Here is a 144,179-nt window from a genome sequence, read left to right as displayed (position 1 = left end):
TATTAAATGTGTATTTTTATTAACATTTTTACCGTATGCCTTTTGTGTTTAAAGCAAAAAATAATTAGGGGTGTCAAATTATCGCGTTAATTATGATTAATTAATTACAGTCATATTTAGCGCGTTATGTTTTTTAATCGCGTTAATCTCATTTTTAATCTCTAACTTTACTGTTTCTGTATGCGAGTTGCTTTATTATAAAATCTGTTTTTATGTGTTGTTGGGACAACAACACACACACAAAAAAAAAACACATTTATAAATGTTTTTATTTCGGTAATTCCACTCATTGCCGGAAACCCACACAAAATGCGCACAGTAACAGAGCGATGTAAACGTCATGTTCACGTTGGCGGCGTCAGTCGCACATTGGATGAGGTCAAAGAGCCAGTAGAACAGAGGCAGCAGCGCACAGGTAAAATGCATTCGTGTCTTGGAAATTATTCTCCCGACGTGAAATATAAAAGAAAATAACAAATATAAAATCGCCTACAACTTAAATGTCACTGGTGAAAACAACCTGCATAGGCTCATGATGTCTGCACTACTGTCCTATAGTGACCTGCCACATGAGGGGACACGCACACAAACACACACAACAAACACACAAACACAAACACACACAAAACACACACAAACACACACAAACACACACCTTCATCATCGTCATTAACCTGAGAACGCGCGGACCACGTTTCCTTCCGTAGTTACACTGCGCGGACACCGACGTGCTCCCGTGAGCCGCGTGTGGATTGTGTTTTCTCGCGTACGCTGCGTAAACCGCACTTCCTCCTGTGCGCCTCTAAACCAGAACTAACACCAAGACTAAAACTGGGACTAACCCAGTCCAGCACTAAACCAGGACTAAACCAGAAATAAAACCAGGTCTAAACCAGGTCTAAACCAGGACTAAACCAGGACTAAACCAGAACTAAAACCAGAACTAAAACCAGGTCTAAACCAGGACTAAACCAGGACTAACCCATTCCAGGACTAAAGTAGGACTAAAGCAGGTCTAAACCGGGACTAAAACAAAGACTAAAACCAGTGATCTCATATATAAAGCATTTCTCTATCAATAATATTTTTAATATGGTTAAGGAAAGACTGGACTTTTTATTGTCTTTAAGTCGACAAAAGTTATTATGTTGAGATTTCCTCATCTTTGCTGCTTTACAGCAAACAGTTTCTTATTCATGGAGACTTGGGCTCAACAGCCAATTTGAAGAGAACAAACAAAAACAACATTTGCAGGATGCAGTTGCTACATTTATGTAGTTTTAAAAATCATGACAATATCAAGGAATCCAAAGTATTCAAATTATGTTACTCACTTTAAGTAATTAAATGGATTAAGTTACAAACTACATTTTGGGATATGTAATCTGTAATCTGTAGGGGAATACATTTTAAAAGTAACCTTCCCAGCACTGCAGATTAGTAATAGTAATAATAATGATGATACTGTGGAATGTAAGTGACTGCATCTGTTAAAGTTTGTTAAACAATAAATGACTTTATAAAGTTACTTTTTTTGTTCTATATTAGTCTTTTGATCTGCCACAATAATGTAATAATGAATTTAAATGAAAATACCTCAAATTGAAGGCTTTTCTCAGCAATTTTTCAGTGAGATTAAAAAGAGATTCATTAGATTAATTAATTACAGATCATAATTAATTAATCTCTCAATTTTTTTAATCGCATGACAGCACTAAAAATAATATTTTCAGTCTCGCTGTGGGGAAAACCTTTATTGTTTGACTGGGTTGAGAAAATTCAGTAACTAACCAGGTTGGAATGTTGGTGTGAAGTTTGTCCTGCATTAGACCCAAAGTCAATGCTGTTGGGGCAATCAGTGAGGAGCAGTGGGTGATCCAGAGGTTTGCTTTGGACTAGCTAGCTGAAGAATTAGCCTATTGTGCAAAGGGAGACTGTGTAATTCTACTGATTGGACTGGAGCAATTTGCTGGAAATAAAACACAAAAGTAGCAGTAATACTTACTTGGTATGCCGTATATCATAAGAGTGTATGGCTGGTGACATTATGCTGACCCTAAGTGAACCCACAGTAGCTTTTAGAAGAACTCCTCATTCTCTCTAACACTATGACAAACTGTCTCTGGCTCTGTTCCACTCTCCTGCATCGTAAAACTAACAGGCATCTGACACAATCATCTGTGACTCATTTATACTCAGTGACTGTGGGTTCCAGAGACATAAAAACTACATGATTTACTGCCCTCTGGAGCGTGGAGGAGCCCGACTTTTGTGTACTCACTATATTTCAAATGCTTCCTCTCCAACTCTGCAAAAAGGATGTGTGTATGAGTCAAAAAAGACTTCAGACCACAATGTATTTGTTTTGGCAATTCAGTCTGAAGAAAATGGTGCTCCATGGAACTTTTTTCTGGTATTAAGTGGTATATTGACACATGTATAGATCATAATTTTACTTGTTAATTATAACAATGGTTTTGGTACACATCTTTCATTTTACCTCATCCGTGGGTAGGATATGAAACAAACTCAAACTTTTTTCCTTAGGGGACCAATATGTACTAGTGGCAGTTATTATGTTTTTTTACGTAACATCACAAATGAGAATCCATCTTGGAGTGCCCCCAATGTACGATTAATTGGGTGGGCGGACCAATCACAGAGCAGCACTGAGGTTTGTGCGGAAGCCAAAGCTGGAGTGGACATTCATTCAGATTCAGTCAAAAACACATTGGCCACACACAGAAACACACTGAATTCAAGAGTCTTTAAAGTGTTTTTTCATTTATTAGAGCAAAATGAGTACCGTATAAGCAGCTCTTGAGGTCAGTATATGTCCGCTGTGTACTGTCTGCATCTCCTTAAAATCATTTTATTGTCAGAAATGGAATCAGAAAATACTTTAGCATGTAAGTTACTAACATTACCGAGAAGCCAAAATTCTATCCGGCCCACTGCACTACAGTATGGCCTCATTCACAAAACACATGCAAATGAGTAATCCGGTGCTGTCATCAGAATGAATGGGCCTCTGTAGTGTTTAAATGATGTCCACTGGGCCTAACACAGGGCTCACGGCTCCAGGCAGAACATGTGGCTCCCATCAGCAGCAGGCCCTGTCACCAGTGGTAATAGTAGTAGCAGCAGCAGTAGCAGCAGTAGCAGTAGTAGTAGCTGTAATAGTAGTAGTAGTAGCAGTAGTGGTAGTAGTAGTAGTAGTAGTAGTAGTAGTAGTGGTAGGGGATATGTTCATTTTAAACACTTTGCTGTGGTACAAAGCAAAGTGCATTCAGACTATCTTAATTTTCTGCGGTTAGGATCCATGCACAATCACAATACTACTATCAACAGCTATCATCCTAACAGCACACATCCTGATTCTCTGACAACTTTTTTAATAAATAAATGCTGACAGTACAGAGCAGACTTACTCTGACCTCAAGAACTGCAAAATATCTTTACTAGGGGATGAGCAATGTTTTTCAAATTCATGGACAAAAATTTGGTAAATGTCCTCTTCTTGATAGATGGAGGGTCCGCTACTTATTTGTCTCCATGGAAATGTTACTGCTTTGTCTGGAATATTCCATAGTATGACATTACACATATTCATTACAGCTATTTATCTTGCTCAAAAATACAATCATTCCTTCTGTGAACAGGGGCGACTCTCCACAGATATGAAATGTAATGTAGCGTAATGTTGTAACCTGTTCGTCTCCATTGTGATAGATAGGTTTAATCTGGTTTAATCCATACTGTGGAACATTTCCAGGGAGACAAACATGTGGCAGACCCTCCACTAGTGCACCCTTTTTTAATAATAAGTCGGGTAGTGGTAAAATTGTCCAAGTCCCCTTAATGCTGCCAAAGTTCATGAGCGAAGGATAAAAAAAATAAAAAAGTGAGTTAATGTTGTGGGCTGACAATAGCGATTAACCATAGACAACACCAACAAATCCCTGGAATAGTTTCAGTTTTATTTAATGCTGTCATAACAATTTGAAGTCTATTAGTGCTTTATAATGTGAGAGTGCTTTTACAATGTGCAACATGCAGCCAAGATCTAAACACTTTTGTCACTGTTTTCACTCAATAGCACTTCATTTATTTAGTGAGTCGAGTATGATGTCATCACATGTTTGCTGCCAATTTATTTAAAGTAGATTAAAATAAAACTAGGAATGGCCCAACACTGAGTTTTTACTGTATTTTTTAAAGCCATTTCATGCGGACAGAAAAAATAATAATAATTTAACTGCATAGGAAAAACCTGTTTTCCTTTTGTTACGTGGCAATAAACGCACTTGAATCTTTTAAACAGATTTGTCATTGTTTATTACTAACTGTAAACACCTACATTTGCTCCACACGATAATCCCACGGCACCACAGGACTATTGGATGGCTGACAGCACTTCAAATAAAAAACACAAGCTAGGTGCATTCTTGTAGTGGCCACTGGAGGCAGCACATCCTTCCCCACTAAAATAGCCTCAAAAGGACTAGAAACAGTAGATTTAAATGCCAGATACACAGATTAATAGCAAAAAGAGTTTAGATTTACTGTTTAGTACTGATTTTTAATGCATAACATTTAGATCACCATGTTACCTTTTATTTTTTATGGAAATGCTTTATTCACCTAAAATAGCGTTTTCCCCACGTTAAGTGTCTCCCCATTCGGAGGGACATCACAACATAATCAGTGTGCAGCCTGCTGAAACTACTGCACACCGTATCAGGTTTGTGAAGTTGTAGTGTGTTGTTTTGTATCCTGCTTTTGTACACCTTTGAAAAATGGCCCTGCGTACATGATAGTACATATAGGCTTGAGGACTGAGCATCAGACTTTGTACTGCTAACCATGAGGTGGGTTTGATTTGTGCTTGGGAGAGATAGCAAAATTATACAAGGATAAAATATAAAACCTTTTCAGGCGTGTTTTTGATGAGGAAACGTTATAATAATGTAGAAATCTCAACAAAAGTTGATTTTGAATAATACCCCATCTTAAAAAAATCACTTCAATGGGAAAAATCATCAAAATATTATATCTAATAGGAACCCAAGAATAATTTGTGTTTTGCCCCTAACAAAATGTCCTGTATGTAGCCAGTGTTTTCAGTGTTACATGTTCATATCTTTAAAGTGCATCCTGTCTTCTGCTCTATGCCCTTATAATTCTATGGGGTAAAGTCACGCTTAAAGCACCATAGATATGAATCATTGAGGCATTATGAAAGAGGGTTTTGTGATGATAAAAAGATAGACAGTGAATAGTGGAGGCATGACCACTCCATCAGCAAAATTTCATCTGAATTCAATGATAAGGTCATTTAGTCTGACCAGGAGATGAGAGCCACAGCACAGTGCAGCCAAGAACCAACCCAAGCATTCACAGATAATTGTGTGTTGAGTTCATATTGAGCTGATGTATAGAAGACATTAGAAGTCTTGGAAAAGCAGCTAAACAAGGTCTAATATTGTGTCCTGTATATTGCACGAGATCTGTATATTGTCCATGTTTGGCCTGGTGCACTTCAAAAACATATCTGGAGTACATACGTGCATGTTTCTGTTAGGTAACGCTTTCTGAGACAATGAATGGAATAGTTTTTTGTTTGTTTGTTTGTTTGTTTGTTTTTTAGTCTACAGTTTGTAACTTTCTGAAGCTGGCACACTACTTGCATGATTCCACTGAAAATATTTTGGAACATTCTCCATGGTAGGTGGAGGTAGACACATTTTATACCATATTGTGGAATATTATAGCCAAATGAACAACATTTCCATGGAAACAAGGAGGAAGAGGTCTGCCATCAGGCCAAATAAGAGTCAGGTTTGGGGAAATGCAAGCACATGCAATTTTCAGTACAATAAGTCTGTTTTTGGTCTATTTGAGGTTTTAACCATGTTATAACAGTGCCCATGCATGTCTGAGTCCAACATTTGGGGCTGTTTTCACCTACTCCTATTTCCACCCACTGCCCTACTTACAATTATTATTGCTGAGGAAATGAATTATATACATTATGATACAGCACAGTGCTATATGAGAACCTGACTAAATTACTTTGTTTATTCATTATTTCTGCTGCTATTATCATTATCATTACAGACAATGATTCATTCAGCACTGGTACTTTTGCAGAAGGCATCAGACATCTGATCCAAATGAGAAATAAAAAAATCTTTTCCATATGCATGTAAGAGGGCTTGTGTGCAATGTCCATGTACTTGAGCAATAATTACAGTACAGACTGTACATTGCGTAAGCAGCTCTTGAGTTTAAAATAAGTCTGCTATGTACTGTCTGCATCTAATTATAAAGTTGTGTATTGTCCTATAATCAGGAAATGTTCAGTTCGATGATAGCAACTATATACTCATTGTGGTGAATAAATAAGCTGCTCTGAACTAACAGTGAGTCCTGGTTTCCATGTTTTAACACAATAAAAATCATGTATAGCACCTTTAAATAATTATGGGTAAATGCAGAACAGCAATGCAAAGGCTTAGCACGGCCCAATTTGGAAAGCAACTTAAACAAACCTCCTTTAAGACTCCAATGTGATTAGTGGCTCCTCAGACATGCAGCAGAGCACGGTACACTTATAACAAGCCTGCAATTGAAGCTAATAGTTCACCGTTGGGCAATCAAAGCACATCTTTTGAGTAGAAGTTTTGATACCAGAATCAAGTCCTACGTGTGCTCTAGTCTTTCACAGAGCAGTCTATTCAGGTGTAATTAACCGTGTTAGTGGTCAGCCGTTTCAGATGGGTGACTTTTGGGTGACCTCGGTATCAGAGATGGGACAGACACATGGTCTTCGCGGTCTGGACCACAGTAATGCACAAGTGAGGAGAGAGAGGGTTATTAAAATGTTGAATTATGTTCTCATGACAAGTATTTCATCTGTGGAGACTCGGGTGGAATGGGGTGAATATGTGAGCCATTACAAATAAAGAGAAAACTGTTGTAAAATGTATTGTTAATAGTAGTTTATTATGGGTTAATCAACTTTTTGGATCTTTCTACCATGTTATAATGTTGTTCACTCATCAGAAACATGCCTGAAGATGTTTTACATGTTATCCATGCATCCATTTAGCAATCTCTACTGGGCACTATTCTAAACCTAGTATGGTTAGCAGTATGATCCAAGACTTCGCCCACACACCTATGTCACCTATGCTCCCACACGCCCATACTTAATAAGTATACAAGAGCAGGATACAGAACTGTACACTACTACTTGACCAAGGGTGTAGGTTTGGTCTTAGCTTTGAAACCAACTGATTGTTTCTTGTATTTGCTTGCCGGATAACAGCTATGTAGAAGTTTGTAGCAGATTTCCCTTTGCTTGTTGGCTATGAGATATTTGTGAGGTTTCCATGGAATATTGTCAATAGAGTCCAACTGCGATCAGCATACGAGTAGGGCTCCGTTTGGGAGGTGCACTTGTGACGATACTCACTCTTTTTCCGCAGCGACTCATTATAAGACAAGTTTAACTTGAAGATGAAGCCAAGTAAGTTCCTTTTGAAAAGTTTTACAAAGTTTGGTGGGCAGCGTCTTCACTCACGTCTGCTCAAGCCGCCATCTTCAGGTGCTGGTCCTGTCCTGCCGCTTCCCCAGTTTAGACTCCTGGCACCACTAATGACATCACTTTGTTTGACATCACAGCCAGTGAAATAGCAGCAGGGGTAACCTTGTCGTCATATCACTGAATACATCTCAGAACGTCTGATAAACAAAATGTGAACTAAAACATATTGAGTTTGGAAAAGTATCAGAATAAATTTATACTTTTGTTTATTAAAATAAAATGGCAAATATTGGTAGGGACTACATTGTCTTCCCTAAATATTGGTTGTGACATGTCCCCACAGTCCCTATGCAAACCTACACCCTTGAACTTGACAAACCTGATGTAATGTGCAGTAGTTTCATTAGTGGGATACAGAGTGTCAAAATAGGAAGGAGGAGTATAGTATACCAATGCAGACCAATTTCTGTTAAACTGGGCCTCCTGATCATAGGCAAACACAGGCCTATGTTACTCAAAATTGACTCTTGTGAGTTTTAAGCCATGTCTATTGTTAACTTCTCAAAAACATGTTTAATGCATAACTCCATGCACATTAAGGCTGAGTTCTTCTCTCAAACTCTGTTCCATCTTATGACATCATGTGGTAATACAGGAAGAGCTCCATGGTGTTTTTAAATTCCATACACCTTCACTAAAATCATTTGGATAATTTAATCAATGAAATTGCTCATCTCTAGTGAACAAAATGGGGCTGCTAATTACAGAATCTTCTCTTCATGACATCACAAGGTGGAAGAGAACAGTTTGAGGATTGGAGATGTAGACAGACAGGATTACTCAAACATGTGTGAATGAAACAAAACACAACTCCAGGTTTGTATATGAAGAGGTAACAACATTATAACTTGGCTTCAAACTCACAAGAGTCCATTTTGTGTAATATAGGACCTTTAAAAAGAGAATTTTCCATTACAAATCTCCTGTGTTTTCTTCTCTCTGGATGTTGTCCAGTTCTCTGCACACTGCCCACTAGCCTGAGATGAGTTCACGCATACATCCCTGACAAATGAGTGTGTAACGCGTGTCTGAAGAATGTCCGCAGCAGTCTCCAGAGATCTGCCCAGGCTCCACTCCATCAGATAGCACAGTGGGGAAATGTCTCCCATCCTCACATCAACCCTGCACATACCAAATATTAAGGAATGAATTGGAAGATATCCTTAGAATGAAACACTAATCAGCATGTAGTCTATTGATACTGTATGTATAAAAACGTACTGTCTCTCTACAGTTCTAGTCCTGGAAAGTTCTATGTCATATATGCTATCAATGTTTAATCAATGTTTAATTTGAATGGTTATTAAAGAGAATCTAAAGATAAAACCTTTGTGAAAATAAATAGAAAATTATTCTGGTTAAAAAATAAATAATAATGGCCCTTGAAAGGATGGAAGTATTACATTCTGTGATACAATAAACAGTTTAGATGGGGGCTGAGTGACCAGATATGTTTTTATGTTTGTTTGTTTGATTGTTTGTTTTTTCTGCCTTCATGTGAATATTTTATAGCATGGTTTTGGACATACATATCCCCAAACAAGTGTGATCATTGCCAATAGACTGTAATGTTTATCTGAACAGCCAGAACCACAAAAATTTACAAAGACATGTGGATATGGAGCTGTATCCTGTCTCCCTGATTTCAGAGGGCGTGGTTGACAGGCGTGTTAACCAATCACAGATATGCATGACCCATTCGTGTCAAAAACAAACATGGGATTTACATGTAAAAAGAGGGAAAAAACAAATAAGGACTGAGTAACAGCATGGATTTTCCTTGAATCAACAAAGCCCCAAACTATTACTTAGAAGTTGATATTTTGTTTTGAATATTCCGAGAATTTTCGACAGGAGATGTCTTGACACGTGTTACAAATTAGTAGCTATGGTTGAACTGTCTCAAGTTTGGATGGAGGTTTTTGTTGCTCTATGGTCTGGTTCCACTCCCTTCAGAATTCGAACATGTAGAAGGCGCTGGCTGGTCAGGCAAATACAGTGTTACAGTTGTCATCTTCCAATCCAAAATTTCATGGAAATTCTCAGCATCAAAGTGATGGCTTTTTGCTTGTTCAAGATTCCACCAGACCTGATTATCATCTAAAATACTCAGTCCTTGATGACTTATAATACTTTTTGAAGTCTTCTCCTTCAAAGACAACACAGGCCCATCAGAACCGAGCATATCAAATCACCTGGACGTAAAAAGACGACGTCGTGGAGTTGACCGAGGTGAGTGGAACCATCTGGACTGCATTAGAACTTTAGCATGCAGCCCTTGTCTACAACTCTATGAAAATACACACCTGCCTGGCCAGTCCAACCTGCCGACTTCTACTGTTTGTTATTTCAACCCAAGGAGGAAATGTTTGTAACTGGACCTGTGCTGGACGGAGGCGGCAGTTACGCTAGAAGGTCCGGGAGCTTAACGGAAGGTGTGTCCACAATCACTGTTAGCAATTATCCAGTGTTATTAGAGGGCACGTTTCCCCGAAAAACTGGAAAGCAGGTGTAATTTGAAGCATGCCAGTGCTTAAGTTATGCTGCCTATAGAGTTTAAGGTATAAGTAATCATGCCATAGTTTACTGTTAAGATTACAATACATTTAAAGGTGCCCTATTATGTAAAATTGACTCTTGTGAGATTTAAGCCATGTTAGAATGTTGTTACCTCATCAAATACATACCTGGAGTTGTGTTTTGTTTCATTCACACATGTCTGAGTAATCCTGTACTGTCTCTCTACATGGCCAAAACTCAAAATACTCTCCACCTTGTGATGTCATGTAGTGGTAGTTTTCAAGTTAACAGCATTTTTTTTTTAACCTTTAGTTCAGTAGAGATTGGCAATTTCAGGGATGAAATCATCACGGAAGTTTGTAGTGAAGATTTATCAAATTTAAAAACACAGTAAAGCCCTCCCTGTATTGCCACATGACATCACCAGGTGGAACAGAGTGTTTTCCATCTGAGAGAAGAGCTCAGCCTTAATATGCAGGGTCTGTGTGGAAAAAAAAAAAAAACTCCATGTATGTTTGTGATTAGGAACCTATGTTATAACATAGATCAGAAAACAGAGTAATATGGAACTGAAATGGTAATATGTTCATTTTGTGTGCTTATGTACTTTAACTTCGTGGGTTCTTTTTAAAGATGTGTTTACAGTCTGAGAGAACAACTCAGCCTAAATATGCAGGGTTTGTGTGTAAAACATGTAAGAATGAAAAAAATAAACAAAAAACAACTCCATGTTTGCCCTTGATGAGGAAACAACATTATAACAGAGATGAAAAAGTGGTGTAATAAAGTTGAAAGTTGGCAGTTCGATTCCTGCTCTCAACTAAAACATTATTGGTTGAGCAGTTAGATCCACTGAGGTTGGCAGTTTTCACGATTCTAGCTCAAATACATTGTGTCCCTGGGCAAGACACTTAACCCTTAAATGTGTGTGAATGTGTGAGTGGGTTCTTGATGTAAAGCGCTTCGAGAGCCTTGATGGTGGAAAAGCACTACATAAAAATGTGACCATTTATCATTACCATAAGTAACTTAAATGTTATCTGCCTGTGTTTATTTATTTATATCACTTATTTAGTCAGATAACAACAGATATCAGAACTCACCTAATGCGCTGTGAATTAAGTACTCCTCTGATATTACACAATAGAGACAAACCCACCACTTTAGTTCAGTCATCACATCTCACAATTATTTAGACAAAGAATTTGCATTACCACAAAACAGACCAATGACACGAAATAACACAGGCTCCTTACAATACCCCAGCAGGAAGTCATTTAGTATTGGGCAAAACTGACCATCAAAACTGAACTGCAGCTGAAAGATGTGTAGAAGAACCAAGTACACATTATCTAGGACTCGTTTACTGGCATTAAGGATTTCAAAGTAATAAACTGTTCCATCTACCAAATTCTCTATTTTATGGTTTTGCTTTTAACAGTCCCCTTGGATCGTTTCGCAGAAGGAGGTTGTGAAATCAGAGAATGGACTGCAAAGCTGACTAAGCAATGAGAGATGACTGACTTTTGAAACAGAAAAATCATTACTGGCGCTGAACACTGTCATGGGGCACAGTATGTTTTGGGTTCTGTCATAGGATTTGGACACGTCTTGGGTTTTGGCATTGGTACTACTGCTGACCAGAGGCTTCTTTGTGGGGTGCAGTTCGGGAAAAAAATCAGTTTATTTATTTACCAGCTTCTATGTTACATGAAACAGACTCTTATGAGCTTTAAACCATGCTGCTACAGTACCTCATCAAAAACATACCTGGAGTTGTGTTTTATTTCATTCACACGTGTTCGAGCAATCTTTTATTATTAATCTGTCTACATTGTGTTCCAACTTGTGATGTCATGTAGTGGTTGTTGTCACGTTAACAGCTACCTTTTACCTTTAGTTCAGTAGAGATTGGTATTTCCAGAGCTGAAATCGTCCAAATAATTCCAGTGAAAGTGTATGGATTTTGAAAACACAGTGCTGCACTTCCTGTTTCACCACATGACATCACAAGGTGGAACAGAGCTCAGCCTAAATATGCAGGGTTTGTGTGAGAAAAAAAAAACAAAAACACTCTATGTATGTTTGTGATTAGGAATCTATGTTATAAAACAGAGTAATATGGGCCCATCAAACAGCAAAATAAGCCAAAGATGTTCATTTTGTGTTCTTACTGTATGTACTTTGACTTCTTGGGTTCTTTTTAAAGACAATACAGTAAAATGTATTTAACTTGTTGACATGTTCCGGCTGCTAGCTGCGAGCCATCTTCAGAACTGTCCCTGATGTTGGTGGTGATGTGTCATATATCAGCTGTTGTTACTTCCTGTAGGTGTGGTCAGCCTGATGGACCTGGCAGGTTGTTCAGACTGACCACGCCTCCCGTCGCCTGGTGTTCTCTGGAGGAGGGTGTCCCAGGTGTGTGAAAGGAGGAATGCTCCGTCATCATGGTTAATGCCTTGTTAGCTAATTTCACTGACCTCCCTGATCCAGCGTTTGAACTTTACTCTATTGTCTTTAAAAAGAACCCAAGAAGTTAAAGCAAAAAGAAAGTTTTGTATTTTGCTTATTTCCACATAGTAACTGTTTTTATCTTAAGGGCATTGGGACATTAAAAACCTATATAACACTGATGTCTTTTTTGAAATTACACTTAGTTCTTTCACAATATAGAGTTAAATACAAGCAGTACACATTGGATTATGACCTCAAGAGCTGCTTATACAATGCATACTTTACTGGGGCCAGACACATTTTGCCCCAAAAACATAAAATCTGCCTTTAATTAATCATCAGATCCCATACTTTTGCCATTTTATTTTCCATAAACTGGGCATCTGGTGTTCCATGAGTTGCAAAAACAGAAGTGTGTTAGTGGGGAATTGAGTTAACTCCAGCTGGAAGAACTCCCAAAAACACTGGGAGGTAGAGTAACATTTTGGAGGACTTGAGCTGCTAAGCAAACGTGACCAAAGCCTGTGCATATGTTCACAGTTAGGGCATCTGATGTTGGAATGTCGCTGTTATTTCATGCTTGTTGAAACACACGGAGGGAAAATACAATGCATAGGCCTATATTATGCAATTTGATTTTACATAATGCGTAGCTGATTGTAATCTACATATGGAACTCATCAGAAAACAGAGTAGAGGTTGTGCTCTTTAGGAAGGTTGGTCTAAAAGTTTGGACAGAGTGGGGCCTGTCTGTGTGGAGTTTGCATGTTCTCCCTGTGTCTGAGTGGGTTTACGTGGTTGTTTCAGTTTCCCCTCAACTTAACACATAAACGTTTGACTTATGCTCCCGCGAGGTACAGTACACTTGATCACACTCCTGACTCAAGACACAGCTTGAAGGGTGGGGACAACTTTTAAATATTTTACTATATTTTCTATGTTGTATGTCATTTCACTTGAATATTAAAAAATATGTATGCTGAAATCCACAAAAAACAATCACTTGAGTTTCTTGGTGGTTTCAAATTCTTAAACGTCAAATATTACATAAAATTGTGTGAGTTTTAAGCCATGTTATAATGTTGTTACCTCATTAAAAACATATTGGATCATACGTGTTTGAATGATCCTTTATTATTAGTCTGTCCACATCTCCAAAGCTCAAAATGCTCTGTTCCACCTTATGATGTCAGGAAGTGGTAGTTTTCAAGTTAATTAGCTACCTTTTACCTTTAGTTAAGCAGAGATTGCCAGTTCCAGGACAGAAATGATCCAAATGATTCTAGTGAAGGTGCATGGAGTGGAGCACTTCCTGTATTACCACATGACATCATGAGTGTTTTCTGTTTGATAGAAGAACTCAGTCTAAATGTACAGGATTTGTGAATTAAACATGTGTAAATGAAATAAGATCCAACTCCAGGAAACAATATTATAATATAGATCAGGAAATAGCGTCATATGAGCGTTGTGAAAGGTGACTGGTTTCTCCAGTTAAGAAACCGGGCGGGTTGTGTATTAGTGTATGCTCACTCATATTTTACAACTGTATTACATTAATGCTTCTTAGAAACTTATCTGTTTTATTGTGAAATGGTGTGCCATTGTGTATGTTTCTTGTTGCCAAAAAGAAGGTTCTATTTGCAATATTGGCAGAGCATTTTATTTTTGATTTTTGTATTAGATAAGCCATGTTTAAATAAAGGCGTCTTTTTGACTTCCTCTGATTTTCTGTCTGCTTCTTTTCCATTCCTCTTCTTTTATTTTGTAATGGAACAATTCACCCATCATCTCCCAAGAGCACCTGATTAGTTCCATTTTGAGATCCTTTAATATCCGTGAAGCACTTCTTTTTACATCTAAAAGGATCTCTGGATTGTTTCTTTAGGATTGTTATCTTTAATATCACACCTTATGGAAAGCTGTTTTACATAAATGATACCCACTACACACTACGTGACTGAAGAGAAAATCCAAACAAAGCGTTTAAAGGGCACATGTCGAGGTCCTCTGGTGAGTGTGCGGAAATGAACGGTTAATGGTTACAACAATAAGCTGAATGTCCGCCCTGCTCGGACATCTCACCACAGAGAGGCTGAAATATCCACCTGGATGGGAGGTATTATACATTGCCATTACACTTTTGGCTCACACAGAAGTGATTTTCTCATGCTGAAGGGGATCCGCAAAATTAGATTGGACTGGTTCCAAGAAAATAAGATTAGACTTTCACATAATTTCTATAAAAGAGATGAAGATCGTAGGCCTTATGAATGCTTTGCGAATAGAGCCATGCATTCATTATGAACACAAGTTGACCACAGAGATAATCTAGTGATGGTTTGTGGACTTAAAAATGCTGAAGACGTCCAGATTGCTGAAGACGTCCAGAAAATTTTGCTGAAGTCCAATTTCAATTCAGGCAAAATGCACCACTCTCTGAAGAAACGGAAGAAAAATAATTTCACTTTGGTTTATTTATGCTAGAGAAGATATTAGGCTTTGTGTCAGTTTTTGTTTTATAGGTCCAGAAATGAGAAAGATTCTAACTGTAAACCAGGTCAAGAAATCTGCTATCTGACAGTTAAACAGCAAATTCTGCCACAAATAACTAACTACAGCTACAATGAAACTAAGTTAGCTCTCCCTTCTGACAGATACAAGGCATTGTTTTACCAGAACCCTGTCAGAACTGAAGAAGCCTGTTGGAGTGAGGAAAATACTTTTGCCGACTGAGAGATTACATAGACATGTAGTTATGTTGCTAAAATAATCATCCATTAATAATCTAAAGCCTGCCAAACACTACAATGAATGCTGCAGCATACACACACAGAACGCTGCAGCTCGGGTCCTTACTCGAACTAGGAAGTACGAGCACATAAGTCCTGTGCTCAGGTCTCTGCACTGGCTTCCTGTGCCTCAGAGAATAGACTTTAAAGCAGCTCTGCTTGTGTACAAGTCTCTCCATGGCCGAGCACCAAAGTACATCTGTGACATGTTAGTGTCATATGAACCATCTCGCACTCTGAGGACCTCAGGGATCGACCTCCTGCTGGTGCCCAGAGTCAGAACTAAACAAGGGGAGTCAGCGTTTCAGGTTCATGCAGCTAAAACCTGGAACAGTCTGAACATGTGAGACAGACTCTTCTGTGACGCTGTTTAAATCCAGGCTCAAAACATTTCTGTTTAACTGTGCATATGACTGAAAGGTTTTCATTCTGCACTCTTCTCTCCAATTTATGTCTCTCTTTTTTAATTTTAATCTTCATGATTATTTATGTTTTGATTTGTTTTTATTATGATTTTAATGTATTTCTTATTCTGTAAAGCACTTTGAATTACTTTGTGTACGAATTGTGCTATACAAATAAACTTGCCTTGCCTTACAAACTCAGCAAATAGTGAAAATAATGAGGCGACATTATTACTCACCTCTCGTAGAGTTGAAAATTTAAACTGCAGAATCTCAGCCATATTATCCATAGACATTGTCCTCTGCAATTAACAGAACAACGCCAAATAATTAAGATATGAGATGAAATAGATTTTTGTAAACAAGAAAAAATGTACCACTGCCTCATAATGCATTGTGAATAACTTGAGCTGACCTTTTGGATCAACAATATAAATCTATGCAATGTACAGGTGGTGCAGACTAGGGTTGTCAAAAATATCGAAAATCAGATACTAATCCATACTAAAATATCGAACCTCGATAGTCATGTGAGAAAGTCATATTCGCAGGACAGAAATGAACCTTTCCTGAATAGTTTTATATTCCCATGGACCACTATGGAACCTACCTGGATGACTAAAAAGTAATATAATTTAATGTTGAAAATCACGTTCTATATTCTAGTGTTTTTAATCATCGTTGTCAGAATCCGTACTGAGTATGAAGTCTGTTCTTTAGTATCGGAATCTAGTTTGAAATGTTCATGACAAGAGTGCAGACAGAGTAAACCAGCGCAGACCTGGGTGTGAGACAGGTCGGACAGCCCAGTCCGCAGACCTCTGACACTGGGCGAGGTGAGTGCATGTGGATCTATATATAACTACAAGAGGCTTTAGTGTGGCGGCCCCTGTCACTGCCCTATAACTACTACTGCACCAGACTCTAAGTACACAGCACCAGTACTACGCTCACCACAGCTTCCTGCTTCTTTCATCACGGCCAGGACTGTCAACGTGGAGTTTTCAGTAGTAACATACACCCGTTAGTTTGAGATTTTAACAACAAATTTTATTATATGTTTTTGCCTTGTTTTTGTGTTTAGTTTAGTCTTTTGTTTTTCAACAATTTGGGGCAAAATGGTGAATTATATATCAAATGATATAATGACCCACTAAAAGAAATAAAATTACAACACCTGATGAGTTAAATTTCAAAAAATTCATCAGGAGCTTGCAGTTTACAGTTAGTGTAGTAATACTTCCACAAGTCAAATTTATTTTCCTGATAGCAAAATATAATCCATCCCTTCTTGATAAAATCCACTATATATTATTGTCATTGCTAATCTAAAAAATGGTACCAAAAAGAAAAAAAAAAATGTTTTCTCAATTTTTCAAAACAGAAATTTTTGTTTTTGCTATTGAACTCTTCAAATATTAAAGTAATGCTAAGTGTATGTAGTTGCAATCAAAACTATTCAACCCCCACTGCAAATTGGGCTTATTGGTAAAATGTACAAACTAGCAGCTGTTTACACAAAAGAAATCAAATAAGAACCATTTAAATAGGTCAGCACAACTAATATTACAAGTGGTTTCTCCAAATTCAACTCAAAATGCTGCTTTTAATCACTAATACAGTCTCAAAATGATTCAACCCCCTGAACAGAATTCCTCATAAGAGCACACTTTTGCACATGAGGTGTGGTCTCAAGCACAACACATGCAGCCAGTCAAGGACTTCATCAGTTGCATCATGTGTGCTTCACATAGAACCCCTCAAATATTGTGAACTGTTGACGGTGACATTTTACTGCATGTTAAAACTCCAAGACATACACCACTACTGACCCAAAGGCACAAGAAAAGTTGGCTTCAGTTTGCTCAAAACTATATAAATAAGCCAAAGAGGTTTTGGGATTCTGTTCTGTGGAGTGATGAAAATTTTTTTGAACTTTTTGGCCCTATGGATCAGCGGTACGTCTGGAGGAGGAAGAATGAAGCATACGCTGAAAAGATCACCCTGTCTGCAGTGAAGCATGGTGGTGGCTCAGTGATGCTCTGAGGCTGCTTCACTTCCTCTGGAACTGGAAACCTGCAGCATGTGGAGGGCAAGATGAATTCAATCAAGTATCAAGAAATCCTGGGAGAAAATGTCATGTCATCTGTGAGGAAACTGAAAGGTTGGGTGTCTTTGGACCTTCTGACAGAACAATGATCCCAAAGCACCTCAAAGTCCACTGAAGCTTGGTTTTAGAAGAAGTCCTGGAAGATACGAGAGTGGCCATCACAGTCACCTGACTTGAAGCCCATTGAAAATCTCTGGTGGGATTTCAAAAAGGTGGTTGCAGCATGCAAACTCAAGAATATTAGTGAACGGGAGGCCTTTGCCCATGAGGAATGGATTAAGATTTCTTAGGAACGCTGCCAGAAGCTGGTGTCTGGCTATGTATCAAGTTTGCAGCAGGTCATAACAGCAAAAGGCTGCTTTACTAAGTACTAAAGATGTTTGTCATGATGGGATTGAATAATTTTGAGACTGCAGTAGTCATTAAAAGTAGCATTTTGTGTTGAATTTGGAGTAACCACTTATAATATTAGTTGTGTTGAGCTATTTAAATTGTTCTTGTTTGAGTTCTTTTTTGTAAACAGCTGCTAGTTTGTACATTCTACCAACCAGTGGGGGTTGAATAATTTTAATTGCAAGTGTAAGTAATGCTAAAAAAAAATCTATTTAATATTGAACAATGGTAACTCAAAATCTCAGCTGTTGTCACAGGAAACAAGGGCTGTGCAGATAGATCTTAAATATTAAGATTTATTAATACCAAATTGAGAACTGATATTGAATGGTTTGTGTGGGAGCATGGGCTTGAGGGCTAAGCATCGTACAGAATCTTACAGCTCACGTAAGGAGGGTCTGAATAGGGCTGGGAGAGATCACTAGATTACACCTGGACTGAAAAAGAACCAAACCACGTCCACTATTTTATTCATAACAATATAGCCTAATACAATACATAAAACAATATTGTGATCCTGGGGTGAAAAAAACAAACAAAAAGTTTCTTATTTTGGCATGGACAAAATAAATATGATGCCAAAGCCACGCAAGTTGAGTCCAGTGAGTGATTATGTTAAAATTACACAGTGTGGCTTTAAATGAGTAGTTGTACATCACACTTTACGAGCAGATCAAACACACATGACCTCATTGTTGTATGACATAAGGTGGTCTGTGAGGATGACTTATCTTGTGTTTTCTGAGCAAATATAAAGTCATAGTGTGTTGTATGGGAACAGCTGGATGGGCCTGGAGGTACATGTAAGTGCAGTGACACGTACACAAATTCGTTTAGTTTAGTCTTGATTTCAAGGAACCATTCAGAGGTGAGACACTGGATGTGAATAGGAAAAAAGTCAATCAATCTGAAACTGCTGTAGTTTACTCATATAAATGTTAAAATATATATTAGAATTTTTTTCATCATGTAATATTTTGGTAAATTTTACAATTTTTCAGACATTCAAAACAGAGACAGGTTTAAATGCCTTGCTTGATTTTGTTGTCATATTAGATTTAAAAATATATAGAGATATCTTATTTAGTATTTATGTAAACTTTATCTCACTGGAGTCACTGGAGTTTATTTGGAGTTACAATTTTCATAAATCAGTCTTGGAATCAACAAACAAGGATCATTATGGAATATGTCCCTATGGTATATTATAAATTATGAACTATTGTCTGAGTTTCAGAAAGTGCACGTTAGCATGCTAGTTGTTGTTATCATCACATCAAAACTCTGTTCTGGTCTTTGAAAAATATAATATATAATATAATCTCATAGCGGTGAATAGGAATAACTGTTTAAAATGAACTTGTTGTGTTTTAAGACCAAACTCAGGGCTATTTGAGGCTAGTGCTCCAGATCAGGCCTGTGTGATGAATGGCCTTGACAGTCCACCCTCACTCCTCCATCATAAACAACTGCTGTGGTTGCAGGTTCAACGCCCTCACTGCTTTGACACAGTTATAACCAATACACTGCTGTCACTGGCCAAGACACTTCACCCATAAAACTATGGACGTTTTATTATTTGATGAATTGTGACTCAGAAGGCCACAAATGTATAAAATAAACTTTTTTAGTCAGTCAGTGAATTAAAATTTCAATCATTTTGATTCACTTTAAACAAATGACTTTTTAAAATTTGAATCATCATTTAACTCATATCATTTTCTATTATTGACTAGACTATTTTTAAATGGCTTTTCACACCAAGAAAAACATACTAAAACAATATTAAATATGTTTTATGATCATATTTATTTTTATTTCTTAGGAGCATGGTTATTCCCTGTTTTTTGTTTTATATTTTACACACAACAGTCAAAAGTCTGGACAACCCTCTCATTTAATGTTTTTTTTTTTTTTTCCTATATGTTCACTACTTTCTATATTTGATATACAGTACACACAGAAGACATCAAATATATGAAGTAAGATATTTATGTAACAAAGGAAAATAAAAATGTTAATAATTAAATAGAAGTTAATGATAAGCAAAATTCTGAATAATAATGATGATAATGATTTATGTGTCTGACAAAGTGTGAATAATAATGCACAATTCTTGATTGATTATTATTATTATTATTATTATTATTATTATTATTATTATTATTATTATTATTATTTTGAGAAACAATCAATAAATCAGTGCAAAAAGAAATCCCTAGAATTGTTAAGCTGTTAGCAAAAAAAAAAAAAAAAGAAAAAAAAAAGATCCAGATCTAAAGTTGAAGTAGATGGTCCGGTACAGGGCGTCTGACTGGCTCCTCTGGTTTGGAACACTTCTCACTATGTGTCACTGGCCTGTCTGGGTAGAGTTTAGAACTGCTTTGCATCTGGCATCTCATATCCCTCATATCACTGGATCAATCCTCCCTTCCTCTGCACGCCCACCAGCCCCCCCTCTCTCCCTGACCACCGGCCCCTCTCCACCTCCCTCTCTCCCTCCCCCCAACCCGCCCACTTGGCAATAACAGTGAGCTTGGACCCAGGGGAAGCCATTAACTGTCAGGATGGTGGAAGGTAACAAAATACGAAAGTAAAAGCACAATACATAAGTACAATTTTATAGTTTTTACTTTTACTTTGCTACATTTGAGAGCATATATAGGCACTTTCTACTTCAATACGTTTTAGATCTGACTGAAAACGTTATGTTTTGTGACCTTCTGAAATGGCAGACTTATTTTTTAATTTGCGTTAACAAAACCAAACAAATACACAAAAATTAATAGATCAATGGAATCACTTAAAATCAACTAAATTCTTTATCAAATCACTACAATCACTACATTTGATGCGTTAATTGTACTTCAGTTTTACTTAAGTAGATTTTTTCAAGTGACATTTTTACTTTCACCTGAGCAATTTTTTGTCCCTGTATCTGTATTTTTACTTAACAAAATTGAGCACTTAATCCACCACTGGCTACAGCACCCACTCAAACCGCACAGTTTTTCTGATTGACACTGGGTAGCGTTGCGATAATACAACTTTTTTATATGCGTGCTAAAGCTGACAGATTTTAGAGTTCATACATCTTCCAGGAAACCACACACAAGACTGCTAATACAGAGGTGCGGAGCTGAGAAAGCTTTCAAAGTTTGTTCAGTCCATTAACAGAAATGCAGACTGCCACTATTTCTACGGCAACAAGATACTTCTCACTTACTTCTTTGTCTGAGTGTGAAAGGATAACATTAGTTCTAAATTGCCTTTAATATTGCTTCTATGTATTTTGGCAAAAGAGCTTTAACTGAATCTGCATACTTACATTGGCCCAAAGCGTCTTTCCATCTTTTGACAATGTCTATGTATTTAAAGCCCGATTGTGCGATATTCCTGGTAGCAGCCACGCCAACTGCTTGTCTGAGATCGAGGCTTTGTTTTTTTTTCTGGACTGTTCCACGGTATGACTTAAATTTTTCTCGATAAGTTAAGTAAGGTCTTGTTTTTCAGGTATTTTTGATCAATGAAGACAACAATGTACAAATTAGTTAAATCTTACAAAAAAAAGAAAAAGAAAAGATTACAGTGAACACATAAAAAATGCCAATTACATTACAATGACATTACAAGACAGACTTAGGCTACGTTCAGACTGCAGCCTGAAGTGACGTAAATCTGATTTTTTTGGCCTCTATGTGACCTGTATCTGATCTTTTAATGACAGTCTGAACGACACAGATCTGATTTATTCAAATGCGACCCAGGCTGCTTCGATATATGGTCCTAAAACTGATACATATCCGATCTTTTGACATGCGACTTCAGTCTGAACGGCCAAAGCGCATTCATCCCACCTACACGTTCTCAACAAGCCACAAACGTCACTATTCTGCGCTGAAGTAGGCGAAAATTGTTAATGAAATCCGTGTCACTGAAGCGAAGCACATCACCACTCACCACTCTTGACTACGTCTGCACATCCACATGTTCATTTCAACGGACTGTCCCACCAAACGCCATGGCCAAAAACCTAGTCCTTCTCCTTCTCAATCTCCTCCTTACAACAAGTAAGTTGTTCATGTTCTGGCTCCGGTACGAGAGGAACTTTAAAATCGCCAGGTGCTCAATGCTCGCGTCCATGTTTGGACAAGCTTCTGTACACGCAGAGCACGCTCGCTGTGGTTGACGTCATCATGTCCCCCAGTGCGCATGCAGGACACTTTTGGGCCGTTTAATGTTCACACTGGAGTTACATACAAGTCGCATTTAATTACCTCCGCCAACAAGGTTATGTTTTTGCTGGCGTTTGTCTGTTTGTTTGTTTGTTTGTTTGTTTGTCTGTTAGCAACATAACTCAAAAAGTTATGGACCGATTTTGATGAAATTTTCAGGATTTGTTGGAAATGTGAAAAGGAAGAACTGATTTCATTTTGGGGGTGATCCGGAAGAAATCCTGGATTCTGGATCACTTTGAAATTTTAGTTAACATTGTGGTAAATGGGGCCAAAAATTTTGTTTCTCAATATCTCAGTTAATTATTGACCAAACCCCATGAAATTTGACTCAGGGATGGACAATGGGATCCTCTTTCATATCCCAAAGGCTGATCCGGATCTGATCCAGAAGACTGATTTTATCGCAATTTATATAAAAAATGGGGGTAGTCCTTGGCGGAGGTCTGCGCTCTCTGAGTGCTTTTCTAGTTGGAAATGTGAACGACCTCGCAAAAACATCGGATTTCACAAAAAAATCGGAATTGAGCGTTAAGCCCTGCAGTTTGGACGTAGCTTTAGTTCATCCTTAACATTAGAAGTACAACTGTAAGTCATTATTATAAACCTCCGGAATAAAACAATTTTGCCACTCGCTTGTCATATGAAAATGTATTTGCATTTATTCAATTGCAAGTGTTTATATTGTCATTCAGTTTGGTTTAATGTCATCACCTGCTAGTCTCCATGGATACTGGATGTCATTTTGTGGATCACTCCAGGCAAAACAATCACCAATAACAGCATCATCAGTAACACCACTCTCTGTCCTGCCACTTTGCATCAGTGGGTGATTACTTGGACAGTAAAGTAAGGTAGTGAAATATATAACCCAAGAACATAATGGAAGAATGCACCAGGATTTCGGATTGAACCAGCAACCTTCTACTTATAGAACAACCAGTCTACGAACTGATCCACTGTCTGCCCAGGCAAAGAATCTGAAAAATGCTTAGTGATTAGTCACTCCATTTAACCCTGACATGGTCTAATTCATCACCAAAGCCACAAACTTCAGTGCATTTTGCATTTGTGTGTAAACCTGTACATAGGCTGTTGCTGACAGCTGCAGTGGGACTGGTACTATGGGACTACAGTGGGACCACCTCAGACTGGACTACGGGACCCCCCCTCCCTGGGGCTTAGCGGGGTGCCCTGTGTGTGTGGTCTGTAATGCTATGCCCTTGTTATGAAGTGATACGTGCTTGCGACGCTAACCCAGGACTTACACCCGAGGAAGTGAGCAGTGGATCAGACACATGTGCAGGACACGCAGGGCTGACAGCTGCCACCTGTGGGAGAGCTTTTGTCATATGCTCAATAAAATGGGATTGGCAAAACAACAACATATCACTTGGTTGAAGGTTTTCGATTAATTTATTTTTAAGATGAAGTAGATTGTTCATTAACCCATATTTTCGGGGGTGGACGCTATAATATCTGCACCTTCATTTAGTCTTAAAGATGGACTGCAAAATATTTCTAGTGGAGGCCAACTGATGTCTCCACCACAGTATAGATTGAACCCATCTATCACAAGGGAAACAGGCAGGTTACATCACTATACTACATTACAAGTCAGATCTGTGGAGAGTTGCCCCTATTCACATGAAGAATTATTGTATTTTTGAGCAATAGAAACACCATGATAAATAAATGCTAGAGATGTGTTCAAATTAAATACCATGGAACATTCCAGGAAATGCATTGACATCTCCACTGAAACAAGTGTCCTTAATAAAACATGAAGTAAAACTTGATTCATAAAGAACCATTAGTAGAATTAGCACTTATTATTATTATTATGACATATGGCGGCACAGTGTCACAGTGACTACAACTCAGTCCTCACAACTAAAAAGTTCTGGGTTCTACTTCCACGGCGCCTGGGCCTTTCTGTGGAGTGTCTGCATGTTCTGCCCATGTCTGGGTGGGTTTCCTGCGGGCAAATTCACCAACTAAGACAGTCCTGACTTTACTTAGCAAATCTAGAATGACGTCTCTCTGTATTTTTCATACACAGGGATATCAGTCTGGTCCCTCCCTTGCAATGTCTTTTCACTCCCTTTTGATCTTTGATATTTTTCTTCCTTACTTCTTTCCTCACAAGCAACTTCTTTCCTGTTGAGATACGGACAGACCATGTGTGTCCTTGATTGTCTAACCCACCTGTCAATCAAGGCCGTCTGGGAAATTCATCAGTGACAAGCCTAACATCTTCATAGAATATTGAAGAAATGTGTATTCTGGATCACAGGGAAGTCCTGACCAAGACTAGACTGACCTACTGCTCTGACAGCTTGACCAGTGGCACAAATTGCAATTCATTTAGAGTTCAAATAATAAAAAAGAAACAAATTTTAAAAAACAAACAAAAGACCAGAGTTATTTGAAGTCACACCTGCATTCTCATAAAGCAACAAATATGCCGGCTGTCAGCTTGGACTGCTTAACCACTCTGACCCTTGACCTCAATCCTAACAATGTTCCCCGGTACAAAAAGCTATTATTAAAATACATTTAAATTTATGACGCACCTGATATAGCTCCAAGACTTAACACTGGGCACCACTTCATTAGCCTTGGTTTTCTGTTAGTAACCCGATCTCATCCGCGAGGCGTTCAAATTAGTTCTCGACTTGTACTTCTTAATTAGGATCAAATGGAGACATCTTTGGGTAGCTGCGTCATGCGAGGGAGACGGCCAGACTGCTCCCTGGAGACAGGCCTGACACGGGGCCTAAGAATAGCCCGGGCCAGGACCTGTTAGCAGGGAGCGAGGGGGGTGAGGGGGTGGGGGCACGTTGGGGGTATTCCATGACACTTGGCCTCCTGGGACATGACCCTCCAAAACATTCTCCTGTCCCTCACTTAACATATCTTTTACCAGGTTTGACCGACATGAGACGAGACCAGGCAAAGACCTTCTTGGTGTGAGGAAAGGTGTTTCTAGTTTAACTGGACAAACTGCTCTTCGTCATGGACACTCCTGCTCACCCACTGCACCAGACTATAGACCAGGGGTGTCAAACTCATTTTGGTCCAGGGGCCGTATCCAACCTACTTTGATCCCAAAGGGGCCGGATCAGAAAACTCATGGCATATAAACCCCAAAAATAACAATAAGTTCAAATATTTGTGCAGAGAAACACAAATCTATTACACAAATCTTTTTTTGATGAACTCTTATTATAATATTATGAACAACCTGAAACTTAAACGGCTTAACTTAAACTTAAACTAAGAAAAATGCAATTTCAACACAATGTTTTAATATGAACTTGTCGCAAATAGGAATAAGTCAGTTTTTCTTGGAAAATCCTGCACTCGGCGTCCTCTTATCGCATTTTGACATTTTGCTGATAAGGGTGTCACGGTCAGCAGTCAAATGATCGTCCTTTAAGAGCGTTTGGAAAGAGGCAAGTCTTCATTTGTGCTGCTCGGGCCTTATGTTTGACATCCCTGCTATAGAAGGACAGAGGAGCTCATTCTCCAACGAGCTCCTACAGCTCCGCTCAAACAGTGAGAGATACAGGACTACATTCATTCATTCAATGTTCATACAACTGTACAACAACTCGCCCTTATGTAACAGATAACCCTATGTCATATCAATCATCATATCATTTTTGCAGTGTTTTCTTGTATGTAGCTGAGATATTTTTATTACTTATTTCTAGTGATAAAAGGTAATGATGTACAAAAGTAAAATTTTTAGGTATTTGTACTTTACTTATGTACATTTTACAATGGATATTTTTAACTTTTACTTCACTACATCTGAAAGCATGTATCTACACTTTCTATTCCACTACATTTTAGATCTGGACTAAAAACTAAAAAGTACTTTAATTTATGGTTTGAGCCCTGCTGAAATGACATTTTTTTAGCACATTTAATTTGAGTTAGCGTCCCAACTTTGAGCAAACCAAATACACAAAAACACAAAACAGCAAGAAAAATTAACAAATCAATTGAATACTTTAATATCTACATTATCAAAATCACTATAGTTAAAATTCTCTGCAAAATACTTTTACTTTTTACTCTTTGAGGACATTTTTAAACAGGTACTTTAATAGTTTTACTTAAGTAGATTTGTTCATGTGATACTTTTATTTTAGTAATCTTTTGCCCTGGTATCTGTACTTTTACTCAAGCAACAAAATTGAGTCTAACATTGCTTATTTCTATTTTATTTTAATTTTACTTGTGCATATACATGTATATAATTATGTCTTATTTGACACCAGTCTCTTACTATCTTTTTTGCTGCGTATTTAGAATTTATCATTGTCATTTATATTGTTTGTCTTTGTTATTAGAATATAAAGCATTGTGTGAGCTACTGTGTCCAAGTCATTTCCCTTGTGGATCAATAAAGTGTGATGCTTTTCTCCATGGAGATGTTATTGCTTTGTCTGGAATGTTTCATAGTATGGCATTAAACCTTTCTATGTCCATGGAGACCAAACCAGAACAAGTTATAAGTCAGGTCCATGGAGACGCAACTCCGCTCGCAGTCAGAATGCTTGTTTTTCTAGGTATTGTTGAGCCATAAAACTACCTGTAATTTAATGAATGTGCCAAGGCAGAGCAATGACATATCCATAGAAACCAGCAGGGGACTAAACCCCAACCTAAATGTTACATAGTGCACCTTTAAGCCATGTTAGAATGTTGTTACATGCCCCTAAAAAGTCAACGTTGCATAATATCCCCATTGTAAGTGGTAAAACATGACAGACCACTAATATACCAGTTTCTAATTCTATACTTAAAATACACCTGAAAAGTAAAAAAAAAACCTGTCTGGGTAAAAAAACATCTACCGCTACCTCCTCTCAGTCCTTTAGAACCAGTTAAATATGAAAAATGACATTCAAACCTCATTCAAACCTCTCCTCTTCTCCCATGCATCATTCATGTAGGGCCCTTTGTGCTGGTGTCAAGCCCGGGCCGGTGATTCACTGTTCCCATGGACCCGGCGCTGTCTGCTATCCTCACGCTCAGATAAGACCGCCATATTTGTCCTAACGAGCTCATTGTACATTCACGTCCGCTAATGACTTCTCCTAATCGCCAGCACACATGGCACTCATTTAGCAGGGTTTGCCTTTAATGACCAGTGCCGTATGTTAGAGAAATGGCTCACTTTTACAGTTTTAATGCAGTCAGAGCTTATGCCATATTCAATCACTTTAATTCCACTAAACATGAAAAATATGTGTAAATCTTCCATTAGATTGCAGGAAATCTAAAAAGCTGATTTGCTAACATTGTATGCACAAATCATGCACTTTTGAATATTCTGAAGAATTTTCTCATTCTAAACAGAATCCGATATAAAAATCCTTTGATGGTCCTATGTTATGCAAAACTATACTATAATGTTGTCACCTCCTTAAAAATATAGTTGTGTTATGTGTCATTCACACATGTTTGAGTAAGTCTTTATTATTAGTTTGTCTGCATCTCCAAAGCTCAAAATGCTGTGTACCACCCTTTGATGTAATGTAGTGGTAGTTTTACTTTTAGTTCAGAGCTGAAATCATACAAATGATTCTAGTGAAGGTGTAAGGAGTTCAAAAGGACAGGCAAGCATTTCCCGTATCACCACATGACATCACCAGGTGTTAAGGAGTATTTTTAGTTTGACAGAAGAACTCAATCAGATTTATTTTAGTGACTCTTGTGATTCATCATTTACAAGATCATTCATCAATCATTTTTTTCTCATTGAGTCTGCAAAAATCCACATGGTTTTTCACTCCCCTGTGATATTTTTTTTCCCTCATAAACAGCCATGTTTGTTTTGACACAGATGGACCATGTGTGCCCCTGATTGGCTAATCTGTCAATCTTACCCATCTGAATTCAGGGAGATAAAATATAATAAAATATTGAAGTGTGTATTGTGGATCCCAGCAACGTACAATCATCAGCTTATCAGTATGGAGATAAACCAATGATTACTGCAATACCACAGATAGTTCAAGACAAAGTAATCATCATCACAGTCATCAGGCATTGGCCTCCAGGACACTTCAGTGTGAGGGTGTTCCAGGCACATCCGCCTGGGAGGAGGCCCCGGGACACGCTGGAGGGACTATGAGTGTTTCTTCATTCCCAGGATTCTTCCTCCAGAGATCACTTGGTACCACTCCTCTAGAGCTCCTGCGAGGCAAAGCCAAGTGTCCTGATCACAGCTCCTCACTCACAGGTTCCTAAGGGAGCGACTGCGCTGTGTCAGATCAAATCCAAAGTTTTCATAAACATACATTTTTCTACAAATGAAAAGTATTCACCAGTGTCTTTATGTGTCCATGTGCATTAAAACATGCAATGAACAATGAAGGTTAATGGAATTATCATTAAATAAATACATAAACAGCCTAAAATATGACCATTTCATCCCCAATCCTTTAAAAGATTTTGCAATTGTCCTGATTTGACGTCATTATTGCATTGCTACTGATAATAGTGTTATCTGCAGCAATGAGGCTAAAATTGCAAAATATTTACTTATTCTTTATTGTGTAAGGAATTTTATTTTAATTAAATGCATTTTACTGCTTAAATAAAGTAAAAAACGAAAGTTGCAGTGCACTGTGGGCAATTTTAAGCACACCAAGGTGGTCAAGGATCCATTGTGCAGTCTTCATAAAAGAGCCAAATGGAGGAGTCGAGCGCAGAGGACATGAGGGTTTTGGGGGAATTGGAACACCACTTGGCGGAGCTCTGATGATGTAGATCTGTCTGAAGTGGTTCAGAGGCCAAGGATCCTGGCAACTGGGAAACACCCTGTGTCTCTGGGCTGGCCTGGGAACACCTTGGGATTGACCTGGAAGATCTGGAGGAAGTGTGAAGTACAAGAAAATGGAAAGAATAGTTTGAACAAGGATAGTTTGAACAATTTGTGGATTAGTGTAATTTAAAATTTTAGACAATTTTAGACCTTAATCATCCATCAGTGAACCTTTTATTGTTTTCACCTTGTTCTTTTCCTGTGCAGTCCCAGTGTCACTGCCCTTTAGCTCCACATTTGCTGCCTGTTGTGCTGGAGATCTCCCTCATATGCCATGGTCTTTGAAGTCCTCTCCAAAGTGCATGTAGATGTGGGTCGGCGTGTTACATTTCTGGCCAGAACACTCTGGACTCTGGCGCGTGCTTCTTCCAAAACACACACATTTGCATAGACATTTGGGATTGAACCGACGGCCGCAAGATTCATCCCAATCAAATCAAATCACAATTTGAATAAAAGGAATTTGAAAATCACAAAGGCTGCAATTTCTGAAGTACCAAAATTTCTTCCATAGAAAAAAAATCCTGTCTTATTCTGCATTAAAACGGGTAAATCTGCTGTACACATGGTCTTGAATTCCTGGGCCTGACAATCTTTCAGTTTGTGTAGAAATGGGATATGTCTAATTGTGGTAGTTTATTTAAAATGGATTAAGGTTTATTGCAGAGCTAATTGGTGGCATGTCTGTTGAGCCACAGGTTATTTCACATTCCTTAGCTTTGCTCCTTTCAGTGTTGACTTGAACTTACACATACTTACCACTAGGCTACCTTATTTAACCTACTTGTTTTGCTGGGAATACAGTCTCTATGTTGTGCTTTAGATATATAGTTGTAATTTGTGGAGAATTATGTTATATTTTGGACATTTTAAAGGTCCTATATTCCACAAAATTGACTCTTGTGAACTTTAAGTGAACTTTAAGACTGTTGTTACCTCCTCAAAAAAATACCTGGAGTTGTGTTTTGTTTCATTCACATGTTTTATTGTTATTATTGTTATGTTATTATTAGTCTGTCTATATTTCCAAAGCTCAGAATGCTCCGTTCCACACTGTGATATCATGAAGTGGTAGTTTTCAAGTTAACAGCTACCTTTTACTTTTTGTTTAGTAAAGTTTTGCAATTCCAGTTTTGAAATCATCGAAATAATTGTAGGGAAGGTGTATAGGGTTTAAAAACACAGTGGAGCACTTCATGTAGTACCAACAGTGTGTTTATTTGGGAGAGCCCCTTGACATAAGAGTGAATGTATCTTGGTACTCAGATATCTAATTTTGCCAAAAAAGCTGTTCGCTTTTCTATCTTCAAAAACTAAGTGGACACATGAAATTCACTTTACTTTCTCTAAAGAACAGAGAATTGGAGTAAAAAAAAAAAAAAAATGACTTCCTCCAACAAATTTAGACTTAAATGTTTTGTACTATCAAAAAAGAAACTGTGGAACTGTAGAAAAATAGAAAGTGTACTGACAAAAAGCAATGGGCCTCATTCATTCATCAATTTCTTACAAACATTTTTGTCATTCACAGATTTTTTCTGGAAGAACAAATCCTACAAACAGGCAGGAGCACTCAGAAGAACAAAAATTTAGCTGTTTTAGAATATTATTACTCTAATCATGGCAAGGCAAGTTTTATTTGTATAACATAATTCATTCACACAAATTAATTTAAAGTGTTTTACAGAATAAGAAAGACATCACAATACAAACAAAAACATAAATAATCATAATAAAAGTCATATTAAAAGAGTATGAAATACAACTTTTTCAATTATATTCACAGCTAAACAGAACCGATTTGAGCCTGGATTTAAACAAAGTCAGAGCAGAAACATAGTCAGGCCTGACTCACATGTTCAGGAAGACTTTTGGTTTAAGCTTGAGGGTAGGACACCATAAATTAGGGATAAGCTGGTTGTATTTGTGGTATGCATGAAACAAGGCTTCAGACTCAATTTTTTCACTAACCTTGGCTTCCTCATCATCTCCTTTTGTCTCTGATGTTGTGTTGCCATACAGAGACAAGTAACCAAGTCTAAACACAATGTTGTAGCAATAATGAAAAAGTCTATCTTATGTCCACTTCTTTTGGTTTGCAGCAGAGCCAAAATTGTGCAGCATGAGAATCTGTAAATGACTCACCATAGATTCTGTCATCATCTTCAGTCCATGATATTTAAGGTGCTTCATTCTAATTCTTTTATCAGATGAGAGATGATTACTAAGACACTCATAGCCAAAGACTCTCAAAAGTACCTTTTGAACCAAAGGCAATAAAGCTCAGTTTTTCTTTGCTGTCTTTGACAAAAGACTTAAATGACACGGCTCTTGATGAAATGTCACTTAAAGGCACACAGCTGCGTTGTAAAAACATCACCTTGCTTTTGACTCATTCTCTGTATGAATTTGTCAGTGTCCCTCTGGAACTCCAGGACATGACCAAACCAAGGCATCCCACCTTTATCTACAGGAGGCTCTGCTGGATGTTTTTGTCTAAAGGCTCCCAGACTGTACAGTCCACCAAAATTACAGGCAAGAAAACCGTGAAGCAAAGGCAGAAGCAGATCCGTGACTGATACCAGTAGCTCCTCCTGCTGCATGGGGCAGTGGTTTCCTGGAAACTTAAATCATTGTTATTTTGTCATGTCGTCCTGGTTAATATCTGCTTGAAATCATCTGTCATGTTATATTATTGATGCAAATAGTATAATCACTTTAATGTACTCTGAAAATAAATATTCTCACATAATAGTAATGAGAGTATTTTATTATTATTATTTTAAATTATAAAACAGAATACAGAAAGGTTATATGTGCATGTGTAATTCAGTAAATATAATGCCTTATGCCATCTATACTAGGTGTCACTTATGCTAAGAGTATGAATAGATTGTATGGCTCATGCTTTGCAAATGAAGAGCTGAGATCTGTGATACAGATCAGGCAGGACAGATCAGGCAGCGTACAGAAGTACAGTCTTTTCCACTACTGTCCTTTTATTTTGCAATACATGAAAAAAACAACAACAACAACAACAATGCAGAAAGGTTATACGTGTATGTGTAATGCAGTAACTATCATTCCCTATGTCCTCTATTCCAGGTATATGAATAGACTGTATGGCGCGTGCTTTGCAAATGAAGAGCAGAGAGGGTGACACAGATCAGGCCCATTAGTCCCATTTGAGTCTTTCAATGCTCTGAAATGATGCAAATGAGTTGTTCAGATGGAAATGAGAACTGGACCCCCACCCACCGAGCATGTCATTACGGGTCTAATAGGACTGTGGCGTTCTAATGTGTTGTGAACCAAACTAAGCCTCATGCGTGCTATTAAACACCTGGCATGACTGCTCCATAGGGCCCAGTGTTATAATTCATAATGCATTTGTGTCCTTTGTTTCAACCCAAACATTATCACAGCCGAAATAAATAGAGAGTGAATACAGACAGTTACTTACACCTTGGTCAATGCTCTGTTAGCTTGAAACTTCAGAGATATTGTTGTGTTAAGTCAAAGTATAGAAGATGAACACAATTCTGGTATTTACGCAATGTACATATTATAAAACATTAATAAAATGTCCATGCAAAAAAAATTATAATAATAAAAATAAAATCTGACCCAGCAATGTGAGTTTTTATTTTTAGAAACTATATTTGGAAGACAAAGAACAAATACATTTAAAATCACTTTGCATGGAATGTTCCACAATATGACATTAAACAGCTTTACCTTACATTTATTCATTTGTAACCCAAAAATACCCAGAAAAACAGGTATTTTGACTGTGAGCAGAGTTGCCTTTCCACAGATCTGACCTGTAACTTCACCTAGTTTGGTCTCCATGAAGATAGTAAGGTTTAATACAATATTGTGAAACATTCCAGACAAACCAATAACATTTCCATGGCAAAAAGCTTTTGACGAACACTACACAAGAAAAGTTACACAATGCAGCTTTATTTCTTAGCATTTCCCTTTCATTTTTATCATTTTGTCTTTTCGCATAATTTTCTTTGTCAAAACCTGCACGGGTGTAAACCATCAGATTACTCACATCAGGTGAACTTTGTGCATTTTGATAATCTGATAATTCCAGAAATCGGATAAGGATCAGATTTTTGGTGTGCATGTGAACACAGCCAGCGACATGATGGTTGAACTGTCCAAAGTACCCAATAATCCAAATATGAACACTTGGTGATAATAAACATTAGATTTTGTCCTATACATTTGACTGCCGTTACCTTTCAGGGGCAGTGGGCAACGAGAGCATCCATCCATCTCCAGATCTTGAGCTAGATCTATGTTTTTATTGATTGATTTATTTATACATACATACACACTGTACATACATATATACATATAACTCTAGAAAAGGGCACCCTAGATAAAAAGTAGGTGCAGGAAGACACAAAATCCACAAGGGTTTACATTCATGCACCTTCAGAAAAACACATGAAATATCAAACATTTTCTTAAACTCTTTTGAAATGACAATTCTGACATGACACCACTAGCCAGATTTGAAAATAGGCTCCATACTTTACAGCAGGGGTCATCAAACTAAGGCCCACAGGCCAACTCCGGCCCTCCATGCCCCTTTGACCGGCCCTCCAGCCCCTCTGCCCCCCACCACTTGAACTGGACCTATGAGGCAATCCTCAAAAGTTGTCATGACCTATTTTTAAAAAATCACTTTTTCGCAAATGATAACACGTCTGCATCTTGTATTTTGTTGATTGTTTACTTTTTTTTTTTTTATGACTTATTTACATTTGCCGCCGTATTTTCATCACCTGACAAGCTTGAGATCAAACAGTGACAGTCGATGTACGTGCAGAGTATTGTAGTGCAGTTAAGGACAGCAAAATATCTTGTGTTAAAGTACGAAAAATTGACAGAGAGTGCCGAGTTTTCAAAGAACAGTGGACGACCGATTATTTTGTTAATCAGTGTAAGGATAGTGCAGTTTGTCTGATATGTAAAGAAAATGTGGCGGTTTTGAAAGAACATAATCTGCATCATCAGGTTCACACAGTTCTGTTATATGGCTGACCCGACCCTGACCCCCATCACAGTCACGAGCGATAATGTGGCCCCCAGAGAAAAAAGTTTGGTGACCCCTGTTTTACAATCTCTAAAGAGATTAGTCTTGTGCACATGTTTTAGGTTGAAGGAAAACTAGGAGCACGAGAACAATATGATAACTCCACACAGAAATTTCCCAGCTGGCTTGAAAACCAAACATATGACCTTCTTGTCATGAGGTTGGAAACACTAACATGCTGCTGAATATTTCTTTATACTGTAACTAAACAAGAGTCTATGGGCTAACACATAAAAGCACGTGGTCCAAGAACTCCATTAGCCCTATTACCCAATTACACCAAATGACACTTGATTGTAACAGATTCCTGCCAACAACACCACAATGTAGCGCCCCGCCCAGGCTGCTTATGAATACCCCCATTCATGCCTCAGGTTCAGCACAGTAGAACACAGACAGACACACACGTCCTCTCTGTCAAGCACCTATTTTGACAAGTCGTCTCATCTTCCCCGCGCCATTTAGGGCTCACCTCCGCGGTTTGATGGAAAAGGAAACAGAGAGGTCGGAGCGGGGTCTCGACCTTTCACCCCTCGTGTGTGACACCTGAGAGGCCTGTTTGTGTGCATGTGTATGTCCGTGTCATGTGAGAAGCACGGGTCACCACTCTGCCACCGATCTGTTGGTTTTGGCCGGTGCATCTGTCTGCAGATGATGTCTTCACAGTCAAGGTAAAAGCGACATTAGAGATTTCATCACGTCTTGTTTGGAAACAGTCTGGGCTGATCTTCCATTTTGTTTCGTCTATGCTACATGAACCGTCCGTGTGGTCCATTGATAAATATAGATGACTTAGTGTGGAGAGAAAAGGAAGGGTCAAAATATGCTAACACCCAGCGAATACATTTTCTCATTGTAAATTAGTGGTACTATATATTTATTTAAAGTTATATTAAGCAACTTTATGGAGGTGGCACATCACCTGCATTACTCAATGGAAGTAGAATGTTAAAACCATATTTTGGAACATTGTCCATGGAGACAGATAAATTATGCCATTCTGTGAAAGATTATAGCCAAAGGAACAACATTTCCATGGCAATTTTGGAGATGCAAAACAGCTTAGAGTGAGTTGGCATGTTTTACTAAGTTTTCCAGCACAATAAACACAAACAAAATGGGAAAAACCTAAACGTTCATTTTAGTCTTTTTTTAGGCTAAAAAAGTACACACAGTGGTTGTGATCTACCTCGCCCCAGCCTTATGGAGCACACATTACTATATACTGTCCACTGAACAAAACATAATGGGCAAGCATGATTTTTTAAAATTCTTTTTATATCCGAAGTTTCTAAATTTGAAACTTGGTCATGGATAATAGAATAGTACAGTACTTTGGTTAATCAGGGATTAAGCTATGTGCAGCACTGTATTTTTTAACTGACTGCCTGGTTGAGACAGCATCACTGAAGATGACAAAAATACAGAGAACAATGTTTACCTCTACAAACAGAAGATTAGCAGTTCGTTCTCAGCTCTGACCTGTGTTTACGCCATGGTGACCTTGGGCAAGACACTTCACCCACCTTGCCTGAGTAAAATGTGGTATGTGTGTGAGTGATTTGTGGTGGTCAAAGAGGCCATAGGTGCACATCAGCCGCTAGATATGTCCCCACAGCTGAACAGCCATCAAAGTAACCCAGTAACCAAGTACGAAGAGTGAGCCTTCTGAAGTGCTTTGAAGAGGCAGTCATGCAGGTATCAGGTAAAGTGTATATTTATTAAGAATATAAGACAGTTAGATATTTTGAACTTACCAATACAGTCTAAATTATTAAAGCTTTTTTGATCAATAAAGCAAGAAAAATATGATTATAAAGGTACAGCGCGGAGGAGATAATCACTCACATTACTTAACATTACTGAAACATGCATGGATGACCACTTCAAGTATATTTTTAATGAAGGAACAATGACATAACATGGTAAAAAGTCCATTTTGCATAATACCTCCTCTCTTTAAATACTTTTGGGTGACATAGTATTTGGCTATAATGACTATAATTTATATTATACATAACTATAATTTACACTATAAAACCTAGATCCTGATTTGTACATGGTTATTTTTATGTATGAACACACCCTAAATGAGGTAAATAAGAGAGCTGCAGGTGGGGGTAAATAAGTTTTCCTTTTGAGCTGCTTAAAATGATCTTGTTTGCTGTATATTTGTTTATAATTTAAAGTCATCCGAGTGGTGTTGTGTTATTGGACTTCTTTGCTAGTCACAGTTTGTCCATAAAGAACACTACACCAGCACAAGGGAGTCCATCAGTGCACGTACCAGACACTTGGTGAAGAAAGTGACACATGGGGGACCTGGAGTGCGAGCAGACCATGTTCTTCACCTCTATTGTTGATGCGGCCCCTCGTAGCTGTGGTCTGCAGTGATTGTTGAGGTGGTTAAACCCTGAACCCAGTGGTGACTGTTGTGGTGGAGAAGCTGAGTCAAAAGGCAAAGCTCTCGATTTACTGGTCAGTCTACATTCCCACCCCCCCCATCTATGGCCATGAGTTTTGGGTAATAACCAAAAGGACAAGATTACATATGCAACTGGCCAAAATGTGTTTCTCCTACAGAGCAGCTGGGCGCTCCCTTAGAGATAGGGTGAATTTAGTCACACGGGGAAGAGCTTGGAGTAGAGCCACTGTTCCTTCACATCAAGAGGAGTCACTGAGATGGATCAGGCATCAGTTCCTGATGCCTCCTGGATGCCTTCCTGCAGAGGTGTTCCAGGTGTGTCTCACTGGGAGGAGGCCCCGGGGAAGACCCAAGGCACACTGGAGGGTCTATGTGTCTCGACTAGACTGGGAACACTTCGGGATCCCCCCGGAAGAGCTAGAGGAAGTGTGTGTGGAAAGGGAAGTCGGGGCCTCCCTGCTCAGACTACTGCCTCTATGACCTGGCCCTGGATAAAGCGGAAGAAAATGGAATGGAATGTTTTGAACTACTGCATGGTGTAAAGAAAACAGACTTGCACAGAACTTGACAGATGGCAATGAAGACATCAGATGCTCTCCTTTAATCAGAACTCAAACCCCCAGGTCCTTATGAATCTGCAGTCAGGAATGCACCTCCTCACTTCCTGTTCAGCCCTCTCAGCCCCGCCCTCTTTTCATTCATCATTTTCACCCTGCATTTATACTCCAGTGCATCCCGCCCAGTGAGGACAGACAGCACCAACTAGTGATATAAAGAAGACATCAATGCCAAAATGGTAGAATGTATCTAAAACAAAACTAGTTTCTTTTTAAACAGTTTACACAGGTCCAAAGCTGTCGCATTTGCATGTTTGTTTTGGTTTGTCTGGGTGCTTCACTTCTGCACAAACAGTGTTTCATTTTGTGTTTGTCCTTTATAGTTTACTTTTACGCCAGCTGGTGGTGAAATATACACAGAACAAGTATTTGTAAATAAGGTTCGGCCTGACCCTAATTAATTATGCACTCAGTCATCGGCATTCTGCTACAGCCACCTTTTGTTGTTTGTTGAAGGTTACGAAAAATAATGCTGAAAATTTAATAACTACTGGTATATTTAGTATAGTATACAGGAAGTGTGAAGTTTATGTATTTTTGTATTTATTTTTGTGGCCAGTTCTAATGGGTTGTCAAAGCATTTAGTAAAAATGTACTTGCTATGGTGAAATGTCACCATAGCAAGTACGCAGTTTTGAACAGGAAGTGAATGGAACGGTTTCTAAGCCATTTTAAATGTATAAGGTGATTTACAATGAACAACATGCAAAATAAGGCTCTTTATTATAGTTTCATATTAAAAACCTGAAAAAGCACAATATGTCTCCTTTAATTCTCTTGTATTATGATGTCACTGTTTAAATCATATTTAGCACAAGCTACTATAGTAATGTAAGCCTCCTTTGGGATTTCCCTACCAAGTCTCCATTGAATACCATCATACTTCATGTAAACATAGCTATGGAAAAAATTCAATACCATGGTATAGAATTCCACACTCACCATATGCAGAGGGGATGCCATCTTGTTAGCAATTGTAAATAGAAACACGACACAGTAAAACGCCCTTCTATATTTACAGACTGGCTGTTAATATTATACTCATGTTCATACATTTCTGGTCACTTCCAAGCCACCTGTGGAGTTTTATGGATGTGTTATGGAATCTTCAAGTTAAAGTGTCTCCAGATTTGCTCTGATGTAATCTTGTGGAGAATCTGGCTGGAGTTTTATATTAAATACCTCTCTCCTCAGTAAGCAGTCCTGCTTGGAGGCTCTCCATGTAAAAACACAGAGGATCATTGTGTTGTGTTATTGCATAAGGAGACTGTTTACTGAGGGCTGCTGGGGTCTTTGCAGAAGTGATGAAAGAAGTAACAATGTGAAAATGTATTTAAAGAGGGGTATTTTACTTCTGTGGTGTATTAAGTGGTAACACATAACATATTTAGATAACTGTGTAACTTTGCATTGCTTTCAAAATGCTATATTCACTGAAAACAACATTAACATGTTAAACATGTAAAACTTGCTTTTTCTAAGCAACCATGATGACACAGAAGACATCAGCACGTTCATCCGGGTCACACTCGCTAAAATAAACAAAGAGCAGTTGAAACTATCACTTAAAATAAAAAGTTTTAAGTCTACAAAAACGATTACGTACATTTTGTTTTGCATGTATCCATGTTTGCCCTTGGATTGGGTGTCGCTGCAGCCTTCTCCAGCAGATCGATGTTGTAGCATAAAGTACAAATGCTCACTGGTGTTGATGATATGATCCATGATTGTTACTTTCCTTCCTGTGAAATCCGTTTTTGTATGGCCTTGTTTTTATTTGGTGGTAAATCCACACCCTCTGTCGATGATGCGTCATAGGTTCACCTAAATGGTTTGAACACAGGTAGTTCACCAGTGAGCACTTTGGTTTCCAGGGGAACTGGTGCGGGAACCAGCACCTGCACCATTCTGACCGTCCTGAAAACAGCTTTCTGTGTCTCCCTTTCCTTTGCTCTCTTTGTTAAGTCACTCCACCTACAGAGCTCTATCACAACACAATCAGCATGTATCCGACTAAAGACTACTGCACATCATATCAGGATTTCTGTGTACAATTTTGTGTCATGCTTTTGTATCTTTATCATGAGGGAAATGGTAGTGCGTTCTGTTGTTCACATTTACACATAAAAATAAAAAGGATCAGAGAGGCATTAAAAAAGATTAAACAAGTAAAAAATAGCTGTCAATACATATTCAGTAAATAATATTAATCTATTAAGCACGCTGGGAGCATATGCTGGAGAATGACTACTGATCTGATGTAAGATGTTACAGAATAACTAAATGAGCACAATATGCCCCCTTGACTGTTCTGCTTATGTCATAGATAAGAAAAATATCCCTCCTTAGATAAGAACATTGGTGGTTTTAGACTGTGCTTAGCAGGATCCTGGGGTTATCTGCGGTGTCTCAGCTGTTACTGTGTTAAACATTTCACATAAGCTTCTGATCCACACAGACAGCTTCACTATTTGCACCTCTCTGAAAAACCAGCTCTCAGACAACCTACTGTGTATAGAGATTATATATGCCATGTGCTAATAATATGAAGCAGAAGAGTCTATATTAAGTCTACCACTCGCTCTCAACTCCAACAAAAACATACCCTGCCTGTTTTTAACTTTTCACAGTTAAGGAGATTCCTGCTATCAGGAGAGTGGGTTTTAGAGACTTATCTAACTTGTGCAGTTTTCCAACAATTAATAATTTAGATATTTTTCCCAAGAAATGTAAACTTCACTCTGGCCTCTGGAAGTTGTGAAAAGCACTTATAAACTCATCACTGTTAATAATTAGGATGTTCAGAATGCCTAAGGTAAGTGAGGAACCGTCTGACCTCGTAGCATTAGGATTTGTTTGCTCGAGGGTAGGCGGGTACTTTTTAAATTTGACTAGTTGCTATTTGGTCATGACCTATGTAATGTGCTAAATCCCGTAGGAAGAAGGGCAATAAAAAAGGGGCTTGGGTTTCCCTCATCAACCCAAAACATGCTACATAGTTCTCCAGGAACAGTTGATAGTTAAGGACAATTAAATACAATCAATCAATGAACCTGCCCAGGGACTACAGTTGGAAATTAGCACTGGTGCTACAACCTGGTACAATGCATTTCTCCTGTTAAGGTTAATGTAAATTGAGCAATGTCCCTGTCTCATTAAATAAATAAATAAAATAATAAAATAACATCTTTCCCCTTAATAAAATTCACCAAACATTCTCTTTGTTTCGGCTTTAAATCCTCAATCTCGGGAATCGCTGCCAACAGAGAATGTATGGCTTTGTCTACATCCATCTTGACCATTTTGTTTACTGATGTGGTTTACCACAAAAGGGACCCAGTCAGATGCTTGAGTTTGACGTCATCTTTGCTGATTGGCTGGTGTGTGGTCTACAACTTCTGGGGTTCTTGCAAACCGTCTAGTGCATTCCGATTCCTGACCTAGTCATTGGAGAGAAATTAAATTGAGTGGAGGCACTAGGTGGCATCAGCCTGACTACTGGTACAGAGCCTTTAATGAAAAATTTTAAAATAATTAGCAAAGGTACAAATTCAAAACAACTCCTATTACTGGACAAAACCTAAACAATCAGTACTAATTAAAAGACAATACCATAAACTCCAATCTCATCCTGACTTTTCCTACATGTAAGATATTAAGCAAGCAGACTGGTAAACTTATAATATACCTCTTCGAACAAACAATTCTTCATTTTCAAGAAGAGATTCCTAGAAATAATCTGCACTTCTTTTGCTTATTTAGACTAGAGGTAACGGATTAACAAGAGGATCACATATAATCTGTTATGTTTTCTTACAGAGTTCAAAGATTGGCCAGAGCGGTGCTTAAACCAACAGCACTCTATTGTAATGTACTGAGTTAATATAACCAAAAATCACACTGACAGCTGTATATTTGCATAAAAGCAAGTTTATTACTGTGGCAACCTGTCTGCATGTTGGGCTAACCTTGGGATGTCCGTAAAGGATATATCACCAAAACAAATACAACCTCTTGCTTGGTAACCTGAAAAATCCTGTCTGGGAACTGGGAATGTTGTCCTATGCATTTTTTTTTTTTTTTTTTTTGACTTGGGAAAAACAGCCGGCAATCCTTCCATGTTTCCCATTTACTATGCTCATTAAACATCACATAGGGCGATGGCTGGGGTTTCCATACAACACAAATCCTCTGTGACGTTCAAGCAGGTCAGTTTGTTTTCCACCTGCATTAGCTTTGTTAGCTGTAGAACTCTCATGGGTTCTCTATTACCCCCTTTTGTGATTACAGCTTTAACCTCATTATTAAACTGTTTGCTAAGTTTCTACTAAGATGATTCTAAGATTCTACTGCTTTCTTTAATAACGTATGAGAGTATGATAAAGTACTGTATCTGATGAATCTCGGGTTGTATTAACACTAGACTTTTTGATCCCAGAGTCCCACCTGCACAAAGAACCAAGCCAAGACCCGGTGACGTCATCATGAAGCACTGCACTCACAAGTGTTTACGCTCTAACTGAGAAAATAAGCCCAGCAGCTGTAAATCTCTGATATTGTGAAGCAGATAAGAGTCTTGCATGTGAGGTTTTGGATTCAACAACAGGCTAGAGCAGCGGCAGCAACAAAAGACAAAACTTGGCCTTATTTCTGTTCTTTTTTATTGAAATAAAGAAGTGTAATCACGTAAAAAAAGCATATCATGTTGCCAGATGTAAAAAAGAGTTAGGGATTCTAAGGAGAACTCTCTTCGAGTCGTGTCAGCCATATTGTAATATTGTAAGAAAGGTTTTCAGCACAGACAGCAAGGAGAAGATGGACGCCCCAAACACACCCAAACACACCCCAAAAATACATATATAACCAACACAGAGACTTACAAAGACTTTCCACTTACGAGAAACATCAGCACACATGTCAGGACTCCTAAACGTATTCTAATTAAAGGTTGTATGGAGCATTTTCCAAGGAAAGAGAAATACAGCGAATGTTTGTCCTTTTTTAAATGTTGCACCCCCCTCCCCTCCACAGCTCCCTAAGTAGAAACATCTCCACCCACCTCCTCCTTACTCTAGGACATCAAGCTTCTTTAGAGGCATGCATTCAGAATTGCTGAACGAATGGTGATGAAGTTACCTTTAGCAACCAGTGCGTCAGTCTTTAGACCCTTCGTCTGCTTCAGTGCATGCCTTTGGTGGAAGGAATCTCCAAGAATCACCTTAATTTGGCTTTGCTCCTTTTCCCCTTCTCTTCTTCTTTCAGAAACCTAAAAACTGTACTTTCTTTTGCAGCTAACTGGTAATGGAGTAGTCTTGTCTGCCATTTCATGCATTCCATTACCAACTGCAAGGAAGCTACATTTTGACAAAGTAAACAGCGTTTTGCGTACATGGAATGCGTGCATTAAAAAAAACACGTAATCCCAGTGCACCGGCAAGTCACTTATGTTAGAAATGTAGGGAGTTTGATTGACAACCTAATAGCCAGTAGATAACGAGGTAGCCTTGAAGGTAGAAGCTAGGCTCCACCACATCCACAGTTGATGATTTTTTTATTTATTTTTTTTTTGGTCATCATAATTACAAAACTGCTGCCTCTCTATAATGCTAGTTTGAACTTTCAAAGCTACAAAGTTTGTAGCTTTGTAAGATTTAGCCTAGCCCCATTGCTCTGGTTGGTCAGAACTGATCATGTGGTGCACATTTCAGTTGTTACCATGAAGTCTTTATATACAGTTGTCCCTCGCTGTAATGCGGTTCACCTTTCGCAGCCTCGCTGTTACACAGATTTTTTTCTGGTGCAATTTTGCATGCTTTTTTTCACAACGTATGAACTTGCACTGTGTGCCCTGCGTCCGCCGCCGAGCTCGTCCGACATTGAGACAGTGGGTGGTTCAGTTATGGTTTACTCTCGGTTCAGTCCGTGGTGTAGGCAGCGCAAAAGTGTGAAATAATCTCAGGTTAACGGGCAGGTGCGGTGTTGTACTGCATGGGTGCAAGTCTCTGCGCTGTAGGGCTCCATTACAGAATAAATTAATCTTCGGTTTGTTACATAAAGAAGGAGGAAAATAACATAAGGACGACAGCAGCAATACATTTTAAGAAGGAGGCAAAAAGGGTTAACTGTCCTGTCTGTGGTAAGTGTATAAAGTGTGTGGTGAGGAGTTTTACAGCCTTAAAACATATATGATAATTGTAAAATATAAAGCTGACTACTTTGCAGGTTATTTTTAGAATGTAACCTAGCTAACGTGCTAGTCTCCCGATTCCAAATAAGAAGTCTGCATGCGGGCTCTTCCGGTCTACTGGACAGAACTGGAATAAAATACATGAAAACCTATGAAACATTAGTTTACTAAGTGGCCGTTGCATTTTTTGCAATCATATCAGTTGTTTCAGGATAAAAAATGGTAGTCCAGTGGATGGCCTCATTGAATTATGACTTTATTCTGACTAAGTAGGTCTTAGAACCACAGAAGCTGTTTTGTCAAATGGTGACTTTGTTTTGGCGTGACTTAAATGACCCCCTGGTGCATGTGAGGGCTACTGGAGTGGCTTTAGTGGAAAAATGTGTCAAATATGAGCTACAGGTTTCCTCAAAAACAAATTATTTCCCAACACACTCCATCATATTTTGACATCCATCGCCTTAACTGTTTTCACCCCCAAGATGAAAAATGCTAAGTTCCCCAATCCCCGCAGCTTTGCCTGTGACCTTTGACCTCTGTAGGGAATAACACAGGGTCGATCAAACTGCAAGTGAAAGCCGATATCCACTAACGGCTAATGCTAAATGACACGTGATACTTGGTGATCTGACCCCATACTTGTGCTCAGTGACCTGCACGTCCCAGCATGCCCCAGACAAGCCCTGACTGTTTACCATCACCAGGTTCACTTTAAAGGCTCTGTACCTGATTTTTACTCTTAAAAACCTGAAAACAGAAGTAGTTCATATTGAACAGTTTGCAATGGTCCAAAGTTATTCCTCACTTACTTTATGTATTCTGAACATCCCAATCAAGTGCTTTTCACAACTTTCAGAGGCCGGAACAGATTTTTGCTGTCATGGTAAAGCAACCATGGCCATGGTGAACACTCATTTCACTAATATGCTTTTTAACTGGATGAAGACCGTATGCAGTGGACAGCTTTTGATCTCATGAGCTGCTAATACATTATGTCTGTTATAGTTGTTTCCCCTCAACATTTACTCACTCAGAATGTATTTGGAATGATTCATGCATGTTTGAGTGATCTTTAATAGCTTATTTTCAAAACACCATTTTGGCGATCAATGTGTACTTTCTTCATTCTTCAGATTTATCTTCTTAGTCAGTGATACATGTAGGATTCGGCAGCATTGTGTGGTCATTTTGGCACATCTGTAGCATGAAGTGCAGCTAGCCATCAATGGTGCCAACAGCTGCACGGGGCTTTGTTGTGATGATGTTTACATAAGTCCTGTGCTCAGGTCTCTGCACTGGCTTCCTGTGCCTCAGAGAATAGACTTTAAAGCAGCTCTACTTGTGTACAAGTCTCTCCATGGCCGAGCACCAAAGTACATCTGTGACATGTTAGTGTCATATGAACCATCTCACACTCTGAGGAGCTCAGGGACCGGCCTCCTGCTGGTGCCCAGAGTCAGGACTAAACAAGGGGAGTCAGCGTTTCAGGTTCATGCAGCTAAAACCTGGAACAGTCTTCCTGAACATGTGAGACAGACTCTTCTGTGACGCTGTTTAAATCCAGGCTCAAAACATTTCTGTTTAACTGTGCATATGACTGAAAGGTTTTCATTCCGCACTCTTCTCTCCAATTTATGTCTCTCTTTTTTTATTTTAATCTTCATGATTATTTATGTTTTGATTTGTTTTTATTATGATTTTAATGTATTTCTTATTCTGTAAAGCACTTTGATTTACTTTGTGTACGAATTGTGCTATACAAATAAACTTGCCTTGCCTTGCCTTTAGTTTCTTTTATTAAGTCGTTTGAATATTGTTATTTTAAATGTCCAAAGGAATACTTTGAGGATCTCCTCAATCCCACCGTCACGTCCTCCGAGGAGGAGGCCGAGGCTGGGGACTCGGAGGCGGACTCATCCATCACCCTGGCTGAAGTCACTGAGGTGGTTGGCAAGCTCCTTGGTGGCAAGGCTCCGGGGTTGGATGAGATCCGTCCTGAGTACCTTAAGTCTCTGGATGTTGTGGGGCTGTCTTGGCTGACACGCCTCTTCAACATCGCGTGGCGGTCGGGGACAGTACCTCTGGACTGGCAAACCGGGGTGGTGGTCCCTCTGTATAAGAAGGGGGACCGGAGGGTGTGTTCCAATTACAGGGGAATCACACTCCTCAGCCTTCCCGGTAAGGTCTATGCCAGGGTACTGGAGAGGAGAATCCGGCCGATAGTCGAACCTCGGATTCAGGAGGAGCAGTGTGGTTTTCGTCCTGGTCCGTGGAACACTGGACCAGCTCTACACTCTCCATCGGGTGCTCGAGGGTTCATGGGAGTTTGCCCAACCAGTCCACATGTGCTTTGTGGACTTGGAGAAGGCATTCGACCGTGTCCCTCGTGGTGTCCTGTGGGGGGTGCTCTGGGAGTATGGGGTCCGGGGCCCTTTGCTAAGGGCTGTCCGGTCCCTGTATGACCGGAGCAGGAGCTGTGTTCGCATTGCCGGCAGTAAATCAGACCTGTTCCCGGTGCATGTTGGACTCCGCCAGGGCTGCCCTTTGTCACCGGTTCTGTTCATTGTATTTATGGACAGAATTTCTAGGCGCAGTCAGGGGCCAGGTTTGGGGACCACAGGATTTCATCTCTGCTGTTTGCAGACGATGTTGTCCTGATGGCTTCATCGAACCAGAACCTGCAATGTGCACTGGGACGGTTTGCAGCCGAGTGTGAAGCGGCTGGGATGAGAATCAGCTCTTCTAAGTCCGAGGCCATGGTTCTCGACCGGAAAAAGGTGGCTTGCCCTCTCCAGGTGGGTGGAGAGCCCTGCCTCAAGTGGAGGAGTTCAAGTATCTCGGGGTCTTGTTCACGAGTGAGGGGAGGACGGAACGTGAGATTGACAGGCGGATCAGTGCAGCTTCTGCAGTGATGTGGTCGCTGTATCACACCGTTGTGGTGAAGAGGGAGCTGAGCCAAAAGGCGAAGCTCTCGATTTACCGCTCAGTCTTCGTTCCTACTCTCACCTATGGTCATGAGCTCTGGGTAATGACCGAAAGGATGAGATCGCGGATACAAGCGCTCGAAATGAGTTTCCTCCGCAGGGTGGCTGGGCGCTCCTTAGAGATAGGGTGAGGAGCTCAGTCACACGAGAGGAGCTTCAGAGTAGAGCCGCTGCTCCTCCACGTCGAGAGGAGCCAGTTGAGGTGGCTCGGGCATCTGTCTCGGATGCCTCCTGGGCGCCTCCCTCGGGAGGTGTTCCGTGCATGTCCCACCGGGAGGAGGCCCCGGGGAAGACCCAGGACACGCTGGAGGGACTATGTCTCTCGGCTGACCTGGGAACACCTCGGGGTCCCCCCGGAGGAGCTGGAGGACGTGTCTGGGGTGAAGGAAGTCTGGGAGTCCCTGCTTAGGCTGCTGCCCCCGCGACCCGGCCCCGGATAAGCAGACGAAAATGGATGAATGGATAAATGTCCAAATTATAACATAATGATCTGCGGCTGTCATAGATTATAACTAAAGAGCAGACACGAGCACACTATGTCTTCTTTAACTTGTAAAAAGGTTAAACCTAAGTTAATTCTCTTACTTGATTTCACATTATCAATGTGCATTTAAATCCTTGAGCCATTAATGTGTATTTATTGATCAGACTTTTTGAAATGTTTGAAAGATTTTGAAATATTCCACTTGTTGATATTGGTCACATTTTTATATAGTGCTTTTTCTACTTTCAAGGCACTCATAGTGCTTTACATCCAGGAACTATTCACCCATTCACACACCAGATACTAGGGGCGAGGTGGGGGAAGTGTCTTGCTCAAGGGCACAATGACAGCATTCATTTGTGGGGGCTGGAATCACACCAGCAAACCTGTGTGAGTCAGTGGATCTGACTGCTGTACTATGTGTACTGCACCAAAGATATTTCTGTACTAAGTGTGCTCTGTGTAACTGTTTTAGTGGAAATCAGTACTTGTTTGTCTGTACTGTAATTGCTTTTCTAGAATGTATTATTGATTTACAGACATTCTGTTACTAATAAGATACTTTGCAAAACATGCACTTCTGTTGTAAGTAGGATTTCCTCTATGCAGAGTTCACCTGACTTGCCCTGTTGGTTCTCCATGGAGATCAAGTTTATAGCCATGCTGTGTACCATTACAGGCAAAGCAGTAATATCTCTAATAGAAATAAACAGGTGCACCATTCTTCAAATGGAAAATGTTCAGTTTTAAAGTAATAGTATGTAACTGAGTACAAAAAGTTAACACCATAATATGGAACATTCCCCATGGAGATAGATATCTTTTATTACATATTACATTTAAAGAAACAATATTTTCACTAACACATGTAGGAGGAGACCCTCCTTCAGGTGAAATAAGAGTTAGGTTTGAGGAGATGCCAGCCCACTGACAGTGGGGATGATTATTGTTATTATTTTTTCTGTTTTTTAGAGCAATAAACGCAGTTAAGTATTTTGCCAAAAAGTTACATACTATGGCTTTAAAATAAGTACCAGTCTGTAAAAAAAAAAATCAGATTCAAATTTGAACAGATTTGCTTGCTTGCTCATCTGCTTGCTTCTATGGATACATCACTGCTGTGCCTGGAATGTTCCGCAGTGAGACATTTAACAGCTCTACCGCACATTTATTCACTTATAGGAGGTTTTATAGCTCAAAAATACCTAGAAAAACAGGCATCTGAGCAGGGTGGCCTTACCACAGATCTGACCTGTAACTTTGTCTGGTCATACTGTGAAATATTCCAGACAAAGTACTAACATCTCCATGGAGAAAAGTATTTAATGGGCCCTCTACCATAAAAGTTACACAATGCACACTTAAAGTTAAACATGCTGACCATATCATCTAAAATGACTGTTAAGTCACATGATAGTACTTTTTAATTGTAGACAATGTTTTGAAGTAACAGTACTGCCTCACACCTGTAACCACAACACGGAGAAACCTATTTACTTTCAAAGCCACTGGAAATGAGCACATCTGTCAAACTCTTGTCTGTATCCCTACTGCATCCTGCTACAAATCTTACATCGCTAAATCACCACGATAACAACAAGGCCGTCATTACGGCGGGAAGGCAACAACTGTTCTGGCCCATACTCACATACCTCTCGCCTTCGCCCTTGCCTTGAGCTACCATCCTAACCACTTCATCTGACAACATTTGGGTTTCCTCATTCGTGTCTTGGAGTCATCTTTCAGCACCTGTCCAATCTACACATCTGCATGTCGGTAAAGAGGCTGTAATACAGAGGAGGGACACGTCTCAGATCCTGACGGCTCAATTCCGCTCTGGTCCGCTGTCTCCGCTCGCTCAGGGATTTCTGTCAACTGCCATGATAAGTGAACTCCGGTGTGAGACAGTGCTTATTAAAGAAAATATTTAACGCTAAAGATGGAAAATATAGGCCAACTTAAAGTCACTGTACCAGATTTATACTGTCTTAAAACGGTAACAAACTGCAACTAGTTCATTTTAAACCTAGTCCAGTTTATTCCTCACTTATATTATGCATTCCAAGGTTTTGCTGCTTGGGCAACCGATGGATTACACAGACCTCTGAGTGTCTTAATTATTCACTGTAATGAGTTTGTATACACTTTCACAATTTTAATAGGTTAAGTTAAGTAAGTTAAGGTATTCCCAATGAAGCCTAGCTGAGCATCTGGAGATAGGTATCCTGGTGATGCATCCTGGCACCTACTGCTCCTGACATGTTTGTCTCAATGGCATTGAAGGCAGATCAAATGCAAAGGACCCTATAAGGACAAAAGGCTAACCTCTCAGTCTCTGACAAGGGAGTTTAAATGGACAGTTTCTGTTAAGCTAAAATATTATCCTCAGAAGATTCAAAGATCATCTTCTTCTGTTGAATGATTAGAGACAGTATAATTACTCCTAAAAAAGCTGAACGTAGGAATCTTCTATCAGCTGCCAATGAAATCTTCCCTGGCCTGAAGCAGATGCATGAACTAATGGATTGGAACAGTATTCAAATGTATTAATGTTTTGAAAGCTACCTAGAGTTTTCTAAACCCCAATCAAACAATCAATCAAATACACATCCGATATCTTAAACAAACACTCCTTTACAAAGATTTTTTTTAAGAGTCTCAGTTGAAAATGGACTTGAATCATTGATCTTGCGATGTGGTGCTGAACTGCAGTCACCCAGTACTCCTTAGAGGTTGACCTAGTCATTTTCCTATCACGGATGGCATCCTAACCTTAACAGCACCAAGCTTGATGATTTGCCATTCTGTGTGTTTTACATAAAGTAGACTGGAGAAACCAGGGCAACAGGGAAATATCTTCACTGTTTGGATCGAGAGACCAAAACGTGGTCTGGTTTCACACAGAGACTCACGATGGTGTTGGGTATGTCCATTTGGAGTGAACATGGACACATTTTGCCTGCACTCACAATAGTCTTCTCCGGTCTTTTTCTGGCATGGCTGCACTGCTTCCGTCACTGCAGCAGAATGATAAATAAACTATAAACATGCATCTTGTATTATTTATGATCTTTGTTACAAGAAAGAGAGAAATCTCAGTGGAGTGGACTAAATGGGACATCTGGATGGAAGGCTGCAAGTACTTCCAAGCACATGACACGTTTTAAATATCTCTCACTTTGGGGATTTTATAATGCAAGGATTATTCCTTTGGATTTAAGTTTTTCTTGCATGTACCAAAGGTTTGTTTGTCCACTCTACTGCATAAAGAAAATAAGAGAAGCTAAGAGTCTTTGATCATGAACATTCTTTAATGATGAACATTCTTTCCGTTTATGTTAAGTATACCAGACAATGTCAGGTTAAACAGGTTACAAACCAAAAACCTACCCCTGAACAAAACGATCAGTATCTTATGTTGTGCAGTGAAAATTTTAAATTACTATTTGAGACAGACTGATAACTGATTTGTGGATATATTGGGCCGATATGTGCTCTTTTTAGTGTCTCAGGTATCGACCTTAAGTCTCTAACATAACAATATGTTGTCTCGGTCTCGGTTGACCACTTGACTAAGCTCTTTAGCTTCATTTGGACACATGAGGGCCCTGCTCAAAATGTGACTGCTCCGCTCTTATAGATCTGCAGTGAAATAAGTTTGTGGATAAGTTTGTTGCAATTTAAAAACTTCTAATTTGGGAAGAAATGATCAAAATACCCCATATATATATCGGTTCAAAAATAACCACAGAGCTTATTGCTCATCAATTCTCTGGATTCTAAACCATCTGCATCTGCAGTTACAATTTCAACATTTTTGCATGGGATTGTTTTCCCTGGAATGTTCCACAATATGGAATTAAACTTATATAGTATCTCTATGAAGACAAGCAGTGGCCGCTACCAGGCTGATCACACCTGTTTCTGGTGGAGAGTCTGCTATTTGCTATCTCCATGGAGATATTGCTTGCCAGGAAAGTTCCATTACAGCAGCGAGCATTTAATCAATTATATTTGTTTTTACTACTAAAATACCATCCAAAATATGCATTTGTACTGTGAAACTTTTATAAAGCTCGCTTAAGCACTATGCATTGTGTAGGCACTCTCTACATCTATACCCGTCCCTCCCTCTCCATCCTGCATGTCACTGTCAAAGTCACTGATTATTAGCTCATGTTTGAGTAAATCTCATTCACGAGTCACTCTGCAGGCTCCTTTTATGGTGAAGTCGAGGTGTAGAGAAGGTGTGTAAGTTTACGTGCACAGATTCCAGCTAAAGGTGAGATCTGTAAATCACAGATCGCAGGTGGAGTGCACACGGAGGGTTTTATAAATTTGGAGTTTGCGTGCTGCCTGTCTCTCATGGCCACAAGGAGTATGCACTTGCTTAAGAAAATTCTTGAGGCAGTCCTTTATAAATGAGGCCCCAGATCTGTAACTTGACCTGCTGGCTGGAAATAGATAATATAATAATATCTCCATGTAGACAAGCGAGTGGCAGACACCCACACCAGAAAAGTTGCACGCTACACTTTTAAGCTTAATCAAAAGGGGAAATCCATTAGCTGCACAGTGATGTAAGCCTGCAGACCAGCTAATGCGTGTGTCTGAAGTTATGTAAGTATTGGGAGACTTTTGGGGTCGGACACGCAGTTTGCGTCATAGCTTCCTCCCGATGACGCTAACACAATACAGTCTTATCTCTGTATGCTCACTCTGTGATTGGGTTAGCTGGATCATGAGCCTTCACATTTTACACGCTTCCGGCTACTTCTACCTACTTTGTGAATATTTCTGAGTAAAACAGGAGGCATCTGCTCCTGAATCATCCTGACAGTGCATACAGCGCACAGGGACTGGAGCTGCTATATCTAGAGCCCAACTAAGCCAAGCAAAACTAAGACATTTCCAAACCATCTGCTGAACGATAATGAGGGGAAAAGATGTTTCTTATCATCTGGTTTTGTGTCTATTTAAAGGTGCTGTGCATTGGTCCAAAGTTATTCCTCATTTACCTTATGCATTCTGAGAATTGTAATGATTTACAGTGAGTTTAAAATAAGTTTATATAACTTTAACTCTCACAGACCAAAGCATAGATTTGTCGTGACAGTAAAGCATGCCCATACGCACTTTCAGAACATCCAACAAAACAAAAGATTTTGAATTAGATGCAGACACTACATAACTGATATATTTTGACCTGAAGAGCTGCTTATACAATATATCTGTGCTGGGGCAAGATATTTTGTTCAAATACATGGGAGAAAATCAGCTACAGGGCGTTTAAGAACATTTTTATGACAAATGGTGGAATCACCAGGTTTATATGATGACTTTTCCAGGTGTAAAATATATCCAAATAGTCAGACTAAACTGAGTTGATCCAACAGGTATAATCTCACTATCTGGATGCATTTCACACCTGGATGTCTTCATAAAATTTGTCATAGATTTGAATCAGAGTCTGGTTGTGGGAGGAATGCCTCATCACCCATAAAACTTAACAACTCAAACAACTTAAATTGGACCTATTATGCAAAATCACCTTTTCAGAACTTTGAACTAAATGGGTGAAATGTTTTTAGTGTTATCTTAATCTAAGTATTATTTACAATAAACATGATTGTGCTTCCTGTGTTTATAACCAGCCTTCTGTTCATTAAATGCATTTATCTGAACTATTACACCACAGAATTATAATATAACAATAACAAAACAATAACACAGTTTGACTTCTGTCTAAACTAGAAGTGCAGTGCTCTAATCTTTTGAACACTTTACTAGTCATTTTACTCTAGACAGGAGACAGCAGACGTGAGGTGCACTTTTGATAGTTCACCAGTCCTTGAGCCAGGAGGATTGTAAGATTTAAAATTTCATACAATTCTTCTCGTGTGTGGTCTTCACTTTTTGTCACATGTTTAATTCATTTAAGACTGAAAAATACTGTAGTGTGTGGCAGGTTTTACAGAGAAATATGGTTCACATTTTTATAAGAACACATTTATTAAATTATCCAAAAGAATCCATCAGCTTGAGCTACAATCAGTGACACATTTGTACAAAAATATTATATCAAAACAAAACATTATCATTTTATTCATACAGTTTAGTAATGGAGTAAACTAGGCATGCTCCTGTACACGTCACATATTTACACTCAGATGTGTTTCAGATGTGTTTAAATCCTACAATAATGATCACAAAAAAGAAATTGTATCCCGCTTTAAAACTGTCAACGTACTGAAGGTATGTTTTTCAAGATGGAACATTATGCCATGTTACCACAAGCTCAAAAGTCATTTTAACATAACAGGATATTAAAGGTCCTATATTATGGAAAAATGTCACACCTAGAGTCGTGTTTTTTTTTTTTTGTTTTTTTTTTGTTAAAGGTGCATTGTGTAGCTTTTCTGGTGGAGGCTCAGTCAAATACTTGTTATGTTATAGCTTCATCTGGAATGGTTTACAGTGTGGTATTAAACCTTTGTATTTTCTATGGAGACCAGACCAACTTACACATCAGATCTGTGAAGAGGCCACCCCGCTAACAGTCTTTGCCTGTTTTTCTAGGTGTTTTTGAGCTATACATCTACCTGTAATTTAATACATGTAGGGTAGAGCTATTTAATGTCATACTATGGAACATTCCAGGCAGAGCATTGACATATCCATGGAAACAAGCAGGTAACAGACCCCCAACCAAAAAGTTACATCATCTTTAACAGCTACATTTACCTTTTTGTTCAGTAGAGAGAAGGTGTATGGAGCACTTCCTGTATTACCACATGACATCACAAGGTTGAACAGTGTTTTCTGCTTAAATATGCCAGGTTTATGTGTTAAACCTGTGTGAATGAAACAGATCACAACTCCAGGTATGTTTTTGCAGAGGAGACAACATTATAACAGATCAGAAAATAGCACAGTACAGGCTCTTTAAGCAAGTGTGAAAGAAACAAAATCAATGTTTTTCAAGATAGAACATTATAACACACAAGTTTAAAAAAGTAAATTTAACATAACATGACATTAAATAAAAAAGAAAACAACATTTCCAACATTGAAATTGTGCTATGGACAGCTGAAACATATTTGAATAGTACCCAAACAAAGTCATTAGCTTAACGTCGTATCTCCTCCGCCTTCACGTGGTGCCTTCTGTTTCTGTTCTTTTTCATCTCCTGCATGTGCTTCCACTTACTTGCCCCTACACCTCTCCCTTTGGCCCGGGCCGGCCTCTTCTCCAGCCACAGCGAGTCGCAGTACTCCTCCAGCGAGCCGTAGGGGGCGCTCATCACCCGGAGGTAGTCCTTGTAGCGCTGCTTGGATTCAGCTTTGAGGTGGGTTTCGTCGGTGGGCTTGGAGGCCATCTGTGCGTGTGTTACGAGCTGGAGTTTGATTCGGAGGAGGGTGTAGGTGAAGTGGGAGTGCTCTTGGGCAAGGCACGTGTAGGATCCGGCGTCTGAGGACCGGACGGAACGGATCAGGAGGCCTCGGGTGGTGAAGAGCATGCGGTCGTCTGGTTTGATCTGGTGGAGAAAACAAGAAGTTTATTCTGGGAAAAAAGAAATAGCAACATTTTGACTGCACATAATTGTTGAATTAAAAAGTCCTGGTACGCTGTAAAAAGAAAATCAAGTTTAGTAATAATATCTGAAAATATTCATATTTATTTGAGTACTTTTGATTCACAGTTCACTTACAAGCCCTACATTTGATTTACTGTAAGAAAGGCAAGGTTATTTGCACATTTTGTACAAGTAATTAAAAGTTTGTGACAAAATATTAGATTTGTTAATTTTACAATACAAACAAATAAAAACATAATCACAACAATATCCACTATAAAAGAAGAGTGCAGATAAAAACCTTTCATTCATAATAATATATATTTATATAATATATAATATATGTAAAAAGGTCAACTGCATGATTCTGGTAGATTCTTTTTCAAATCTGAAAATGTCCCTGAATTGTACGTTATTCTGAAATGTCAATTTATCTAGGTTGCATAATAGAATCATCCATAATTCATTTTTACTGTGCAAGTCTTGTGTGTCCTCATCATGAGACCACTTAACAAAATTAGATTATTAGATTAGATAATACTTGTTTTTGCAATGAAATAAGCAGCTCTGTCACACAGAAACAATACAAGAACATGACACAGACACATAAACACAGATAGTTATGTCATAAACATGAATAAAACTGATCCCTTTGTAGGACCAAATCTTCAGTCTTTGGATTTAAGTCCAAGTCCCAAAATCAGTCACAAGTCTTTTTACAAAATTACTGAATACAGTTTCTTCTTTTGCAATTTGTATGATTTTTGTAGATGCACCTTAAAAAAGTACTGAGTAGGAATGGGAATGTCCTTTTTTTGAGGAGAAGCAAAGAGTCATTTCCAATCACAGGGTTCCAAGTCAAAGTAAGTTTCGATTCACAATAAATGAAGCCCCACGTCAGTCCATTTTATCAAGTCAAGTCTCAAGGGATTTAAATAGAGGCAAACTGAGTCCAAGTCACGACTTCAAATTCACACAACAGTTTCTCCCTCCAAAATCTGAACTGTGCTCCAGACCACGTTTTACTGACAGAGGATTGGCTGATTTTCTTGAAAGCATTGTCAAATTTCTTTTTTTTTTTTAAATCAATTTTTATCATGATTCATTAAAAGTAAATGAAATCAACCTCTTCTTCTGAAAGTTCACACTTCACTCTGATAAATCCAGCTGTCACTCACTCAGAGCCTTTCAGAGACTAACCATACGAGTAATATCTGTGTTTGAGCCAACACTTAAAATAAATATGGCAATGTGACCGAAAAAGCATTGTGCCATTTTTATAACTATGTATAGTCCAGCCAAGCAACTCCCATCTATAGAATATTCTGATTTCAAATTTCAAAATAAAAGACTATAATCCCACATTTTCCCCTCCTTTCACTGCACTTGTCCCAAACCTGCCCTTGCCAGCTCGCACCCCCCACCGCGCTGTTGAGCCACATGAAGTTCACGCCCGAGTTAGCACCAAGGTGAGTTAAACATGTTAATGACCCCTGAAGCAGGAAGCACGTTCAAATGTTAGCGCTGAGTGTCGCCCGCCACGCTGGGGTCAAGAGGTCGTGAATGTGGCGGGTGTTAGACAAAGGAAAGCCAATGCGTGGTAGAGCTAGCGTGCATGTGTGTGTGTCAGCATGTAGCGTAGCGTGCTAATGGCTAATGGCGTCCGGTGTGATTGGTCAGGTGGCACGGGCCTAAACCAACACAGCTGCAGGAGAACAGTGTGTGGGCCAGAACATGTGCTTCAGTCACATAGCTCCAGCGTTTATTCTGAACCCTGTCCAAAGGAGATAAGAAGGTTGGTAAAAGCAAATTTGCTATGTCTTAAAAGATATTTTTTATTGTTTAAAAGTTGTTTAAAAGTCTCTATTCCACACAATTGACTCCTGTGAGTGTTTAGTCATGTTATAATAATGTTATCTCCCCAAAACATACCCAGAGTTGTGTTTTCTTTCATTTGCACATGTTTGAGTAACCAGTGGCGTAGTGGGGATTTTTCAAGATTTGCGACGTCATCAATGTGATGATTCCCACCCACCTATCTACCTTTAAAAAAACTTTCAGTACAAACATAAATGCCCCAGACCAGTAAAAATCAGTAATATTTGATGTTTTTTACTCAAAATGATGTGGAATCATGTTATTAACATAGCGCCGTTCATAATCACCTACAGAACATAAATCATATGCCCAGGACTAAACTAGGACTAAACCAGAACTGAACCAGGACTAAACCATGTCTAAACCAGGTCTAAACCAGGTCTAAACCAGGACTAAACAAGGACTAAACAAGGACTAATCCATGACTAATCTTGAACTTGAGAGCGAGAGAGCCCGTGGTCGGGTAACTGCTGCACTTTGCCCCGTGGGGCGCTGAGCTCTGCACTGGTCCCTTCTCCTGTGGTTACCCGACGGTCTAAGCAGGCACACCTCCAGGCCAGTTCAGACACCCAGTCCCGGTTCAGTTCTGGTTTAGTCCTGGTTTAGTCCTGTTTTAGTCCAGTTTTAGTCCTAGTTCAGTCCTGGTTTAGTCCTCCTGGTTCAGTCCTGGCCCCTCCATGTCGCAGGTCACTATAGGACAGTATTCCAAATATCATGAGCCTATGCACGTTGTTTTCACCATTGCCAATAGCTCTGGTTTGACATTTAAGCTGTAGGCAATTTTATATTTGTTATTTTTTTATATCTCACACTGGGAGAAGTAGGTGGACGGCCACCACCACACCCACTACACCCCCGTACTAACCCTTTATTATTAGTGTGTACATCTCCAAAGCTCAAATTGCTCTGTTCCACCTTGTGATGTCATGTAGTGGAGGTTTTCAAGTTAACAGCAAATTTTACCTTGAGTTCTGTAGAGACTGGTAATTATATGACTAAAATGATCCAAATGATTCTAGTAAAGGTGTGCGGAGTTTAAAACACAACAGACCACTTCCTGTATTACTACATGACATCAGTAAGTGGAATAGAGAACTTTGAATTAATGTGCAGGATTTGTGTGTTAAACATGTGTGAATGAAACAAAACATAACTCCAGATATGTTTGTGATGAGACATTATAACATAGATCAGAAAATAGTGTAATATGAGCTCTTTAATGGTAATGACATGACTTTGGTCCAACTGTTTCCTTGGTAAACTACAGCCTTTTAAACTAGCAAAAACCAAACTGATTGAATAAGTGCCTTGTGTGTATTTTTGTGATACTGTATTTACAAATGTAAGGAAGCTCACTGGACGCAAATTAGACAAAGACAGTTACACCACATCTTTAAAGAGTGACGCAAGAAATTTCAGTGTTCTGACAGTGATGATGTGATGTCTGCACTTAACAGAGCCGCTCTCAACTTAACCTCAACCCTTCTCACCTCACGCCACATGCAGCCGATTCAACCAAAGTAGCCTATTTATTAAAAACATTAAATCACCACGGCAACATGTCTGTATTTAATAGCTGCTTGTGCTCACTGAGTGTCTCTGGGCCATCTGAAGCTAAGGTAACGACACAGCAATGGCAGACGTGTAAAGTGGACCAGATGGGCTGACTTCATTTGTTCAGGCTTATTATTAAGTGCACAGGGTAGCTTTAAAGGTGCACTGTGTAACTTCTCGGTTAGGGTGCGTCACCTTATTGTTTCTATTGATATGTCATTGTTCTGCTTAGAAAGTACCACAGTATGACATTAAACCAATCTACCATGCATTTATTTAATTACAGGTGTTTTTATTGCTCAAAATATTTAGAAAATCTTTCATTCTGACTGTGATCGGAGTTGCCTCTCCACAGATCTGACCTGTAACTTGGTCTGGTTTGGTCTCCATGAAGATAGAAAGATTTAGTACCATATTGTGAACAATTCCAGACAACACAATAACATCTCCAGAAAAGTACCTTTGAAGTGCATATTCATGTTTTTCTAATTAGAACTTGGTTTGGTGGGATAGTACCTGTGGTAAATATTTAGCATAGTTTTACATCATTCAAGAGGCAGTTTTGAGTAAAAAAATGTTTAAAAGAAAAGTACAAAAACACAGGAAGAGCACTGAGTTCTCAAATGGAGTAACTCTATTTATGTGATCAGCACAGGAAATTCCATCTGAAATGCAGGGACAATTTCTGAAGGCTTTTTTCAGTTTAAACCTTCACTTAACAAAATAAAGGTGCTGTCATTTACTTTAGTTAGTCTAATCACAACTATTGTGCAATTTAGTTTTTATTTAGCCCTTATTATAGTTGAGTAACAGTTACCCAGGAGTTATCAGGAGGTAAAATTATAATCTTTATCAAAACGTAAAAACAAACTACAGGACTCTGGGCAAGATTTGAAAATTAAATCTTATTATGTTAACTCTGTTTAAATGAAGTGAGCAGTCTAACCATATGTACTTTAAAGAGGGGCTATTATACTTCTATTGGCATTAACATATTTACAGATCATCATGTGAAATGAAAATAATATATTTGCCGAAATACATATACATTTTTTTTGATAAGTTTCAGTTTAATTGATGATGCTTTAAATCCCCCCCTCCCTTTGCTCCCTACTCACTCCCCCTTCAAAGCGTCCGACTAATGAAAGTACTGCACATCGCATCAGGTTTGTAACGCTGTAGGGCATTGTTTTGTATCCTGCTTTTGTATATTTATATATTAAAAAAAGGACCGTAAGGACCAGGAAAGATCGCTAAATTACTCAAGCATGCACAGATGACATATAAAACCACTTCAGGTATATTTTTGATGAGGGAACAAAGTTATAATATTGCAGAATGCTCCAAAAAGTACACTTTGCATAATACCCCTTTAAGATATTTGTGTGAAGTGGTCCAGATGGTCTGACTTCATTTGTTCAGGGAACAAACAGCTTTAAGTGTCTTCGTCTGCAGGTGCACGGACAACTGACTCACCCTTTAATGAGTGGTCCACCTCCATTAAACAGACCAGTACGTAAAATAATTGTACAAAATGTGGAAGGCTTACGTATCTAGGACATTGTTATGAGAGTCGGTCTGGACAGCTGTTTGGAGGAACAACTATTATAAGTAATTACTCATGGCCTAATGAGTGAATTTCACAGACTCGTAAATAAAACATTTCCAGAAAATGTTTTATGTTAACTCATTCAGCTTTGATAGTTTTGGTAAATATGACTTAACACCTTTGTAATCCATTACAGTGAGGCATTACTAAGCCATTTAATGAGTCTTTTAAGTAAACAAAGGTCACATTCTGAATTCATGTGTAGTCAAATCAGAAGTTGTGGGGTGAATAATGCAGTGAGTTTGTACAGTATGTCTGTTGCATAGGGATTTTTTGTAAAATTCCTTATAATATGTAATATAGGCCTACAATAAGAGTAAAATGTAAATTCTGTTTTTGGCTTGAAACATCTAAAACAAGTTCACATTTTCTGGGATTAATCTTACAGACGATAATTTACTATTTGCATTTCATGGATGAGACCATATGTTTATAAGAACATCAAGGATCACACCGACTTTCGCATTTCATCAATTTTCAAATGTGCCAAACTTTCCAGACCCCACGCTGAGAATTTGAAAACTGCTCAATCGACCTTTTTGACCTACACAAGCACGATGTTCTCAGCCTGTAAACTTCCTCCAAACATCTATGCATTTTAATGTGTTTTATGGAGGGATCAGAAAGTGCATGAAAGCATCTGAGCATGTGACCACTGGCTCCAGGTGCAGAGCGCAGCTGCTGTGGGAGAGTCCAGGCGCGTTCAGGGGAGCAGAATGTGTGGGTTTAACCATGAGAGTGTGGGAAAGTATGGAGAGGAAGAGGAGACTAAGAGAGGAGGAAGATGAGTGAGGTGTGAGCAGACACGACCGAACATAGGTGAGAAAAGAATCAAGAGAGACTGCATCTGTTTAATGTTGAGACACTTCGCAGCTGCAGGAGAGGAGGTAAAACAAACATCAAAAGTGAACACGATTTCCAAATGGGATTAATACATTTTAGGGGTAGGTATTTAAAGGTGCATTGTGTAACTTTTCTGGTGGATGCTTTGTCAAATACTTTTCTCTATGGCAATGATATTACTTTGTCAGACCAAATTAGATGTCAGGTCTGTGGAGAGGCAACCCCGCTCACAGTCAGAATGACTGGTTTTCTGGGTATTTTTGACCTATGAAACCAAATGTGATTTAGTCATTTTAGGGTAAAGCTGTTTAATGTCATACTGTGGAACATTCTAAGCAGAGCAATGACAATATTCATAGAAGCAAGCAGGTGACGGACCCCCAACCAAGCAGAGAAACGTTATGAAAATGTATATTCAAGGTCCACCTGCATGTCTCAATGTTATAATGTTCAAGAGTATAGCATGGAAACAAGCAGGTGGCACCTCAGGACCAAGTGACAGGTCAGACCTGCAGAGAGGCGGAGAGAGCCTGCTCAAAATTTACAAACAGTAAAAACACACGTACGTTTGATGCTATACTGCATAACATTCGGCCCAAACAAATATCATTTCCATGGAGACAGGTGGTAGCCTCATTGCCAGAAATCTTTACACAGAGAACATTCCAGTTTTCTTTTATATCCAACACTACCTCATTTTTCATTTCTAATTGTGTTGTAGATTAGCACATTTGTGAACATTTGTTCAGTTGATGATTAGGGTGAAGTTTAGTTCAAATCTCTAAATGTTATTTAAAGGTCCTATTATAATTTTGGGGGTCTTAAAAACATACCTGGAGTTGTGTTTGTTGTTTCATTCACACATGCTTGAGAAATCTATTATTATTAATCTGTCTACATCTCCAAGGCCCAAAATGCTCTGCTCCACCTTGTGAAGATAGTTTTCAAGTTAATAGCTCCTTTTACCTTTCATTCAGTAGAGAGAGGCAGTTCCAGGACTGAAATCATCCAAATAATTCTAGTGAAAGTATATGTTGTTTAAAAACAGTGGAGCATTCCCTGTATTACCACATGACATCACAAGGTAGAACAGAGTGTTTTCTTTATGAGAGAATAATTCAGCCTTAATATGCAGGGTTTGTGTTTTCATGTGAATGAAGCAAAATACAACTACAGGTATGTTTGTGATGAGAAAACAACATTATAACATAGATCAGAGGATTGTGTGTAATATGGGCCTCTTTCTAGGGAGCTGCAGTTAGGGGGGCTGGCAATCAAAAGCCCTTTACAGTAAGTGGTCTTGCTCAAGGACACAACAAAAGTGTGCAAACAGCAGCTTTACCTTAGTTAATCGTATATGTACCATTGACAATACCATAAGATTAGATTTTAACCATTACTACAACGAGACAAATCCTCCATTGATAATGATGGATTATACAAAAACCATGCATCGCAAGCTACATTATACATTATTTGGACTGTAATTTAACACTTAAGGACATTTGGACAGCACAATTGTCTATACTTCCAGAAAAATATTATGTGTTTGGCTTCTAAGAATAACAGTGCACCAGTAAAAAGTGAAAAAAGCTTTAGTTCAGCTTCAAATAGATGATCCATGGTGACATTTTTAAAAGCTTATATTTCTAAAGTAATCTTCCAATAACTGTGAATGTGGCCAAGAATAGCAGAGTACTCCGCAGAGTCCACTGAGTAATAAAACAACAGCTACAAATGTCCATGTCAGCCCCAAAAGTTTTCTGGGTGGTGTATGTCAGGGAAGACTTTAGATATTGAGTACTTATACCAAAAAAAAAAAAAACATGAAAAAGACAAATTTGTATGAGTAGCAGAATAACCACATGCTAAAATAAAAATGGTACTATTTATTATTTATTACAATGGCATTTCGTGTTGAAAAGTATGTCCTATAAAAAGTATATGCACATTTTGTGGTCAAAGTCCTTGTCAAAGCCTCAGATCTCAGAGGCTGAGCAGAACTGGGCCTGGTTAGAACTTGGAATGGAGACCGCTGGGAATTTGAGGTGCCACAGTGAGGCGCCAGTGGTAAAAACTGTTCTTGTGTCCTTAGGCAAGACACATCATCCACATTGATTTGTGTGAAAGTGATGTGTGAGATTGTTGTGGTGGTGGTCAGAGGGGCCCCTGGTTTGTGAATGAATAATGCAGAAAATTGTAAAGCAACTTTGAGCATCTGGAAAAGAGCTGTATAAGACTAATGCATTATTGCTATTCAGTTATATTAAAATTATTATGCTGTGTACAGCATTTTAGCTGACTATTTTTTAAGTGCTCAAATTTGGGTTGGAGTTGACATTGTTACTATTTCTGTCTCTCTTTTTTTTTTCTTAAAAGCAGCATGAAGCGTCTATTGAGAGGTGGGACTGATGTTGCGGTGCACTCTGCAGTTTGCGGTGTGCGTGGTGGGTTTGTGGATGTGGTGGTGGTGCGTGGGAGTGGGGGTGGCCAGGGGAGAGAGGCTGTGGGGCGTCTGTCATCCCATTTTTATTTGGTAAGATTTTGTGTTATTTGAATTTCATAGACGAGCCTAAATGTTTCAAATGTAATGCACATGCCTTCATATAATACCAAATATACAAACTCTAGATTGTGCAGAGTCTACTCTCAGGTCTGATCTGATTCTGGTCTGGTTCCTGTTTTGTCCAGTTCATTAAGTAAACTAAGTTACACATTCCAAGACCAAACTGTGGTGAAAGTAAAGATTTTCAACAATGGTGCATGGTTAGACAAGTTAATAAAACTAAAGTTTTGGACATTTGAAGTTCAGCCCAAATACTACACATTAAAATCAATACAATCTGATCTTGCACACATCCTGGATCTTATTCTTTGCTCTTAGTTCATTTAATAATTTTTATAGAAGTATCAGATCGGGACTCTGTATTGGCAAATACTCAAAATCAAAGGACTCGGACTCGGACGCAGGGGCAAAAAAATGTGATCGGGACATTCCTATTGAAAATTGTGTTCTATAAAAAGAACATTAAGTACATTTATTTAAACAATTATTACAGTAACTCAGCGCGAGGGTTATCTTTTCTGGTTTTGTCTTATGTTGTTAATATTCTGTACTTGTCTTGAGGAAGAAGAGGAACTAAAAACTAAATCAACTTTTGTACAACTAAACTGTCAACATGGTGTTTTAAGGACTGTCTACTGTTCCAGATGTTTCCAGTGGTGCCACTTACTTTCACAATAGTATATGTTGATCACATTCACTCGAATATGTAATGAAAAATTCATGTGAGAAAAAAAAGTATGCCACACCCATTATTTCATTTGTAATCCATTTTATGAGACAAATTGACAGTTGAAATTATAGTCTGCAGTAAATGCTCGACAACTTATTTTTATTGGAGTCTGTTGTAAAGTCAGTGTAACAGATTTATGCCAACAGCCTGACAGTTATGGCACATCATTTCACTTTCCCAGTCCAAAATTTACAAAACCTTGGATTAATCTCATTTTGAACTGACATTAATAACTTTAGGTACCCCCAAGACGATGTGAATGTAGTTCGGTTGCAATCACTGTCAATGACTTACTATTGAGGGGATTGTGAAAGAGCAGGGACCACAGAATGGGCTTGTGCTGCCAGGATATTCAATGAGTTTCTCCTGTTACAAACTTGAAAATACAACGCCAATAGGAAAACACCTTGGTGCCAAAAATAATGAATGTTAAGTATGGTTAGATAAGGACAGGGTTAAGGTAGACTTTATTGTCCATGTAGGGAGTTCTGTGCTGTGAATTTAAGCCATCCTTCAGAGCTACTGAAGCAATCTGGTTAGGATCTAACTGTCAGAGGAGGGCCTAGCAAGAGGATCAGTGTGTTTGGTTTAAAGAAGACATATTGTGCTTCTGATCATTATTTTTGTAATGTGGACATTTCAATTTGCAATATTCATCTAAAATGACTTAATAAATGAAATTCAGTCCACTGACTTCCCAGTAAATGAGAGAGTAAATGAGAAGGGAAACAACGATAACATGTTAAAAACTATAAATGTCTATTTTGCCTAATAGGTCTGATTTAAAGTTGGTGAAAATGGGCAACCTTGATGAAACTGCATGTGCAAACAAAAAAAAAAAGCGAGTTCAGGATGGGAAAACTGTCTATATTATTTCTGCCACAAAAAACACTGCCAATCTGCACCAAAGGCCCCTCCGACCACCACACTTAAACACCAAGTGCACACTAGACAAAGAGTCTTGCTTAAGGATACAATGACAGTTGCAATCAATCAATCACTCAAACTAACTAACAAACCAGGAGCTTTTCATACAACTACATTAGAGTCACTGAGGTGTCCCACTGTGACACCTGGTATTCCCAGCGGTCTCTTGCTTAGATCAAGTGAGATCAGGTTTTCACTAATTTACCACAAAATTCTAATTCTGCTCTCCACTTAAATTGTGTCCCATACCCAGAATCTACACTCTGTTGTCAAAGACACAAGATTTACAAAAGCATTATAAACCCTTTTTATGAATAATGTTGTATTCCATTATTTTTTTGATACTTTAAATTGTCGGGTTCACAGTGGCAAAGTACTTAACACTTTCCCATTTCCACACTGTCCCTGAAATAGCATCGAGTGGAGCCAAGAAAAGCAGATTACTCAACACAGCCAAATGATTGATAAAACAAAGGTTGTGTTGCTAATATCCACCAGCTTAATATATAGCTCTGTACTGCACATTCTGACCTGCTCTATAGCGCTCCCGTCCCCTGTCACCCAAAGCTCATTACTCACATGTACTGCACTCATATTGTACGAGTTTAAGTGAAAAGCCTTTTAATTCTTACTGTAGAAGACCTATTTCCATGTACAGGCTCTATATTTGAATCGTATATTCACATAAGCTTATGTTTCACAAAGTGAACCTGTTTTAAGGTGTTTACGTGATTAAGTTTTACAATTTAGCTTGCAACACTATTACACACTGTCATGTATGGTGAGTTTGTACTTATTATGTTAGACAGGCAGGGAAACAAGACTAATGGGAAAATAGATGGAATTAGCATCTTGTAGAATCTGTCATATTTACACTGTAATTACAGATGGTCACTTGCCTGGGAAACCTTCCATGACAGAAATATAATTTTATTCAATATTGGTGAACAATGAGCTGATTCATTTCACATGCATCACTGAAAAATAAAAATTCCGATTGCATGAACATATTTAGTTCTGGCTTGAAATGGGACATAGGGCATGGGGACCAGACTGATATGTCTGTGTATAAAAAAAATATAGGGAGATATCAATCTGCATTTGCCAGGCATGTCACGCTATTATACACAGTCCCAATCAAATAAATAAATGCATTGGTCAAAATTCACCATCTGAATTCAACTAAGCAAATAGGTGAGATTTTCCTACTGGATACTGGACTGATTGACCAGGTTATCCAATAAATGTATTATTTAATATAACGTAATATATGATTGCTATATTAACTTTAAAGAAGGACTACACCAAAGAAGAACAAAGTGTGCATTAACTGGACACTACTGTAAATAAATCCTAGAAATGCAGAAGAATCAGGGTAGCATCAGCAGTTGTTAAAGACATTAGAAGTCACTAGAATGACTTAAACGTACACATCTATACCCCTGTCCCGTGGGAGGAAGAACCCCTGCAGGTTTTCCATCAACACTTCCTTCAGAACAATAGGTCACATGTCACAGCTCGACCGGACACACAAACAGAGCAGCCCCTATCTCCACAGACAGACACACACACGCACACACACACATACACAAACACAGACATACACACGCACACACACAGATGCCCCGGGCCGTTCTCTGTATGAGACTGTACACAGTGCACAGATGCACAAACTGTTTAACAGGAATAGTGTTTCATCACAACCACATGCAGTGAGCAGGTGTCTTTCTAATGTGGACAGTTTTAGGCTTTGTTCAATGTCTCATCTCGTGTAGTCACAAAATGCACATTTCCAACTTGATTGTACTCCAAAAACCTGATGAAGAGTGAATTAAAACAAACCGAAATTGCTTAGGCATAGCTTTTTTGTTATTTACAGTGGATGAAACAAAATTTTCCCGATTTCCAATGTTTCAATGTTTTTAGTTCATTCAGTGTGTGAGAAATATACCAATTATTTTTGTTGTCTTTGAGTGTCCAAATAAGTATCGTAAAAGTTTTAAGGTGCCTTATCACACAAATTGGATTCTTGTGAGCTTTAAGCTGCATTATAATGATCATAAAAACACAACCAGAGTTGTGTTTTATTTCATTCACACATGTTTTAGGAATAATTTATATCTATCTGCATCCTCAAAGCTTAAAATGCTCTGTTCTACCTTGTGATGTCATGTAGTGGCAGTTTTCAACAGCTATCTTTTACGTTTAGTTCAGTACAGATTGGCAAATCCAGAGCTGAAATTATCCAAATGATTCTAGTGAAGGTGTATGGAGTTTAAAAACACAGTGGAGAACTTCCTGTATCACCACATGACACTCTGCTTCACCAGTATCACACAAGGTGGAGCAGAGTGTTTTTCAGATTAACAGAAAAATGAACACAGTCTTACCAGGGTTTGTGCATTAAACATTTGTGAATGAAACAAAACACAACTCCAGGTCTGTTTTGATGAGGAAACAACATTATAACATAGATCAGTAAATAGCGTAATATGAGCCCTTTAATGTATTTTTATAATCATTACATCAGTGAAATGAGTGCACATTTGCAGAGTTTTTTAAATGTTTGTCCAAAGGGTGTGGGGTGCTGAGTTAGCGCGTCTGCACTGTCCCATTCACCAGACCAGTGTCATCTTCTATACGCTCCTGTCCACACCTCTGAACATAAACATGAGCTGCTCCTTCCTCTATCCTCCTTTAAACGCTTTTGGCACTCCAACACAGTGCTGCATTCAGGGAACATTGGATAAACTGTTTGGCATGGAACGTTTATGCCTTTTAAATAATTTTGTATACCTTTCCTAATGGTGTTGGTGTAATATTAGCAGGGCACGACACCAAAGGTACTAGTAAATAAATTCTACATTCAAAAGGTTGCCAAAGTTTAAAGGTGCTGAAATTGCATACATAAAAGCAATAAGAGACCTCTATAGAGTATAGACACATAAGTCTGTCTCTCTTTCTGTTTAGCTCATGGCCATTCAGATCTGAGAGAATCCTTTTAGGTTTAAATCAACTGGATTCAGACACTGATACTGGCAACGCAAATGCAGTATCACAAGAGACTCATGTGATCCTGCTTCCTGACCAGTCTTGAGAACCAAATTATATAACTTTGCAAGTGTGATGTTTTTGGTAATTAATCTAATGTTTTTGTAATTATGAATACATCAACATTAGAATTGTTATGAGTAAAAACAATATTTGATTTGATACCTGGGGGCACGGATAGGTCATGTTTATGGAATCACCCGAGTCTTAGAAACACTTTCAGTAACAGTTTCATTTGCAGCTCCCTTATGAGAATACACTGTCAGGGATTCAAAAGCACCTTTTGTCTTTTTCTCTCTCTTTTTTGTATGACATAAGGCAGTGTAATCACATAAAAATATACATAAATAAAAAAGTATATTAAAAGATCCTCTAGGTCATGCCGGACGGTTTTCTGACAGCAAAAAGATCAGGACGATTCAAACACTGAAAATATGTATTTAACATCACAGAGACCTACAAAGACGTTTAATGAAGTAAAAATATTATTTAGTACTGCTTTATCAACCCATTTTGCTTACACATGAATAAATATTTAACAAGAGAAAATGTCCAAAACTATGAATTTGCCAAATTATGAATATTATTTTCCTTAAATCCTTCCATATATATTGCACAATTGTTTTAATGTTGTTCTTTCATCAAAAACATGCCTGAAGAGGTTTTCGATGTCTTGTCAACTTGAAAAACCTTATTGCCATGTGCAGTAGTTGCAGTAGTTTCATTAGTAATAGATGCACGCCGATTATGTTGTGATAGCCCTCTGAACGGGGCAAAGGAAGGAGAGACTCTGAGCATCAAAATAAATAAGGCAAAACAATAAAAGGCAACATGGTGGTCTAAATATTTGAATGTCTTTGCAGTTAAAGTACAACATTATATTATACTAATGCATAAATAATGCTTAGCCTATAGAATGACTTAAAACTTCATTGGCAGGAGGCTTTTTTTTTTTTTTTACAACAACTAGCAGCATCCCCATAAAGATACCATTCATAGCTTGCATTTCAGGTGTGCCTTGGTGGTGGTCCAGGCCTCACCTCAGAGTTCTCCCTGGGGTGCGTCTGGTTTGTGATTCCTGACATTTCTCTCTTTCTTCACAAAAGTTCCACAAAGCCCTGGTTGCTCATAAATATCAATAATGTCTGCACGCATGGAAAAGAGCCACTGTGCAAACTCCCATAGCAGCGTGTGTGGAGAACATACGACCAGTGGGACCCAGGCTGGACTCACAACCTGCTGAGCTGTAGTTAGTCTGAGCCCTGCACAAACAGCGCTGGGGGTGATATATGGCCAGCAGAATCAGAGGGAACAGCGCATTATTTCATACATGTGGATCTATTAAACACTTTTATAATTGTAGTAAATACTGTTTCATAGAGGCCATTAAGATCTAGCTTTACTCGTATATTGTTGCTTCTATCCAATTATGACCACTGCCATATCGATAAAAACATCTAAACTAAATATTTTATCTGAATTTGAAAGGGAAAAAGTCCTCAAAATGTTACATAAAACAGGAAGTTGAAACCCATGAACAGTAATAATAAATCATTTTTGTGCCATGGTTGTGGTTGATTGCTCTTGTGGCTGACTGGCTGGTACACTGAGCCATTTTTAAGCTTTTAAAAATTTTTATATTTGACTCAATATTGTGGGATTTTGACCAACTAAGAAATACAGTTTGTACAATTCAAAGGATAAGGAGGACTATTGGATTATGTGATTTGAGCGGTATGTTTTTCCTGTGTCCATGGCAACTCTGCATGAAGCTATAATGCTCACCAGACTTTCTAAACCAAATATGGCAGAAGAGGTTCCAGAGGCCTGTTTCACCACTACTCAAGGAGTGAGTGAAGCTTAGAAGAGGTTGTTGTATCAGAGTTCACCTGGCTCCCTTAAGAGGTTGCTGTAATGCTCGGGCTTCAGACCAGTGAGACACTTTTGTCCTAAGGGCTGTTGCACCCCTCACACTGCCCTGACATCTGGTGAGCACTGTTTCAACTTTGGATGTAATTTTCTGTGATGACATAGGTAGACGTATTCCAATTTAGTTACTGCTACTTCCTGTATATTTGTTTCTTTTCTTCTAAGTGTTTTTTTTTTTTTTTTTCCACAAACTGCCACTTAATTGATGTAAAACTAAAAGTGAGTGTGCATGTTTGTAAAGAGCTACGGTGAGACTGCCACTCTGCGCCTACACGATCACCACTACCAGTTACTGATTCACACACTGTCTACATGGGTGAAGTGTCTTGCTTATGGACACAACAGTATGTACTTTACTAGGAGACATTCTGAAGAGCGCTCAGTCTTGACTAGTTCCCTGTGGCTAAGCACAGGTGTCTGGTTAAGTGCTGGCTGCAGTCCAAGCTCACACTTGTATATGAGGCTTTGAACTGCTTATGTAACAGACAGTTTGGGCAGAAAGCATGAGGAAAATGTAACCTCCTGTCTCACCTGGACCAGAATGACAGCAGGTACAGAGCAGGTCAGTGTTGTGTTTGTGTACGGGTCAAATGCACCCTCTCACCTCCTCTCTACGTGCCCAGCCTGTAGTATGTGTTTACAACTGTACTTAATGGAAAATAGAGGGAGTTGGATTACTGTGTTAATATGTGTTTGTGAGTTCAAGCGCTGAGTCAATAACATAGCAACAGCAAAGTTTGGTATTGGAGATGCAGACGCAAATGCAACGGAAAGTTAATCTAAAACAAAAAACAAAATAAAACAGATAAATAATATTTGGAAAAAAAAAAAAAAAGATTAATATTTTTCACTGAAGTAACGGTGCTCTTACATGAGTTTATCACTCCTCCACTGTGCGTAAGTCAACATGTGACAAAACATTTATGTTATCAAAATGAAATTATTTGAACGTTTGTGTTTCTTTGCATCACTCAAGATTTCTTTCTTTTTTTTTCTTTTTTTTTTTTTTTTCAAAAAGACTGATATGTAATTTTGACCAAATGTTTCATTGAACTTAAGAGAAAGCGGGTGCAAAAAGGCAAAAACACCAGCTGAAATCAATCAGTTATAGAAACATTTCGAAAACTTCCTGTCAGCGCTTTCATGGTCGCTGTCAGATTTATGATAGAAAAGGATGATCAGATGATCAGCTATCAAAGCGTAAGTTGTGGCAAGCTCTAGGAAGACCTTAAACCAGAGGGCAAGACTTTTTTTTTTTATAAATTATGTAATGAATTCAAACCGCATGGCCTTTGTGCACACTAGAGATCGACTGATATTTCTCCATGACTGATGCAGTATCAGCAAATGCTTATAAACTTAATTATTATTATTATTAATTATTAATAATGAAAGAAAAAAAAGAAATAGTTTTTAGACATGCATAACCCTGTTTTACTACTAACTCAGCACTGTAGGGAGCACTGTAATCATATTTGGTGCAGTGTACTGCTCATACTAAAGTGTTAAAATAATGTATTTTCTTTAAGTAATTTGGCGGTCATAACAAAATATCAGCCTATGGTAGAGATTTAAGGTAAGACCCGATATTTCGATCAACCAGTATCGCCTGCTCGTGGCTCCCCGGAGTGCACGGGGCTACATGCATGTCTGGTTTGAGCCTTGCCCTTGGGTGTGGCTCTCACTGGCATTGCCTACTTGGGATCCCACGGGGAGTGTACGCCGAGTGAGTGTTGGCTAACAAAGAGCACAACAACTTTGAAAAGACACCATGGCACGGAAAAAAAATATATATATTGGTATATCTGTAGTGTACACCCATACATGACCCCTTTGTTGCTAAAAAAGCCAGTTGAAGTGTTTAAAGTTTGCAGAGTGGTGTGTAAGGCTTATTTAGACTTCAGATAACCTCAAATAATATGACCAAAACTACTATAAACATATTTAATACAAACAGTGCAGCTCTAGTGGTCTATGCCAGACTATATTCTAGTCGTGTCAAATAATACCAAGTTATTATTCGGAGGTCAAAGAGCACTGCACATTACCGCAACACCATATCTGAAGGAAAATTTGCATGATTTTCTGTAGGACTATAGCGATTGTGTAGGGCACCACATGGTTAAGGTTAGGATCAGTCTCCAGGAAATGAATGCAAGTCAATGAAATGTCCCCAGGAAGCATGGAAACCCATCTTGTGTGCCGGTGTGCTTGAGTGAAATGTACTGACCTCCTCCCGGCGCTCTGACCCCGCTCGCTGGAAGTACCACAGGATCTGAGCCTGCTGAGATTTGGCCACACACTCCAGAAATGTTGAGTTCTTCTCAACGCCAAAGATCAGCTTCTCCTCCAAACCTTTCCCTTTAAGGCGTGAAAATACAATACACAAATATTAGAGAGTATTTTTGTCTAAAATGGAAATTGGTTAACTGCAAAGAACATGCATTTTACCACAGAAGAAACACAAAAGCTAAGCACTTACGATCCTCTGTGTCCCAGCACTGTGTGGCAGGGTCTCCGTTCTTTATGTCCTGTCTTCTGGCTCGTCTGTAAATCAAAAGTCAGATTGCCTGACACTTTATATAGGCCTATACAAAAGGAACCTAGAGGGCTCATGGACTAAACTAACTACCTGATGACATCATGCAGTGTTTTGTGCTCTCGAGACCCAGTCTGAATATGGGCTATAGACTCTTCCAGTGTTTGTAATGTTAATAATACATGGATAGAGCTTTTCAAGATACCCAAAGATGCTTTACATAAGGAGATGAACAAAGACAAACAGAATGCTGAAGATCCTAAAGCTGGTACTGCTCCATACATGAGCTCCAATGCATTTTCAATGGAAGAATTAGTATTAGTCTCCAGATATGACAAACTATGAAAAACTGTTCTACTGTTTTAGCTATTGTAACTCTAGAGCCTCAGTAGAACATTGACATTTTTTAATATTTTTATTTCATCAAGCACCACAAATCCAGCAAATACAGATCCTGTTTTAGTTTTTCTTCCTCAGCAAATGTAAACGAATGATGTGATGGCTGTGTTACCTCTTGGCTGCGGGGATGTAGCGTGCACAGCTGTGTCCGTCCCAGGCGCAGTAGGGGTCTCGGGCCAAACAGCACTCAGCACAGGCCTGACCGTACACAGGACAGCGGCTTAAAGAGACCCGGGACAGGGCTAGAGCCGAGCCCACCAACAGCACTTGCTACAGGGCACAAGGGCAGAGAACAGGGTCAGAGTGGAACAGAGGGTGGAGTTTCTCAAGTTTAGATGAATGAATTGAATGAAAATACTATTTACATATGAGTAGTTCTTTTGCAAAAACAAATAAGTGCCACTTGAAAAAGTCATCAGAGGCTTGTAGTTTACTCTTAATATAGTAAGAGTTTCAAAGTCAAATCTATTTTACTCCTTAAAATATTACAATCTCATCCATTCTTGATAAAATCCACTACACATTACAGTCAGGATGGTAACAAAAAGAAACTTTTGAAACTTTTTTTTAAATTAATCAGAATCAGAATTACTGTATATGTATTAGTTTTCCATTGTATTTATTAAAGGTTAATTGAAACACAAATAAATGTAAGAAATAAATAAGCATATGATGAAAATAGTTTAATGAATGCTTTAAATTGTTACTCTCTCGTACAAAAGGTAATCAGTTATTTTTCAAACAAGGTGAGACAAGTGGACAGCTAGAATGTGGATGTAAAATGCAGTTGTTTGTCAGACTTGTGTGTGAGGAATGTGAACTAATGTCTTCCTCTCATGTGCTGGGACATGTCTGAGCTGAACAAGAGTCCACAGCACAGGCTGGACCTGCACAGGTGTACTGTGCACGTAAGTGTGTGCACGTGAGAGTGTGCACATGACTGTGTGCATGTGAAAGTGTGCGCGTGAGCATAGTGCACACCTGCATGTCCATCTACACACAGAGAAAGTGCTCTACCACTAACCTCTGATTCACATCTACACAAGGTTACACACTACATTGATGAGGACACACTACATGATGAGGACACACTACATGATGAGGAGGACACACTACATGATGAGGAGGACACACTACATGATGAGGAGGACACACTACATGATGAGGAGGACACACTACATGATGAGGACACTACAGAAACCGATGCTAATTAGCTCTAATCAGCTAACTCGGGCACATTTACATTGTTTTGATGTTGATTAATGTGCATTGTCCCTTTTCAAATAAATAAATAAATAAAAATAAAAAGACAGAGATGAATACAAGAGTTTGACAGACATGAGGGTCTAACCTGTTTAGAAGAGATCTCCATGCTCAGGATGGGACTGGGAGTCTGTAATTAAAAAACAAAACAAAAAATTTTATTTTGAATAAAAGTACATAGAACATCTTTGTCTAACTTAAAGATGCACTGTGTGACTTTCTGGTCCGTCATCTTGTTTCTATGGATATGCCATTGCTCTGGCTGGAATGTTCCATAGTATGACATTAAACAGCTCTACTTTACATTTACTAAATTACAGATGGTTTTATAGCTCAAAAATACCTAGAAAAACAGGCATTCTGACTGTGAACAGGGTGGCCTCTCCACAGATCTGACCAGTAGCTTGGCCTGGTTTGGTCTCCATGAAGATAGAAAGGTTTAATACCACACTGTGAAACATTCCAGACAAAGCAATAAAATCTGTGTATGAATTAATCATGCAGCAGGGCTCAAGTTTTCAGTCTTCCCTTTCCAAGCTGGTTTTGGGGAATATCTCTAATATGTGGTAACATTTATAATTCTGTTCTACCTAGTACTGTGCTGTACAAGTGTGTAAATACTGAACTGCACTGAGGCTGTCTCACCTGAAAGACCTGCAGCTCCTCCAGGATGACCTCCTCTGTGGCCCAGTTCTCTTGAGAGATGGACACCACCTTCAGCACTGAGCCCACATCTGGAACACACACACACACAACAAGGTTTCAACTGATTTCATGTCTGAAATATTTGCTATTCTCAGACTATTATCAATGTGAGTGCTTCTCAAAATGTGCACAGCATTGTTACATTTGGTTGCTTCAGTACCACAAAATCTGAACTAAACCAGGCAAAATGAGACTAAACCATTGCAGCATAAAGTTAAAGGTGCACTAAATACTTTTTTGTTTTCATTTATTCAATTACAGGTGTTTAAATGCATAAATAAATTAATTAAAATAAAGATAAAAAAATGTAATTATATTAAACACATGTGCTCTAACTCCAAATTTGATCTGTAACAGGTTCTGATACCATCACGAGCATGTCTCCATGGAAAGGTTTAATGCCAAACTGTAAAACATTACAGACAAAGTAATAACATCATCATGAAGACAAGCAGGTGGCAGACCTCTAAACATAAAATACACAGTGCATCTTTAAAATCTCTGAGTAGTTAACTTAAAATTAATCTGAATGATTCAAGAGAATTTTCTGCTTTCAGTATATTATGTTAAATTATCTTCATAATTTTAAACAACAAAGCTTTAACACTCCCTAATAATTACAACACTAACTCCTGCCTTCGACTTTAACCCTCTGTCTCCCTCTGGTGGTGAACAGGAGTAATTACATCAAGCCTCACCTGTTCCCAAAAACATGACCTCATAGTGACCATCCTCCGCCGTGACCTTGTCCACGCGGATGTGTGTGAGGGTGTAGTCCGCCCTGAGCCGCGTAAACACTGGTCTGCCCCCTACTGGAGACACGGTGCGCTGCATGAGGGGATGCATGCGCATGAAGCCCACCACCTCGTCAGGGAAGTCCTTCGTGCTCTTTATGCGAGGGTCATAGGTCTTACTTGGACACTGGAAAAGAAATACAAACGTTTTTTGGGTGATTTCTGGTTTTGTCTACTGTTCTTAAATGTTAAGCAAAATTTACTCTTGTGAGCTTTAAGTCATGTTTTGTCTATTATTCATCTGTCTGTCACTTTGAAATTATCCCTTGTGAAGGTGTATGGAGTTTAAAAACACAGTTGAGCACCTCCTGTATTGCCACATGACATCTTGAAAATTACTGCATTTTGTTTGCGGACATAATTATTTCAGTTACTACATAAACTCCTTGAAAGTTTTCCGAGACTTCAGAACGTTGATTATTGCACCTTCAAACCCCAGTGTGTGTCTCCCTCTGGTGGCTGAATATAACATGACACACTGCACCTCTCATCTGGAACATGTGCTACACTGCTGCTTGTGTGAGGACTTACTGTATATTTCCATAACCCAGGGCTCATTATTGGCTCGCATCTTATAAACATTTAAATCTTAATTACAAAAGTCTGCAGCACTCTGTTTAGATCAAACATTTATGTTAAATGCTTTTACTAGTGGGGGGTCCTCACCTGCTTGTCTCCATGGAAATGCCATTGATATACCTAAACTATTTCATACCATTACATATGTTTTTATTGCTCAGAAATACTTTGGAAAAACATACATTCTAACTGTTTGCTTGTCTGTCCACAGATCTGACCTGTAAGTTAGCCTTCTTGCTTGGTCTAAAGACAGAGAGAAGGTTTAATGTAACAACTGGCAAAGCAACTGTATACATCATAACACACTGGCTCCACCAGAAAAGTTACATCATGTACCTTTAAAGAGCTTTTTTTTTAATTTGTTTGTGTATTGTATAAGCAGCTCTTGAGGTCAAAATGAGATCGCTTTGTTCTGACAGCATTTCATTATAAAATATTTGTATTGTTTGATAATCAGGAACTGCACTGCTAGCATGCTAATTGTTGCAGTAAAGTCCACTCTTGTCCTCTGAAAGTTGTGAAAAGTGCTTACAAAATCATCAGGAGGAAAAAATTACAATGATCAGAATGCATAAGGTAAGTGAAGAATGAGACTAGACCACTGCAAACCATTTAAAATCAACTAGTTCTTTTGTATCTGTCAGTTTTTGTTTCATGAGTATATCCCAGTATTAGTATAGACAGACAACCATAAACCAGTGTACAATACCAGTATTTTCTACCTCTATCATTTTTAACAAAAACTAAATCATGACATGATTTGAATAGAACATACGGTTCCGGGGCGGGGGTAAGGTATACGTCCTTCGTATTCCACCCATCTGTGGTCAGGGCTCTCTTTGTGGGCGTAGGGGCCGTTAAACACCGCTCGGATGTCAGACATACTGTACACACACACTGCTGACCCAGGGAACAGGGAGCTGCAAACATCCAGTACAGTAAAATAAGTCAGGCCATAACCAGAGATGTGTCACTGAGCTGAAATTATAATGTGAGTATGTTGTTAGTTAGATACCTGGAGGTGGTGAAGACAGCGTAGACTTTAGGGTTCTTTTCGTCTCTACTCGGGAGCATAAAGACGTCCTCTGCAGAATGAAATTTAAAAAAAGCTGCAGTCAGTTTTCATGGACATTAAAGTGGTTCTATCTAAGTAACATTTGCCTCAGTATAGATGTATTGTACACTGTGTGCATAATTATTAGGCAAGTTGTATTTATGAGGATTCATTTTATAATGGAACAACTACAGTGCTCTCAGTCAACCCAAAATGTTAATAAACCTCAAATGTTTAAGAAAGTAAAAGTGAAGTTTTGGCTTTCTGATGAGAAAATCTATGTGTGAACAATTATTGGGCAGCTATTAATGTGCAGAATTATTATGCAACTAAATGAAAAATGATTTTTTTCCATTCTCACTTGTTTATTTTCATCTGTCAGAATAGAATAAACATTTCTGATATTTCAAAAAGAAAAAAAAAATCAGTGACCAATACAGCCACCCTTCTTCTCAATACAGGCCATAAGTCTTCCATTCATGGAGTTTGTCCATTTCTTGATCTGTTGACAATCAGCTTTTGTGCAGCAGCAACCACAGCCTCCCAGAGACTGTTCAGACAAGTGTACTGTTTTCTTTCACCGTAAATCTCCCATTTAAGAAGGGCCCACAATTTCTCAATAGGGTTTAGGTCAGTTAAGGAAGGTGACTATATCATGATTTTTTCATCTTTAAGGCTAAGAGCCACGCAGTAGAGTACTTTGATACATGCGATGGGGCATTGTCCTGCATAAAAATCATGGTCCTCTTGAAAGATGCAGACTTTTCCCTGTACCACTAGTGGAAGAAAGTGTCTTCTAAAAACTGGCAGTAGGTTTTGAGTCCTATTTTGAATCCATCTTCAACCCGAAAAGATCCAACAAGCTCATCTTTAATAATACCAGTCTATACCATTACCCCACCTCCACCTTGCTGGAGTCTGAGTGGAAGTGGAGCTCTCTGCTCATTACTGATCCAGCCACAGGCCCATCCATCTGGTCCGTCAAGAGTCACTGTCATCTTATCAGTCCATAAAACCTTTGAAAAAATCTGTCTTCAGACATTTCTTGGGACAGTCTTGACATTTCAGCTTATGTTTCTTGTTCAGTGGTGGTCAGGTTTCAGCCCTCCTTACCTTGGCCATGTCTCTGAGCACTGAACACCTTGTACTTCTGGAATATGACAGTATGGAGGATAATGGGTTCCTAGTAGCTTCATGTTTGGTTCTTCTCAAATCTCTTGCAGTTTATTTGCATCTTTTTTTTTCTCAGCATGTTTCTTGAGACACTGTTGACTATTTGTAACATAATGTTTGATCACATGATAACGCCCCAATATTTTTGCAATTTCAAGAATGCTGCATCCCTCTGAAAGACTTTTTATGATTTTTGACTTTTCAGGATCAGTTAAATCTCATTTTTGGCCCATTTTTATGTAAGGAAAAGAAGCTGCTTAATTGTTATGCACACCTTGATATAGGGTGTTGATCTCCTTAGGCCACACACCCCTCGTTAGACAAAAAAACACAAAGTAACTGTGTGCACTGTGTGTTAGGCCAAATACCCACTTGCTTAATAACTGTGCACACAGTTCCATTCAGATCAGAGGGAGTAATTTTAGATTTACAACAACAGAATTTCAGCATTGAAACTGGCAACTCACTTTATTTAAAAATCTAAATCGTACATACAGTTCCTTTAAGACCGTAAAAGTCAACTACAGCATCTTAAAAGTTAATGTTGTTTCTTGTTGTTTTTTGGGTTTATCTGCTTTGTCTTTTATTGACCAGTGTTTTATTTTCCAACTTTTTGTTAACTAAATCAACAATTTTGCTTATCACTGTGAGGCGAATGCTGTTGTGAGTTTGGGCTTTACAAAACTGTTTAGAATTGAAACTCATTTTGTTCTTAAAACAAATGCATACAACTGACAAAGAATAACATAAAAAGTGATCCACATGCTAACACTCAGGTGTAAATTTTGAGCCATTTTTAGTCATATTTTTATTCTTCCATGTCCCTTGACCCGTTGACTCACGCAGCTGGTCGAAGTGTGTGTCCACTCCGTCCTCCCCGGGCACAGAGCAGACGAGCCGAGCCTTTAAGAACGTGGTCCACTTATGGGTCAGACTCCTCAGCCCTCCCATGTCATTCTGAAACATAAGCAGAGACACCTCAGTAAGAATTAGAGTTTAAATGAGATTTTAAAAAAATCCAACTTGTACCATGTACTGTACGACCCAACCCCAAAACATCCCAAGCATGTCTGGGTGTGATCCTGCGCATTCATAGAACCGGCGTTACGTTAACTAAGCTGAGTTTTTATCTTCGGTGCAGTTTTAGTGAGAGAACAAGTGCAGCTGATATAAGGGATGAGGGAACAGCGCTATATTATGCTAAAAAGTATTGTCCGCGGGTTTGGCCAGAGCCATTTTCCATGTAAAACCTTGATTTTTAGAATAATCGTAATGTAACAAACAGGCTGGTTTGTTACGTATAAGAACACTCAGCACATTCACCCGTCAATAAGGCACTGGAAACGAGCACCCTTTTTAAGGTTCCGAGCTGGGCCAAGTGTAATAGATTGTACAGGGGTAGTAAGTTAGGTGTTTTATTGGTTTATGGGTTTTAAAATGTAATTGGTCTATGGTATTAGGTTTTTTATGTATATCATTGAGGTTTTAATAGATATTTGGTTTTGTTTTATGGAGTGTTAGGTTGATATTTTAAGCTAAAGTTAATTTTTACCATCACTGTTTTAGCTGTTCTAGTTTTACCCTAATCGCTGCTATTTGGTCATGATGTATGTAATACAAAGCAGAGAGTGAACATGTCTGTCAATGGTCATTGTCATTTGAACTTGTGAATTAAGGGTGCAATAAAAAATGCAAAGTTTGTATTTGACAAAGGAAGTCCAAAGGAGGATAGCGTATGCAGTCTTCTTTCGCAACTCAGGTTGGTTCAGCTCTTTGCTGATCGGCCGGTGCGCAGTATACCACTTCTGGGGTTCCTGCAAACCGTCTAGTGTATTCCCAGTATTCTGTGTATATGTTTTACCCGATCAGACACACCAGATAAAAGGCGTCTCCAAACATGATTCTGTGTTCTGCTGCTGGAGAGGAAACTGCTACCTGCTTCTATTTTGCACCCTGCACTTTTTGCACTTGCACTTTTTTTTTTTTTTTTTTGGAACAGTTGAAAACCAAAAAGAAGTAAAACTGCAGACCACATCTTCTCATCTTTGTCTGTGTTTTAAAACTTTACTCACTGAACCCAAACCCATCACATGTAATTTTGGGGACAAATCAGCCCAACCCAGGAACCAAACCTCTAATAAGAACATCCTCTCTATATAAAACCACACAGTTTTCACCATCAGGGAGAGGACCACAGCAGCATGCTTATTTATCTACCCTGAGGAGAGGAGAGAAGGTGAGGAGATGAAAGAGGTGCATGCTGGGAAACACTCCAATCTAGACTCTGTTATGTTTACTTTAGCATATGAAAGGCTGTTTTTAATGAGGAAGCCTGACTTATACATGTCAGGACCACTCCAGTAGATGTTTGACCCACAGAGCAGAGCCTTTGGAGCAGAGTGGGGCTTAAGAGGCTGAAATCACACATGAGAGTTTAAAAGTACTTTACACAAGAGTTCCCATGGTCGAAATAGAAGGTTACATATATTAACTGTAGGGTTTTCTACTTTAGAAAGCTTTGAGTACCCATGATGCACTTGTCCATGGAAGATGGTGTACAGTAAAGGTCTCTGTTTGTGGCAAAGTTTAAAGAAAATTAGATTTAAAGTGCATACGACAAGTTTTTACATTTTTACTTAATTTGGTGCGATATACATGATAGTTTTACCAATCAAGAAGCAATTTGTCAAGAAAAATATGTTGAAAATTATAGGAAGTAGAGAGTTCCAAAACATGCTGATGACATCATGTTAGGGAGAAGGTCATCCAAAAGTTTGGCAGTATTTACACACAACACAACACATTTTTCTGATACTTTAAACATTATTTCAACAAGATTTCAGGGTGTTATGTGATATTTTTATGTGTCAAATAGTAATTCCTATGTGCATTAGAGAAATTCTGGCCCAGTGCACAACATGATCTTAACTGTGTTTTAGTAAAATGAGTAGTGAAACCTGGCATAGTGCACTCTCTAACTTTTCTTTGATTATTATTTTTACTCAAAATGACTCACTGCCCACTGTTGCCAAAAGAGGGAGCCAGACACCCAATCCAAGTCTTAGTGAATCAGAAAGAGCAACTACTCCAAAAGAAGACATCTTTCAGTACAAACATATACTGTGATTGAAGACAACAAAACAACAATCGAAATATGTCTTCAAAATGTAAAAACAAACGTATTATTTCAAAATACAGGAGTAATAAAACTATGTTTACTAGTGGTGCATTCACTCTCCTTGTTTGGTTGTGGTTTTGAGCCCAGTTAGTCCTTGGTTTGATTCCTACACAACATACTTAAAGAGGGTTTTATATTACAAAGTCAACTTTTTGGATCTCTCTTTTTGGATCATCTTTTTGGATCTGACCATGTTAACATCGTCCCCTCATCCAAAACATGCCTGAAGTAGTTTTATATATCATCCATGCATGTTTCAGTAATATAGCGATCTCTTCTGGCCACTATTCGAACACCCCCTTACGGTTAGCAGTACAATCCTGTTTCGTGAATATACAAAAGCAGGTTACAAAACAATACACTACAGCTTCACAAACCTGATATGATGTGCAGTGATTTCATTTGCGGGATGTATGGTGACTGTTATGAGATAGAGTTCTGAAGGGGAAGTTACTTAGCATGGAGAGCAACTAATTAAACATATTAATACAATGTTTTCAGCGAATACAGCATTTTCAAAACAATAAAAGGTAACATGGTGATCTAAGTATATTCCATGTTAGCAGTTAATACTTCTCTTTAAAGTAATGTCATTATGTCTCTATAGTATAAACTTAAAAGTGGATTAGATTCCCACTATCTCTTTCTCTCTCTCTCTATCTCTCGCTTTCTTTCACTCTCTCTCTTCCTCTCCCTCTCTTTCACTCTCTCTCTCTCCTTACACCTCTCTCCCTCTTCATAAATTCTCAGAAAGCTGTGCCCGGCAAAGAATGTCTCAACAACCCTTCAAACACTAAGAGCCGGCCGCTGTCCAAGCCAGTGCCATTTCACATGACATATCACCCTCGTATCCCTCCACCAATGGCCCCCACATCACGCATTTACCCTGTCCTGTCCCCTTCCACTGCGGAGGGACTAGAGCCAAGCCTGTGCAGTGTTTTGGCATACTGTCCCGGGGAATTTATTGGTCTATGAAACTCGATATTGTTCAAATACACCATCGCAAAGACTAATAAAGGTAAACTTAAGAGGATTGTGTCTGTAAAAGTGGGAGGTATAGGAGACAGGAAATACGGAGACGGAGCGCTTTGATGGACCACGAGTACACTGTAAAAAATGCAGGTTAAAAGCAAGATTTATGGGAGAGACAAGGAGTTTTACAGCTCTTTAGGAAGTCTACAAAAAAAGGAACGTATAATGAAGGGCGCCTCCTATAGGGTCCAAAAGAGAAACGGAAATGAAAAATTAGCAGCATGGCTCTAACAAGGACTACCAAAATCTTTTTATTTTTTCATATGGTGTATGTTTATAGGTGCATTGTGTAACTCTTTTGGTGGAGGGTCCGTCACCTGCTTGTTTCTATGGATTGTCACATGTCATTGTTCTGCCTTGAATATTCCACAGTATGGCATTAAACAAGCTCTACCTTACATTTTTTTCAATTACAGGTGGTTTTACAGCTCAAAAATATCTAGAAAACGGAAAAATTCTGACTGTGAGCGGGGTTGCCTCTCCACAGATCTAACCTGTAACTTGGTCTGGTTTGGGCAAAAAGTTTAATACCATACTGTGAAACATTTCACACAAAGCAATGACATTTCCATGGAGAAAAGCATATGATGGATCCCCCCACCAGAAAAGTTGCATAGGGTACCTTTAAAGCTCCAGAGAGGAACATATTGACAAATTTGAATTCAAAATATAATTGAAAACTCACTGCAAGATTTGTTGTGATGTTTTTGTGTTGCTTGATTGTTGGGGTCAGTGGTCTATATATTTAAAAGGGAAATTTGGAGTGTGAAGTCTGTGTATGTTTTTGAACCTCTGCATTTGACCCATCCTTCAAAGCCACGGTAGCACCCTGGCTTTGACCTACTTTACATGTGTTAGGTTGATGGGGGAAATCAGAGTGCCCAAAGGAAACCCACCCAGACACAGAGAGAAACGTGCTTAACACAAAACACACTGGGAGTCGCACCCAAAACCTTCTTACTGTGAGGTGAGTGTACCAGCCAAAATGAGAGAGAAGAGTGAAGGCGTGAGTCTAAGTGAATATCCTATAGCAATTCTTTAGTGATCTCTGCATAACAAAGTCAATAGGAAAAAAGTAAAAAGTGTCTGCGTCTCACCCTTTTGAAAAATTATTACAGTATGCTCACTAAAAATGTAGACAACAGCATTGAATAAGATGGGATACTGATGGAAGATTTGCTACTTTCAGCCATTCAAATTACAATGTTGATTCTATTGCAATTAATCGAGCAGATCTATAATGGTCTTTTTACTTTATCTCCTGACCCTTCACCCACCGAATACCAAACCAGCAGCCCCAGCGCCCTCCTTCCCCTGATCCCACCCCAGCTCACTCCTGTAACAGTGTCTCAGTACCTTGCAGACTCGGGCCACGCGGGACACGATGGTCTTGTCACTGCCCTCTCTGGACGCCTCACGGAAGAAAAAGTAGATCTTGTCGTCATCCGGGCTGTACGTGTCAGAGATGGAGTGAGCGGAGATGAACTTAGCCTCTGCACACACAAAAGGAGAGACACCTTCAGCAACACGTATTATGCATTCTTCTGGTAATTCTCTTTTGAACACAACACTTTGGAAAAAGTAACTTGGATTTTCTAACTTATATTGGAAAACACTTTATAAACTACCCCTCCAATTCCAATGAGGTAATTATGCATGAGAGCTCCCTCCGCTGTCAGCAACAGGAAGACACAATGAGAAAATTAATTAAGGAATCGATAAGGCCAGTGTTTTTCAATTTTGTGCTGCACATTTTTGTCGTTGAAGATTCCGTGGTAGACCATTGAGTAAAACATTACCAAATGACATTGTTTAAAGAAAGAATAATCATATATATTATGTGATGAATAATGTATGTGCCGCTGACTGACTTTGGGATTGCTTAGCTTCTTTGTTGCAGGAGTTTGCTTAAAAGACACACTAAAATAAATGCTTATTAAAAACAAACTGGACATTTTTTTCCCCTGGTACTCTGGTTGAAAATGAAGGCATTAGGGGAGAAGCCCAGATTTTTACCTGTGACACAACAATCTATGCAAAATGTGAATATGTGAGTTAACATAACATGCATTATTCTGGCTTTAATTCCCTCTTTTGGTTTCTAACTTAAAATAATGACTAGATTTGGAAAACTGCATCTGCTTTTCCAATGCAGTGTATAGACATTAGAACGCCCTCTGCTGTCAGTGGTAATGACAAAAGAAATAAATCAAGCCACTGGGCAACATGACTGCTATGCCAATAAGGCTACGTGTTTGTTATGAACACAATTTGAGCAGAAAGAGTCCGAGGTTCATTTTCCCGTTATGTAATTATCCAGGGAAAATTGAAATGGAGCCATTTCAGAGGCTCAAAGCAGGATGACCTTGTAAACAAACTTTGTTTCGCCCCAGTAGAGATTGTATTGTATTAGTGCATGTAAGGGTCAAACTGAGATCGCTGTGCACTGTCTGCAGCTAATTACAGAGTGTTTAACAGTCCAGGAAACAGGAAGTGCTCTGTTAGCATGCTAGATATCGTTAGTTTTACAGTGACAATGTAAATGATTACGATTCTCAGAATGTGTAAGGTAAATGAGGAATAACTCTGGACCACTGCAAACCATTTAAAAAGAACTAGTTCTGTTTTTAGTAAAAGTCAGTTACATCGCCCGTAGTGAAAGAAGTATGAATGAAGCTAAATACAACTCCAGATACGTTTTCAAGAGAGAACAGCATTATGAGATGGTTAAAAAATTGCATATGTGTCCTTTACCATGAGATGATAGTTCTACCATGTGCGTGTTTATTTACAGCCTGGTTCCTCGTGCAGAGATAGCCTGATACATGTGTGGTCTGGTTTAATGCCCGGATAGTGCATTCACATCTGCCCTGTTAGCTTGTGTGCTAAATCACCACTGCTACTGTTTACAACCAGGAGTCATAACCCCAGACCTGCATGTTTCAGTGAGTACTCCTGCATTATTTATTCATATTGTTATTTATGTATCTATTCCCGGCGATAAAGGGTTTTTTATAATGTGATAAAGATGTGAATGTAAAAGTTAAATGCAGTGTTTGGCAGAGGTCCAGCTCAAATATAGAGCTTGCTTAAAGGTGCACTATATCATTTTTCTGGTCTAAGGTCATCACCTAGCTAGCCTGGCGCCACCTAGTGCCTCTGCTCAATTTCATTTCTCCCTAACAACTAGGTCAGGAATCAGAATACACTAGACAGTTCGCGAAATCCCCGGAAGTGCAGGTCCGGGCACCAGCCACTCAGTGAAGCACCATATATTTTGTGTTGGCAACGATTCCCGAGATCGAGGATTTAAAGCCGGAACAAACAGAATGTTTGGTGAATTTTATCAAGGGGAAAGACGTTATTGCCCTTTTTCCTATGGGATTTGGGAAAAACTTAATATACCAGTTAGCCCCGTTAGCGGCGCATTACATACATCACGACCAAATAACAGCGATTGAATGAATGAAAAAAAGTACCCACCTACCGTCGAGCAAACGAATTCTAATGCTGCGAGGTCAGATGGTTTCTATGAAGTGAAACCGGCTGATGAATTAGGCTAGTCATTACCTGCTTCACCTGGTATGTTCTATAGTATGGCATCAGTGTGGTGGCAGACCCTCTACCAGAAAGTGAATATTAATAATGTCTAACACTTTTCATGCACTTTACAGGTTTGTCAAAGCCTCTCAAAGCACTTTGCTGTAGTCATTGTTCATTCACTCCACTCTCGGTGGTGGTAAACTACTATTATAGCAACTGCTGCCCTGTGTCAGACAGACAGAAGCGAGGCTGCCAATCGCACCACTAGCCCCTCTGGTCACCCCCAACCCTCACACACACCACATTCAAACTAGGCAAGGTGGGTGAAGTGTCTTGCCTAAGGACACAGCGACAGAGGGCATAGCTTCACACGGGGCATAGACACAAGAGGAGATTGAGAGGATGAGGAGGCTGATGGTTCAGCTGCTGCAAAAGACATAGTGATTCTAAAATGGTTCCAAAAAACTGACTGGCTGAAGTAGAAAGGAACTAAATTTACAGTTGCACTTTAGTTGCGTTTTGCTTTTTATTTGCGTCATGGCCATTTGACTGACAGAGGCAAAATGTGGGGGTGAGTCAGTGCTACTACTCCTACTAATAAAAACATGGACAATCCTGGTAATTAAGGCTTCGTTCACTCAAGGCCTATCCATACAAACACTGTATACTGACCAAAAGGCATTTTCTTCTAAATCCTGGTTTGAGTTCTTTGCATTTCAAACTTTAGGTTCTAAAAGACATATTGAACTTATACTATTTAGACTTCAGTTGTATACCACATTGTAGAATGCTTGTAAGCTGCTTTCCCCGTCACCTCCAAGCACCACAGATCTGTAGTAGAGTTCAGTTAAGTAATAGTATTAGACCTTCTTTGATGGAATAAACACATACAACATATAATCGGTCAGCCATTTTCTTAAGAGCTGTTAATTAGTCACTGGCTGTAGTAGTCCTGCATTTCTGTACTGATTATGTGTGGACTTACTGACATGACTATTTCAGAAAAAAACTGAAATTGTTGAACTTTGAGACAGTTTTTAAAGGGTCCATTTTACGCTATTTTCTAATCTACATTACAATGCTTCCTCACAAACATACCTAGAGTTTTGTTTTGTTTCATTCACACATGTTTAACACACAAACCCTGCATATTTCAAGTTTTGTTTTTTTTTAATCTCAAACAGTAAACACTCTGTTCCACCTTGTGAGGTCATGAGTGTTCCACTGTGTTTTTAAACTCCAGACACCTTCACTAGAATCATTTAGATCAGTGGTCCCCAACATTTTTTGCACCATGGACCAGTTTTATATCAGACAATATTTCACAGACCGGAGGGAGTTGGTTTAGACCTGTTTTAAACCTGGTTTAGTCCTGGTTTAGACCTGGTTTAGTTCTGGTTTAGTGGCGCAGCCCACGCGACTTACGGGAGGAGGGATGGTCCGCATGATGTACGGGACAGGGGACAGTCCACACGACATACAGGAGGGGGGATGGTCCGCACGATTTATGGAACGGGGAACGGTCCACATGACGTATGGGAGGGGGGATGGTCTGTGCGGTGTAGGGGAGTGGGGGTTCGCACTTTCTCAGCCTGGTACCAAACAACCCACGCCCCGGTAATAGTCCCCGGCTTGAGGGTTGGGGACCCCTGATTTAGATGACCTGGAATTGCAAATCTCTACTGAACTAAAGGCAAAAGGTAGCTGTTAACTTGAATATTACTTCATAGCATCAAGGTGGAACAAGACATTTTGAGTTTTGGAGATGTAGACAGACTAATAATGCAGAATTACTCAAACAAGTGAAATGCACTAAACAAACCAATACAAAGCACCTAATATTTTTCCCTAATGGACAAAATCAATACTTTATCATGAATTATCTTGTTCTTGCAGTCGCAGTTCCAGATGAAGCCACAACTCTCACTGTTACGGCTGCACGCACTATTGGAAGCTCTGAGCTAATCCTGGGTATAAATCTGTGGGTGTAATTAAAACAAACATGGCTGACACTCCCTCTGTTCCTTCTGTATCTAATCTTGTGTGTCTAATAGAGAAGTGAAAGTGGCTCAATGGCGGTCCCGGGCTTGTCTACACTGCAGCAAGGTGGGGGGGCGGCGGGGGGAGTGCTGACAGCAGACTCAGCCCTCTCCTCTCAGCTCATTCATATGTGTCACTTTTATTTAACCGTGTTCACGCTCCAGTGTTGAAGACGTACTAGAGTCACTTTAAGTTCCATTGAGGGTTGGGACAGACCGCAACAAAATACTTCAAAGTACTCTGTGAGGAGTTTTATATATTACAGACCTGGAAATGCTCTTGTTGGAAGCTAGCAGGAAGAAGACTTTAAAGATGTGGTATTATACTTTATACACAACACACACAACATATTTAGATCACCCCTTTATGTTTTATTGTTTCAAAATGATATAATCACCCAAAACAACATATTAAAATGTTTAATTACTTTCAGTTTAATTTTTGACAATGAATGCCCGCTCCAGCATTCATCCCACTGCCCATTGCATCAGGTTTGTGAAGTCACAGTGTATTGTTTTGTATTATGTTTTGTAAATTTATGGAAAATTCACATGTGGGAGCATGGGTGACGTAGGCTTGTGGGCTGGGCTCCCAAATAGAGCCCAGGAGAGATTACAAGATTACTCAAATATGCTTGGATGACATCTCAAACCTCTTCAGGCATGTTTTTGATGAGAGAACAACATTCCAAAAAGTCATTTTTGCATAAAACACTATTTAATGATAGCCTGCAGGTGCTGGGGTTTAGGTAGTGAGGAGTCAGATCAGAAAGAATCTTTTTAGGTTTAAACCAACTGGACTTCAGCATTGAAGATGGCAACCCATGAGAGACTCATGTGAGGCTCATTCTGCTCTCTGACTGGATAATCAAGTTGAAAACCATAACACTAAATTATGACATAAGCAACTTGGCCATTAAGAATAAATCAGCATTACAATTGTTTACAATTTTAAAAGCTATATTTGGTGGGGAAATGTCCTTGTTTGAGCATAAACCTGTATTCAAGAGGAAATTTCTGACTCATGATATGGCAATTTTACCAAATAGCTAACCCCATATCACCCACTCTGAAGACTTCTCTCTCTCCAGATGGTTGTTTGTGCTGTCCTAACTCCTAACTTAAGTTTAGACTGTTGCACTGACATTACATCAACAGCAGCCCAGCCCGTAGAAACCCTGCCAAAACCATGGGTGATCCCTTTAAGTACGCGTGTGTGTTCGGCTCATGACTCTATGGGCTCAGAATGTTGGACTGCTGCGTAGAGTAGATGTTAAGCAGAGACACACGACTGCACGGAACCAGGGGCTTTTCCTTTCTGCGCCAACAGAGACAGACACACAGACAGACAAGGGAGGAGACAAGGAGACTAGAATCATCTATAGAACCACAGTGAAATGTGGACGCCATGTGTGGAGATGAAGAAGTTGAACTAGAATATATAGATAAGCGAAAATGTATTGGTATCATAACCTCAAAGTTAGTTTTGGGTGGCCATGTTTTGACAGCAATGACAATTCATCAAAATTAACAGGAAGATGACTGACATTGCTTATTTTCAAAGACATCCAAGGCAGTTGGAGATAAAAAAAAAAAAAAAAAAAAGTACTATTCTTGCTTATAAAAATCAACATCAGCATGTAACTTTCCGGATGTGGCACGTCAACTGCTTGATTCCATGGAAAAAATTTAAACCATATATTCTCCATGGAATTCTCAAAGTGTGAAAAATGAGGCTATATCCAAAAAAACAACATTCCCATGGAAACAAGCAGGCCGTCCTCCAGGCCAAGTAAGAATCAGGTTTGTGGAAATGCAAGCTTGCTCACAGTAAGGACGAATGTTTTTCTATCTTCATCTGTGCAATAAACACAACCATTTTGGAGGTACTGGCAGTGGTGGAAGGTAACAAAGTACAAAAGTAAAACTACTTCCTTGAGTACAAAATTTTGGTATCTGTACTTTACTTAAATACATTTTACAATGGATACTTTGAGAACATGTACTGTTCTTTCTTCTCCACTCCATTTTAGATCTGATCTGAAAAGTAAAAAGTACTTTGAAATAGCTGAGACTGTTTTTGTTTTTATCACATTTTATTTGAGTTTTCATCTCAACTTTGAGCAAACCAAACACAAACACAGCTAGAAAAATAAGAATCAGTTGGATCACTTAATATCAGCAACAATCTTCAAAATTCTTCCATCAAAATACACTATACATTACATTTCATCCTTTAATTGTTCTAAAAATCTCAGCAAAGTACTTTTTACTCTTTTTACTCTAGAGGGACTTTAATACTTTTACTTAGAGGGACAGTCCAGAATTTTGGACATAGAATCTCATTTCCTAGTGAGCCAGAGTGTTGGAGACGTGTGGAAACACTTTTTCAAATATTCCATCCAGTCCTTGTATTTGCAGAGGTCGCTGGTGCTAGGCTAGTGCATGTCAATGGCCATAGTTAGCCTGCCACTAAAAACAGTCTTACCCACTCCACAAAACACCCAAAGTATATCTATTATTACACCAGACTGTCGATGTGAATGTCTGTGTCAACAGAATAATTTTAGAAGTAAAACCAACCTTGCATTGAAGGATTTATGTCTGAGCAGCAGCAGTGAGTTGTATTTCTTGATAGAAAGCTTGGCAGCGGTGGACTAAGATCACCTAGCTTAACGGCAAAATAAAATTCGGCTGCTGCTGATAAAATAGTCCCTCAACATGCAGCAATTCATGCGATGCAAGTTTAGTTTTATTTCAAACATTATTCTATCATCACAGACATTCACATCGACAGTCTGGTGTAATAATAGATTTGCTTCGGGTGCTTTGTGGAGTGGATAAGACTGTTTTTAGTGACAGGCTAACTATGGCCATTGACATGCACTAGCCTAGCACCAGCGACCTCTGCAAATACAAGGACTGGATGGAATATTTTAAAAAAGTGTCTCCACACGTCTCCAACACTCTGACTCACTAGGAAATGAGGTCCTATATCCAAAATTCTGGACTGTCCCTTTAAGAAGATTTTTTCATGTGATACTTTTACTTGAGTCACTTTTTGCCCCTGTATTTGCACTTTTACGTAATTTAAGTAACTAAATTGATTACTTCATCCATCAATGGGTATTGGGCAATAAAAACACCTGGAATTGAACAAAGCAAGATAAATGCGTTGAATGCAAGCAGTAACATAGTACACTTTAATAGGGCCTGTACCCAGATTTTTTCCCATGTATTTGAGCAAGATGTGTCTTGTCTCAGTACAGATTTACAGTATAGTATAAGCAGCTCTAGAAATAATCCTGTCTGCATCTAATTTTAAAGTGTTCTATCATCTGATGCTAATTGTTAGCTTTATCATCAAGGCAAAACTCATCTTTGGTCTCTGAGAGTGGCATAAAGCACTAAACTCATCACTGTAAATAATTAAATTGGAATGCACAAGCTAATTGAGGAATAACTTTTGACCTCTGCAGACTCTTTGAAATCAACTAGTTCTGTTTCACGTTTTCAAGAGCGCTTTTAAATCAAGGATAACATTCTGAAATGAGTTAATCTCCTGTCACTATTCTTTATTGTACAGTATTAGCCTACAGCAGTCTGCAAACCTCCCCTCGCGAAGCTGCTTCCCTGTGAGGACGTGCCTGAGGTCATGACCCTGTGCCTCACTGTAAATCTTCCTGGTGGGTGTTGCTTTGGCTGGTGCATATTCTTCATATAAAAGTTGGAGCTAAATGAATGTGTGTGCTGTTTCCTGTGGAGTGGAATGCTACGCGCAGAGGGCACACACTGGCTCTGCTGTGTCAATAGTCACGGTATGTTCAAGTGCGCTCCGGATATTCCACCGCTGAGTCAGAGCACAGGGATGGAGAGGTGTGTGGAGAGAAGGAAGCTTTATATGAGACAGTATTTATTTAATAGTCAATATTTAAATAAAATATGTAGAGACTGAGTGTTGAGGAGTCAGGGTCAAAATTCTGCTTTAGCTTTACATTATATTTGTATATAAAGGTGCTGTACCTGATTTTGACAATCTTAAAAACATGAAAAAACTGTTCTAGTTCATTTTAAACAGTTTGTTGTGGTCCAAAGTTATTCCTCACTTATCTTATGCATTCGGAGCATCCTAATTATTCACCAAGATGAGTTAATAAGCGCTTTTCACAACTTTCATAGTTCAGAGTGTAATTTTATCGACAGTAAAGTTAACAACAACTAGCATTCTAACGGCACACTGCTTATATAATATATCTGTACTGGGACAAGAGAGATTTCACTATAATACATGCATCACAAATTTCAGACTTTTGGTCATTGCGCAAAAGGTTACCTTTGGCTGCTTAAGAAAATCATCCCAAGTTTGCAGCAAACATTTTGTATGTGGAGCGCCAACAAAGCTAAAATCCCGATCCCTCACTCAACCTTGGTTACGAATTTAAAAAGTCACCGCCAAAGCAAAAGGCACCAGTTGTTTGCCAAGAAACATCTTCCACCGCAATGCGACCAAGGCGTGATGTTGATGTAAAGCCAGACGAACAAGAAAGTGCTAGCTCAGCCTGTTTGTCTTCTGCACTTTTCGTTTGACAAACGGGATCCCGCTTTGATGGTGCTCCACAAACAAAATGTTCGCTGCAAACGCGGGATGATTTCTTAGGCAGCCAAAGGTTACCTTTTTCATCCTTCCTGTGTATCAATACTGCCCATTGCCTTCCCCTTTCACTATTTTTCTTTTCCTTTGCAGTCACACAGATCTGATTCCCTTTTGCAGTTATGAAGCCTGTTTTTCGAGGAGTTTTTCACCATTAGGACATCCAACAACCACACAATTACGATGTCTGAATTCCATAACTAAAATATGACAATATCAGAACCAGAAACAAAAGTATTATGGTTCAAAAGACTAGAAAAGATTGGCTTTGACAATAGACGCATCCCACTGAGACAACAAACATGGCAGTTTGATGCTCACTGTTTTGGAAAATCCTTCCCAGTATGCAATGACCAATGACCGAAAGTCTGAACTTCTGCATGTATACATGGGAAAAATCAGGTACAAGGCTTTTAAGTGTAATCTTATTTGTACATACAGTCATGTTATTTGTCATAATAAAAAAAATGGTTGTCCCGGAATACATGTGGAGTAATTGTGGCCATTTATGTTTGAAATATGCTAATCATAATGTAATAAGCAGGTCTCTATGGGCCAGCTGCACCTAACATCAAGTGTTTGGCACTGCCCCAATACCCACACTACACACCGCGTACTCCAGTGAAGTGTACATTTTCTTAAAGTGCACGAATGCCTGGCGTGGATGGGTGAAAAAAATGAGAATTGGGACACTTCGGATGACTGGTGTCGTCAGTTTGATGGAGGAGACATCCAAGCATCGTAAAACAGCTATCAGTGGTGTCGTTAAACTACTGTTCAGTTAATCTAAAAGCCCCACCTCACAGCCTTGGTTTAAAGTGTCCATTTTATGCTTTTTTAATCTATGTTGTAATGTTGTTTTCTCAAGGCAAACATACTTGGAGTTTGTCTCATTCACACATGTTTAACACATAAATCCTCCGTGTAGAGAAAAGAGAGAGGTTAAGAAAAGCAAATTTTATAGAAGAAAAAAGTCTAGAGGACCTATGGGTAAAGGAGGGTGTGTTCTGTAGAGATGTATGGAAGAGCTGTAGTCAGCATGTGACAACTATACCTGTGGTGAATGACGATACCGTACTGTTCAACAATTTAGTAGCAGCGGAGCTTTATTTAATGTAATAATAAATGTTTGGTGTCATTGTGTGCCCTATGGATATGGTGGTTGTGTATTAAAAAAGGACAGGGTATTTTTTGGGCTGCAGTCCAGAGGTTTGTGGTTTGTTTATCGACTCTTATCTATGCTTTTGTTTCACTTTGAGAAATTCTAATGAGTGTGGTCCTGCTACAACATCACATCACATTGTCACATAAACCAACCAGAGCCCTGAGTTGTGGATCTGAGAAGGGCTGCTGTAAGTATAGAACCTATATTTTCTGCTGTAAATAGTGAGTGTTGTGTGTGCGTGTACCATTGATCCAGTAGTCCTGTGAGATCTCCGTCCTAATGTAGTGCTGGTCTGGAGCTGGGCCCAGGGAGCGAGTGAAGGAGGCGTCTTTACCCAGGAAGTCTGAAGAGGTGCCCGAGTACAGGAACTGATCTGCAATAGACAGCACGCACTTTATCATCTGTAGACAGCACACTTAGCTTCAGCTGGTACCGCTATTCACCTGTTTAAAGCAGACCCATTCTTCAAAATCAACATTTCAGAGCTTTTAACCACGTTTTAGGTGTTTCCGTTTCTCATTTATCCTCTGGAAGTTTGCAGGTTGGAGTAATCTTTAATCACTTATTTTCAAAATGCCATATTGCCGATCAACCTGTTTTTACTGCCACCGGCATTTGCCCAATTCTCTGTATTCACTTTGTTCTCCATTTTTATTTTCTTAATCAGTGATATGCCTAGGATTCTGCAGCATCACACAGTCATTTTGGTACAAATGAAAAAAAAAATTACCTACTTGCCAGTGTGATTATTAGTTATACAGTTATCCATAAGAGGTGCCAACAGCTACATGGCTCTTTGTTGTGATGGCATTTAAGACTATGTTAGCTCCTATTTGTTTCTTTTTAAGCCATTTTAGTACTGAATACTGTGATTTCAAATGTGCAATTTATAACATAATGATCCATGGGTGTCATAGATTATGACTACCTGTTGTTGTAGATTATAACTTTCCTCCTGTCATGGTGCCTTGGTGGACTTACCTGTGAGTACTGAGGTGAAGGGCTGTACAGGGTCAAAGGGACACTTGAGCCTGCCTGATTCCTCTGTGTCAGACAGCAGCTGGAACTCCCCGTCCTGAGAGACAGACACGGATAACATATTGTGTAAGCAAGACACTAGTCTATGGGTCAAAAGTATTTCAAAACAGATTTAAAAATGTATTTATTTACTTATATATGTATTTATTTTTATTGTGCTGATTTGATATTGGAATATTCAGTTCATATTATGGCAAACAGTCTTAACAAAAGTACATTTTGTTTTGTTCCAGTACATAAAAGCAGATCTTAGACTGTAAATGGAAATAGCTAACCGGTTAGCCACTGTGTTCCAAATAGGAACTGCAAGTCCATTGACTCCAGCTCCAATTCACTTTTGTATTGAGAAAACGTTGCCACTGTCTCCCTAACTGCTACTGTCAGGCTCCTCATTTTGGTCTTAACACCAACCTACTCTAAATGTCTTCATGTAGTCCGTTCTGATGTTTTAATTCTGCTATTTTGTTTGCTAATCAATTTCTATTCCTAATATAGGAACTGGCTCCAATATGGGCAACGTCACACTCTTTTAGTTCACTTCTTTATACAGTTTATGGTAAAATTAAGACCACTCTGTTTTAATTATAAAACTTCTTCCTACTTTGGATCACTGCAAAGTGTTGAAACTAAATTAGATCTGTTGTTCAAGTTTTTTGTTTTTTTTGTTTTTTTCAGACAGTAAAAATCAGGTACCATGCCTTTAATGATCTTTACCTGTGTATTTCCAGTGATGCGGAGGTAGGCACAGATGGGATGGAAGGCCCCAGTCCCGCAGGTGTACAGGTGTGTGTGGTTGTAGTTGTGCAGAACCCGAACAAAGTTGGCACATTCCAGCTGAAATAAAAATAATGTCACTTAATCTAAATTTTGTGTTTTTTTTTTCCCCCTACCTTTGCTAATGGAATGCATGTCAAGAACTATCAAAACTTTTCACACTTACATTTGGGTTTTTGCCAGCCTGTCTGCACATGTCGACACGCTCCCTGGAGGCTGGCCAATGGATCTGAAAACATAAACCATTTTAATCTTGTGTAATATTAATGAACATTTTAATTTGACGTAATAAGACTAATACGAATGCTAAGAAGGCTGATGTAGGCCTATAGGATGCCTCATAATGTTTGAAAGCTTATTTATACAAAGTTGTTTTTAGTTGCTTGTTTGTTATAAAATGGTAGAAAGCCCCAAAAATTCAATATAAGTACATTTTCCATAGATGTTAATAAATTAACCCCCTACAACTCGAACAGTAAATGTGCTCTAACATTTCCGTTTTACGGTTTGTCACCAGCTTGTCACCATGGAGTTGCTTTCCCTGAAATGCTCCACAGTATGGCATTAAACACATCTATCATTCTTGAATTGCTCCATGGAGACAAGCAGGTGACCACTCTACCAGAAAAGTTACACAGTGCCCCTTTTACTACAAAAAAAGTACAAAAAGAAAAGTTCCACTAACCTCAATAAAGGTGCATATATTAAATACTGAGGCCCAAAATATACAGTTCCTTTCAGATTCACTGAACCATAAGTCAATATTGTAACAGACAAGCATACACATAGCTAAAAAATGTATAGTAGCCCTTACCCTTACACTGATCATGCTCATACATGTGTGATAACAGGCTTACGGTCTTACTGCATTACTTCCACCTAAAGCCCGCTAAGGAGAGCCATCGCCAAACTCAACCATGGGTCAGCGGAGCCCCGTACACACACGATTCTCTTTAGGATTCATAACTAACACATGCCGAGGAGCAAATCAAACAGAAACACTGCTCAAAGTGCCGGTAAAGTACAGTGAACAGTCTGTGAACAGGATCAGACAGGGTCCCATGGAGAAATCATCAGATACAAACAGCTGCAGCTTACAAGGCTGTGGTCAGGAGGGGGAACGGTGAACTGGAAAAAGTACACACAAGGGTATGTTGTTTGCGGGACTGTATGTATGAGGTACTTCAAGGGTTCATATAAAGTAGTGTTGTCATGATACTAAAGTTTCAAACTCAATTTCGATACTAAGAAATAGACTCGAATTCAATACTGATTCGATACCATGGTAATAATAAAATAACTTTTTTTTTTATAGTACCATCTGGGTTTATATCTGTGTAATCCCTCAGTCGCCACAGTAAATTCCATAGTGGTCCATGGTCGTATACTAGTCTATGTGCTCTTATACTTGTTCTGATACAGCTCAAGATCATTCTAAATCTATTCAGGAAAGGTTCATTTCTGTCCATTGAATGTGAGTTTTCAGTATTGATACTTGCTCCAATGAGTACCTAGTTTTAGTATGGATTAGTATTTGATTTTCATTACTTTTAACAACCCTAAATGTATGAGGAACTTAAAGTGTCCATACAAGGCTGAACTGACTTCTTAAAGATTTTCACTATGTTACAAACTTGTAGTGTAATGTTTGTTTCATTCACATCTGTTTGTGTAAACTTGGAAAGCTCGAAAAGCTCTGTCCCACAACGTCATGTCATGGGGTGATGCTTTTCTTCAGGAATGGCTTCTGTTTCACTCCATTCATCATCATTTCAGTGTAATTTCAGAAGGTCAAATGTTCACAGCAGCTAAGACGATAACAATAATTTTATTTTGTCTTGCTAAAATTATTACAACACCAAAACTAAAACAAAGACAGCTTTAAGTTACGAGTTAGATTCCCAGACCATTTTCTCAATTCCCAAACTGAGGATAAGGCCATTAACGATGTAGTATATTTCATAAACATGCACGCTACTCTCTACACCTGCCTTCTCCAGACTCTTAAGCACAACACACAACAAACTATCCTGTAGAAAACCCCTGATAATCTCGCCAAGTAAGCAGCTCCACTAAACATTAGGTTGTGTCTAAGCCCGGTGTGTGGGTCAGTCCTGGTCCCAAATGAGTGTGAACGGCCCTTATCTGGGAGGCATCAGGATCAGTGGAGAGGAGGAAAGGCAACATTCTGAACATTTAAACAAGCAGATAGAGATCACATAAACAGCAGTGCATCAGGCTCAGCTGCACACACACTTCACATGTGGCTCTGCTCCCACCGCACTGGGCCTGTCTGCAGTGGAGAGGGCTGGAGGACTTACACTTACTTTAGAGGAACTTCTGAGAGTGGTTTTATCAAAGCATTGTTTTTACTTCTACTTCTGGTTACACTTTACATATAAAACATACTCTGACACGCCAACATTTATGTTCAGCTTTCTCCAGAGAACTGCTTTAGTGTAACTTCATAAGTGCAACTGAACACTAAATAGCTAACCTTTTTTCTACTAAATGTATATGGTGTTTTAATAGCATTCCCTACTGTTCAAACTTCAAGCTCTTCAAGCTTTTTGTTCAAGAACAGTGACAAAGTGTGTGCTGTGTCCATGGGCCACAGTAATTTCAAGTACTACATACTACGTGACATCATCTAGGGCTGCTCTGACTAAAGTTACGTATTGTTCAAGTTTATTTCCTTAAATATGTAAAGTGTTTATTTACTTAACTTTGTATAGTATTTGTCATGCTGGGTCTGTTTGCTTATACATGAAGGGCTTGTATCTTCAAGGTATAAATTTGTCTTGCCTCATTCAGTACACACATTTTCTATAAGCAGCTCTTGAGGTAAAAAATAAGTTTGCTATGCATTATCTGCATCTACTTGTAAAGTGTTTATTGTTGTATAATCAGGAAGTGTGTGCTAGCATGCTAGTTGTTATTAGCATTCCTGTGACTGGTCTCTGAAAGTTGTGAAAACGCTCATTAAATTTATCAGAGCAAATAATTAGGATGCTCTGAATGCATAAGGTACGTGAAGAATAACCCAATGCAACTAAAGTTTTTCAAGTATACTTTTTTATTCTCAAAAGAACCTTCTTGAAATAAATAATGTTTTTGGTCTTAGTGAGTTATTTTGAAGTTGGTTGGATGTTATTTAAAAATCCCTGGATGCTCTATGCTTTTCTGTGACTTATTTATCTTCTAAACTAGACTATAATAGAATCAGCACACACTGCATTTGCCTTTGATTGATCTGTGACCTATAACCATCATGTGCATTCCACTCCAAATCATCCAATCAGGATGGCCGGTGTAGCGCAGGTGGAGGTGTTGTGTCAAATGTGATCTACAGCCGGTGAATAGCACAGGTTATGAGTTGGTCTGGGGAGATGTCGTGACTTGAACTTCCTCCAGGAACATCACTGTGAAGTGGGGTGTGGGGGACTTTAGAGACCTATACATATTTCAGCAACAATATGAAACACCTTTCTGTTTCCTCTATTTGCGGTTATGTAAATTCTTTTAGAGTTATTCAATTGCTGGTGATGTATTTAGGGCTTTTTAAGGCTATACAAATGTGTGGACAAGCGTGTTGATATAAGTTCTATTAAGTTGTCAAGCTGGGTGTGCTCCAGGGATGTCTGCTTTCCCCTTTAACTTTAAAGGGCCCATATTATCCTATTTCCCATCATTCTCATCAAAAACAAACCTGGAGCTGTGTTTTGTTTCATTCAAACATGTTTAACCCACACATTTTGCATATTTAGTTGCAAATAGAGTTCTTCTCTCAAACAGAAAACACTCTAGAGTAAATTTTGTGTAATATAGGACCTTTAAACATGCACAGTAGGGTAATGCTCCAGCTATTTGCTAAGGTGCTACAGTGGGGTTATCTTTGTTTAGGCTACATCAATTTCCCACTAGCCTAAAACACTAAGCCTCCAGCTAGTTACTCTTTGCCAAAACTTTTCCTTGAAATTTGCACTATTCTCAGCCATTGCTCTGATGATAATGATTCATAATAGGTCTTTTGGGTTAGCTACAGTAACCACATCTGCCCTGGGGCTGACAGGTGGAAATATGGCTGTCAGTCTGTGCCACAGGCCTTTCTGAACACCAATCAAGAGGGCTGGGTGATTTAGTAAAAAAAAAAAAGTATAATGTTTTCTTTTTGCTCATATTGATTGATCTTGAATTTCAGTTTGTTTTGGTTTCCTTTTCAAAAACAAAAATAAAATGCCTCTTAGTATTTATTTCATGAGCATAAACAATACAGTCTTTTAATCCGTATAATTTAGTCCAGAGTTTGAACTCCAAACCACATGCTTTTACTGACAGAGGATTGGCTGTACAGCTCTCGTATCAAAAACTCAGACCATGTCTTTGACGATTAGACATGACTAATTCTTTTGATCTTTTGATTAATTTACCTCGCCCTGCCCATCACTCACATACACATAACTTCACACAGAGTTAAAGTGAGAGAAGAACACTTTGGTTTTTTTCCCTAACATTAAAAAATCATTGTGTGTGGGCCATGGTGTGGAGTTTATTTTACCGGAGCCCACCACATGCCTTTTCCCTTAAATGCACAGTATGTAACCTTGTGGAGGTGGTCTGTATGATTCCATGGAAATAGAAACGTAAAAGCATGTTGTCAAAGATTCATCACTTTGCGGTTCAGATTTTTGCGTTTTTAAGCCCCCAAAACGCCATCACCATCTAAACGAAAGGCACTTCTGATAAAATATGTTGGCGTTTTTACATGCAAGTGTTCTCGTGTAAAGAGCCGTGAAAATCCGGGATAGTAGCTGGCATTTAGTTTCCCATGATTCTTAGTAACAATGTGTCTGTTAGGACCAAAAAAGGTGACTCTCTCAGTAGCTTTTTTATTAGTTATTACCTGAGAAAATGCTTTATGAAATGAATGGATTTGATTTTACAATCTCATTTTTTTCTTATTTAGCAGCTTTTACCAATAGTGATGGGACTTTTGGCTCTTTAATGGGATCTGAATCTTTTGGCTGTATTCATTTCAAAGAGCTGCTCAAAAGACTGGCTCTATCTTATGCACTACAATAGTAACAATTTAAAATTAAAATTAATAAAAAAAATAATGATAACAGAAACTAGAAAGAAAAGCATTTAGTTCTTTTAAGAAATGAGATCTGATTCCAGCTGTTCACTTTGAAGGTGCACAATGTAACTTTTCTGGTGGACGAACATCTGTTTGTTACCCTGATTCATCAGCGAGTTTCACTTTGTGGAAAATGTCTGACCTCGCAACATTAGAATTTGTTCGTTCAACAGTAGGTGGGTACTTTTTTTTAATTTAACCAGTCGCTGCTATTTGGTCGTGACGTATGTAATGCGCCGCTAACGGAGCTATCTGGTATATTAAGCTTTTCCCAAATCCGGAAGAAGGGCAATAATGTCTTTCCCCTTGATACAATTCATCAAACACTTTGTTCCAGCTTTAAATACTCGATCTCAGGAATCGTTGCCCGGACTCGCGCTTCTGGGGTTCTTGCAAACCGTCTAGTGTATTCCGATTCCTGACCTAGTTGCTGAAGAGAAATGAAATTGAGCAGAGGCACTAGGTGGCACCAGCCTGGATAGAAGATTATAGCTACAGGAGCAACATGTCTATGGAAACAAGTAGGAAGGCCAAAGGGTCAAATAAGAGTCATACAATTTAATAAATGAGTAAATAAATACTCATGATCTCGTGTATGCCGCTTCAAAGTCAGTGGCTGTGACCCTGACAGTGTCACACCAAAACCAAACCACTCTGATACAGCAGATTTAGCGGGTGCACTCTAAGCGAGGTGTACCTTCCTGGGAGCTTTGTCTGGATTGTCAGGGTCCAGCAGGTAGATGTGATCACGGGCCCCTAGCAGCAGTCGGCCCCTTTCCTCGTCGAGCAGCAGTGTATGGGAGTGGAGTCCATCTGAAGGCCCCAGGATCATGGAGACACTGCCAGCCTGCACCAGGTCTGCAACACAAAGAAGAAAAAAGGATGTGAGCAAGGTTTTTTTTTTTTTTTCATGCAGCCAAGTAAAATTAGTTTTGCCCCAGTACAGATATATTGTAAAAAGGGGCTCCATATACTGAGAATGAGAACAAATTTTATGTGTCGTCCACCTGTGGGTTAAGGTAAAAGTGAGTTTTTGAAAATTATGTTTTGACTATTATATCATTAATTATCTGTACTAGAAAATGACTGCACTATGCATGTTTTGAAGTTGTTGCCAAGGAAAATTGAGCTTTCACGGAAAATATTTTGGTTCTAATGTTACCCGACCTGAATCGTTTTAATCCCCGTTCTTCTTTGCCAATATTTCTACCTGCCAGAGTCTACATAGTAACGTGCATTATTTAATATCTTTTCAATTCACCTTTTTTTTTTCCAATTCCTTCCCACTTGCAACATCAAAGAACAAACAATGTGACTAATTATCGTGCATGTTAAAGATGTTTTGGTAATAATGGATAATATTTTAAGTGCACAGTTCTTGTTGTATCTTGATTTAAAGATGACTAATCTTGTGCGGTCTGGTACCTTAACTACTCACAACAACATTCATGTCTTTTAATGTTGACATCCTTATTATGCTGTCAATCATCTGCCAGAGTTTTCCCAAGAAGTATTTCCCATGGGGCCAGTGCGTGCCAAAGTAAATAGAGGAGAGGAGATAGGTGGATGTAATTTTTGACACTTTTGGCCCCCATTCAATGCCTGCGGTAGGGAGTTGTCAGTATATTTCAAGCTAAAAGCAATAACACAATGACAAAATTAGGCAAAAATGTGAGAAATGAGAAATAAATCATTGCTGCTTGTTGTTTGGCAAACCGAGATAACAGGGATACTTGTACATAAAACAAGAAATGTCCCAAGTCATGCTCCCTAGTGGAACTCTCGTACTCTGTCTTCCAAAACTGTCTGCATGGGTCTATAGCCTGCAACATGCTGGGCAACTTGCCAGTCTCAGTGTCAGGAGATTGAATGTCTCTCTCTACTCTTCATCCCCTTTGAGCCAAAAAAGCAGTGCTAATTTGAAAACTACAATGCCCTAAACAAGGACCAAAGCTCTCCTAATTTACATGATAGTTATTATTTCACAAATAAAATATGACACATTTGCTTGATACATTTTCTCCCCCAGCCTCGGGTGGCCTGGGAATGCCTTGGGGGGAGCTGGAGGAAGTGTGTGAGGTGAAGGAAGTCTGGGAGTCCCTGCTTAGACCCGGCCCCGGATAAGCGGAAGAAAATGGATGGATGGATTTTCTCCCTGTGTAATTTTTCTGGTGGATCACGCCCATCTGAAAATAGGGAGACTTGTATCTTTGTAAAGTACTGAGAAGTGTATGTTTTCGATTCCAGGCAACATAAATATTGTATAAGCATCTCTTGAGGCCAAAATGAGTCAGTTGTGTACTGTCTGCATTTAATTTAAAAAAATGTTATTGTCCTGTAACCACGAAGTGTATGTTAGCATGCTAGTTGTTGACAGCATTACTCTGCTCTGTTCTCTGCTGTCTTTCATCTTTTTAAGACAGTAAAAATCAGGTACAGAGCCTTTAACTGATGTAAATATATATTATAAAATCATATTTACCACAAGTACTGTCACAGCAAATGATATAATCTTTCTGCTCAGAAGCGTGCATTAAAAACAAACTTGTTTCATTCCTAACCTCCACCTCACAGATCCGCCTATGAGGTAAACGGCGCCTTTTCCCTCCACTGCCCTTGATCCAAGTGTTATGAGGAAATTGCAGGTTTGTGTTCATGATTTCCTTCTATGTCTCTCGCGTTATGCTCTTTGTAAACAACAGCTCAGTGTGTGTGTGTGTGTGTGTGTGTGTGTGTTTGGGGGAGGAGGAGGGGTGAGGGAGAAGAGGAGGAGGAGGGGGACAGGAGGAGTTTGGGAGAGGCGGAGTGGGTAGTAGGTGAGAGGAGGAAATGAGGAAGGCAAGAGGAGGAGAAGAAGACGGGGAAGAGGGGGAGAAGATAAGAGGAGAGGGTTGGAAAGGAGGAGTAGAAAAAGAGGGAGAGTAGGAGGGGTGTGTTGGGGTAGCTTTGAAAGGATTGACATTGAGATTACCCTTTTGGTGTGAAGAGGTTAGCGAGCGCCAATATTTGAACTTCTGCCCCCCGACCCCGGCTAATGCCCCTCACTCATACATCACGCACACATAGCCCGGAGATTAGCCTGCTAGCTCCCGGCTAACGCTAATCTGTTCGGTAAACACGGAGCGCTAAGGGTCCATTGAAAAGAACGGGGGCTTCAGAGGAGGTTGATTATGAAGGAAGACGTCAAACGAACAATGATCTAAAGTCCCAGAGATGAACTAGGCCAGGGCTCCGTGTCAGATGAAGTGAACTGTGGGATATCCTTCGAATTGTAAAGTTGTATCAGAAATGTTGGTATATTTTACCTAAGGCTGAGCAAAAATAAAAAAAATATTAATCGCATGAGTTCGAGTGCGAACAATTGCAATTAATCACATTTGATACGCAAAACTAATGAATGAATTAAAAAGTGGCGTATAGTGCACTTTTATTGGAAATGTAAATGAAAGAGCCATACATTTGTTGTGCAAACAGCATTTCTTTCACAGTGGAACCCTCAGAGCCTTCAAGGTATTCTGAAGGCTCAAGAAAATAATTATTGAATGAATTTTTGTACTACTAATATATGTTGTCAATATTTTTTATGCAGTGTGTAATAAACACTACTAGTAATAATTTCTAGATCATTGTTATAAACTTGGACTGATATTTCTTGGGAAACAAAGGGTTAATATAATGAAATGGAAATGGACCAATCACAATTTTTCTTCCAATGATATCTGGGTAAATCAGTGACTCCACCTGCAGCACTGAACTAAAGAAACACCTGCAGGGTCTTCGGTGGCTGGAATGAAGTTTGAGATTGACAGTTGTCTGAGTCAATCATATTTCACTGAGTTATGAGTGGGATCATATCACGAAATCTTCCGGACTTTCGCAAATACCTTGTATTAGCATTATGTAAGCGAGACTGCACTGGACACCTCTATTTGGACGGAGAAGAATGAGAAAGACCCTTGAACCAGAACCCGCGAATGCTCAGAGCCCACGGCTGGTTCGGCAAAATTAATGCATTAACGTTCCTTAAAGGTGCACAATGTAACTTTTCTGGTACATGGCCTGGTGGTTGCTTGGAGATGCTTTTCCTTAGATGAGAATGTCCTACAGAATGGCACTGAACTTATCTATTATGCAATTTATTTAACTGGTAATTTGTATAGCTCAAAATATGTTGAAAAGCATGCATTTTTACTGTTGGCGGGGTTACCTCTCCACAGATCTGACCATTAACTTTGCTTATAGTTTCACCCCCTGCTTGTCTCCATAGACCAACTAGAAGCAATTGGATCAATAAGAAAAGTTCCCACCTTCCATTGAGCGAACAAATTCTAATGTTACAGTTTCCACAAAGCGAAACTGGCTGATGAATCAAGCTAACAGATGATCCTCCACCAGAAAAGTTACATTGTGCACCTTCAAAGTGAACAGCTGGAATCGGATCTCATTTCTTAAAAGAACTAAATGCTTTTCTTTCTAGTTTCATTTTTTCATTTAATTTTTAAAAAAATTAATTTTAATTTTAAATTGTTACTATTGTATTGCATAAAATAGAGTCAGTCTTTTGAGCAGCTCTTTGAAATGAATACAGCTAAAAGATACAGATCCCATTAATGAGCCAAAAGTCCCATCACTATTGGTAAAAGCTGCTAAATAAAAAAATAAATAAATTAGATTGTGAAATCAAATCCATTCATTTCATAAAGCATTTTCTCAGGTAATAACTAATACAAAAGCTACTGAGAGGGTCACCTTTTTTGTCCTAACAGACACATTGTTACTAAGAATCATGAGAAACTAAATGAATCATGGGAAACTACTATCCCAGATTTTCACGGCTCTTTACACTTGCAGGTAAAAACGCCAAAATATTTTATCAGAAGTGCCTTTTGTTTAGATGGTGATGGCGTTTTGGGGGCTTAAAAATGCAAAAATCTGAAGCCACCCTCCAGAGTGGATAAGTTGAATACACTCCGCCGTAGCATTTCTGTCTACACTGCCCAAGATGCAAAACTCTGGTCAGATTTGCTCACATAGCGTACGTGTTTACGTCACACACCACACATCACGCGATGCCACTTTTGGGTCTTCTGTTGAGACCGTCATCATATAAACGTAGCCTCAGTCATGGTGCATTTTCAGTAAAAACGTTTATCATAGACGGAGATAGAAAACAATATGCAAACAACCTGGCAGAAAGGACTAAGTGGGCAGGGTTAGAACTCAAAACCAAGTATAGGCACTTTAATATATGCAAGTTTCTCAATACCGTCTGTACACTATTAAAAAAAATTGAATTTAATAAGCAAAACCCATGTGACATTTCATGAGACATGCATGTGACAGATCCCCAACATAAAACTTGTCAAAAGTATTCAAAATTAGATACTAATCATGTTCTAATTATTGAAATTAAATTTGACTGTCAGTATTGTGACAACACTAAGTAGATACATCAAAAACAAATTATGAATTGATCCTTGTTCCCCCAGTCACAGTGGCGACTGGATTGGAAGGGCTTCAGACATAAAAATCCTTCATTATTTATTTGGTGTTGTTAGTGTTGAAAAGTCCAAGATGAAAAAGCAGTGAGTGAGAAGAGTGTTTATAGTCTTTGCTAAATGAGTTTCTCTAATCCTTGTGTACCATGTAAATTTTTTGGTTTGTCTCCTAATCCGATAATTACGAGTACTAGCTTTCTTCATGGTAACCTCTACAGATCTGAATTGTGGATTGACTTGGAGATATCACTTGTTTGTTGTTACGAACACAATCATGAAAGCAAAAACTACATTGTTACATTCAATTTCTATAAGCCCAAGATCTTACAGATGTAGGTTCAAATCCCAGCAGAACTAGCCATCAGTAAGATAATATATTGTATAGCTGTTGGTGGCTGTGAGCACTCCTTTTTTCCAAGCACTGCATTGTTCACCCCCCACACTCTGAAAATGTCAAATATCTGCTCAGACAAGCCATAACGTCATCTGTCTGAAACGAATTTGCAGAGTGGAAAGTGCCAGCAAGATTTCAAAATACACTCACTTTTGTTTGGAAAATACAAAATTCTGAGGAAAAAGTGCATTGTCCAGGTTTAGGATCAGATTATTTAAAGTATCTGTGCCTGATGTTATAAACGTCAAAAACAGAATTAGTTTATGTTAAACAGTTTGCGGCAGTCCAAAGTTATCCTTATTCTCTTAACGCATTCCAGCATTCTAATTAATCACATCTTTTTGAAGCCAGAAAGATGTTCTGCTGTCATAACAACTACTGACATGGATTCAGCCTTACTTGGTTTGTGGATGATAAAAATGCTTTATAATTAGATGCAGAAAGCACAGAGCAGTTTCATTTTGAGGCTAACATTCTGAGTTAATAAGAATTGTATGAGATTGTAGTTTCATAAACTTGACCAAACTGTGCCTCCAGAAAAACATTTTCAAATCAAATATTGCTTTTGCTGCTAACAGGTGTTATGCTGATGAAAATTTATACTTAATTACAAAAAAACTGGACATGATGGACAGGAAGCAGAATGAGCCTAGCATTTTCTCATTTGGGTTGCCAGTTCCAGTGCTGAAATCCAGTTATTTTAAACCTGAAATTTTAAACCTCTCTCTGAACTGAATCATCACTACCCCAGCACCTACACCCAATTATTAGTCAGTGCTAGTGCAGCCTGTGCAGCAGAGGGAGGGAATTCTAGAGGCTCTGGTTCATGGCCTGTCCATAAACTGAGAATAAGAAAACTCAAATTCAAAGTCAAATTGTATTATAGCCCCTTTAAAACTTTAGGTAGTCTAGATTAGGGATGCGCTAATACTGATACTGGTATCGAATATCAGCACTGATATTTCAAAACTTGCTGGACCGGATCTCAGCTTCCAACCAATAGCCTGGTTGAGCATATAAATCAGTCTAATAAGACGTTTAATGGCCGTAGTCATCTAGCCTGATTCATCAGCCGGTTTCACTTTGTGTGTGTGACCTCGCAGCATTAGGGTTTGTTCGCTCAACGATAGGCAGGGAATTTTTTTTTTCACTAATCGCTGCTATTTGGTCAAGACATATGTAATGCACTGGAACGCTCAGTGGTGTCCAAGTAATTGCTGGCTTCACAGCTCTTCACAGATTGGCACGGTCTACAAATTCCGAGGTTCCTGCAAACCATCTAGTGTATTCCTATTCCTGACCTAGTCACTGGAGAGAAATTAAATTGAGCAGAGGCACTATGTGGTGCCAGTCTGGCTATTAGTCACCCAGAAAGTCTTCTAATATTTGAACTTTTATTTATACTAAGTTGTTCTGTAGCGCCCTAAGTTATAAATAACAGCTACAGAACACATTGGGACAGTTTTGTCTTATTTTATTTTGTCTTGAAATAAATGCTATTTTCAATCTCTGCTCTGGTATCGGTTAGTATCAGCTGACACTTAAAGGCATAGTATCAGAATCGGAACTGAAAAAGCTGGATCAGCTCTAGTTTAAATCATCTTTGACATGAGGCACATTGTCCACATCCGCACACACATTATGAACAATAACCTTTTAACAGAACTGATAACTTCACTTCGATGACACTTCTTTATCTCCATATGTTTACCATTAGCTGCTCATATCTCTGGAACCACAGTGCACGTGTTATTTGAAACATTCCCTCATATCTGCCGTCAAGCATCTCCAAAGAGGGCTCTTAAATCATTAGAATCATAAGATAGTAACAGTAAGTGATCATCTTGCAGGCACGGGCGGACTTTGATCCCAGGGTCTTCACTTGCACTGGGTGAGGTTGGGCTGATGTGATGTTTGAGAAGTCTTTTGAGGAGGGGAGTGTTCTAGAACAAATGGTGAGACGTTGACAGGAGGCTGCAAAGAGCCGGGGGAGAGGACACATCTGAAGAGTGCTTTTAAGTCTGAGAGATGAGGATGGAAACTGTGAGGAATATTGAGTTACATCATGGTTCTATCCTGACTGGTAAGGTGAGCTGTTACAATTGTACATCTGGATGTGTGAAAAATGTGTTAGAAATGAATACTTAGCCTCAGGGTTGTCAAAAGGATCGATACACCAATTTCAGCAAATACTTCCCAGCAAAAGCCATTGGTAGGAGAGTGGCATGTAATCCCCTCACTGTAATGTAACTTTGGGCAGGTCATAAGAATGAGGTACAGGTCATATCTACAGACTATACTAGTATATAAATGGACATGCTAGCCGCCACTTTCCAAATAGGAAGTGCACATCGGGGTGCGTCCAAATCCATCGACTTCCTCCATGTTTCCAATTGACTTTACATTGAAAAAATATCACCCCTCTCTGTAACTGCTGCTGTGAGTCTCATCATTTTGGTCTTAAAATGATCATATTGCATGATCCTGGTGTTTAGTTTGGCAATTTGTCTGTAAATAAATTGTATGGAATTCGGCTCCAAATTCACCCCTGTAACTGCAAGCCTCATGAGCTTCATTTGACTGGAGCCAAATGTCACTTTCCCTTAATCCACTTTTTTATACAGTCCATGGTCATATCACTGGTGAGATGATAAATTGTTATTGGCAAATTATTGTTGTCATGCTGGTCTCAGTAGTATTCACAGAGATACTTTATCTAAGGCACGCATCATCCACACACAGCGAGCATTGAGGCGTCTCCATAATTACAGCGTATCCACAACTTTCTTTTTTTATTTTGATGACATCACAGCACCAACATTGCATATATTCTGTACAATTTACTGACCTTATTACTGCATAACCCTCGCTCCTGCATTCCTTCACAAGTCATAGGTGACAGAAAATACAGAGAAAATGCTACCCAGATAAAACTCGAACTGAAACTTGATACTCATTTCAGTTTTAAAAATCGTTGGGCCTACTTATGATTTCACACACTGATCCTAATGTATGGTGCAAAAGTGTCTTAAATCAGTGTGACCTGTGTGAGTGATGACCCCAGTCTAGTGTCTGAGGACTCAGCAGCAGATGTTGAAAAATACTTTTTAGACAGACAACTGCCAACACTTACTTTTCCACATTGTTATAAGACTGTTTCTTTGAAGGGTTACACAGGACTGCAACATGGTCACCCATCTCATCTGAGTTCAGTTTGCACAAGTGGCATGAAGGAGGGTTCAAATGGCCACAGTTACCCACAAAGACACCAAGCAATAAACAAGTTCCATCTAATTGCACTGCAGGCAAAACAACAGAGGTTATGCACTGACATCATTGTATTTGAAAAATGCCCAACTTTCTGACAGAGTGGCAGAACTATGAACACTTGGGCAGAATAACAGACAAAATGTGTTTCTTTGTTTTCGTTGACTCATTTTTTTGTCCATGGAGATTTACGTCAAAATGGAAACTGAAAGTAGTTCCATTGTTGTGCAGGGCTTAGCTAACTTATTAGCGCACGAGGGGGAGATAAAGGACACTTCAACCTCGCCCCATAATAATAAATATCCTCAACACACGAACCCAGGAACATGTTGTTTAAGAGAGAAAGGTTCAGTTCAACTGTGTGTGATCCCATAGGCTGTATCAGTGATAAATGTGAGTGTGTCCTGCGCTGTTCCTGTTGTTTCACTCTTAACTGGTTTTCTACTACTGTTCCAATTTATTTTGTTTTGCTTTAGATGTCAAGTACAAACTAAGCATTTAGCAGACACTTTTATAAGTGTTACTAAGATGTAGCAGCTCTTTATATGTGCTTTGAGCCTTTATAGAAGAAAATGTCATTATTCACCATTGACACTCATGTAATGTTCTAAGAATTTGAAAGTCATAATATTATCTTAGCGTGACCAGAATTTCCAAATAAAAAACTGGGACATCCCTGTTTTTTGGTGGTTGGTAATAACCAACAAACAAACAATAAAATTGTGAAACGAGTACGTAATGAAGGAAAATTGTTGAGCAGAAACCGTTCATGACTAACATGTGAGTCAGTATAGTTAACATTTTCTTTGTGTTTTGGTCATTTTTAGGCAGCTTTCTTGTATTTTACTGTAACAAATTGAAATTTATGCTTATCTTTATTGGTCAAAAATAGACACCTGGGGCATTTCTTATATAAAACTGGGACAAATCACTGGTTTTGGATAAATCTGCTGAGACAGGGACATATGGCTCAAAACTGGGACTGTTTCGGGTAAAAAGGGACGTCTAGTCATCCTGTGTTATCTGCATAACCTCTATGTCAAACACATTTGGCCCTCGATATAATTATATTTGGCCAGCGAGATCATATCAAATATATATTAGAGCTGGCCCGCCGGCTACAGATAGGCTATAGAGACATTATTTATTTAAAATTTAGTTATTATTTTATATTATTCTTGTTCTGGATTCAATGTTTAAGCAAAACTATTATTAAACATTTATTTTGATAAGAAAAGGTTTAATATTACATATCTCGAAAGAAGAGAAAACATGCAGATGTTGTTGAAATTTTTCAATAAATATTTAGTTTGGCTCAAGACTTGGTCCCAGTTTGTAATTTTGGCCTCTGTGAATTTGAGTTTGACACCCTGCTCTATAACCTCAGCACCAAAAACATGACATTGTGTGCATCTGTAAGCTTTCATTGGCCAAATATAAAATCTAAATTACGTTCAAAGTTCGTGGCAGCTAAATATGTGATACATGTGAATGGACTGTCTGGTTATGATTTACTCTAGCTTTTACCTGAGTTTGCATTCACTCCGACTATCTTTGGCAGCTCTAAACTTTAAGAGCAGGTTTAAGAAAACCTTTGGCCCTCTATCAGTGAAACAACCCCATCATTTCACCCTCTGCTCCTGGTGGAACGGCCTGCTGGGTAAGCCCTGTCTGCAGCCTTCATGATAGCTAGCTAATTACACTGATACTATTTATGTTGGACACCCAGAACATGGACGTACATCTATTTCCAGAGTCTTAGAAGCAACCGTTTTGGAGATTGAAGTCTGGGTGAGTTTTCTTTAGGTTCACAGTGGGGATTGGATTTTTATGGAGCGCGACGCTAGCATGCTTTCTTTGCGGTGATAAATAGGGACTTTGAAGTACTGTTTCCACTACAACTCAAAGCTACGAGCAGTAATTTACCCCCGGGATGGTGATTTAGGGGAGATTGGCTAATGCAGAGAAGACTGAGTAAACCTGCTAGCGTGCTACGTTACAAGAGCTTTGGAATTATGGGATATCTCAGCCATCGGCGCTGTCTGTATTCGAAGTGATCCATGCGTTGCTAAAATCCCACATAAAGGTCTGGCCAAGAACAGCAGATTACTCAATAGGGCTTAGGAATCATATAGCCAAGAGCCTACGAGACAGTCTGATCTTTCTGTAAGGCAAATCTCATTCACCAAATTGTATTATTTATTTAACAACATGTTAACAGCCACTCTGCGCTGCCGGACTTGGAGAAATCCTTTGGGTCTGGACTTCCTTTTTTCCTTTTTCATTTTGCAATGAATATGAACAAGGACTGACCCAATAATGAAGAAAATAGTGCACAGTGAGGCCTGTCCACACAGCGCACCAGATTCTAAAATATGTAGAATTTGTTTGAATAGCATTTGGTTGGGGAGTACAGGTTAACTCAGGCCAGAACCAAGCATGTTCCTACAATGAGATTTATTTATTTCAGTGAAATATGTGAAACAAACGAGCTCATTTGTCACCTGTAATTTACAAACAAAATTACATATTTCTAACCTCAGATTAACAGTTTGGTGATACACTCTATAATTCTGCAGTGTTTTCCAGTCCCTTGTGAAATTTTGTCCTTTCTTATTTCCTCAAAATCAGTCATATTTGTTTTGATATGCACAGACCAAGCATGTCCCTAATCTACCCGTCAACCAAACCCATCTGAACTCGAGGAGATTCACCGGTGACCAGTCAAATCTGTATCAAAGTACTGAAGAAGTGTGTAAGAATAAAATGTAAAATATTGTTTAATATCACAAAATACTCCTTGTGATGTCATGTGGTAATACAGAAAGTGCTCCACTGTGTTTTTAAACTCCATACACCTTCACTAGAATCATTTGGATAATTTCTGCCCTGGAATTTCCAGTCTTTACTGAACAAAAGGTAAAAGGAGCTGACAAGTGAACTTGAAAACTACTACTTCATGACATCACAAGATGAAACAGAGCAGTTTGAGCTTGACTAATAATAAAGGATTATTCAAGTATGTGTGAATGGATTAAATCACAACTCTGGTATGTTTTTGAGGAGGTAACAACATTCTAACATGGTTTGAAGCTCATAAGGGTTTTAAACTTTTAAGTACTTCTACAGTTTGTCATGTCCAATATCGGCTGTGCCTTTGTAAATTTCATGACAAAAGTTTTGATATTTGGAAATTAAATTAAAATAGTTGTTTATGTGTGTGTTTTTGTTTTGTTGGTCAAATTCATTTCTATGGTTTTCACTTTTAACCCAAAGTGTGGCAGATTTGAGCGATGATGATGACGTCTTTCATTTTGCACATCTAGTCAGGGATTATTTTTCATTCATTTCAATCTATATATAGTACATAGAGAAGAATATGAAAACAAAGGGCAAACTCGATTCATGCACTTTGAATGTACATTTATAGGATTACTCAAAAGGGAGTGGGATGAAGTAATACTTATGTTATCCCAGCCCTGTCTTGTGCATGACAGGACTTTACCATGTGGCTTGCCAAGCTCCACAGACCAAAACTGAGTGAAGAGTGAATATGAACTCAATTTATACAACGGCTTAGGATTTGATGGAGGAGTAATGAAAAAAATGTGAAAAAAAAAACTGTGACAAGTACTGTAAGTCTACATCATAGAACTCACACCAAGCAACAGAAATAGTAGTAGTAGTAGTAGCAATAGTAGTAGAAGTAGCAGGAGTAGTAGCAACAGTAGTAATAGTAGCAATACTAGTAGTAAGAGTAGTAGAAGCAGTAGTAGTAGTAGTAGTAGTAGTAGTAGTAGTAGTAGTAGTAGTAGTAGTAGTAGAAGCAGTAGGAGTAGTGGTAGCAGCAGTAATGGTAATAGCAGTCATAGCAGTAGTAGTAATCATAGTAGAAGTAGTAATAGTAGTAGCAGCAGCAGTAGTAGTAGCAGCAGTGGTAGTAGTTGCAGTAGTAGTACACGCAGTAGTAGTAGTAATAGCAGTGGTAGTAGCAGTAGTAGGAGCCTATTAGCAGTAGTAGTAGCAGTGTAGGAGCGGTAGTAGTAAAAGTAGTAGTATAAGAAGTAAAATAGTAGTGGGATTAATAGCAACAGCAGCAGTAGTAGTAGTAGTAAATGTAGTAATAGTATAGTAGTAGTAATAGCAGTGGTAGTAGCAGTAGTAGTAGCAGCCTATTAGTAGTAGTAGTAGCAGCCTATTAGCAGTGGTAGTAGTAATAGTAGTGTGGAAGGGGTAGTAGTAAAAGTAGTAGTAGTATAAGAAGTAAAATAGTAGTAGTATTAATAGCAGCAGCAGCAGCAGTAGTAGTAGTAAATGTAGTAATAGTATAGTAGTAGTAATAGCAGTGGTAGTAGCAGTAGTAGTAGCCTAAAAGCAGTAGTAGTAGTAGTAATAGCAGTGTAGTAAGGGTAGTAGTAAAAGTAATAGTAGCATAAGAAGTAAAATAGTAGTGTAGCAGATGTAGTAGTAGTAGTACAAGAAGTAAAATAGTAGTAGTATTAGCAATAGTCGTAGCAGTAGCAATAGTAGTAATAGTAACAGTAGTAGCAGCAGTAGTAGTAAAAGTAACAGTAGTAGCAGCAGTAGTAGTAGTAGTAATTGTAGTAATACTGTTTAGTTCTTACCTTTATAGCTCAGTTTGACTCGGGGGACACTCTGCTTGTAGCTCGTCCCTGCAGATAAAACCGTCCATTCTGTCACTCCAATGATCACCAGCAGCACATGTCCCAACCCTGTCCTCCGTTGGACACGAGTGGAGCTGGACATTGTCCCAACTGTCTTGTCCAATTGTCCAATGTCCCTGTGTCCTCAGCCCTGCAAGAGAGAAGAGGATAGCCTATTCACTCCCTTCACCAAGGAACCAAGGAAGAATCCCACCCGTCATTCTTAGTCATTCTACATCAGCTGTTGCACCCTCTTCCCTTTGTGTTGCGCTGAAATCTGTTTGCCCAAAAACAAAGGTCGCCTCAAACAAAGATCCTCCCCCTTCTACAATAGCTTTTGAAACTGATAAATCATTTAATCCTGTGCTAAATTACACTTTCGCTGTGGCTTTTAGATTTGGCTGGTGGCCCTGTCAGCGATTCTTTTCTGGGTTGTAAATGATTAGTGTATTGTATGGGTGGGGAGTAGGAAACTTAGTAGTAGAGAAATTAATGCCACCTTAAGGATTTGTGTCTACACTAGAACATATTGGATCATTAATAAAGACAGTTCTGAAAGAAGTTGGACAGTGCCTTGTAAATTAAAGATCTTGTACTCATTTATTTCCATATATTTGAGCAAAATGTGTCTTGCCCCAGTATAGATATATTGTATAAGCTGTTCTTGAGGTCAAAACATGTCTGCTGCGTGCTATCTGCATCTAATTATAAATCATTTTGCTGTCTGTTGACATGCTAGTTATTAGCATTAAAGGGACAGTCCATAATTTTGGACATAGGACCTCATTTCCTAGTTAGCCGGTGTGTTGGAGAAGTGTGGAGACACTTATATAAATATTCCAGTCCTTGTATTTGCAGAGGTCGTTGGGGCTAGGCTAGTGCATGTCAATGGCCATAGTTAGCCTGCCACTAAAAACAGTCTTACCCACTCCACAAAACACCCAAAGCAAATGTATTATTACTCCAGACTGTCGATGTAAATGTCTGTGTTGATAGAATAATTTTAGAAGTAAAACCAACTTTGCATGGAAGTATTTGTCTGAGCAACAGCAGCGAGTTGTACTTCATGATAGAAAGCTTGGCAGTGGTGGACTGATATCACCTAGCACCTGTCTTAGTGGCAAAGTAAAATTCCACTGCTGGTGAGAAAATAATCCCTCAACATGCAACGATTAATGCAATGCAATATTAGTTTTATTTCAATTATTCTATCAACACAGACATTTACATCGACAGTCTGGCGTAATAACAGATTTGCTTCAGGTGTTTTGTGGAGTGGGTAAGACATTGACATGCACTAGTCTAGCACCAGCGACCTCTGCAAACAGAAGGACTGGATGGAATATTTTAAAAAAGTGTCTCCACACATCTCCAACACTCCACCACACCAAATAAATAGGAAGGAATAAACCACCAACACTTAACCACACTGAATAAATAGGAAGCTCAGAATGCATAAGGTAGGTGAGTAATACCTTTGGACCACCATCTGATCTGTTATTCATTTTTTTAAGATGAGTAAGATTATTTTTTTCAATCTGATCCATATTAATTTCAGTAGAAACTGTTTTTGATGCTTGTGATCTAAAGATCATCAAGCAGTGCAGGCATTAAACAGTACTGGTCCTGTACTGGAGATCACTGCATTACCATGTGGCAAGGCTATTCCAAATAAACCAGGGACAATCTTCTTAACAGTTTTTCATATAGCTAACCACTCTGCCACTTTACATTTCAGATTCTGACATTGTTCTCAGCACCAGAGAATGCCAGATTAATCACATAGGCATGAATGATACAAAACAGCACACCAAACGTATGATTTAATGAGGTACATTATTAAAAAACTAAAGTAGAATGTCAATGTTTATGTTGGAAGTATCAAGTTTTTTTTAAAGAAACTCCAGTTTAAAAATTCACAAACTTGAACCTTCACATTGTGTAACCTTTCTGGTGAAGGGTCTGCCAAATGCTTGACTCCAGAGATGCTGTTGCTTTGAGTTTGTATCACCATGGAGACTGAACAGGACCATGTTACAGGTCAGATATGTGGAGAGGCAACCCTGCATACAGTCAGACGCCTGTTTTTCTAGGTGTTTTTGAACTCCAAAGCCATTAAATAAATGTAATGTAGTGCTGTGAAGCAGGTGACGGACTCCCAACCAAAAAGTTACATAGTGCACTTTTAACATTTTTTATTAGTTTGTGCCTGTATTTGTTTTATTAGAATCAGTGAGTCATTACCAAATTTAAATAACCATAAACCAGATCAAATCGTATCATGCATCTTCAAACTAATCTCCAAGCGAGACTAGACTGAAATGGGCGACACTATCACAATGTCCTGAGAGTCATGGTTACAGATGGTAAATAAAATTCTCGTGCCTCTTCTTACATCTCTCAACTTTTACTACTTCAAAGTATTCCACAATTCTAATATGTACCAGTAAGAAGAAACCAGTACCTCATGCTCGCTTAGTTCAATGTTTTTGAATCACTCCACACAAGTTTTTGCCAATAATCTGCCATTGTAAAGTGGGGTTCATGGAGGGCCAAGTGGCAAAGATCCAGGCACACGTTCTGGGAGATAAACAGACATGATGACAAATAGAGAGGAGAGGACGACAGATACAGAGGTGTATATGACAATCCGGCCAATCAGCAGACAGCAGAGGGTCACATGAGGTCAACACAACTGCATGTTTACGAGTAGAGGTGACAGTGATGGTGAAAGGAAGATTTGTGGATAATCTGTGAGGAGTTTTAAAGATTTGGATTGAGGGTTTCAAGATTAATCGAGTCAAAAACAGTTTGAACGGACGGGATCTGGCATATCACAAAGTACCATAATTTTCTCAGCAGTCTTCTTCTGCATAAAAACTGCGAACCGTGTAGTTTAGATCTGTGCAAACACGTTCTGAAATGAGATTCTTGTATTAGTCTGCTGGTTCAAATTTCAGTTTTTCGCAATGCTCGTCAGAAAAATTGCTATTCAATATTTGTTCACAAATCTCAAAGCCACATTTGGAAGGATGGGACAGCATATAACACCAGTAACTACAGAACAGATTTGTATATAAAAATTCAAACATTATGAGACTCTCTGCGCTGACTACCACCAGAAAATTAGTCTTTGTTGTAAGCTACTTTGGCTAAAAAGTTACATACTGTGGCTTTAGAGAAGTACTTGGATATATAGAAACATGTTTATTACATGTAAGATCTTTTACCAGATAGTACCTGTTAGGGATGTAACGATATCCAAATCTCACAGTACAATTTTCACGATATACTGTACATCTCACGGTACAATATTTATTGCAATATTTTGTGGAGGCTAACAAAATTGTGAATAAGATACTTTTTTTCTCTTAAAATGCCTTGACAAGACTCAATTCAAAGAACTAAGACTTCAAAGTGCTTAGAACTGCTATTTATTCATGTAGTTTGCCCCAAAACCCAGCAAAGGATCATGGTTGATGTAGTTCCCTCTGTTTTTTTTTTTTTTTTTTGGCTGTTGCTGCACCATAACAATGAATTTAAGCAAAGAGACTTGTGATTCGATATATTGTGATGGCCCACGATATTATTGAGAGACTTTTGACAATACAATATCATGATATTTTGGTTGTTACACCCCAAGTTCCTGTAGAGTAAAATCAGTCAACAGAAAATATTTTAAAGATATCATCTGTAAGTTTATTACAACTCATCTTACCTGGCCTTTGTTCAGACTCACCTGGGCCCTTTGGTGTTCTTCTATCACGGCAAAGCGGGCACACTATGAGACTGCAGAAATGTAGATAGCATCTTGTGGTTATATGTGAGAATACAACAGGGGTTGGTCGGCTTATCTAATTACAGATGGCAGGTTTAGTGCTTGTCTCCATGGAGATATTATTGCTTTGCCTAGATTGTTGCACAGTACATGAAACTTACATTCAATGAATTAGTGTTTTTACTGATAAAAAGTCTCTTGCGTCTCCACAAATTTGACCTTGTGACATTCTCCGCAGATATAGATAAGTGTAATTATATACTATGGAACGTTCCAGGCAAAAAATCCTTTAAAGGTTTAATCTCTTTTTTGCATGTACTGACAGAACCTTTTACCTTTTCTGAACTGCTTTTAAACTCCACAAATGTCACATTTGGTTGTGTTCCAGTTTGCCCTTGCCATAATCCCCACGTTTCTCTGATTATAGTCTCATGCAGCAGGAGAGTGGTGGCCCCACCGAGAGTCCTTCACTGCCCTGCACCACAAACACTGCTCTGAATGTGAAATAGGCTTGCTGTTTGTACAACACTGCCTGCAAACGATCATGTAAAATATGGAAAAGATGTTAAAGGTGCACTGTGTAACTTTTATGGAGAGGGTCTGCAATCATGGAGATGTTAATACTTTGGTTTAAATTGTCCACAGTATGGAATTAAACTCATCCCTCTTGCATTTATCCAACTATAGATGTAATTTATTGCTCAAAAATATCTTAAAAGGCATTAATTCTTACTGTGAGTGTGGTTGCCTTTCCACAAATCTAACTTGGAATTTGGCTTGCAAGTCTCCAGGGAGATTCTGGATCTGTGGAAGTACAGTATTAGCGACTCTTGAGGTCAAATAAGTCTGATGTGTGCTGTCTGCATCTAATTATAAAGCTGTCATTGCAAAACTACGCTTTACTCCGCTCTGTTGTGAAGTGACTATAAACTCACTGTGGTGAATAAAAAGGATGCTCTGAATGTGTGAGGAACAACTTTGGATCACTGCAAATTAGTTTTTCATGTTGTTATAACAAAATCCATTACAGTGCCTTTAATACATGCAACTTTCAAGGATTTCCCTAGTTTAAACCTGAGCTGGTGCAAAATCCTCTGTAGAATTCTATGGTGTAATTTGCTGTTTAACTGTCAAATTGCGGATTTGTTAACATGGTTTATGGATAATATCTCTGTCATTACTGGGCCTATCCACATGAAACTGTATCTTTGTCGGTTGAAATGAAATTAAGACATAAGATTAATTATGGGAAGTTTATAAAGCCAGTCCTTTACAAATAGGCTTCTGATAAGGTTCGACATTTGCTGGGTTTAGATATTTCATCCAAAAATTGTGGATCTCCCATGGAGATTTGGGCCTTTTCCCACCATCTGAAATTATGACATCATCAATTTTTACAACCTCAAAGCAGCCTATCATTCTGTTAAGTATGTCGTAAGTTAGTGAACAGATTTGAGTACACTGAACTGATTTATAAGTATTTCTAGAACTATGCAGTAGATAAGACTGTACTTACTACACCTACTGGGAGCAATGTGTTTTGTTTCACAAAGCCAGGATCTTGGACAGGAGTGAGCTATCAAGCTAATTAACCTATTTAGTATTTTTGGTTGAAAAAAAGGATCAATAAAAGGAAACGCACCAGGGAGAGGCAATAATAACATAGCTAATAAACCTTGGGAACTTCTTGTTGTGAGATAAAAATGCTAACTACTTTACCACCAGACTTGCCGGGGATCCAGAATAAACACTTCTTCAATATTTTATCAAAATGTGAGTCTGGTCACTGGTGAATTTCCCAGTTGACAATCAGGGACTTGCATGGTCCTGCTATATCAAAACAAATAAGGTGCATAGGTGGATAAAAGAAGGAAAAAAAATAAACAAATACTGATTTCTGCAGAATACATGAGCACTGCACTACAGTCTGTTAATTTGAGGTGAAAGAAATGCCGTTTTAATCCAAATGGTTGGTGCAATGAGCTCTTTTATTTCACAAAGATTGAACGATCATGTTTGGTTCTGGCAGGAGATGTGACTGAGGGAGTGGGAACCAGACTGATGTCCCTCTGGATAAAAATATAAATCAGTCCACCCGACCACCAGTACTGCCAATATACAGTACACAACCACTCTAGTACCTCTGAACATCAGTACAATACAGTGAAAAGAGTTGAGAAATATGTTAGCATGGCGCACAGGGAGATTAATGCTAGGAATGAAACCAACATTCATAAAGACAAGATGGTAATGGGATGGAACCGGGCTGAGGGTTAAGATAGCACAATGTTCCAAGATGGCTGATGCGCACTGCAGGGGGTAACAATGACGCTGACAGATTTGAAATATGAAGTCAGTGAGCCGCAGGGTTATGATAACATGGTCTATCTATCTGTGTGGAAAACTTTAGCCGGCATGCTACAAATTATGTTAAGATTTTTTTTTGTAAGCAGAAGTATATAAAGATGTACTCACAGTTAAAGCTACACTGTGTAACTTTTTTTGTTTTTGCGAAATACATTGAAAAAACTCACTTGTAACTTGGCTTGGTTGTGCCATATGTTTGTTAAGTGCTATACTGTGGAACACTGCAAGCACATCAGTAACATCTCCATGGAAACAAGCAGGTGGTGGATCCTGGACCACAAATTTATACAGTACACCTTTATCCAAGAGTGTTTTTGTGTACTCTTGTTTACTACATTCATGCCAATATACAATCATATTACAGTTCCATACAAATTATATTTTGCACAGGGTTCCCACAGTCTTGGAAATACTGGAAAAGTCATGGAAATTGAAAATGTTATTTTCCGGGCCTGGAAAAGTCATGGAATTTTGTAAATTCAAGTTCCGTTAAGTTATCATTAGGCTGTTATTTTTATTATGATTATTTCTGAACATATGCACCTTTTGTTTAAAAGAGACAACAGTAAATGTATTGACAGTATTTTGAATGTTAAAAACAAAACTATAAAACCAAACCATAAGGTGAGTGGAAAGTGTTAACATTTCATATTTAGCCCTAAAAGTCTAATCAATTCTACACATGTAGGTGCCGCAAAGTCATGGAAAATTCACTTTAGGTAATGAAAAAGTCATGAAAACGTTTTGAAATTTTGTCAGTGAAAAAGAGTGGAAACCCTGTTTGCATCACTCCCTGGTGTACTACTATTACTATGAGAAACCTTAGTACTTCTACTGCCACTAGTACTACTGTGATTACAGCTATTCCTAGTCTGACCCAGGGCAGTTGTGGCTGCATATGAAACTATTAAAAAATACATACAATTGTAAAATTGAGTGCACACAAAAATGTCTATATAATACTTATATAACTTTAAATAAACAAACTGGAGACATTATAATTGCAAGGTAAGATATCCAATTGGCTACTAAAACAGAAACATATTTGGAATAATTTGAAATGACACGGCAATGATGCAAGTACTGGACACATTCAAAGGACATATTTCAGGTTTTTGCTGCCAGCAGACTACAGAAGCTTGTGTAACAGAGTTAGTATTCTCGCACCAGCGCTAATGAGGCAGTTAACACAAGTTAGCGTACCCAGGTGACCCATCCCCCTCAGCATTAGCCTGTGTGTCACTGACCACAACAGCACAGATAATTGTTCGGAGCTCTAAGGACTCAGTGTTGTATTTGGCAACATTTAATCATGTTACACCAAAAAAAATCCATGTTTTCTTCTCATGCAAGCCTGCAGCTTTATGTCCAGGGTAATGCATGTCTACAGGGATCCTTAGTGATTATTCTGTGAACATTTGAGGTTTGAAACTTAACGGAGCGTTAATAAGAAAATATTTTCATAAGACATTTGTGGTTTTGGTTTTCCCGAGCAACAGCCACATGCAAAACTAAATCTTATTGGCTGCAACTAAACTTTCTACTTTACTCAGAGCATGTCAACAAGTGAAACTAAAGGTGGAGCCATCTTTCGTAATCTTGAGATAGGATCAGGGTCAGGCTGAGGGATTAAGCTGCATTTTTAAAGATGCACTGTGTAACTTTTTGGGAAGAATGTCCATCACCAGTGTGTATTCATGAAAGAGTTAGTGCTTTGCCTGAAATGTTCCACAGTTTTGCATTAAACTCATATTAATAGCAATTACTTAATACAAGGTATTTTGTTGTCTTAAAAATATGCATTCTTACAGAGAGCAGGGTCACTTATCCACAGATCTGACGTGTAATGTGGTTTAGTAGTGTCACCTGCTTGACTCCACGGTGATAGATGTTTAAAGCCATACTATGGAGCATTGCAGAAACAGCATTTCCATGGAGCTAAGCAGATGACCTTCCACCAGAAAAGTTACACAGTGCACCTTTAATTTTGAAAGCAAAACACATACTCAAAGATGAGAAAATTAAACTTATTCACAAAAGCCTTACCGGTGTCAAACCTAGAGCTTCCTGTCAATCTCCATACTGTCCACTTTACACTTGAATTAAATGTGTATTTTCTGAACGTGCCTGAATTGTGTGAGTGCACAAGAATGTAGAGGTGGTAAACATTAGAAGTGGGACAAGCCGCAGATCAGTTGAACGTGATAAGGAAAATCATCCAGTGTAAAACAGCTGTTTGCAGTGTTGATTAACTGTGGTTCAATTAATCAGAAAGCTCTTGTCTAGCCCAGTTTTGATTTGATTTGCACTGTGGGGAATACACTTGTCTGAAGTCTGTATGACAGTTGAGTACTTGAGACAGAGATGGCCAATATGCAAGACATCTCAAACTTTGTAAGTGAAAAAGATTCAGACAAAAAAAAATAAAATCTCAGATTACTTCATATTGTCATGAAGACAATAATCTGATGATTTTCTAGCAAACCATCTGCTGCAGAAATGTCCACATAAACCAGAGAGTAAATTGAGGTTCTAATACTACAAATTAAAAGTTGCACAGGGTAACCTTTCTGGTGATGGGTCCTCATCTGTTTGTCTCCATGGAGCTGATGTTTTTCCTAGAATGTTCCACTTGACTTTAGTCGAGTATGTAGACAAGTTAAGTTAGTGATTTAGAAAAAGACAATTTGATGAGGAGTAGTCCGGACCCCGGAATAAGTTTGTGCTTTATCTATCTGTGCACTTTTAGTAAGGATTCCACATACAGTTTTATAGATGAGACACAAGACCTGTGGAAAGGTGCATTTTAGGCAATAAAAAACGAAGCATGTTTTAATGCCATACTGTGGTACCCAGGCTGGTGCCACCTAGTACCTCCGCTCAATTTAATTTCTACTGACTAGAGTCCGGGCACCAGCTAATCACGAAGAGCCATACATTCTGTGTTGGCAACGATTCTCGAGATCGAGGATTTAAAACCGGAACAAAGAGAATGTTGTGTGAATTTTATCAAAGGGGAAAAAATGTTATTGCTCTTCTTCCTTCAGGATTTTGGAAAAGCTTAATATACCCGTTAGCCCCGTTAGCGACCAAATAGCAGCAATTGGTTAAATAAAAAAGTACCCACTTACCGTTGAGCAAACACTAATACTGTGTGGTCAGATGGCTTCCAAGAAGTGAAACCGACTGATGAATCAGGCTAACACTGTGGAACATTCAGGGCAAAACATTAAATCTCCATGGACACTAGTAGGAAGCAAACCCCCACAAGAAAAGTTAGATAGTGCACTTGCAGAGTAGGAAAAAAATACTCCATAGCCTAGTATTTTTACTTTATGTATTTATTTATTTATTTATTTATTTTTAACAGCTCTTTTGACATTTTTTCATCACTAGACAATATACTGAATTTTCAAATACATTTTAAAGATTTCTTCATATGATTTTGTTAAGAAAATATGTCAAAATCTCAACGAAAAAGGTTGTTTAGTATGATATTGGACCAACAATACAAATATCTGAGACAATAGAAATCCTACAAAATTCCAACAACAAAATGGTCATTAGAAAGCTGTTGTTCGTAAATGCGTACACTAATGCAGGGCCCCTTACCCATAATGCATATCCCTTTTATGTTTGCTGTACGCCCAGACTTAACTATTGCCAAAGAGCAAATATGAACCATGTGATCCTCATGCACTCAGCGCCGGATCACAACATATATGCGCTTAATCCATACGCACTTTATCATAGACTTTTATAGACTTTCCCAGCCTGCTTTGTAAATACAGGCTGTGTTCACTTAGTCTCTGGAACCAAATCATCTGTCCACGCCGCACGACTTCTCTGGGGAAATGACACATCACGCAAAAATGAATGAAAAATAAATCTGAATCTTATCGAATTACATGCCACGTGTAATCAACAGGACGAAAAGATAACAGTTATTTTAGACGGGAAGTGTCTGGAAATTAAAGTTTATATTATGTTAATTCAATTTATCTTTAAAAAATGTGCTATGTGACTTTTCTGGTTAAGATCCCCACCTGTTTGTCTCTGTGAATCTGATCTTGTCTCTTCCACAGTATTAACTATATTGTGTTGATTTTATTATGGGTGTTTTGTATTGTTCCACAATAACTTGAAAAATATGTACTCTTGTAATATGAGAGTGGGATCGCCTCTCAACTGATCTGACCTGTAACTGCTTGCTTGTCTCCATGGAGATGAATTTGTTTATTGCCATACTGTGGAATATAACAAGCAAAGCAGTGAAACGCCCAGGGAGAAAAGCAGGTGGCAACCCTCTGCCAGAAAAGTTACATTGTGCATCTGTAACTATGTTGTTAAGTTATTTCCTTGACAAAACAAACCTAGAGTTAGTTGCATTGCCACACATTTGAGATGTCATATTTGTCATGTTCTCTATAACTAGCCATGCTTGGTTCCACCTTGTGATGCCATTACATGGCAATCAAGAAGTGTTTCTCCAGGTTTTTAAAGTCCATACATTTATAGGTCTCACTGTCATAATTTGAGTATATAAAGGTACAGTATGTAACTTTCTGTTGGTGGCATTTCACCTTCATGATTAATGGAACTAGAAAATTAAAGTCATTCACAGACAGATAGGTTATGGAAGAGTAAATGAAACAATATTTCCATGGAAACAATCAGGTAGCAACTAAAATAACCAAACCAAAATGGTGCTATTTTGGCAAAAATAAATAAATAAATAAATATGATTCCTGCAGGGTATCTGATCTCTGTATCTGCTGGAGGGACCATCATGGCAGGACAAGTCCCATGGGGCGTACCACTGAAACATAACTGAAGTGGCTGATATCAAGAAATCCTACCAATGGCTTGAGAGGGCAGGTCTAAAGGACAGCGCAGAGGCACGCGAAGAGGCACTCATCCTGGCTGGACAGAAGCAGGCCCTGAGCACCCGAGCAATAGAGGCTCAAGGAAGAGCTGGAGAAGGCCTGGAAGGTGAAAGCATCAGTGGTGCCCATGGGGATCGGAGCACTCAGGGCTGTAACTCCTAAGAAGTGGTTACAGCAGATCCCAGGAAAAACATCAGACAGTTCAGTCCAGAAAAGTGCAGTACTAGGAACAGTAAAGATACTGTGCAGTACTCACAAGCTCTGGATGAGGGTGAGAGAGACCAACCATATGTATGTATATGTATGTGTGTGTGTGTATATATATATATATATATATATATATATATATATATATATATATATATATATATATATATATATATATATATATATATATATATATATATATATATATATATATATATATATATATATAAAACTTAAAATTCAATACACAACAAATTTCAATGCTTGTAGTTCATGCAACTTAAGCTGCGTCACACCACAGCAGATGGCAGCAGTCAAATCACTTGTTTTCCACACATGTTTCTTTTAGCTGTAATGATTGTGAAATATCATGACCAAGGTGTCCAAAACAAGTATGTGAAATAACTGGAAAATGTTGCATTTTATTTGGGCTATAAATCCAAATTACAGAATACATTCAGACCAGTCTCTCTTCTGTGGGGTATTAACTGCTAACATTTCACATATTTAGAACACCATGTTACCTTTTATTGTTTTGACAATGCTATATTCTCTGAAACCAACATATGAACATGTTTTATAGGTGCGAAGTCATTCCCCCTTCAGAGTGCTATCACAACATCTCATCAGGTTTGTCAAGTTGTTGTCTTAGGTTTGTAGGCTTATGATCAGCCTAGACCCAATAAAAGATCACTGATGTAAAGATTTCCTTAACAGTACAGTTTTGTATCATCAGTTTTATATATTTATGGAGAAGTGGCATGTAGGAGCCTGGGTGACATGGGCTTGTGGGCGAAGTATTGCACAGACTCTTACAGCTAACCATAAGGAGGCTTCGAATGAGGAGAGATCGCTAAACTACTGAAACGTGCATGGATGATATCTAAAACCTCTTCAGGCATGTCCTTAATGAGGGAACAACATTACAGCATGGTAGAAAGCCCCAAAAAGTCCAATTTTGCAAAAAGTAAAGTAAGAACACTTTATTTATTTAGGTATTTCATTGACTGCACTTGTGTCTTGTTGAGTGAGTTGCTTTCTATGTAATACTGTCACATCTGCTCAGAGGCAAGAATCAATGACACACTCTCTTAGCTCCTCGCTGCTCTACTTCTCATGCCTTCTGTTTACATTGTATGACTTGCATTTCAGCATTTCACATGTCCATACAGTCCTTATGTGTGAGCCAAAACAAGGCAGGTCTCAGTGTACACCGCAGAGGTCTAACTATAGCACCACATCAACTGATTCTCAACACAGGCCTCACATGACCATTACAGTATTCTAAGAACGAGTACACAGTGAGATTATGAATTTAAAGAGATGTATTTCTGTAATTTATTTATTTCCCTAATGTGGTTTTGGTATGATAAATTATACTTTATTCAGGTTTATGACCAGGGTGCTTGGCTGAATGTTTTAGTTGTCACAGTACAATATAGAAATAGTGTATTAGTCTTACAGAACGCTTTTCCAGATGCTCATTCTGTCACTATAACATTTTGTGCATTAGGAATGGGACAAAATTGCCAAAAGAGAGAAAAATACATAAAGGTTTAAGTTATAGTGATCTTGAGAAGCTATAGGTCCAAAAAGCAGTGCTGCATTGACAGCAAAAAGATTAAATGAAGTGAATGAATCAAAAATGGTGAAGCCAAACTTGTTGAAATTTTGTCCCGTTCTCATCGACACAATGTATTTTCTTATCTGATTTTGTGGAAATTGCATCTTGTCTCACCCCTATTATTTATTCAGACCAGATCTGGGCATTGTCCAGCTCACGGGCAACGTACGGCCCTTTGGTTGACTCTGACTGGTCCATTTAACCTCATCTGGAACTACAAAATAAACATATTTTATCATTTTACCTCATGCATGGACTAAAGCTGCATTATTTTATTTTAGACGTGTTTTTTATTAACGCAGAAAATGACGCAATATGTAAACCAACAAGTGTGGTACAATTAATATTATGCAGAACTGAGTTCATTTTGGCATGGCCCCTCCACAATATTGTAATAATATCCATTCCTCCATGGAAAAAATAATTGCCCAAACCTGTATTGGATAGTCCTCAAGTCTTTTTTATTCTGGAAACCAAACGTAGAACATGGACGAAACCTGGCACAGGGAGAACATGCAAATTTTGTCCCAGATTCAAAGTAAGGTTTGTCTATGAAACTATCTGAGATTGGATTAGCCAAAAATAAATAAAACTCAACTTGACATTTTACTTAGAACTGTAGTGATTTACCCTTGTGAACCGAAATAGATTTTAAGTTGCTTGAACTGGAAGACAGCTGGTATGTAAACCTAATAGGGCAAAGTTAGCAAATGCCCTTTTGTAAAGAGTGTGTTTTGAGTTTGTTAGCCTGTGACCATAAGAAGCTGAGCACTCAAGCACTGACAACATTAGACAGCGTGAAGGGGATCCACAGTGTGTAGAAACACTGGTACATTCTCAGGTAACATTAGCATTTGCAGTACTAGTACTATTGACATAATCTATCACTTTTTTCTCTAAAATGTTAGTCTATGATTGGTATCTCAGTGTATTTTTGTATGGATTACTGTTTTATATCAGTTGTTCCAGTTTCCAAGTTTCAGGACCAGAGCCACTACTGAACTTTCAGTACCCGCTTTCAGGCCAAAAACTGGTTATTCCAAAGTGTAGGACCAAAAATTATCCATTGTAGACATTTGTTGATTGTGTGCACAATGAATTATTGCTGGCTCTTATTGACGTTTCTCCTTTTGATTTGAAAACTACATTTACACATGGGTACTAAAGGCATGTAACTAGCCCTGTCACGATAACACATTTTGAAGTATGATATATTGCTACAGAGACATACTGTGATAAATGATGATACTGAAACTACTTTATGCCACACAAAGCAGGATAATTCAGAATATAATATGAATATCATTATATCATTAAAAGGCAAGAGCAGCAACAAATAAAAAGCAAAATGAAGCAATAATTACCCAGAGAAGTGACTTATTAAACCCTCTAAAGCTCAAACCTTAATATATCACTACAAAAATAACAAAAATCTCCCCACTTTTGCTAAGAAAATTAAATAAACACTATAAATATTGAGCCCCAAAATATATTGCTCCAGCTTTCATATATTGAACAGTAAGTCACTATAGTAATTATTGTGACACATAACAATGGCCTAACGTTAAATACACACAGAGTCATCTTTGTTTATTTGAACTGGATAGTGCATATCATTGATCTATACACTTACAGTATAAATATGACACATTAGAACAAAGATGCTAAGACTTGGTTTTCCTTCATCACAATATTTTTTTTTAAATTTATATTATTTGTATATTCTGACATGATAACCTGAGCATTGTAATTCAGTTGTAATGTGATATGACGCCAGAAATCCTTTGAACAGGTCTGGTGATGATTTCTAACTTTTAAAACAGTGTAAAAGACTACATAGACTTTTACCTATGACGTATCTGAGCAATCCAAAATCACGTTTTTTAGTGCTCAGGGGGAGCAGACTTATTCAAAAGGATTCATCAAACAAGTGTGAATGAAGCAAAAATATGACTCTAGGTATGTTTAAGATGAGAGGACAATGTTACAACAGGTTAAAAGCTCAAAAAGTCAATTTATTTGTACATAATATGTGCAGTTTCAAAGTGACTTGTGACTCTCTTATTGTCAGAGGAAGAATATTTCAGTATCTGTCCAAATGTGAAGTGTCTGTGCAGTAACTAACAGTCCCCTGAGCTAAGTATTGGGACATTACCTTGAGGAGTTATGTCAAGGTTAGGAGTTTAAACATGGCCTGCAGATTAGATCTTGTTCAGGTGGTTCTGGTTAGTCTGTTCTAATGAATTTTCTTTTTTTTGTTAATAAAAAAAAGTCTTCAAATTGTGATTTCAATTCGACTTTATCTCGCAGCAGTTCTGCACGCTGATATGAATTGTTGTGAGGTAAGCCAAGTTCCTTACACTATGACCAATGTGGGTAATTGTATTAACTTTGAAAATCCAGATGTTGTCCATTTTCTGCTTTAGCTGGGTGTGATCTAAACTGTGTCCATGAATCTGATTATACACTCTCCCAAAAAAAAGCTTTCATTAGCTATAATGGCATCTTATTTACTGTGTGATGTCCTTCTGTGAAGAGATTGCATAGCTGGGTGCATTCTGTTTGTGTTTGTTACCTCATCAAAAACATACCTGGAGTTGTGATTTGTTCCATTCGTACATGAGTAACCCTTTATTATTAGTCTGTCTACATCAGCAGATCTCAAAATCCTCTGTTCCACCTTGTCATGAAGCGGTAGTTTTCATGTTAACAGCTCCTTTTACCTTTTGTTCAGATTGAGATAGACAATTCCAGGACTGAAATTATCAAAATTATTCTAGTGAAGATGAAAGGAGTTTAAAATCACAGTAGCGCATTTCCTGCACTACCACTTAATGACATCACAAGGTGGAACAGAGTGTTTTCTGTTTGAGAGAAAAACTTAGCGTAACATGTGTGAATGAAATAAATCACAACTCCAAGTATGTTTCTGATGAGGAAACATTATAATATAGATCAGAAAATAGTGTAAGAGAAGGTTAACCATTTATGTATTGCAGTATTAAATGCAGACATTGTTGTTGTTCCTATGGAGACAGTGAAGCTTTGTTTGGAAAATTCAAGTACAGTAAGCAAATTTACAAACCCATACCCTTGTGACTGCTTTCTTAAACATTGCTATGGACAATCTCCCTATCGTTTTCAGACTTTGCAATTTTACAGAACCACATTTACAAAACAGTGTTTCCTCAAACCTCTGGTCTCCTCCATTAGAGACAAAACAATGGTAAATACGTAACCAGATCTGTGCATTTGCCTCTTTCCACAACCAAACCTGAGCCAGCCCAGTGCTTATGGATAAACACATTTATTGAATTGGAACAACAGGTAACTCTATCCACTTAGAGAGGTCACGACCGTGCTCTGTGCATATGCATGGGCTGGCGCATGTGTGGGTAAACTAATCTAGTGGTGAGCAGATGGAGCGATGGGGCGTGAACACAGACAGTGACATTAGTAAGTGCACTTACTCGCCCCCTCAGCCCTAAGGGTACAGGGGAACACCTCTCCTATGGCACGCTCCAACTCCTCCTCAATTGTGAGAAAGTACTGTGCACCAGGGGGTACACACATGGTATTTCACATATCGACTTCACATTGGCATGCTATACAGAGGCTGTATTACTGTATACAAAGAAGGGGTTTCAGAAATATGTAGACAAAAAAATCTAAGCTACTAAATAATTCATTTCATTCATGCATAATTGTGTCCTTTGGCAAAATACATTTCTCAGCTCACATACTATAATTATAATATAAGCATGGCTGTCAGAGGTGATTCTAAATGCTTTAGGTAAATGTCAGCCATGTCTTTGCCTGTCTGCCTCAGGGCAGCTGTAGCTGTTGAAGGAGGAAATTACCAGTGAGTGTGAGTGACAAGTGAATGCCCCATAACTGTGAAGTCTGTAGAGCTTTGGAAAAAGTCCACTTAAGACTGACACAGATCACAGTTTACAAAACAAGATAGTGAGTGATAAGGGGCACTGGTTTAGTCCTACTATGGACATTCAGTGTTACATTTTCTTTGGAAACGAGCTAGTGGTTTAGTCTTAGCCATATAATTAAACTATACATGTTAATTTGACTTTTTTCTTACTTTTATGTTTAGTGACACACAATTTCATCTTGCAAAAATGCTAAATGGACAAGCAAAATCAGGAGTAAAGAGTAAGGCATCCCTCATCTCCACCCTAGGTCCAGAACATGCAGGGGACAATGTTTTATAAGTTTAACTTTTTGTTTAGCTTTGTGTACAATTTTATATCATGCTTGTGGGCTGAACATTGGACTGAATGTCTCAGCTAACCGTAAGAATGGTTCATCACAGATGACATCTAAGACCTCTTCGGGCATGTTTTTAATCAGGGAACAATGTTATAACATTGTAGAAAAGCCCACTTTTTAAAAATCATAAAATCAGGTAGCGACCCTTTGATTTCCAGCAGTTTTAATAACTTTTGTAATAACGGTAATCACAATGTTTTGGCCATGAAAACCATGACAAATTTTGGTCCCATGCCTCCACATCACACAGTGGGACCTCCTTGGACACCTGACTGTTGTGGACAGTAAACACCCTAACATGAGCCCCTGTGCCACGTCCAAAACCTCCCCATATAAGGCCAGGCCAGCACAGACGCTAACTGTAGACATGTAATAAGTCCACGCATGCAACTTCAATTTAGTTTTCATCACTTTGGAGGAAAGAGTAGCTGCATTGAGAAATCCTGTGGTAAAGACAATACAATAATAGTGCATAGAACAGACATTTACTCAGAACATTCCAGGCATCATGGATGTCAAGGCACTGGGCAAGAATGACTATAATTAAACTATCTTTGCATGTACTTTGGCAAGGGGCTGATTTTAAACCACATGCCCTACTGTACCTGAATCAACAGCATCTATGGTTACATGCTTTTAGTGTTTTATAGGTCATCCATGCATGTTTAAGTAATTTAGCAATCTGTCGATCGCTATACAAAAGCATGGTACAAAACAATACAATACAACTCAACAAATCTGCTGCGATGTTCAGAAGGGCTGGGCGATACGGAGAAAAAAAGAAACTAATTTTTTTTTCTTCCATATTGATTGATCTTGATTTTCCAAAGAAATTATGGAGAAATTCACATTTAAACTTTGGAGTGAGTTTATACAATACAATAAACCTAAATGCATGTGCAGGTTACCGTTAGTGGCATAAACATGTGCACACGCGTTACCGCTATCAACAGAAAAAGATGCGCTACATGAGGTTTCACTCATAAACTGGGAGAAAATAACTGTTTACTTCCATAACTTGGATTATAATTATCAGAAGCACAAGAAGAGAGAAAGAGGAGAAAGGTGAGAGGGGAGCGAGAGGAGTGGTCAGACAGCACACACAGAGGCAGACGCACACACAGAGGCAGACGCACACACAGAGGCAGACGCACACACAGAGGCAGACGCACACACAGAGGCAGACGCACACACAGAGGCAGACGCACACACAGAGGCAGATGCACACACAGAGGCAAAGGGAGAGAGACACTAGACTATTAGTCAAATTGTGCACATTTAAGTTAAAACCTAAAATACCAGGACACAAGAGGAGACCTAAAGACATGTGCTGTGGCTCTGGCTCAGCACTTTCACCTAAACAACAAAGCAGAGATGCCTCTTCAAAAACCTGTTGAATAAAATGCTTATGCCTTATAGAGATCGACCTAACTTTAGATCATGATATATCTATTTAGGCATAACCTTAAAGTATGTCAGAATAACTGACAAAAAAAAAAAAAAAAAAAAAAGGAAATATGAACTGACAAACCAATACAAGAATCGCATTACATGTTTGTGCAAAAAATACAGGATATTTTGTTTTATGTGGAAGAATTATGGTACTTAAAAAATTGCAGCCTAGGTGGTTTACTAATTGTGTCGATTCAAATTGCGATTTTGACTCGATTGTGGTTAATCTTGCAGTCCTGGTGATTTCATAATTTAGGATGTGGTTTGAATGTGGTTTGGTACTTTATACTCTTGGCTGTCTTTCATTTCTTGAACCTTGTTTAGTCCAGATTGAAATAGTCCCTTTCCTAAATGATGGCTTCCTGTTTGTGATTTGGTTATGAGCTCTGCCTGTGAGGCAGGAGGTCAGGGGTTCAGTTCCTCCACAGAATGCCCACAGCTATCTGTAGTATGAGGCTGAAAGGAAACCTGCCAAACGCTGGGTTTGACCTGGTTTAGTCCTACTGTGGACATTCACAGTTACATTTTCTTTGGAACCTAGTTAGGGGGTCCTGTCAAAGCCTTGTGCATTGCTCTAGCATTCTGTTTATACTGGTTTAGTTCAGGAGGTCTGCTACCTCCTTGTATCCATAAAGATGTTATTATTATAAAGATGTAAGATGGCACTGAAATGTTCTGAAGCATGACATTATCTCTCACATATTTATTCAATTACAGTTGTTTTTATTGCTCAAAAATATCATAAAACATTCATTACTTACTAACTGTAAGATCACCTCTCCATAGATATAAATAGATAGTTTTAAAACCATACTGTGGAATATTCCGGGGTAAGCAATAACATTTCCATGGTGGAAGTGACACCATCTGTAAGATTTGGATGTCAAATTTTATAAACTTGACCTAACTGCCGTCATATATGAGGTACAAGTCATACATGTTCAAGTCAAATATAGCTTTTACCTTTTTGGTTCTCTAGCCAATCAGAAAGCAGAATGAGCCTCATTTGCGTTGCCAGTTTCAATGTCTAAATCCAGCTGGTTTAAACCTAAAAGGATGCTCCCTGATCTAAATCCTCACTACCTAAACCGCAGCACGTGTAGCCAATCATTAATCATTGTAGTACCTTGTTTTCAAATCTGCAGGCTCCTTTAACATGTGGTTTGGTCCTGATCTTTACCAATTTTTGCCCCATTTTGTTCAAATTATAGGAGTAGAACATTCTTTGAAATATACTGAAGTCATTGCAGTGCTTTTATGTGCTAATTGTGACCATTCAACACATGGCAAAAGAAAATTCTATTCTGTTAAGTGGACAAAAGCTCCACTCTAAAACCCTGGTCTACTTCACAGAATAGACTTTTTTGCTATAGATGATACTTGGACCTCTGAGGGATTACACATATGCACATTCACATTGTCTAAAGGTGCCACTGACTCACTCAGTTTATATCTATCTTAATTTTCTGCCTATTTTCTGCCTATTTTGTATTATTATTATTATTTTATTTCACACTTAAATATAGCAAACCTTGATGTATGCACTCCATATCCCCTCAAATCAAAATGTCTAATGTCTTTTATTGTTGACTTGTCTCTAAAATCACAATTAAAAAAAAACATAACATAAATAAATTAAATAAAAAATAAAGGTGTACTGTCCCTTTGTTTGTGTTCTGAGCAGATACCAGATCCCTGATGTCATGATTGGACAGTGTTAGCGGGTGACATTTCCTGACTTGTTTAAGCTTAAGCTCAGATCATTCATTTACCGGACTGGAATCAACCTCCTGCCAACTAAATCTATACTCACACAACCGACCATTGTTTCCAACACTCTGCTTTTCTGTGCTTTACCAAACTGAAAGTGCTGTACCTGATTTTCACTGTCTTAAACATGAAGCAGAACTAGTTGATTTTAAAGTTCACAGTTTTCCAAAGTTATTCCTCACTTATCTTTTTCATCCTAATTATTCACCACAGTAAGTTTATAAGCACTTGCCACAACTTTGAGACCAGAGCAGAGTTTTGCGGTAAAGCTGACAATAACAACAAGCAAGACCACTTTCTCTCCTGGAATCTACGATAAGCATCATACAAAGTTTGCTTATCGTAGATTCCAGGAGAGATTGCTAAATTACTCAAACAAGCATGGGTGACATCTGAAACCTCTTCAGGTTGAAAGCTCAAAAATATTGTGCATAATACCCTAAGAGTCTGTCCCAACCAGGTTAAACTTTTAACACTATATCTGTGTAATCTCTCGGTCTCCCAATTCTGTCAATTGGACAAAGATTTTTTTGACTGAAGATGTTCTGCAGCTCATCCAAGCAGCTTCTTCCCTTCTAGGATTTTAACGGTATTCTTTCTGTTCAGTCTACTTAGTTTAAATTGTACTGGGTTTAAGTCATTTTGGAGTTGGTTTTATTGAACTCAATCAAACCTGTGTTAAAGTTAAATCTGGTTGGTGCAAACCATCTTATGATGGTCCAATAAGTTGTTGTAGGAGAATAAAGCAGCCTACATATACCGGCTTGTCAAAGCCTGAACTCGTCAGATCCTGGCCTGGCCTGGTTAGTACTTAGATGGGAGAACGCTGGGAATTCCAGGTGCCACAGGGGGGCGCTAGTCACAAAAACTGTCACTGTGTCCTTAGGCAAGACACTTTGCCTAGTATGAAAAGTGGTGTGTTTGTGAGTGTGGTGGTGGTCAGAGGGGCCAATGGTGCAGATTGGCAGCCTCGCTTCCATAAGTCTGCCCCAGGGCAGCTGTGGCTACAGTAGTAGCTTACCACCACAGAGTGTTGAGTGACTGAATAATGCTCTGTAAAGCACTTTGGCTATCGTGAAAGGCGCTATATAAATGCAATGACTAATAAAAATAAATAAATTCATTAATTAATAAAATTAATAACATATAGGCCGACTATATCTAAAAAAAACAAAACAAAAAAAAACAAAGCTATATTTTAACTTCACTTTCTGGTTTATTTAGATCTGAATTACAATAAAGCAAAACTGAGATTTAAATGTGAAACTTGCTGTTATACACTATAAATAAGAATAGGTACTTAAAAACTACTATCGAAAGTTAAAACCTTACTTCGGAACATTCTTCATGGAGATAGATGAGTGTTATGTCTGTGTGAGATTACAGACAAGGTCAAATAAGACTCAGCCCAATCAGAGTAGAACACATGTTTTTTCATTGCAATAAAGACAACCAAAATGAAATAAAACATGCTTTTAATTTAGTCTCTCTCTTTTTTTTTATGCTGAAAATTTACACTATGTGGCTATAAATAGTAGTAAAAAGTGACTGGACCATGAACTCCAGGTATAGCAAAACTAACTTCACACTAAGCTGAAAATAAATGCCTTTTGCACAGATTTAGGTATTTCCAAAGAATAAACCATGTGTCCTCTATGAAAAAAAAAAATGGAAAAAACACTATATTTAAGCTTTTGTCACTTCTCACAGTGGGAAGGGTAACCGCAAACTGTAAACTCTTCATTTCAGACATGGGTAGTACTATTTACTTGAGTAACTTTTTAGAGAATTTGTACTTTTCAGAGTACTTTTCCAGCAGTTGAGAGTACTCTTACTTGAGTAAAAGTTTTGGTTCCACTGTGACAGAAGAAACAAAGCTTGATGTTGACAGTATGAAATGATTTCAACATGTGTCTCTTGCACCAATTCTTCAGAAGTAGTTTTCCTAAATTGCCAACTTTTTTTACTCTTACTTGAGTAATTCCTTGTACCACTACTTCTACTTCAATAATATTATTCTGAAGTAACGTTACTGTTTGATGAGTACAATTTTGGCCACTCTACCCACCTCTAGTAAAAGTAAGCCTTTAACTATGAGCTTTAATAGGTCCAATCTAACATGGTTCAATATACGTGAATGGCAGAGACACTACAACCACGTAAAATTTTATATTATATAAAATCAATGTACTGCACCCTATATTTTCCAGAAATCTACAACTTTTGACGCATTTTCCAAAGTTTGTTCCACAGTTTCCTTGCAGCACTTGTCAAACGCACGACTGTGAAATATTATAAAACCGTATTTGCCAAACGGAACGCCCAAAACGCTGTGATCGATTTACCAAAGAATCCAATAACAACATAGTATCTTGTGCGCGACTGTTCCAAAGCAATTAGCGTGCGTCATTTGGTTACGCGGAAGACTTCAATGTGCCAAAAGTAAATATATAACGTGAATTCGTGGGTATAAGCTTCCTGGTATAGTCTATGCAACATTTTGAGGATTTTCTCCATTCAGAATATTGAGTACTTGTTTTAAATTGCTAATCACTAATGGCAACGGGTGTTATTTCTCATAGTATTGAAATAGAAAGTGATAGAAAGTGAATCAGTAAATAACAGTAACAACAAGACATCGTAATCATGCGTATCCCGTTATGCGTCTTACCTGCGTCTTGCTCCACTGTCGCTTTTTACGCACGGAGGAAAGTTCCACACAGCAACGCGCGCAGCCTCCCGGTACAAGAGTGAGCATGGATGAAGTTAGGAGCCACGGTAAATCCGCTCCCGTGGGCTGTCGTCGGTGCGCTCTGAACTCTGCGTGCACTCTGGATTTGCGCGTGTCCGTGAAATGTGTGTGTGTGCGTGCGTGGTGTGTGTGTGAGAGAGACGGCAGCCGCTCCTCGTGCTGCCTGTTGCTTCGGGGGTGGGGAGGGGCCAAGACTGCGCTGTGAGTTAGGGAGTGATGGATTGACGTGATAACTCAATTTCAGTGACATTTACAAATCTATTTAATACAGTATATAGCTAAAGGTCTTATATTACGCAAAATTTAGTCTTGTGAGCTTTAAGTTTTAAGCTTTATACTACTTTTTACCGTTTGCTCAGTAGAGATCGGCAATTCCATGGCTGAAATCATCCCGATGATTCTAGAAAAGGTGTATGGAGTTTAAAAACACAGTGGAGCAGTTCCTGTATTAGCACATGACATCACAAGGTAGAACAGGGTGTTTTCAGTTTGAGAGAAGAACTCAGCCTCAGTGTAGGGTTCTTGTCTTGTTTGTTATTTGACAGTAACAGAACTTGCACTGTAGTAGTTTGGTTACACTTCCCACTGTGAGTACAAGTGACAAAGCTTTATGTTGACAATATGAAGTGATTTGAACATTTGTGGTTTTCTTACGGCTCCTTCTGGTATGATTTAGTTTTCCTCATGTCTGCCATTTGTAATAATACAGGACTTTTATTTTTGTTATCTGTGCGCTTCGGACATTTTATTCAAGCCCCATGCGACACACATGTTTGTGCTATAATAGTAAGAAGCTGATGTTCTATTTTTGTTTCTCTTATGTTGTGATCTATCTTTTGAAAAGACCAGATTGTGAGCATGTGTGTTTTCTGAATAGCAAAAATGTGTGTCATTTGGAAAGTTCTAATAGGATCTTTCACTTATTGGAGTGATTTAGTATAACAATTTGCAGCAAAATAAAATCTCACAATATTTGTGACAAACTCAAGAGAATCCCTCTTGTCCCACAGCTGCTGTTCCAGGTGGGCCAGTCACCTGTAGACAAGACGGGAGATTGGAACAGTCATTGAGTGGCAATGTGCTTTGGGTGGGAGAATGGGGACAGATATGTTCAGTCTGTTTGATCAGAAATACAGATAATATTGTTTCTGAAAAATGTGCAGTGGGAAACACTTTGTGCATTTGAGGACGGGTAAGATGCTTTTGCTTTTCTCTCAACTGGATGTAGCCAAAGTTTGATTTCTTTTCTTTTTCCACTGTTGTGACCAATCAGCTTCAAATATCTGCCATGACGTTCTGCTTTTTCCTGACTGCTTTCTTTACATTCCAGATTGATAAATGTAGCCAGGTTAGGCATCTGTGAAATAAAACTGATCATTCTGGCTGTGCACAGCCCTTCGCAGTAAACAGGCCTCCTCTGCTCTCTTTCATGTCCATGCAGACTGTGCTCAGTCCAAGAAGATCTCAGACTCTTGGACAAAGACAGGGGCCAAATAACGCAGAGGCCACACTCATGGTGCTGGACACAGAGAAGATGTCTGTCAGGATAAACACGTGATTTAGATATTATCCCATCATATTTTATTTATTTGGACTCTATCTTACTTTCCCTTTACGACATCCATGACGACATTTTATTCTGCTGAGATGAAGTGTTATTTCAAGAACAGTCAAAGAATAGTCATATTTGCTGGTTTCAAACTTTGTTCTTGAAGGGCAAAAACAAACCACAGAGCACTGTTAAAACCTGCTCAAAAATCACAAGTGTCAACCTGAGACAGCTGCACTCTCTGTGGGAGGAGCAGGTACTGAGTAAAGCAAAGGGTCCCCTGGCTCTGCCCCTCCATTCTTTGGCTCCTGACTTGGTTATGATCCTTTCAGGGTGTCAGTTTTAGCATCTGTACGAAAGAAAAAATGTTTCTCTACTTCTTGCTTTCTGCTATTAAAATTTCTCAATTCTCATAGTAGCGTTTTTTGTCGATATTTGCATTGTAATCTGTTGTTGTATTGAGTTCTATTTGTTAACTGTAATGGACAAACCCGGTGTATGTGTTTATGTGTGTGTGAGAACTGCTCTGAGAATGCTGCAAATGAAGTGCCCTCTGGGACCAATAACATTTTGTGAGTCTGATATCAAGCACAAGGTAATAGTTAATATGCTCATATTACATAAGTATACATTTAAAGACATAAAAACGTATATGTACATATGAAAAAGAATAATTATCTTAAAGCTGAAGTACCTGATTTTACACCGTGGAAGTAAGTTATTGTATCTGTCTCATTTGTCCGTAACTGTCACCATCCCTTTAGCGCAATGAAATCTCTACATTCCATTTTGGCCAAATGTGCAAGCTTTTCAGACAGCAAAACAACAGTCCAAGTGTAGCCAACAGAGAAGATTGCTAAATTTACTCATTTACAAAAGAAGTTGAGTGCCCCAAATCAATTTCATATGACCAATGTTATCCTACACGTATCACTGAACAAAAAATAAGATTGGAGAACGAAGTAAGTACCTCCCTGTGGGCATGTACCGGTGGCGGTGAAAATGGAGGTAGATCGGCTCAATGACATCTTGAATACAGTAGAAGATTACTCAAACATGCATGAACCACTCCAAATACAACTTCGAGAGGGCCAATGAGAAGGGGAAACAAAGCTCTAAAAGTTTAAATAGTGTATTACAACAAACATATAGGTCTAAATAAATAGCGTTTAGGATACATGACATGACGTGTATTAAATGGTGAAGTGTAGTTCTGTTTTGGCAATAGTGATTTGATTGACAGTAAGATGTGATGAGTCTAACAGGATTTGGACCCAGGGTCACAAGGTCTTAATGCTGCTGGCTCTGCTCAGGTCAGGGCAGAGACCACAACACACAAATCGTTAGTGGAAATATGATCTGGGCTTTGTCTGGGATAACAGGACCCTAGGGTGCTTCCATTTTCTACAGGAAAAAGAAAGTGATTGAGTTTAGCAGTTGCTCATCTTCTCTAGAGTCACTGGTTCAAACCTTATCCAAATGCATACTGACTTGACTGTGTAATCCCTTAGTTGTCCAGGTAGGTTTCATCACAAAAGAAAATCTAATTATTTCAAGTGAATAAAAGTTTTTAATGGTCGATTGCAGTATATTACCTCATTAAAAACATACCCGGAGTTGCGTTTTGTTTCATTCACACATGTTTGAGGAATCCTTTACAGAGTGTTTTCAGTTTGAGAGAAGAAACCTGCCTAAATATGGAGGGTTTTGTGTGTTAAACGTGTGGACGAAACAAAACACAACTCCAGGTATGTTTGTGATTAGGAAACGACATTTTAACAAGAATGAATATGTTCTTCTTCTTTAGTTCTGACAGGGTTTTCTCTGACAGGAGGAGCTGGCTAGACTGAAACTAACACACCCACATTTTTTACAGTGGGCAGAACCTGCAACCCTAAGGTGTGGACTTCCCCTGAGTCATATTTTGCTGTTGCACTAATGTCACTAATGGCTAATCCCAACACTTATTATTTTACTTTAATAATAATAATACAGCAGACTTAAATAGCACTTTTATGGACACTCAAAGATTCTTTACAAATAGGAGACAATACGAAAAGGTGGAAGTAGAGTTGGAAATCATGTGAGGAATGCCAGTTTGAACAGGTGAGTTTTTAGTAGAACTTTGAAGTTATGGAGGGACTTAGGTGATGAGGAAGACCTACTATTGGATGCAGTATTGTACGGGGAACCAGTGGAGTTGTTTGAGGATAGGACTGATGTGGTTTTGGCTATCACATTTTTTTTGTGTAGTAAATCTATTTTATCTATTTTAAGAAAGTTTAACAGCCAGACAGTGCTGTGTGGGCACCATGATCCGTTTCATATTTCTCTCCTGATTCATTTGGCATAGCTTCATTCAAACAGCCAGCACTAATCACTGCACATATAAAAATGGCTTTTATTTGTTTTCCATGCACAGTCTAAATTTTATTAGAAGTTAGAATGTGAAATACAAAGACCAAGTTGTTCAAATTGTTTGGTATCAACAACATGTTTGAAGAGGTTTTATGTGTCCACCACTGCTTCTGGGTTTGCAAATGTTTTACAATTTGATACAGAGACATTGGTTTTCTTTGCCTAGTCAGCCAGTCCCTTATGCATTCTGTTTGAATCAAGAAGGGTCTGGAACTGGACCATAGAGCGTGAAAGACCTCGGTCCAACCACAGCTGATAATTTGTAGCACGTGTCTCTCAAATGCAGAAGACATCTCCTGCATTGTGTAACGTCAAAGGTGGAGGGTCTGCTATCTGCTTGTCTCAATGGAGATTATTATTATTTCTTTGCCTGGAATGCCCCATTAAACATATCTCCCTTGCATTTGCTCAATTACATGTGTTTTATCACTCAAAAATACCTTAAAAAACATGAATTCTTATCATATGCTGGCTTGCTTCTCCATAGATCTGATCATTGTCTCCATGGTGATTACCAAGTTTATTTTGATAGTGTGGAATAATCATGGCAAAACAATAATATCTCCATGGAGACAAGCAGGTGCCGGACCCTTCACTAGAAAAGTTACGCAGTGTACGTTTAACATTCAGAACAACATATAAAAATATAAACTTCTTTTACCTGAGATAACTAATAGTTGGCTGGTCAGGTCATGTTACACAGTGCTGCTTTACACTATTAGGGTCTCCCCAGGTTTGACTACCCCAAATTTAAGATTTTTTAAAGACCTTTATAAGACCACTTAAATGAAAGTTAAGACCAACATCGCACCCATTTATGCGGGCGAAAAACACCAGATCCAATTCTAATAATGACCAACCAACTACTATATCTAGAATCTAAGAGCCACTGTGGATTACACCTACACTGTGCTTTGTGGTCCAAAGCAAGAAGGGTATCTGATGAAGGCTTTTCTTGCCGAAACGTTATTTTGAAAGTGGAAGGGCTTTTGGACATCGGCCATCTGAGTGTGCTATGCATTTTTTCACTTTTGACTTTTTCACTTGCATTTGCGCCTCTGCAGGAGATTTTGTGTGCGTTTTCTGTTTCTTTTAAACCTGCACTTCCCCATGATCCATCCAACGTCTTCCTCCACTGTACCAGCGTATTGTTTGCGCATACCCCAAATTACACGTTCATTCATGTTACACTATTTCACGTTGTTGTTTTTTGCAATGCAGCCTGTTGAGTAAACAAAACAAAAAAATAGGCTTATGAAATTTAAGACATTTGTGAAAAAATAAGACTTGGACAACATAACTGAAGACTTTTTACGGCCTTAATTTAGGAACATGAAATTTAAGATGTTTTTAAGACTTTTAAGACCCCGTGGCCACCCTGACTATAGTAGAACATATTATTCACAAGAAAAAGAGTCTGGTTACATTTGGATTAGCCCACTGAGATCCACCTTTGTTTTTGTATCTATTATAATTTATTTGATCTAAGCGTAAGGGATCAACCATAGGGAGTATATGAGGTGAGACACTATAAAACTATTTATTCTTCTGATAACATCTCGACAGTCTCTCTGCTATCTCCGCTGAGCAAATAGGAGGTAGCTGTAGGTTGGTGGAACAATCTGTCATGGCCACCCCGAAATGTGACTGCTTTTGTAAGGATTAGCCCCAACACTTTCACCACTATATTACGCTCTTGAGATAGTAAACAGACAATAAATCAACCTAAAATCTCCTCTTCTTCAAACACATAGAGGTAGGCGAAACATACAAGCATTGAGTTGTGGTTTATGGCTAGCAACACTTCGGACCTGCGATATTTACTTCAAAACTACGTACATTAGCGTTCCATTAGCAAGGCCGCTGTTTATAATAGGAAATAGCATTCTTGTTCAACATCACACACATTAGCAGAAGTTATAGCACGCAGTTCAAAGCAATCTGTGAGTAATTTTGAGCCTCGATGTTAAAAATAGTTGAGAAATACAACACGGAAAAAGGCAACAATGCAGCGACCTCCCACTCCTATCCTATCAGAACACCCACACCGAAGCTAATGCTAATGCTAACGAGGGTTCTTTTAGCCTGAACGCCACTGGACTAGAACTGATTAGCTGATGGTTTTCGATAACAAAGGCCACCGCTGGATCACCAAGTGCTGAATCTACAGGGAAGTGTAATGAGGATTTAAATGGTGGTTACTGAGATTGGAGATAAAGATCAGTAATTACAACGCGAGACAACAAGCTGGAAAATAGCATGTTATAGAAAGAGAGGCATGGGAAGGAAAACAATCATTTACAATAGTGGATTTACAAGTCTAAAGATGATAGGAATTTAGATGTGCGTGTTCCAGATTGCA

General features: G+C 38.7%; 1 protein-coding gene across 1 annotated transcript; it reads right to left on the bottom strand.

Moving 5' to 3' along the window:
• Positions 1-53,185: 53,185 nt before the first annotated feature.
• Positions 53,186-114,833, bottom strand: sema3d (sema domain, immunoglobulin domain (Ig), short basic domain, secreted, (semaphorin) 3D). The gene is made up of 17 exons (XM_020934719.2): positions 114,692-114,833; positions 101,605-101,765; positions 95,937-95,999; positions 95,711-95,830; positions 94,940-95,033; positions 94,203-94,331; positions 83,917-84,053; positions 79,193-79,307; positions 77,139-77,208; positions 76,899-77,043; positions 75,449-75,671; positions 74,691-74,779; positions 74,134-74,175; positions 72,895-73,052; positions 72,327-72,391; positions 72,075-72,205; positions 53,186-54,718 (listed from the first exon to the last, which is right to left on the bottom strand). Exons 1-17 carry the CDS (start codon positions 114,831-114,833, stop codon positions 54,311-54,313), a joined length of 2,292 nt encoding a protein of 763 aa, XP_020790378.2. The 3' UTR covers positions 53,186-54,310.
• Between the last annotated feature and the right edge of the window lie 29,346 nt (positions 114,834-144,179).

This window comes from Boleophthalmus pectinirostris, unplaced genomic scaffold (assembly GCF_026225935.1).
Source record: "Boleophthalmus pectinirostris isolate CB_2022bp ecotype Guang Dong unplaced genomic scaffold, ASM2622593v1 HiC_scaffold_2, whole genome shotgun sequence".
Classification (NCBI taxonomy): Eukaryota; Metazoa; Chordata; class Actinopteri; order Gobiiformes; family Gobiidae; genus Boleophthalmus; species Boleophthalmus pectinirostris.
This window is presented reverse-complemented; position numbering and strand designations above follow the sequence as displayed.

What these genes read in the sequence shown, in the direction of transcription:
- sema3d (XM_020934719.2), bottom strand. Translation starts at nt 114,833, where the DNA reads ATGTCCAGCTCCACTCGTGTCCAACGGAGGACAGGGTTGGGACATGTG. An exon ending in CACACACTTCGACCAGCTGC is followed by an intron (nt 77,209 to 79,192) that starts GTGAGTCAACGG and finishes TTCATTCTGCAG; the next exon opens with AGGACGTCTTTATGCTCCCG. An exon ending in TGGAGATCTCTTCTAAACAG is followed by an intron (nt 73,053 to 74,133) that starts GTTAGACCCTCA and finishes TGTGCCCTGTAG; the next exon opens with CAAGTGCTGTTGGTGGGCTC.